The sequence below is a fragment of the Sminthopsis crassicaudata genome, chromosome 3, assembly GCF_048593235.1.
Source record: "Sminthopsis crassicaudata isolate SCR6 chromosome 3, ASM4859323v1, whole genome shotgun sequence".
In the NCBI taxonomy this organism is placed as follows: Eukaryota; Metazoa; Chordata; class Mammalia; order Dasyuromorphia; family Dasyuridae; genus Sminthopsis; species Sminthopsis crassicaudata.
In genome coordinates this window covers 455,973,643-456,095,538 of record NC_133619.1, presented here as the reverse complement: position 1 = coordinate 456,095,538, position 121,896 = coordinate 455,973,643, and the positions used below count along the sequence as shown (strand labels likewise).

At 34.3% G+C, this 121,896-nt stretch overlaps 1 protein-coding gene across 1 annotated transcript; it reads right to left on the bottom strand.

Annotated features, from left to right (window-relative positions):
* Positions 1 to 247: 247 nt before the first annotated feature.
* ITGB6 (integrin subunit beta 6) lies at positions 248 to 84,335 on the bottom strand. Its single transcript, XM_074303316.1, has 16 exons — positions 84,181 to 84,335; positions 83,997 to 84,073; positions 82,868 to 82,947; positions 78,821 to 79,025; positions 77,875 to 78,121; positions 69,444 to 69,609; positions 68,712 to 68,873; positions 62,527 to 62,622; positions 40,508 to 40,597; positions 31,371 to 31,505; positions 30,609 to 31,026; positions 23,624 to 23,846; positions 20,959 to 21,053; positions 15,620 to 15,739; positions 9,716 to 9,882; positions 248 to 2,792 (listed from the first exon to the last, which is right to left on the bottom strand). The coding sequence occupies exons 2-16, from the start codon at positions 84,055 to 84,057 to the stop codon at positions 2,691 to 2,693; spliced, it is 2,367 nt and encodes a 788-aa protein (XP_074159417.1). The 5' UTR covers positions 84,058 to 84,073; positions 84,181 to 84,335; the 3' UTR covers positions 248 to 2,690.
* Positions 84,336 to 121,896: the final 37,561 nt, after the last annotated feature.

Here is a 121,896-nt window from a genome sequence, read left to right as displayed (position 1 = left end):
CATACCATGTATACTGTACCCATTCAACAATATTGTAGCTACTTACCTTTTAAAAAAAAATAATGTATCTATTGGTAGGTCATCTATATCCATTGCTCTGGTCTTCCTGTACTTCCTGCACTTCTTTTATTTCACCCTAAGTCCCTCCTCCCCAACCCTCAGGATTTGGTAAAGCAATCAAAAAAAGATTGACCAAAGGAGAAAGCATTTTATACCAAACATGGAAAGGATTATCACTCATCAAAGGTTCATTGTTTAAATTACCATGTTTATTTAGGTCAACACAAAAACACAATAAAATTGCTACAACAATAAAAACTATTTTCATGTAACTTAACTCTTCAGTGAACAGAAGTACTTCTTTTAATGTTTTGGCTTTTTCAAGGACCAGCCTTGGGACAAAACAATATTTGGAAATAGCAAAAAGATTTTATTCTATTCTCCCCAACACAAATACACAAATACACATGCACATCCACACACATCCACACACAGATAAACACATACACTCCTCAAAGTTTTCTAAAGTACCTTTCCAGTAATGAATGCAAAAATATCTTTAAAATAGTAAGTCACATGTAAATATTGATGTGTAATCAGTAATATAACTCACATACAGACTAAACCAGGTTTTCCCCAGATGCTAAGTCAATCTTTAAGTCAGGAAACTAGACATTGAATGAATAAGGGAAAAGGCATTAATTAAGTGCTTACTATGTGCTTACAGAGAAGTACATCAATTTTCTCAGATTACTGTTTCATAAGGCTCCAGTAATTTTGTAATGGATTCAGTAATGTAGCATAGGAAGAAGTCACTATGTAACATAACAAGATGTATCAAAGGAACAAGAAACCCATAACTAGTTAGCAGTTGATATTCCAGTGACTAATTATTTTTTCTGTTTCTTCAGGTGAGCAACTTTCTCTACTAATACACAATTAGAACTGTCATCTTCATTTTCTCTCACAATATCCCTCCCCACATCCAATCAATGGCTAAATCCTGTCAATTCTACTATGCAAGCATCTCTCTTATATATGCCTAATTCTCTCTTCCCACACTGCCACCACAGAAGTGCAGGCCCTAATCACATTGGTAATTTATTGCCTTAGTTGCCTGGGGCACTGAGACAAATTCTAACACATCCAGGGTCAGGAAGTCTCAATAACCTGTTCTATTAGATAATGGACAAACTATTAACCTAGTAAACTGCTTTACTTTATGGTTAAAATCCTGGTAATTAACATTGCACAAGAGGTGCCTACAGTAGCTTCTCTGCATTTCAGTGGGATTTGGCTCTAATGCTATTTCATTATTCTCCTATACATTTTCATATATTCTACTTTTCACTCAACTGAAATAATTTATCATTGTCTTAGGAAAACTATAGAGATCTTCACATCTGGGAATAATCCATAGATATCTCTGAATAGCCAAATATATTTCTCAGATGCAAAATAAAAATAAAAAGTTTTGAATAGCTTATTTTCATCACCAGATCTACCAGATCACATTTATAGATTAAGACAGATGTGATAAGTCAACTGATAAAGAAAAACTAATTTATGAAGGATTATGTTTAATTAAAAACCACTTTGGATTTTATCCTGTAAAACTCATGCCCTCTTTTTTATATTATTAGAGCTCTCTGCCAGTTATCTGACACTCTTAAGGTAAGTAATTTTTCTTTCTCCACCTTCCGCCCCACAAAGATTTAGGAGTATAGAGAAAACCTGAGGTGTACAGAAGGTGAGGATTTTGTAGTCTTTAATAGTTTAATATGCTAACTAAACACTAGAGCCCTTTTATTTCTCCCTCTGTCTCTGTTTTTATCTTTGTTTCTCTTTCTCTCTGTTAACCTCTACCTTAATCTTACTTTCTAGTGACTTCTTAATTTTGTAAATTATATGTCTACCCTTTTTTATGGATAAAATGAATTAAAAATCTTGCTTGTGGTAGCATAGACATAAGGGGATATAGTTTGAATGCAAACTATCAAGGATTTAATGGGGAGTAAAACTCATGCTCTCTATCTGTTGAGGCTGTTCCTAGTTCCTTCTTGTACTCACCAAAAAAAGGACTGGATTGTTGTAAAATCCTAACCCTTTAAATCCAAATTATTTTGGTTGATTTCATCTGCAATCTTATAGCTTTTGATATTTTGAGAATAATTCCTTCTTAATATACAATCAATTGCCACTGGAATTATAACCCAATCTCTCCATTTACAAGTGCCTTTCTTTGGTCTTCCTCGAAGAATGAAGACACTATTTAGAAATATGTATCTGTGTTGAGTGAATATGTATTTGCAAGGTTCTGTGATTTTGCTAAAACAAAAGAATATTTCTAAAACAAATGAAATTCTAATTCTTCATATTTTTTCACATGCAAATTAGATCCACAGATACTTCATCCTGAGATTTCCCCCTCCCCCCAGGCATAAATGCAATAGGTTTTGCATTCATTAATATGATCCCCAAAGTCAAGTCTTTGTTGTTGATACTCCTTTTCTTAATTATTTTGAACCTGGCAGGCATCAGTGGCTAACCTTCTCTCAAGTAAGGCTGATCTTGAAATGACCTATTACTATTTTGAGCAAACCTCAATTTATAGCAACAAAGAAATAAAAATTAAACCGTGCAGTTGACATTTTCTATCAGTGAAACAGACTTTTCGAATGCATGAACTGCTAATGGAAATCTGCAGTAATGTCTATCTTTTGTTTTTCCTGGTGTTTATATGTTACATTTTTAAATGTACTTGTAGAACCTCGGTACAGTGGGTTGGTTCCCTGAAAAAGAAAAGAAAAAAAAAAAAAAAAAAAAGAAAGTTTCCATTAGAGACACATAAATTTTGCTAAGACTCTATTTTGGTGTCTTTAAATAATTTCACTAAGTTTAAAATGTTCTCATAAGAAAAAAAGCCTTTTTTGAGATCATTTGGATCATTTTGATGTCTTACGTTGTACTTGTATTTCTCAAATAGACTTTTATTGTTAATAAGTCAGAAAAAACCTGAAATATTCTGATGGACAGTTTAGGAAATCTAAATTTTCTTGGAACTGATTGTTAGAAAACATCTTGTATCCTTGAAATATCATTAGACTTTTAAAAATATACATAGAATGAATCTACAGAGTGCTTTAATGATGCTAAACTATTCCTTTTCCAAAAATTCACCTTTTCCACATTATAGCAGCATTTTCTTGGTGATTCTATATGTGTATTATGGAACACAACAATCTTCAGAGAATCCAAAAGACAAGTAACTTAAAGGACAATGGAAATAGGCATGAAGAATATGAGGAAATAGGACATAGTAAATTACTAATCATGACTTGAATGAAAAAAAAAAGCATGAAAACCCATCATCAAAGAGATGCATGATTAGAGGAAGGAAGTACAAAGATTATATAGTAAAAAGGAGGAATAATAGAAAGTCCACATGATACATTGGGATCCACAAAAAACCAAAATGACTTAGAAGATTTCTAGCTTGATGGGACATTAAGAAATGATTTATGAAAGATCATTTTGTTGTTGCATCTCAGCTTTGGAGCCTGCATTGAGTGCCCAATCATCTGCAAACAACAACAACAACAAATTATGCACCAACATTCTCTCCATTTTAATTTTGGCTTGTAGCCTTTTTAAGTGGAAGAATTTACCATCAGTCCCCTGAATTCAGGAGAATCTGAGTTCAAATCTGGCCTCAGACACTTAACACTTCCTAGCTGTGTAACCCTGGGCAAGTCACTTAACCCCAGCCCCAGGGGGAAAAAATGCTTTGGATTGTTACTATCAGCATAAAACCGAATTTCTTCTTGGGATGAAAATGTGCTAATTTTCCATTTCAATTGATTTAGGAATATACTGAAGATCACCTGACAAGACAAGATGCCAGATACTGAAGTTCTTTCTCAAAATTAAACTGCTAAGTATTTTTACTTTATTTCAGAGACCATAATTCTGTTGGGCTGGCTATATTGTTCAAATACTTCAGATCCTTCACAATCTGATTCTAACCTCAATTAATATAATTCAATTCCTTTTTATAAACTTCATATCCTATTTAACTGTTCCCACAGATAATTCTGCCTCCCTTTTCCTCCCATTTCTAAAAATCCAGACAGGTCATCTTCCATGCCAACAAACTACTCCCTCTAAATCTCTGGCTATTGAAACATCTTCCATCAAGCCTCATCTCATTGGAATTTACTCCCTGAAACCTCCTGATCCTCCTCTCAAACTCTTACTTACATCTGGAATTGGAAAATTAGGAAGCATATATATTTTGGAACATTTAGATCAAATTACTACTGGAGTGGGGGTGGGTGGGTGGAAAATGACTGGCTTTCCTTTTGAGAGCTTTGTTTATTTTGAAGAAATGACTTTTAAAAATTATTAAGTGCTTAATACTTGCAAAGCACTATGAATATTTATCTCTCATAAATCTCTTTATCCATATATATATGTATATATATATATATATATTAATCTAAAGATATTTATATAAAAACAGGTAATATAGTCTCTTTCCCACCTAATTCCTTCCCAACCACATGAAATTTACCTCCTGGGTGGGAGACAGAAAGAGTAGTAAGACATGTATCTAAATAAAATAAGTTTAGTTATTTAGATAAAGCACATTCAACAGTGATAAAATTACATTTTGGACACATAAACATTTAGGAAAGAAATATATGTATATGAAAATGAGTCAGAGAATGAGAGATCTGAGGCTAATTGTTATATAACCCTGATCACAGATTTTGAATTAGAAAGGATCATAGATGACATTTAATCCAGTTATTTGATTCAACAGATATATTCTAGAAAGATTAAATAATAAGTAGAAAGGGGAAAAGTAGGGACTAGAGTCCAGCTTCTTTGATTCAGACTTGGAATTCATCATTAGATTCTTTATCTCCAAATTCAGTATACTTCTACTATATTGTGTTTCTACTGGTACTCAAACAATATTTATTTCAGTTTGTTTATCTGTAAAAGCATACTACTACTATTCTTTTGAGGTATGATAAAAGTGTTTCCTAAACCTTAATGATCCATATAAATAAATTATTTTAAGCTCATATGTGCATACTGCCCTCTTCAGTTCCTTATAAGTAATTATTTTCCTCCTCACAATAAGCTTTCCATTTGAAATACCACTTCCTGGAATTTTCCCACTTTATGAAAAATCAGTAGCCTAATCTTTTTTTTTTTTCCTCTTTCTCCTTCCTTCCTTCCTTCTTTCCTTCCTTCCTTCCTTCCTTCCTTCCTTCCTTCCTTCCTTCCTTCCTTCCTTCCTTCCTTCCTTCCTTCCTTCCTTCCTTCCTTCCTTCCTTCCTTCCTTCCTTCCTCCCTCCCTCCCTCCCTCCCTCCCTCCCTCTGAAGGTGACTCTAAGTTCATCTCTCTTAGTCAAATAGTGGTGAAAAATGGCTATAAAGGATCAAAGGCACATCCTTTAGTTTGCATATCTTATTGTTGCTGTTGTTAAGTCATTTAGTTGGCTTCTGATTCTTTGTGACTCCATGGGGTTTTTTTGACAAAAATATTAAAGTGGTTTGCCATTTCTTCCCCAGTGGATTAAGGTGAACAGAAGTTAAATGGTTTGCCCAGGGTCAAACACCTAATAAGTATTTGAATTCATATTTAAATTCAAGTGTTTCTAACTTCAGCATTCAATCCCCTGAGCCATCTAGCTGCCTTTAGCAGGTATGGAAAAATGCAATTAACAAGGCTTTTGTTTTTGTTTTTGTTTTGTTGTTGTTATCGTTTAGAAATGGTGAGGGGAACCTGATAAAAAGGAAAACTCTTTGCCAAGACCCACTGATCTTTTAATGATTGCCAAACTACAAAAAGCAGGCTTGATTTGCTTAGTGAAGCAGAAATCAATTCATGACTACAAGAAATGTCAAACGGAACATTTTTTCATCTCTCAGGTTAATGACTTGACAACTTTGAAAAAAATTCTAATCAAAAACAAATTTAACCTCCTTCTCTTCATTTTTAAAATATGGAAACTAATTCATAACCATGCAAAAATTATAATCATGTCAAAGTAGTAAATTCCAGTCCTGTTTCTTATATTGTGTTAAATATACTTTCCTTTTTCTTCAGTTTACTTTCTAAAGCTTTGAGGGCAAGCACCCTTGGCTTTAGAGGCCAATAATAGGATTCTCACTCTCTTCCTTTGGGCTACTGAGTGCCATCTTAATATCAGATTAATTTCAAGTTTTGGCGAAGAAACTGGTCTTTGGTAAAATTTGAATTGACTCAAGAACCTCCAAATGGAGGCCCTGGAGACGAACTTCTGCCAGTAGGACATCTATATTAGTGAATCTTGAAACGAAATATGTGAAATAAATTTGTTTTGCATCTGAGCTAAGTAATCATTATTTAGTCAGGGCATGAACATTAAGCATTTGTTATTCAAAGAAACTCAGTTTGGCAAGGAAATAATATTTTTCATTTCATTTATGCTTCATAATATGTGTAGTCCCATTCTGGATGAAGAAGCAGCATAAAATCCAGCATTTGAATTTCAATCATGTCTTATATTCTGAGTAAGAACAATTCATGATTTAGAGAAAATTAACTGTCAATTAAAATATTATTTAAAAGATATAAATCTTTTGTTGGCACTCATCTTTTTAAAAAATGAAAACATAAAACATACTGATTAGGACACATACATCATATAATTGCCCAAATGTCTTTCTGCAACACACAGGCTTATTATTTAACTATTTAAATACCAATCAAACCAATCAAAGGCTGTGCATGCAAGTACACACAGCAGGCTTGGGCCTTTATGTTCCTCAAACACCCTCCCCATGGGAGCGTCAGTATTGACAGTTCCTAAGTCTGAGCACAAGCTATCTGTAATGATTCTCTTGGGGTCTCTACCCATTACATGAGACATGATGGTATAAGACCCTTCCTGTAATTATGTTGATGTCTTCTGCATATACCTATGTACTCCAAGAATATAGCCTTAAATTTTTTATTTGGAGGTAAACAAAGGCTACTTTGTTCCTTTCATCTCTGTCTCCCTAGGAAGAAATAAACAGATATAGGATTAAAGGCCAGTAGGGTCAAAGGAAGCTTGAAGTACTAGATAAAAAAGAGGAGAGGAAGGGGAAAGTTTTACTTTGTAGAAATTCAGGGCATTTCTGGGGGAAGGACTGTTTCTAAAACTCAGCTTATATCCAGAAAAGGAAAGGGTAGTTTACTTAGAGAACTAGACAAAAAGATCCAGAATAGACAGGACTTGGGAGCTGTTAAGAGTATTCTTACCAAGGGAATAGTCTTCTAAGTTGGACAAGTTTGAATTCTGTATCTAAGTAACATATCTGTAATTGCCAGGTGTATAGACTTTTTATTCTATATATTTGTTGGAAGCAGTATATCAGAGAGGATGGAATGCATCTGAACAAAAAAGAAATTTAATGCCTTTTTTCTTTTATCTTTTAAAATTGTATTTTAAAGAGAATTTGCATTTAGAGAGTAGGAAAACTCTCTAAAACTGTTAAATTTCATAACATTTATAATTTGGAATGGTAGATAAAATCCCTTCCCTCACTAGGAATTCCCCACACTGAGGAAATCACAAGTTTGGATCAAAAAACAAAACAAAACAAAACACCATCACTACAAATCCTTTTTAAAAACAACAAATAACTAGAGATAATGTATTTGTTATTGTTGGGGTCAAAAAGTAAGTAGGTGAGAAGGAAGGCCAACTCGGGGCTGGGATAACATGGATTCAAGGCCTACTTCTAAGATCTGGCTGTGTGATTTTGGTCAAAACATTCAACCTCTCAAAAACTCTAGGTTTTTGGAGTTTTCTTAAATACTTTAAGTTGCAGAGCCCTTGTTGATCTACATTAGTAGAGGGAGTTTCCTTTGTGACTTAAATCACAGGAATGGTTAAAAAAAAAAGATGGAGCAGGTGGATATGATTTGCACTGTTTTTGTAGGAGTGATAAAGGATTGATTCATATTCTCTCATATGCTTCGTCTTGTGACCTGCCAGGTGCTCATGAGGCAGTTGGTTCAAGCTGGAATCAAGCATTAGGTTATGAAGTCAATTGGATATTAATTGGCCCAAAGAAACTATGTTGATCTCATGAACATGGTATTTTAACCAACTAGGTTCCCTATTGTGGTTATGTCTATATGTTTAAATGAACAAAGTAAACCTATTTGCCATTTCCACACTGTAATCAATAACCACATTCTTCCCTACTATGGACATTTTTACTTGGAGTAAAAAATACTGGACAAATTATGTTATCCTATATTATACTTACATTGATTTGAAATGATTACTTAAAATAGTCATGCCTTAAATGTCCTTTCTCCCTATATATTTATCTAATAAAGGAAATCCCATTCTCTTGAGGTATTAAAGACATTTTGTTGTTCTTTTATTATTCAATCATTTTTCAATCACATCTGACACTTTGTGACCTCATTTGGGGAAAAATTACTGGCATGGTTTCCATTTTCTTCTCCAGCTTATCACAGATGAGAAAACTGAGACAAACAGGGTAAAGTGACTTGCCTAGTATCACAGACCAGTAAATGTCTGAGCATAGACATAAAATCAGGAAGATGAATGTTTTTGACTCTAGGTCTGTCACTCTATCTATCCACTGTGCCACCATTAAAGACATTATAGTAAACCAAAAAGTATCAGTGAGAAAGAAATATGGATATTTCCACATTTCCATTAATCCAATTAGAATAGACTAAACTGTATACTTTGATATTTCTCCCAATAATATTATTGTAGGGTTTTTTTGTAATATAAATTAATTGCTATTAGATAGATAGAATTGGTATTCATGATAGGAATAGAAAATTAAATCCATGAAATTGTTTCCATGGGTCTCTAGAGATCTAATTATCTTCTATAAGGAAAAAGTAAAAGAAATAAGCCAAAATTGAGTTCCGTTAGGTGCTTTTCTGCTGGGAAGTATAGCAACTTAAATATCATATGTACTTTTTTCAAAGTTGATATGTTTTCAGGTAGGTATTTACAATATGTTATTCATAATAACCAGCTCATTGATATCTAAGCGATTTTTTAAAAAAATCACATTTTATTTTCACCATATTATGAGAAATAAGGAGGCATTTCCATGGAGAATGGTGTAAATTGTCATCTTATTTACACATATGATTTCTCTTGCTATGATATTGTCTCTTTTGTGAAAACATTTAGAAATGGCTTTTGTGCTACATCAAATGGAGCTCTGAGTCCTGAAATAATTAACCCCTTGGTGATTCAAAGATTCCTGCATGAAGCAAGGCCTCCATTTCCCTAAGGATTTCCTGAGACACACAGAAAGGTAGAAGTCTCCCATCTCCCAAGAAAATAAACATAAAACTTTGGAAGCCAGATAATCATGGGTTAGCCACTCAAGAGGATGGTATTTCCTGTTCTCCACACAGTAGTTCAACAACTAAGACAGATATCCATTGGAATTTCTTTTGTTGGTGCATTAGTGACAGCTGGTTGGAAAGTAATAAGGGACTGTGCCTTTCTGTTGTAAGAAACAACAGGGTTCTGGGCTCTGGATAGAAAAGTTTTTCCTCTGTTCCCATTTCCCACAGGTCTTCTTTTATTGACAAGGTAGATAAAGGGACACTGTCAACATGTTCTCAATTAACTGTCAGCAGGTTCTATGACAAGTCACCTACCGTTTGCCATTTGGCTTTTGATCTTTCAGCTTCAAATTTGGCAACTTCTTTACGATCATGAAATGATACTAGCAGCTTCCATATGCAAAGCAGGACCACCCCAATAAGAAGAATGGCAAGAGATACTCCCAACATGATCATCGGAATGTTGGGAAGCTCGGGACAATCTGTGGAAACAAAGCAAGTCATGTTTAGAATGTGGATAGTAAATTTCTTCACTTACAGAAGATAAGGATTTCCACTGAGGTTTTCCAATTGTATTTTTCATAAGGTAAAGGGGAAAATAATGAGGCTCCACCCTTTTGTCTTAGTTTAAAGATTTTTTTAATGGGCAGTTAATTTTGGGAAGTATATATCTCCATCTTCAAAATTATATCCTTAAATTGGAGATAAAGGAATATTATGCTTGTTGAACAATTTGAACATTTCCTTGATGGCTAACTCAATATTACATAAGAGTTTCCAATTGCCTATATACAATGCATATAGAAAATTAGTAGTGACTATAATGTAGATCATAGGCTAAAATATAAAGATATAATCATAAGGATAAATAAACAACTAAATTTTTGTTTTTCATTCATTCTTGACTTTCCTTTACCATATGAAAATCTAGGATCATAGATTTAGAGCTAGATAGAAACGTAGGATATATTTCATCCAACTCCTTCACCTGATAATTAATTTCAAGGTTACAACAAAAATTCAATCAGGACAATTCCTCTAAATATTTTGTTCTGCAACTATTATTATCTTAGAGCTAAGAGTAACTATTCCCTTACTTAAAAAAAAAAAAGGGTCAAGATTGGTGAAGTGAATCCCTAAAAGACATTTAGCAAGGGTAAGGTCTCAATTGTTCTGCTGCTTAATCCAGTGCTACTTCCATTGGAAAGCAAAGAGAAGGTACTATCTTTCAATTCTGTTTCTCCAAAACAGAGTGCCATGTGTATGAATGTACTCTGTAAATATTACTGTGGCTTTACTAATGATGTCAAAGGTAATTTTAAATTCATATAGCCTTTTCCCTCTGTTATTCAACTAATAGCAATGGCAGAATAAGCAATAATTCTTACAGTATGCCTTGGAGATATAATATATTTCTTAATGAAACATTATAATTAAACTCTTTTCATTTTATGAAAATAAGATGAGAAATAGCCATGAAAAAAAGATCTACAGAACTCTGAAAAAAAAAGATCAACATATTTAAGAAGAAATTCAGTCATGCTTATTCAAATTTCTTGATCAACTCCATTGAACAACCATTTATTAATGGAATGGAAAAAATTATTAAATGCTTGCTCATGTGTCAAATGCTGTACAAAGTGCTTGGATACAAACAGAAAAGTGAGACAGTCCATGCCCTCAAGAAGATCATATTCTAATTGCTTAAGACAACACATACAGGATATTTCAAATAGAAGAACAATTTATATTATTTTAAAAATGAACAATATTGAAAGACTTCAGAATTATGATCAATACAAGAATCAATCATGGTTCTAGAGGATGTATGATGAAGAATGTTGCCCAATTGGGACAGAGAGATAGGCTAAATTAGATGAAATCACGGAATAAGATAAATATTTTTAGATATGGCCATATTGGCTAATGTGGAAATTTGTTTCATTTGACTACGCATATTTGTTATAAAGATTTTGGTTTTCTTTTTTCTTTCCACTCATGGGAGTGATATTGGGAAGGAAAGGGAACAAATGATTTTTATGAAAGAAAAATAAAAAGATTCAGCTTCATTGATGGAAAGACCAGGTAATACTTAAAATCTGGCAGGTAAAACCTTGACTTGGAGATCTTGTAGATCAATGACAGAGTAGATGATCTCCAGCTAATGATGTCAGGAATGGAACCACATTTTGGAATGGAACCACATTTTGGGATGGAGTAGGGTCCTTAGTTAAACTCAGGCAGAGATTGGGATGGGGTATTGGTGATTTAAAAAAATCCAAAATTTCTATATTTCCTGCTCTCAGAGTTCATAGTTGGAAAAATGAAATGTATATACCCAATGACTACAGTTCAATGAAAGGTATGATGATCCTAGTGGAGTTTTCAGTGGAGAAAGAAAACAATATTGTATGATGATCAACAATGATTGACTTAGCTCTTCTCAGCAATACAATGACCCAAGACAATTCCAAAAGATTCATGATGAAAAATTCTATCCACATCCAAAGAAATAATTATAGTGTCTAATGCTTATAGAAGAATATTATTTTCATTTTTTGTGGCTTTTCCTTTTTGTTCTGTTTCTTTTTTTCACAAGACTAATGTGGGAATGTGTCTAATTGATTGGGCATGTATAACCTACATCAGTTTGGGGAGGTTGCTAGAAGAGAGGAAGGGAAAAAGAAATTGAAACTCAAAATCTTAAAAAAATTGTTAAAATTTATTTTTATATGAAATTGAAAAAAATAAAACATTATTTAACAAAGCCAAAAACTAAATAAGAGATAGTTTGTTGCTTAAAAAAAAGAAGAAAATTATTTTGAGATGGATAAGCAAAGGCAAAGAGACAGCACATAGAAGATGAGAATGGGGCCAGAAAAGAGTCCAAACTGGATGTAAAGTAGGAATTTAATGAGCAGTGTTATACATATAAGAGGAATATGTCATGTTGCTTATATAAAAAAGGATTCAGAGAAGTTCTGAATCTGGGTGGGCCTAATGACCCCCTAACAGCATGATGCCTGTTCTATATGCTTTTGTACTCCAGACAGAAGATTCATGTTGCCAATAAATGCCTTTTAAGGGGATTATAAAGAATTAAGTAAGGGACCTAATGAAAAGATTTGAGTATGTATTGAAGATCTGAAGATTGCATTCCAGCTAAAATAATGAAATGGGGTTGTATTTAATAGGTTAGTGACACCACATTGAAGCATGCAGCAGGTCTGTGTGCCATTGAGAACATGTGTGTGCGCTGCTCCAACCCTACAGTTCTATCTTAGTAATGACTGGGGAGGAAGACACCATAGCAATAAAAACCTATAGTAATGAAAACCCTGTACTTAAACACCTGCCGTCAGAATAGGAATTAGGAAAGCTCCTCAGGACAGGAAAATGGGCTATGGTAGCAGAGATAATTATTCTGAATCATGTAAAGTCAAAGGCAATCATGTTTACATATTAAGAAAATATTTTAGTCTAAACATGGTTGAAGGAAAGAGATAGAGATACCATCGAGTCAACAAGCATCTACTAAGTGCCTACAGTGCTCCAGCCACTGTGCTTGAGTATTAGGATACAAAGAAAAGCAAAAACCAAACTGAATAACAAAAACCCCAGAATAAAATAGTTCCTGCTTTCAAGGAGCTCTCCATCACAAATAGACATTAGACACCGAGATACACATAAAGACAGAGTGACAAAGACAGAAAGAATGCATGGGTAAAATATTCATTTCTATTTTTTAAATTTCCTTTTGCTTCCCTGAAATTATGATTTAAGACAGAGTACAGGGGAAAGAGCAATGAATTAGCAGGCCTAGGTTCTGGTCCTGGCTTTTAAAATAACTACTTATAAGATTTTGGGGTGTTCCTTCACCCTTCTAGCTTCTACTTTCCTTATATGGACTATAAATTTATAGATTGTTATGGTTGGAAGATACTTGGAGAATATCCAGTTGAACTATACCATTCTGCAGAAAAATGGGTTTCCTGACACCACAAAGTAACCCATTAGTAGAGCTTTCAGCTCTCATGAGCTGATGTACCCATGAGTAGAGCTGAAAGCTGAGTAGTGCAGTTGAGATAGTGCATTAGAGTTGGAGTCAGGAACTCCTGAGTCCACATTTAGTCTCAGAATTTACAAGCTATGTGACTGTGAGCAAGTCACAACCTCTGTTTACCTCACTTTTTTTTAATCTGTAAAAAGGGAATTTTACCTCCCATAGTTGCTGGGAGGATCAAATGAGATATTAATTATAAAGCACAAAGCATAGTCTAGCATACAATTATTCCCTCTCTTTGCTTTGAAAGAGAGTTATAGACTGCAAACTAGAGGGTCATGTGGTCCAACTCCATCATTCTTCAAATGAGGAAATGGACACCCAGAAATGCTAAATGACTTTCCCATGGTCACAAGGTAAGGTAATGAAGCCAGAATTCATATTGACATCTGAATTCAAACCCAACATTTTTTTCCCCTTCATTACATTTCCTGAAATGCCTTTCTTCCCATCTGGCCTCTTGGAATTCCCATTACCTACCAACATGACTCAATTTCCTTCCTGATCTTTCCCCAAAATTAAACTTGTCTGCCTAATCACTTTGCATAAAATTTAGGTTTTTCTCTCTTCTCCCTTTCCAATAGATTATAAACTCCTCAAAGACTCAAACTGTTTCACTTTTTTTGGTATCTCCAGTGACCAGGACTTTTACTCCTGCCCCAGTTTCCTCACCATTTATATTTCAGTAAAAGGCATAAACCTAATGGAAGAGATGCTACAGATAGTTCTTTCTCTGAATCCTCCTATCAATTGCCTTCTTTTCTCTTCCTTGCTAGATCCAGATGTTCTTTTCTCATCAAATGGATTCCAGTGCCCCCGCCCAACTCTGACTAACTTTCCTTAGGAACCTTGCTCCTATGATTCTATTATGGAAGGGTGGTGGCTAATCATACAGGTAAGATGACTAGGTATGATCTTCCTACTAAGATATAGGGCTTTGACTTAATACTTTATTGACTACCGAGTCTTATTATCTATCCTACTTATCCTATTATCTATCTATTTTTTTGCCCTTCTGGCCTTATTAGCTTTTGAACCAAGCAGATCTCCAGGCATTATCAAAAAGTCTGGTGATGCATTCTTAAGGCTTCCTGAGCCTTGCTATCACTCCACAAATGAGCCCTTATTTATATATTGTCTTGATATATTAGAAATGAACTCCAGAGGACAGGAATTGTTTTGCTTTTCTATTTTATTCCAAACACTTAACACAGTGTTTGTTAGATAGTAAAGGCTTAATAAGTGCTTTTTCATTTGTTCAATTATTAATTCATCATTCAGTCATTTCTAGTGCCTGACACATAGTAGGTATTTGTTGAATAAAACTGAGTGAATGTAAAACCAATCAGTGCTATATTATTTATCTGCAAAATTAGATTTCTTAGAACATCTGATTTGAACTTACATGTTAATTGACTTCTCTTCTATATCATTAGTTAAGCTGTTGGCTAAAACCAACCTTTTCTCCTGACATCTCCCTGGTTATATTTCTATTAACTATTACTCCAAACAATGTTCCTGTAGTCAACATTCAGTGTGGCACACCTTCTCATGAGAACCTAATCTTTTTAACCTTTTTCATTAGGAAATCATTTGAAACATATTTAAGCCTTTGAATAAGTATCTCTCCACTGTTTGGAAGGTGCACATTCAAAACAGAATTATTTTTTTTCTTTTTTTTTAAATTTAATTTTTAAAATTTTATTTTATAATTATAACTTTTTTTTTGACAGTACATATGCTTGGGTAATTTTTTACAACATTATCCCTTGCACTTACTTCTGTTCAGATTTTTTCCCTTTCTCCCCCAACCCCCTCCCTCAGATGGCAGGCAGTCTTATACATGTTAAATATATTACAGTATATTCTAGATACAATATATGTGTGTAGAACCGAATTTCTGGTTGCACAGGAAGAATTGGATTCAGAAGGTAAAAATAACGGTTTACACTCATTTCCCAGTGTTCCCTTTCTGGAAGTAGCTGATTTTGTCCATCATTAATCAATTGGAATTGGATTAGCTCTTCTTCAAAACAGAATTATACCAAAAATTTGGAAATGCTTCTCCTGGGGAGTGATCAAAAAATGTATCCAAGTTTTTTTTTTTCCTTATGTAAATCTCTCTGACCACTGACAACACATTTCAAGATATTTACCTTTCTGGTTTATGCTATGAAGAACTGTTCTTCCCTCTTTATCTGTGGTCATCAGGAATGTAATAAGGCAGTCGTTTTCCCCTTGCAAAGAGCAAGATACAGAATTTTCCTTTGAGAAATCTGCAGGGAAAGAAACCGTCCATTAGGTCAAATACAATTTAAACATTGATGAAGAATAACAACACATGGCATAGATAAGTATTAGATTAATGCATGAGAGAGATTTCAGCAGATGCAGTGTGGGAATAGGAAAGTCCCAGGAATAGGAGAATTTTAATACTCCTTTCAAACTTTTCTTCCCTTTCTCTCCAAATGAGTTTTAAAGTTTTCCTCATGTTTCAGGAAATGGTTCCAGGTGTCCCCCATAAGCATTGACCATCAAATTGCCCCTAGAAATCTGCTATACTCAGAATCTAAATGCATTGAAAATACTTCCAAAGCAGGTGCCACCAGCTGTGTGGGGAATAGAATAGTCCTGATTATAGCAAAGACTGAGCAGTATATTCTCTTTTGCTGGGAGCTTCTGGAAGAAAGCAATTCTTTGGGATTACATTTCAGAGGAGATAATTCCCATATGAGACTGATACTGATACTTTGAAAAGGGGTACCCATTTATTCATCCCACAATGCAGCTCTATAAGATCAGGGTGGCATGCACTGTCACAACAATAAACATAAATTAATAACAGAAACCCAGAGATTGTGGAAGCATATGATTCAAGGGCCAGTGAATAAAGGAGTAACCTGAGCCAACAGTTTGCCCTCCATTTTAGTTGGCCTACCACTAAATATAGTTCTGTAAGAGAATTCAATCCTGCTTTTCTCAAACTTCTCCCAAATGGTAAACATTTCAGGCTGAGTTTATTCAAGTGGAAGGTACAAAATCTAGTGCAGAAAATGAAAAGAAAGTAATAGGACTATAATCTGAGAGCCAGATTATATCTCTCTCTAGTAACAGCTTCTAGACCAATGACTTCTATATAGGAATTTTCTTCTAAAAAACATTGTGTTTGATAGTTCTTTCCATAAGGCTGGCTTTTATAAACTAGAAGGCCTTTTCCAGCATTTCCAATACCAAAATATGCCTTTTAGGCAACTTTTAATGTACTTCTTTTATTGATTTATCAATAAAATTTTCATTCAGCCCTTCTTGGTGATTTTTCTCCAGTGCCACAGAGGAATAACTAAATTTTGGTTAACTTTGGGTGTTTATTTTGTTTGTAAATCTCCAGAGTTAGAATGAATATTTTTTTCCTACTGCATTTTAAAAAAATATTAAACCTCACTTTATTAAAGTTAGGGCAAGTCAGACATTATATACCTCCCAAAGGACTTGATAAAATCTGTGATCTAGAACATGATGAGACTTAGAAGGCACTGATTTCAGCTGCTTCATTTTGCAAATGAAGAAATTGAAGTGTAAATTGATTATATAGGTAGTAAACATCAGAGGTGAAAGCTGAACCCCAATCCTCCAGAGTTCATATTCTGCTGCCTCTAGCATAGTAAAGTCGGAAATTTGCCAAGTAAATTCAAAGTAAGAATAAGATTTTAGGGGAGTCATTTAAACTAAGATTATAAACTGCATTCATAAACTTTAAAAACCACTCTTTACTTATGGATAATTAATGCTTACAAAGTTCTATAGTCTTCAAAGTGATTTAGATTAGATCTTAGATTCCTAAGAACTTTTTGCCTTCTTTGTACCTATAGAATGGACCATCACAAATGTCTAATAAATATTTATTGACTGACTTTTCAATCTAATACCTTGCTAACTTAATTGGAGCTGTTGCTTATACTAGGGAGTCACAGTATTGAATTAAGAATATACTCTATTACTTCATTCATGTATGGTTGTGTCAGTATGGTGTGGAACTGACCTTGAATTATTAAAGGTTGTACCAGTAGAATGTCAGCTCTAGTAAGTGGCACCATCAGGGATGGGTTTAGTGAGGGAATTGTCCTCAGGCCAATTCTGCTAAAATAGGAGAGATTTAGCACCAGATTGACTGAAGGGTATTAAATGTTTTGGTTGTTGAAACTCTTAAAGACTTTCTACTAAATATTAGAAAGATTACTATCTTGATTGGCAGTGGAATAACCCGTGCTGACAAAATTATAGATTGCTAGAATGTATTCCATAATTCACATTTTTCACCAATTTAAAATAGATATCTGCAGTTATTCAGAAACAATGACATTTTCTTGTAATATGAGTTCTGATGAGTTGGTCTCTCACTTATCATAGAACTGGTTTTTCTATTTCCCTATTACATTTCTCTTAGTATATTTCATCTAAAAATAGGGAATTGCCTCATGGACTGGATATCACAGTTCTCCTCAGTTGAGTGATATTAATCCTGTGTTTTGTTGGAGGTTTGTTAAATGGAAAAATCTGAAGCAAGGGGAGGCTTAAATTACTTTGTCAAGATCATTTAGTTTTAATGGAACTGGTGATATGATCTGTGAGTCCTTATTCCTGATAATGCTTTAATTATTTCAGGACTCTTTTTCATTAAAGTTACTCCTCCGTTTTAGACTTTAAGAAAAAAAGTGTTTGGGGTATTAAAATGGTTGTAATTGAATGTGATAACTCAGAATTCTAGCCTCAGCTCTGGATTTGCACAATTAGCAACTGTTTTCTTTTGTATATTTATGGTCTTCAGTTCTTTTTCCTTTGCTATAGTAGCCCTTTGCACTACTCTTGAATGTTACATATTAAAGAAAATTCCAGGCAATGAGATTTTTTTAAAAAGGCCTATGGAAGATAGATAAGAAGGCAGATAATTTTTTTTGGGGGGGATAGGGAGGATCCTGGTATATTTAGAATTAGAAGGGACCTCACAGGCCAATATATGTGCAAACAAAAGGGCAAATCTGGCCTCAGATATTTTACTAGCTGTGGGATCCTGGGGAAATCAATTAACTCTATTTGCCTCAATTTCTTCAATTGTAAAATGAGCTGGGGAAGGAAATGGTAAATCTCTCCAGTATCTGCCAGAAAAATCATAAAGAATCTGACATGATTGAATTGAAAACAAAGATCCATCGTGGTTCACTGACAATCACTAAATGACTGATGTATAATTTGAACCCATTTCAGTTGATTACAAATCTAGCTCTTTCTACAATATTGCACTGACTCAGAATAACTGCTTAGATAATTATATCTGTAACCTGGAAAAATATTCAGAAGAGGAACATTTACAAAGCAACCACTTAATTCATAGACTAATAAATATACGTTTTAAATTCATACACATTTTCAAAATGCTTTATCATTTCTGGTTTATAAGATGGAAATGAATATTAACAAAAATAGTTCTTTTGAAGATTATTCATTCCTTGTAATAAAAACTACTCTCTAAGAGGGCTTAAATATGCCTTGTATCTCTCTTAGGAGCTTAATAATGTGTTTGTTGCACTGAGCTGAATTTATAGTTTTCTTCTCAGACAAGTTGGAAGGATACTACTTTCAAATTAAAGGATTTGGGATATCTTAAACACAGTGAAATAACTTGTTGATTTCCACAATTTACTTTTTTTTGGTCACAAGTCTACCTTTTCCCCTCAACCCATTACATTTCTTGTACTGCTAATACCTTGAATCAGAGCAACTTGTAGTGCATTTCCTAAAATTTCCATTTATTTTTTTCAGAAATTGTATCTCAATTGTTTGTTGTGAAATGAACCTTGAAGAATAGATATTCCCTTACAAGTTACCATGGTAGAAAGTCATGACAGCTGCTTTATTTGGTTTGGCCACACGCTTTGTCATTGATATTAAAGTAAGGCCCATAGTACCCTTCTTCATTTATCCTTTCCTATTGTTTGAAACATTTGCCCTTAATCTAGAGCAAAGTTCAAGAGAGGGTTTGGAGTTTTGGTTTTTTTTCTATGTAGTTTTACTCTATATTATTACTAATCCTAAAAATGATTTCCTTCTCTTTTTTTTTTTTACCAGCCAATATTAGAAAATTTAATTTTTTTGCACTAATAATTTAGTGCAATAATTTAGAACCTCTGGAAATAATTTTCAAAAGAATTTTTAATGTTACTAGATTGGTCCATTTCTCAAACAGGGGATGCTTGTCTTTTGAATCCATCTATTCATAGATTATCATAAATTATTGGTTCAATGATTTCTTTTAGCAGAAGATAAATCTTAGGTTCCATCTCTCTGTAATATTTAATGGTATAACAATTTCTCAGACAGGATAATATGCTAGCAATATGATTTGTTACCATTAAAACATAAGATCCTCCCAAATTTTTCACTTAAGAAAAATCAGTCACCTTATTTTTTTTTCTCTCCAATGGAAAAACATTCAAATATTGAAAGGATCTGTGATCTTAATAGTGTAAGTATTTCCTCCAGCAATACAGATTATTTAGGGTTGCCCATCGTGTGTAACTCATGGGAATCCATGAAACAAAAGATAAAAATATGATCTTATAATGGCTTTCAAGATTAAACAAAGATCCTTCAAATGTTTAGCAAAAAGCTGCTTGGAAAAAAACTTTTAAAAAAAGTCTTTACATTTCAAATGATACATCTAATTTGATTCAGACTAAACAACAGATCTGTCAAACCTTGACCCTTGATTTGTGGACACATGCACTTTTTTTGTACCTTTTATTAGGGCAAGGTGTATGAGAAGGGAGGCTGACAGACAGGGTGTATGAGTGTATATTGTAATGGCTTGCCAAGTCTGGAAGCTGTGCCTCATGGCCTAGGATCATGGGAATTAATCCAGCTCTCTTTGTGTTCGTTGTTGTTGGCCTGCCTTTGTGCAACCTTGAATCAAGGTCAACAGACAAAAGAGGAAGCTATCTGAACTTTGGGCTAAAATTCAGACCATATCCTGCTACCCATCTGCATTTGCTATTTCCCAATAAAAGCAGTTTTGCATTTGCCAACAAAATTGATGCCAATTGGATCTAAGCTAGCCATGAGTCCATCAGACATACCAGAATACTGGGGTTAGACACACCATTTCCTTTCAATTTTAAAACCCAAGTGAATGCACTGAGGTCTTGGCATGAATTAGATCAAGTCATTGAAAAATAGTACTAGAGCCTAAAATGTAGAGTTTAGGAAGGGCTAACTTTTCTCATTTTACAGATGAGCAAACTGAAGTTGAGAAATGTTACATGCTCAAGTTTACACAGAATTGGGATTCCTATTTAGGCTCTGTAAATTCAGATCTAGTGATTTTCCCATTGTATAAAATGCTCCCTCCTTATATGGTGTTAGCCAATAGCTATAACCTACATCATTGTTATCCCTTAAGAATATTTGAAATATATGCAATGAATTTAAAGAAAATAGAAACCTTCATCACTGATAGTTGCATCAACTAGTTTACATTTATCAACACATTCTGCTTTGGACCGGTCATCAGGAGATAAATGACATTCGATGCAGCTCCTGTAAAAATTAATCAACAGAAATTACTTCATTTTGATTGAAAAGTAACAGATTAAACACTACTACAAATATACACATTTATATATACATGAATTTATACATATGTACATATATGTACTTAATTACTCATTGGAGCCCTACTATGATGCTAAACTGTAACCACATTTCCTTGGAGGAAAAATTCAAATGGGTACTGATATCTATGCTGTCCCTACACTAATTAAAACCATAACAATTTGCTTCATTGCCAATACCTGATAGTAATTAGTGTATAAATGACAAGTAGAATGGAATCTTTGTTAGGTATGTTTTAATTTTCTTCCCCCCACCCCAGTAGAGAGGAGAAAGCCCATTTGTACTTCTTTGCAAGAGTCAATCATCTTTTAATGAGAATTAATCAAATAGTCAGGATCCTTCTTACAGTGATTATGAGATAGGTCATAGAATCTCAGAATTGGAGGGAGACTTATCTGGGAGTGTGGTATCATGGGATGACATTACATTTAGAATAAGAAGGCTTACACATTAGTCCCAATTCCATAACTTTATCAAGCATTTCCCCTTTATTGCCAGTTTCTTAATCTATAAAATAAAGTTTATGGACTGCTATTATCTTAGTCCTCATTTTAATCATAATAATAATGATAACTATCATTTATGTAATACTTTGCTTTCAAAATTCTATACATATTATTTCACCCCTCAACAACTCTGAGATGTAGATACTATTAGTATTATACCCATTTTACTGATAAGAAAACTGAGCTAAACAGAGGTAAACTGACTTGTTCAAAACCACATACCTAGTAGGTGTCTGAGATAAAACATGAACTCATATTCCTGACTTGAAATGCAAAATTCCATCTACTACACCACCTAGCTGCCTTCCCCTTTAAAGGAGAAGGAAGAAAATTTTTTATAAAGTGGTATTTCTTGAGCAAGGTTACACGGTCAGTTGGAGATAAGAACATAATTCACCTGATGCATAACCAGCACACCATCTACTAGTATATTTTGGCCGTAGGTGGTCTAGGTTTTTACATAGCAATTTTAAATATTTATTGGTTTGTTATGGATTAAAAAGATAATCACAAAGAGAAAGAAAACTGTCCAGTCCAACTCAAAACAAAAAGAAAGGACCTCTTATATTTCAACTTCTTGAAACCTATTGTCTATCTTCAGTCTCCTATTAGACATGGACCAGTGCCTTAAAGAAAATTATTAATGTCAGCCTTTTAGTGAAAGATAGCCAAATATGTCAAGGGCATCTCAAAGGACAAAATTTAGGAATCAAACATATTTTAAGAATGTTAATACAACAAAGGAATATTTACAGCCGGCATTTATCTTTCACACACACACAAAAACTAACAAATTGTTTTCCATGTAACCTTGAACAGTTATGGTTTGCCTAATAGGTATGCAGAAAGCAGACCTGGTTTGTCTGAAGGTGCTACCATAAGCACTGAATAGAGTAACTACTTAAGAGCCTTCTTTTCTCCACTCCATCTTCAAGCCATGTTAATTGTTCATTTCATACTTCATGAATCACATTTAAAATGAAATCATGTTTAAAGAGAAGGTGAAAATGGAAAAAAGAATATCATAAGATAGAAAAACCTCAAAAAGGAGGTACTAAGGATATTTGCAATCATTATAATCATGTCTTTAGGCTTTTTTCTTTTTTTAAGTTTTTCTCGGCATGGTGACAGAGAAGTTTTGACACAAATCATATGTAGCTGCTGTGTCAATATTGGTATTCTCCTTCTGTGTACATCAGAAATGCAAATGCCACCATTTGGGTTGCCGAGTTAATGAAAATATGAGCTGAATAAATATATTTACTATGTAAAATGTGGCAAACATTCTTGCATTGTGTAAGCTGTGGAAATGAGTTAGATTTGACCCACTAATTTTGTTCTGACCCCATTAAAAAGCTGGCCGACAAGTAAAAAATCCATTCTCTGGTTGGAAGACAGGAGGATGGGCTTTGTTTGTTCATATGGTGTGAGTGAGTACATAGGGTTATGGCTGTGTGCAGTGACTGCCTGAGAAAGACCCTAAACAGTGTGTGTGGCCAATGGAACAGTTCTATTGTAAGGGAAGGGCCTCTGTCTCTTTAGCCATAGTGATGCTATAGATAGACATGAATCAGAAAGGTCAGGTTGTAGAAAATCGTGATAAGGAAGACGCTTGTCTGTTTTGCTCTAAAATGCATTGGCTACACAAGGGTGTTGTCAGCCTATCTCTAGGGACTTTCTTATGTGCGGCTAGTATTGTAGCTCAGAGTGAAGCAGATGTTATCAGTGTGGGACATCAGCTCAACTTCCCCACATGAGCCCCAAGCAGAAATGTAACATTGTGGGCCTGACAATCAGAATAGAAAAGGAGGAAAATGAAAGTAAAGCTCCAAGTTTAGGATCACAAGTGCTGGGCACCTGTTTTCTAGTTAATATTCTGCGACCAAATGTTAGGAAAAATAAACCAAGGTCTAGTTTAGTGAAATCTCAATGTAATTTTGAGTGATCCCTCAAAACTATCAATAAAAGCCATTACCCTCTAACTATTACCGTTTAGAATTACAGGGATCACCACAGGTAGGGCATTGTTCACACCTAGGACCTGAGGCCCCAGGGTTAGTGCACACACATTTTCCACAGGTACAGTTTCCTCTTCCACTGCAAAGCATGCCATCTTCAGAGAGGCATGAATCAGTGCTGGTGGTACAGTTACAATATTCACCAGTCCATCCACTGTTGCATATACATTCTCCACAGTCGCAATGTCCATTATCTATAAAATATACACCAGAACATCAATCCTTAGTTAAAATCACAGGGTAATTGATTTACAATGACAAAAGGTGACTGTGACCACCCATTCATCCCATTAAACTTCTGACGTGTGTATGTATGTATGTGTGCATATATATATATGTAAGATATATATATATATATACATATATATACATATATATACTCATACACCCATATACATATATATGAGTGTATGTATATATATATATATAAAATGTCCTTTATTATAATAATGAGAAATTATTTCCTATTGTTTTCATACTATCATTTCTCATTATTATAACAAAGGACAGAGAGGGGTAAAAAGAATCACATTAGTCACACCCTCAAATAACAACAAAGTACAATCACCAACAAGTGTATCCTATTTAAAAAAAATCTTTGCCTAGGCATACATTTATTCATATATATCTTTCTTAACATAGAGCCAAGTTTATTATTTGTGGCCATGTGGAGCACAGTAGAAAGAAAGAAAAAGAAAGAAACAAAGGAAGGAAGGAAGGAAGGAAGGAAGGAAGGAAGGAAGGAAGGAAGGAAGGAAGGAAGGAAGGAAGGAAGGAAGGAAGAATTTGACCAGTATTTTCAACTTTCTTCTAAAAGAAAATTTGAAGCAAAATGGTAAGTAGGGGCCTGAGACAGTGTTGCTTACAGAGTTGCTCAATAAATATTGATGGTTTGATTTGACTTTGACAAATTGGTTTAGCCTGAGAATTTTTTACTTCCTTTTCTTTTTCTTATCCACTCTGTTAGAATGGTGCTCATGAGCCCTGAATGAGGGAAAATGAGATTAACTTAGAAGAAACATAAGAAGCAGAAAGGCTTGGCTAGTCTAAAAAAAAGTTATCAATTGGTCTTCCAGCTGAGAACTGAATAACCTTCTCAAGGTTAAGCATGTCTTTCTAAATTATATCCTCAGCACACTGGGAGCACTCAGTAGTTGTGAAAAATTAATCATGACATTTAAAAATGTAACTAAACCTTTTCTACTCAAATTTGGAATATCATCTCTATATGCTTCTTATGAATATGGACTGTTTTTCATTTTCATCTGTACCCCCAGAGCTGAACACAATGCTTTGTGATAGCCCAGGGGTTCTTGGTCTTTTTTCTATCATGGACCTTTTCTTGGGAAAATACTTATTGCTTAGATCCATAATTGAAGGAAATACTACATTTCAGTTAGAGAGTAGTGAAAATAAAGTTGTAATTATATTTTTTCCATCCAATTTCACAGACCTTCTGAAATCTATCTACAGATCCAGGTCTGTAAATCCTAGCTTAATGAACCTTTTTAATAATACCAAGTACTTATTGAATTGAACTTAATATAAACTTCAAAATTTGTTGAAATTGAACCTTATCCAGATGTAGCTAGGTTGGCTAGTGAATAGAATGCTGCAATTAGACTCAGGAAGACTAGAATTCAAATCCTGATTTAGTTACTTATTAGTTATGTGATCAACATTTAATCTTTTGCAGTTTCAGTTTCTTCATCTATAAAATGGAATAATAATAGTAGCTATATCTCAGGTCATTGTGAAGATCAAATGATAGTATTTATAAAACACTTTACCAACTTTAAAATGGATTATTGTTATTATTAACAATCTTTCAAAGATTCAATTATAATAATATGTCAACACATTTATATCTTTAAAGATAACAGACATACTTTGCAGAGGATATCGTTCAGTTATTTCAGTCTTGTCTGATTCTTGTCTGACCCTATTTGGGGTTTTCTTGGTAAAGATATTGGAGTGGTTTGCCATTTATTTCTCTAACTCATTTTTATAGAAGTGGAAAATGAGATAAACAGGATTAAGTGATTTGCCTCAGAAAACAAAGCTAATAAGTATCTAAGGTCAGATTTGAACTCCAGAAGATGAATCTTCTTGACTCCAGCCTGACTTCCTGGCTCTATCCCTGAACCACCCAGCTACCTGCAGAAGAGATTAAGAGGAGATGATAATAATGATGATCTCTCTCAAGTGCTGAAACTTCCTCTGTTAATGAAATCAGCACTTTCTCTGAAACTTATAGTTTTGAAACTTACTTGGGGTACTTGTGAGGTTAAATGACTTGACCAAGGTCACATCATATCTATCAGAGTTAAGACTTGAATCAATGTCATACTGATTCTATAGTCTAGGTTCCCTCTAGCCTGGATACAGGAAGCTAGAGAATAAGTTTTCCAGTCAGAAAGATTTGAATTTGAACTCTGCCTCAGACACGTTCATTTTATCTTGATTAGTCTCATTCTCCTCCTCTGTAAACTCATGAGCACTTATTGTATATAATTATTGTGAGGAATAATTGAGAAAATACAGATACAGTGCTTTAGTGCACTTAGTAAGAACCTAACAACCAACTTTAGTTGTCAATGGAGGAAGCATGCCCACATTTCAATAGCTACATAAATATTAGCTACATCATAACTTTTTTTTTCTTGACTTTTCTTGAATTGTATTAAATTAGACAAAATTTTTGCATAACTTTACCTGAAATCATAAATTGCTACATAGGATTTTTGATATTCAAAATGATTTCTAAAACCTGCTCAAACCAAAGATTTTCAGAGCAAACTATATACACAATTAAATGCTTAAAATTATTGTGGACTGGAGACAACTACTGATCATGGTCCTCAAAGGAAAGACATTTCTTGTCTCTCTGGGTCATTATCATTGTTTTAGGAAAGGAAAATGTAGATGCTTTTTTGTTTGTGGATTTTCTTTTCTTAATTTGATTTAGCACTTGGTGAATATTTTCTTATCTTCTTTATGCAGAGAATAGTATGGAGCAGGTTCAACTAGTAAAAAGCTTTGGGGATATGTGGATTTGGACTCTATAATTTCATTTGTGTGGAGAACAGCTGCTTGTGTGAAAATCCCTCAACCTTCATTGAATTTGAAGTCTTAAAATATTACACAAGAGGTAACTTGCCTCATATGTATAAAAGGCAGATTTCAACCCAAGTTTTCCCGATTCCAAGACCAGCCCTCTTATTGAGCCATACTTTCTCTGTGACTCTGGACATACAGTTTTATATAAAAGTCTTTGATCACATAGTTGTAGCCATTTGTTCCAACAGAAATCATAAACCTCCCATTATTCCTTATTGAAAAGCTCAGAAAAAAAGGGCAAGAATCTAAAAACAAGATAAAACTTGGTTCCTAGTTTTATAACAAGAAAGACTTTGAATAAAAATATTTTCTTTATGAACAGATAAAATATTACATTCATATTAATGTATACTAAACTATGCTTTTAATAAATTATACTTTAGAATGCTCAACTATGTTTAGCTATATTAGTCTATTTTCATAAGCTATGTAAGTCATAATTTAACTCCAACTAACTTGATTTATGCTAAAATGAAAGGAAGCTTGCTGAGCTAGAAATTGTTTATCATTTACTCTGATAGTATAATATTATTCATATGTACTGTATATGTTGTAATTTAGTCTTAATATTCAAGCTAGTGACTAAATTAAAATTAAATTTTCCTTTTCATTCCCTACAAAAGAATGCTTCAAAATTTTAGCCAAAGGAGGAAGCATGCCCAACCTGTCAATGATTCTGAGGAAATGAAAGTGAATTACAAATGGCATCAACTATAAGTACTAGGTTCCAACAGGGACTTGGGTAACCAAAAGCACATCTTTGATATAAGAAATACCTAGTTGATATACTTTTTAAAAAATACTTAATGCCTTTAATGAGAGTGACCAGGATGAAGAAATGGAAAAAACTGATTTTAATATTTTTTATGGGTATAAGTGTGTATTTAAGGAATCAGAGGATGTTGGTTTGAATCTGGGCTCTTTTATTTCATTCCTTCCTTATGTGATTTTATATGTTACTTCCATTCTCTAGACCTCAATTTCTTATTTTTAAAATAGACATCCATGCCCCTTTCCAGTTCTGAATTCATGATCCTATGAACTACTATAATATCATTCAAAGGAATTTAAGTCACTTGAGGGCAAGGATTATTTCATCTTTATTATTATTATTATTATTATTATTATTATTATTGTTATTATTTTGTATTTCCAAGGTCTAGCATAGTACTTGGCATATAGTAGATGATTAATAGATGTTTGTTGATAAAAAGTTACTCACTGAATGTACTTAAGGAGTCAAATATTGTACACTGGATATAAAACAACTTAGTGGCTATAAACATTTAAAGATCCTGAAAAGAAAATGACCAAGTGATTACAATAGTATTATATTCTTCTGGAATACCTTTCTCAGGAACTGGAAATGCATATTATCAGAAATTAAAAAAAACAACACAGGCCATAAAGCAATTTCTCCAATAGAGAAATTCTTTGAACAAATCTCTTCTTTTTAAAGGAGAAAACGAAAGAATGTTTCAGGAAGAATAGAGAAAATTATACATTTTGCACTTAGAAATAGATGGGCCACTTAAAAATGGAGATTTTTGAAGCTGAACTAAATTTAAGCCATCTAAGATCTTTTAATTTTTGCCATTTTATGAGACAGGAAAAATCTTAAAAACAAAAAAACCCTCTGTTAACAGTATTATAAAATTTAAAAATTATGTTTTCTGGTTGATGTGTCAAGAAAATACATAAGACCTCCTTTTAAGAGAGATTACTTTATGGGGAGAAAGGGCCAATTCATTAATTTCAAGTTTTGTCTCCCATGGAACTTAGAGTAGCACATGACAGGCACTTAATAAATGTGGAGGTAAAGAAAGCAGAGATAGAAAGAGGAAGCAAAGAGGAAAACTTACTTTTTATTTTTTGAACTACAATTAATTCTTTTACTTCTAAGACTATTTTTGTCATCTTCATGAATATGTAAAAACTAAAGATTTGCTCACATTGAGACAAGCTTCCCTATTCATTCTCATATTGGTTTATTTTGCCTAAAAGTCTAGAGGAATTTCTTTTTATTTTAATTAATCTTTAAAACCTTTATCATTCTTTCAGTCTATCCTACCCCAAGCAAGTTAGACAAAAGAGTTTCCGTGTTACCATTTTTTTTTATATTGCTACCTGAAGATACCAGATACAAATGAGTTGTTTATAGGGTACCCTTTGTTCTTCTGTAATTAGATCTTTTGGAGAGTATCACAACATTTTTAAGGAACTCTGTTATTTTCTGCCTTTGTGACCTTCAGCAAGTCAATCTTAGAACCTCAAATGCCTCATTTGCAAAATAAGAAGACTGAACTAGATGATCTTTAAGGTCACTTTTGAATCCAGCTTTTAGACTATACATTCTGTTGAAGTAGCATGCTAATGTTCATCCATCATGACCTCTCATTCATGCTGCTTTCATGCTGTTTGCTCTCCCGTTGGCTCTTTCTGTGGGACTTCTCGTATATTATGTCTGACATATTCTTCAGTGGATTTGTGGTTATTCCTTGAGATATGAATATCATAGCCCTCAATAAATTGGCTCATCTATTTCTAAGTACAAAAGTATAGTTTTCTTGATTCTTCCTGAGACATCCTGAAGTTCTTTCATTTTCTCCCTTTAAAAGAAGAGATTTATTCAAAGAATTTCGCTGCTGGATAAATGGCTTTATGGCCTCAGTATTTTTTTTTAAATTTCTGACACTATGCATTTCCAATTCCTGAGAAAGGCACTCCAGAAGAATATATTGCTATTATAAGCACGTGGCCATTTTCTTTTTATGATATTTAGATCTTTGCAAACCACTAAGAAGGTTTTACATCCAGTGCACAATATTTGATTCTTTGAGGATGTTCAGTGAGTAACCTTTTGTGATGAGTGCTGATCAACATCTGTTAATGATCTACTATAGGCTGAGCACTATGCTACACCTTGGGTATACAAAAAACAAAAATGAAACAATCCTTGCCCTCAAGTGACTTAAATTCTTTCAAATGATATTACAGAAGTTCATAGGATCATGAATTCAGAGCTAGAAAAGAGCATAAATATTCTGTTTTAAAAATGAGAAATTGAAGTGTCATAAAAATGAGAAAGTAAAGTGATTTACAATTTCCCATGATGATGATGATAATAATAATAATAAGCACATTAACATAGTGGATTAATATATGTTCAGTTATGTCCAAATCTTTGTGACTCCATTTGGTGTTTTCTTGGCAAAGATACCAAAGTGACTTTCCATTTCCTTCTCCAGCTCGTTTTATGGATGAAGAAACTGAGGTAAACCAGGAGACTTTACCAGGATCACATAACTAGTAAGTGTTCGAGGCCAGACTTTAACTTAGGAAGATGAGTCTTCCTTATTCCAGGTCCAGCACATAATCCACCATACATTGGTTTATTTGTACTGGATTTAGATTCAGAAGTCTTTGCCCATGTGATCTTGGGAAAATCACTTATCCTTCAGAGAACCTCAGTTTTCTCATCTATAAAATGAATATATGAATATTGGAGCTGCTTAGTTCATAAAATTGTTGTGAAGACAAAATGTATGCAAAACATCCTTCAAATTCTAAATTGTTATAGTCTTTCAAATTATTATTATTTATCATCTATATGACAGTGTGATCTTTTACCTGCTTAAGCATTGATAAATGTTAAAAGGGAAGATAAAGTTGAAGAGTAAGTAAAAACCAGAATGTTTGATTGTCATGGGACATTTTAAAAACCATCTACTTTGTTGTGGGAACTGGGATAAGTGTGGTAGGAATACACTTTAATTCAAATTTCTAATAATTTACATCTTCAAAATATGCAAAACACAACTTTAAAGGGAACATACCTCCACATATCAGTCCTTTATGTCTCACACAGGAAAAATTGTCACATTCACAGTAGGTCCCATAAACCTGTCCATATGTGGACAGATGACAAATGCATTGGCCGCAGTAGCAGTCTCCCCTTCCGCTGCAGGAGGCATGACCCAGGGCATCTCTACATGAGTCGGTGCTCAGGGCATTCTCATCGCATTCACAGAGAGGGCCCATGTAGCCAGGATTACAAATGCATACTCCACACTGGAAGGAGCCCTTCCCTCCGCTACACCTGAAACTGTTCTCTTCCATGTCTTTTTGACAGTTGCAGCTGCACTGGGGGCTAATTTCAATTTCTAGGGCATCTGCCAGGCCCACAGGCTTGATGGTGATGTGCCTGCTTCTTTTCTCACAAGTTGATAGGTTTACAGTTACATTGAATGTTGCCTGGAAAAGAAAATACTCATCATCTGCCTCTTTAGTCTCCCCCTACCTTATCCCCATATGTGTGTGTATGTATGTGTGTGTGTATGTATATATGTACACACACACACACACACACACATATATATCTTTGGAAGCAAATGATGGTAAGGGTCAGCTTTGCAAATGCACACATGACACAGAAAAAGCATGTCTTAGTTTTTGCCTGGAAAGCACCCTTGAACTTTTTTGAAAGAAATTGAAAATTTAATTAAAGGCATTGAATGGAGAAGTACAATTTCAGCATTTCAAGTAAATTTTTCACTTATCAGAATAGTTCTCAAATTGAAAATTGGTCATTTACTTACTGTGCCTCCCACTTTTATGTGAGAGCATTTTTTTTGGTGTGGGAAAATAGTGCCATTATTACAGATAGAAGTGAATGATAGGCTGAGTCCGTCTGTATCTCCCAATACCTCCAATTCCACTTCTGATCGTAGTTCCTTTGAGAAATAGACAATAAAACTGTATAAGAACCAAAAATTTAGCTAGAAAAATGAATACTAAATTGTGAATCTGAAGCTTAAATGAACCAGGATGTGGGCGTCAGAAATTCACAAGAGTAATCAGTCAATGGACAGATATTTCATTGAGCCCTTAATAGTACTAAGGGACAGGTGAAGCAGTGGATTGAAGAAGCCATATAGTCAGATAGACTTGGATCCATATTGTGCCTTTTGAGGCAGTTAGGTGACTCAGTGGAGAGAGTGCTAGACCTGGAGTCAGGAGGACAGGAGTTCAATTCCAGTCTCAGAAATTTTCTAGTATATGACTCTGGGAAAGCTATTCAACTTCATTTTGATTCATTTTCCCCAGATGTAAAATTGGATCACTAATAATACCTACTTCCCAGAATTGTTGAGAGGATCAAGTGAGATAATATTTGTAGAGAGCTTTGCACAGTTCCTTGTCATACAACAAACACTTAATAAATGATTTTTCCCTTCTATATTTCACTTCCATATTTGACACATATTAGTATTGGCCATCCCTTCCTTTCTCACTGCCTTGTCATAGCAGAAGAGATCACACAGTTTTAATGAAATTATGAGCTATGAGTACAAGATTACCAAGACTGTTAAGTTATAGTGGAAAGTTCTGATAAAAGATGATCCACTAGAGAAAGAAATGCAAACTACTCCAGTATCTTTGCTAAGCAAAACCTATGGATAATAGTGGAGGACAAAAAGACCTGGTGGGCTGTGGTCTATGGGATCATGAAGAGTCAGAGGTAACTGGTAGTATTTGCCATAGGCACATTACTTAACTTCTCAGGTCCCCAGGCAAAACTCTAAGACCATGGAGAGCTGCCAGTCTATTTTGGGGTAGAGAATTTCCATACTAGGAAGTTTTTCACACATGTTCTGACCCTCCCTTCTCTCTCCTAAAAAAAAAAAAAAAAAAAAAAAAAAAAAAAAAAAGAATTCTAGGTGATTCATGCTATAGTTAAGACTGAAGTTTTAGTGTCACTCATCATTAACTGCCTCATTCAATTCAGTTAATATTTACTGAGCAGCAATAAGAGGTGTGTTACTCAATTGGGTGCTATAGGTTATTGTATAGGCATGGTTCATTTTACATTTACATGTCAGATGGGCAAGAAATCCCTGGAGTTTATTTTTAGGGTTTCATTAGTAAGCAATGGAATACCATCATCATTTGACATTTTACTTTAATCTTTGTCACATCAAAATTTTTTTTCTTAGTATTTCCTATATTATTAATACTATATTCTTTTTTTAACTTTTATTTTGGGCATTTAAATGAACATTAAAATACAACTTTTCCAGGTTATTACTGTTCCACCATCAAAGTAAGATTCCAATTCTTAGATAAAAAATTCTACATTTTTCCACCTTTCTGTTTTCCTCTTTCTCCAAACCAAAACACTGTCAATAGACAAATCTGTGGTGGCTTTTTCAAAATGTGCAATGTGTTAGAGATTCAAATGTCCTTTTTTGGATAATTTTGCTAAATATTCTCCTTTCACTTTAATTCTGTTTTTTAATTTTTACCTCTTTCTTAAAATGTGTTTTATTGATATTTTTTGTTTTTACCTCCTATTCCTTTAAACTTTTATGAGAAAGAAAATCAATTAAGCAAAAAGCTGACAGTAATGACTATATTTGACAATGGAGACAGTACTCTTTTCTAGTGGCCTCTTATCTCTTTGTCATTGTGAAACACATGTATAATCTTTTGTCCTAGACTTTCATTGTTTCTTTCCCCCATCCCTCATCCCACTACTATTATTTAGAGTTTAATTTTCTTTTAATTATCTTCTCATTTACATTATTGTGATAATTCTATGTTCTGGTTCTTTTGATTCTGTTTATTTCACAAGGCCAAAGACTTTGGACTTTATAAGCCATCAAGCCCAATTCTCTCAGTTTACAGATAAAGAAACTGAGGTTGGGGGAATATTAAGTAATTGCTCAGTGTACTATAGCTATTAAGTGACTGGGATAAGATATAAGCTCGATTTCTTAACTTCAAAATTAACACTCTAGCTCACCTCTCATCAATTTCCCCATGTCTCTCTGAATTCCTCATATATGTTTATTTCTCTCTCTCTCTCTTTCTCTTTTCCTCCCTCCCTTCTTTCCTTCCTTCTCCTCCTCCTCCTCCTCCTGTGGGGTGCCATAGCCATCCCTTCAGCCACACCATCACCATGATCAATCAATAACTATCAACATTGAGGCAAGATCTTCCATCAGCAAAAAGATTGTGACTTGCTGAAGGCTCAGATGATGGTTAGCATTTTTTTCAATAAAGTATTTTTAATTAAGGTATATATAAATATACATATATATTAGATATAAAACTATTGCACATTTAATGAATTGCAGTATTGTGTAAACACAACTTTTATATGCACCAGGAAACTAAAAAATTCCTATGACTCACTTTATTGCAATATTCACTTTATTGCAGTGGTCTGGAACCAAACAGGCAATTTCTCTAAAGTATGCCTGTAAAGGGTTCCTGAGAGCAGTGGCCTTGTTTTGTAGTGACAATTTATGTTCTAAAGATAGTATGTTGGTCTATGTGAAATTTAGAATACATCTTTTATAAAATTTGCAGAAAAGTAAATATGTTTGATCCCAATTTCTTTGTTTTTCATCTCCTCTATTTCTGTTTTCTTTTTCTGTATCTTACATCTCTCTGATTTCAAAGATTAATATATTTGTGTTATTATTCTAAATATCATAGTCTTAGAGAGCTGCCTGGGGCACCAAGAGGTCAAATGACTTGCCCAGGGTCATACAGCCAATATATGGCAGAGGGGACTGCTTTAATCTGAATACTATTGACTTTCAAAGCAAGCTTCCTCATGCCTTAACAAATTTTTTTTTAATTTAATAGTTTTTATTTACCAGATATATGCATGGGTAATTTTACAACATTGACAATTGACAAACCTTTTGTTCTAATTTTTCCCCTCCTCCCCCCCACCCAGATGGCAGGTTGACCAATACATGTTAAATATATTAAAGTATAAATTAAATACAATATATGTATGCATGTCCAAATAGTTGTTTTGCTGTACAAAAAGAATTGGACTTTGAAATAGTGTGCAATTAGCCTGTGAAGGAAATTCAAAATGCAGGTGGGACAAAAATAGAGGGATTGGGAATTCTATGTAGTGGTTCATAGTCATCTCCCAGAGTTCTTTTGCTGGGTGTAGCTGGTTCCGTTCATTACTGCTCTATTGGAACTGATTTGGTTCATCTCATTGTGAAAATGGCCACATCCATCAGAATTGATCATCATATAGTATTATTGTTAAAATATGCAAAGATCTCCTGGTCCTGCTCATTTCACTCAGCATCAGTTCATGTAAGTCTCTCCAGGCCTTTCTGAAATCATCCTGTTGGCCATTTCTTATGGAACAATAATATTCCATAATATTCATATACCACAATTTATTCAGCCATTCTCCAACTGATGGGCATCCACATAGTTTCCAATTTCTGGCCACTACAAAGAGGGCTACCACAAACATTTCTGCACATACAGGTCCCTTTCCCTCCTTTAGGATCTCTTTGAAATATAATCCTAGTAGAAACACTGCTGGGTTAAAGGATATGCACAGTTTGATAACTTTTTGAGCATAGTTCCAAATTGCTCTCCAGAACATGCCTTAACAAATTTTAAACCAATTATGCTCTCCTAATCCATTTAGCTTCAAGCACAAAAATTAAAGAAGGAAAGGATTCTTGAAAAAAGGAAATTTCATCATAGAATAATTGAAATGGATCAACATAATTTATTTTTGGGGGGAGGGCAAGTTTCATGGAGAATCTTTTCATCTAAATTTCACATGGACCAAAAAAAAAAAATCTTCAGAGCATTTAATGTCCCCACAAAACAAGGTCATGGGTAGCTTGTCACAAAGACCTATTCACTTTTGTCCTTGGTGTTCATCCAGATGAATGTATGTCTAGTATTTAAATCTGATGATCACTTTAACATAATAGAATGATGCTGAGTTTAAAGTTCACTTCAGATTCTAACAATAAATGAAATGCCCTGGATATTTTGGAATAACATAAATCTTTTTCAGTGCACTAGAATTCACTTTATTTATTAGCACTGAATAGCTCCTTATTAACTTTAGAATGTAAAGAAGTTTGAGATATAGCAACTGAGGTGATTTGGGGGCTAAAAGACAAAAAACTAAGACCACAGTTTTGAAATAGCCTTTAAGATAATTTTTGTTTGGTCATATCTGATTCTTCATGTCCTGATTTTGAAAGTTTTCTTGGCAAAGGGACAGGAATGCCATTTTCTTTCCTACCTCATTTTATAGATGAGGAAACTAAGCAAATGACTTGTTTAGGGTCACACTGCCATTAATTATCAGTAAGATCAGATTTGAATTTGGAAAGATGAATCTTCCTGACTCCAGACACAGCCTATCCACTATACCACCTAGCTGCCCTTTTGGATAATAAAATATAGTATTCATATAGTAAATTAAAGTTTGTAATATTATCTCATTTGATCTTAAAGACAACTCTGGAAGGTAGATGCTATTATTCCCATTTTATAGATAAAGGTACTGAGGTAGGCAGAGGATAAGTGACTTGTCCACGGTCACACTGTTAATATCTGAGATTAGATTTGAACTTGTCTTCCTAACTCCAAATCCATAGGTCTATTCACTGTACAAGCTAGATGCTTTAACATTTAGCTTAAAATATATTAAGAATCTGTAATTTTGTCAGAATAAAGATCCGTTCCATTGAGTCATATATAATCCATGTATAACATAGTCTTTAAATGATTTCCTGAGGATTAGAAGAATTGAATCAGTGGGAAGATGGTTGGATTTGAAACTAGGTTAAAATCTCATCTCAGATTGATTTTTACCTCTCTGTCTACTCCTTTTCCATAGATCTCAGTCTCCTTATCTGTTACATGGGGAAACTGAATTAGATTTGCTCCTGATCCTTTTCAGTTCAAGATCTATAAATCTCTGATTTTTGTCAGGATAATTATTCCTTTTACAGAGGAAGATGTAAAGCATTTATTATTTATAATTTGAGGAACTCATCTCACATTCAGAGAAGTTGGAATAGTGGAAAGAACACTACCTTTCTAATCTAAGTTTTGAGTTCAAATTCTTCTGATGGTTCTCACTTGTTAGATTTTGGGAAAATTTCCTTCACTTCCCTGACTTCACTTTCCTTATTTGTAAAAACAGGGAGAGTGTGGACAAGATGGCTTCAGAAGTTTATTTCATTCATGTTTCTTTGATAAGTGTTAATCTATAGTCATTAATCTATAATCACAGGTATAAATGTGATAAACAGAACTTTCTGAGTTTTTATTCAGTACTCAATTCAGTGAACCACATTGCCTCTTTAAAAATAACTTTGAAATCAACAAAAGATTTGAATAATTGAAACTATAAAGTAAGGGAGTGCCCATCAATTGGGAAATGGCTAAACAAATTATGGTATATGAATATAATAAAATGTCATTGTGCTGTAAGAAATGTTGAAAAAAAACAATTTCAGACAAGCCTGGGAAGATTTATATGAATTAATACAAAATAAAATGAGAAGAATTAGGAAAACAGTAGCAAAATCAATGTAAAAGCAACTTAAAACTGTATTTAAGGCAATAACCACCAGCAGTTCCAGAAGATCATGGATGAACAATTTCTATCAGGGAGGGGATGAATTCAATATATAGAATTAGACATAGTTTTGGATAAGGATATGTGGAAAATTATTTTGGGAGACTATGCATATTTAAAAGAGTTTAACTTTTCTTTTCCAATGGAGCAGAAATGGAAGAGGAAAGAAAAGGTTGTTAACTGAAAAATTACAATTATTTTTTAAAAAGGAAAATAATTTTAACTCTTTAAGATGTATTTCCTGATTTATGATTGCCCTCACTGTATTGTATTCAGTTCTGATGGTTCAATAACAATTCTAAATCAATGCTAAACCTTCTATAGAGTATCAGCTTATTTGTACTTTAGAATATTTCAATATAATGGGGGCTTAATTCAAAAGATCAATTATTTTTATATCAACTACCCTCCAGGATACACTTGCACTTTCACATCATAAAATACACACACACACACACACACACACACTCACACATACACATCCCTTAATACAGAACTTAACCTTTGTTAAAGCAAGCTGGGACACGATCAGAGCATGCTTTGAATCAGACTTGAAGAAGAGGAAATATGAGAATATCTTATAACAATATTTTGACAACTCATTCTTTCCCAATTTCCTTAAATCCTTTGAAGATTTTAGAAGGGAACTAATTTGAAAATGTTGGAGTAAACTAATTGGAGTGTGTTCTCATTCAGTAAAGGAACACCTTGTGTTTTTTTATTAGATTCTACACATTAAAAACTTTAATTACTATATGGGCAGAGAAGAAGGTTTTTATAGTGTTGTTGTTGACTAGCTTTCCTGCCTGGAAGAATTTCAAGCCTGAGCTAATGTGATAAATTTTTGATGTGAGCCTAGTGAACTGAAATTTCAAAGGATGGCAGTGTAGGTTCTAAAACTGCATTCTACTTTAACCAAAAAGACAAATTTGGGTTTAATTCTTTGTTGGAATGAAATATTTGAGAATAAATGACTGTTCAAAGTCTATCTTGAATTGGAAGCGGGTTGTGTAAAGGGGAATAGTTACAGATAAACATATCTGGGTATAGTTCATTTACTGTTAACTTTAGTGTCAAAAAATTACAAAAACAAGCTAATTGTGAGACAGCAAGTTTTAATAACCTCTTCTTCAGGATTAGAAGACATACCTTTTTTATGTATGTAATTTTTCTGCCAAAAGTGAAGATAAGGAAAAAATTGTGGAATAAAATAAATGGAAACACACTCATCAGATATTTGTACTTTTTTTTTTAATCATGAAAAGAGACCTTAAAAATCAATATTATAACTAGTAAATTGGTGTGTACCTTCAATAAAGGGAGAAATTCTATTGTCAGGTTCATAAATTCTAGTCCAATAATTGTGTGCCTATAAAATCAATGAAAATTTCCCTCGGTTTCAGACAGCAGAATACAGAACAGGGGTTTCACTGCTATGCTTTTGGTGGTTTCTTTTTTAAGGTCCACTTGAAAATCCAAGGTTAAAGGAAATGAGCAACATTAATTAAAAAAAAACTTTTTTGATAAATAGTATTTTTTTCTAATTATATTGAAAAGATAGTTTTCAACATTCATTTTTTATAAGATTTTGAATTCTAATTTTTTTCTTCTTTTTCTCTCATCCTCCTTCCCCAAGATAGCAAAAATTTTATATAGCTTAGATATGTGCAATCATGTAAACTTATTTCCACATTAGTCATGTTGTGAAAGAAGAAACAGAACAAAAAGAAAGGCCACAAAATTTAAAAACCAAAATACAAAATAAAAGTGAAAACAATATACTTTGATATGCATTCAGACTCCATAGCTCTTTCTGTGAATGTGTGAATTAGTCTTTTGGAATTGTCTTAGATCATTGTATTGCTGAGATCAGCTAATCATAGTTGATCATTGCACAATGCTACTGTTACTATGTACAATGTCCTCCTGGTTCTGAATGAGCAACATTCTAATGTAATAAAGAATTGTCGATTAATGTGCCAAAAAAACCACTACCTATCCCAGGTCCATGTTGGCCCCTTTAGGCATTGTCTTGAATTACTACACTACATATAATTGTTTTTCAACAAGTTTTCTCAATTTTCAAACTTCAGTCTTAGGGGTTTTCCCTTTTTTTTTTTTTTAGAGCCATTAGAATACCTTTGGAGAACTATGACTGATCCACACAAAACACAGTTACAGCAGGGGAAAGAATTTCATGAATGGTAATTTTTTGTTGTTGGGCGCTGTTTATAAACAATTGAAACTGTAGAGCCAGATGTGATTGTTTGTATGTGTGTTTTCCTTTGTATTTGTGTAACCATATGTTCTGTATTCCACCTTTTAGGAAGGATAACTATTCAATTAAATATAAAGGTGAAAGCAAACACCTCATATACCATCCAACTTTGAACATTCATGACAGAGGCCATTCAGTGACACAAAAGTATAGCTTAGTTTTAACACATAAAGGTTGTTGTTTGTCCTTTGTTCTCCAATAGCACTATGATATCAGGGAGATGATACGATGATATGAAAATTAATTAGATTTAAGTGCTAGGGGCTGTGCAAAGTTATCTGCCTCACTTTCCCCTCCAGAGACATCTGGGTCCAATGGCCAGATATGGATCAGTATGACTGGAGATGGCCCTGGATGAAATGGGAGATCTTTTTAAACTTTTAAAAGCTAAGCCTTTTTAAGCTAAACTCTTTAACAGGTCTCAGTTTGAAAAAGGCTGCACCCTTCAGTAATTAAGGCTAAGAAACAATTGAGGCATAATCTCCACTTTCACCTAGTCCAAAAACAAACAAACAAGCAAATAACAACAATCAAAATACCTAAATAAATAAATCTGGGAGGGAAAGACCATCTGGGTTTCTGGTCAAAGCAGAAATGATTGCTATTTACATTCAATCCTCCTTCTGTCCACATAGGATATCATACTTTTATCTGCATTTAATTTTAAAAGTATTTTTTTTTCTTTTCTTTTGCAGCTCTGAATCCTCCCAAGATATTTTGGGATTTGCTGGCTAGATTCTTTTTCTTAAGGACCATGTCTTAAACCAAACCAATCTGATTTTTATTAATTGGCCACCAAGAGGTCCCAGGCTAAGCCCCATTTGGTAATTGTGTCCTAATGACTCAGATTAAATGTAAATAGCAATCATTTCTGTTTTGTTCAGTTCGTTCTCTCTCTCTCTCTCTCTCTCTCTCTCTCTCTCTCTCTCTCTCTCTCTCTCTCTCTCTCTCTCTCTCTCTCTCTCACACACACACACACACACACACACACACAATGTAGAAACAATAAGGTTCCATACTTTGTAAGCTGTGATGATCAACTGAAGGATGTTTCCAGAGTCCTTCTGAAGAAGCCCTACTGTAGCTCCAGGAATAAGTTTGGCATAATTCTATAAACAAAGAAGAATAAAAATGTTTGCCCAGTAGTAATTGAGAAACATACTTGTTTTAATTTACAGATTGTAGTCACCTCCATTCAATTGGTCAGTAAAAACAGGCTCCAGATGATAAAATAATGCTTCCTTTGAAACTGAAGCCCAAGTCATGTATTTTGCTTCCTACATTCAAGTAAGAAGTGGATTGGCCAGAATTGTCATTGGGGAAATCTAAGATTCTGTGGTTCACTTAGTCAAAGGCCATATTTCTAAAACGGAAAAGGAGTCAAGACTTATAGTAACAATAACAATAATAAAACTAATAGTTTGAATTCACATTTTCTCAAGAAGCCCAAAGCATTTATTTCCTATAAATCCTGACTAACTGGCATTATTTCCCTCCATCTTACAGTTAACGAAACTAAGGCAAATAAGCAACTTGACCAGGCCACACGAGTCTCTAGAGTCTAGATCTTAATGACCAATATCTTGGTTGCCCTTAGAAATAATGAATTACTTGGATAGCTTCTATTGATTAACCCTGATGGATCTGCTCTCCTTTGTGGCCTACTATGGTTGATTTTGGAGCATAAGAACAATGTCATAAGCCTCTGAGGTTATTGAGGTATAAAACTCTTTTCTTTTGACCTTAATGGACTCTATGTAGTTCATTCTTGAGCCAAACTGTATAGCTTTTGATTTCATCCCTTGTAGGTAGCATGTTAACTGTCTCTTTCCATGGTTGTCAGTGATAGTTGACCACCATCTTTTTGCTATCCATTACTATCACCTTTTAATTTGGGTGACAGACAGTATGGTATAATGGAAAGAGCTTTGGACCCAGAAGACCTGTGTTTGAGTCTGGGTCCATCTATTCATTTGGTAACTAGTTATGTCATTTGACCCTCTGAATTTGAGTGTTCTCATGTATGATGTAGAAATAATTTGTTCCATTGTTTTCAGTTATATCTGACTCTTCATGACCCCATTTGGTGTTTTCTTAACAAAGATACTGAAGTGATTTGCCTTTTCCTTCTCCAAACCATTTTACAGATGAGGAAACTGAGGCAAACAGGTTTAAATGACTTGTTCCAGGTCACATAGCTAGTATGTATCTGAGGCCATATTTGAACTCAGGAATATGATTGGTACTCTAATTTTCTTGAGTCAAACAGTTCATAGGTCGCGGTATTTCCATTTACCCCAATCCTATCACCATATCATAGGACTTTAATTATAAATGTTCATCGCCCCACTAAAACCCTGGCTTCTTAATCCATTACTCTTATATTTCTATAATCTACACTTTCATTCCACCATGATCTCACCATCATCCATAACTACTTTATTGTCATTCCTTGCCCCACCCCAGCTCTGAAACTCTTCTCTTTTGTCATAATATGCTATCTTTCAATTTTTCTTTCTCTCTCTCTTTCTAAAATTATTTATTATTAGTATGGCTTATAGTCAATCTACATTTAAGAATATGATCCTTGGCAATTCAATTGCCTGAGATAAAAGTCTCTTTCAGGTTCTATAGAGAAACTGTTGATAAATTCACTTATCTAAGTTATAGATCTATTGATCTGCTTTAAAGAAGCAATTACTAAATTAAATGAAACTTAAATGTTCTGAGATAGCAGTTACTTATTTGAATATGATTGGCCATAGAATACTGGAATAAATGGATAATTCAGTCTCCTTTACTTATTTGCATACAAAGAATGAGAGAATTTTTAGGCTCATAACTTAGATGGCAGAATTGTTTTGTGATAATGAGACAAACATAATTTACCTGATTATAGACAATATGACAACTGATTACTAACTAACTAAGGACATTTGTAGAAAGCATCTAGTTGCTGAACTAAGAAAAAAAGGGGTACATTTCAAAATGATCTAAAAGAGAGAGCATAATTTTGTCTCTGAACTGTCATTTGTTATTGGACATATTGGTCATCCAATGAAAAACTGGAGTTCCCTCTCTGCCAACTGCTGATAAGAAGAAGGAATATGGAGAATGTAAAATAAAGGGTCTTATTTGTTTTGGGGTAAAGGTCAATGTCTTTTCCTAAAGGAGTGTAATATTACTTCACTTGAAGGCATAAATTAAACCTGAATCTGAAACTGACTGATACTATAGTTTCCACTAAGGAATAAACTCAGTAGAAAAGACAAATAGTTTGGAAGCTGAGAATTAAACAAGACTGACTCTCAGTGAAGAGAGTTGTCTAACTGAAAATGTTTTGACCAGTGAGATGTTAAGCCCTGTATAAAACAGCACAGTGTAGTGTATTAGTTAAATACAGAAGATACACATACCAAAGAGCTTTTCCTATATGATTCATAACTGGAGGACTTTTAAGTGTGTACCCACTCTCTCCATTGACAGTATATGCTTTGGTGAGAGAGTGTAAGTGATATTTATTGGTAGAATATTATATGAATATTATGTGTTTGCTTTGCATTTTCAGCAAAATTTTGATGAAGATTGAATGTGGCTGATAGATAGATGGGAAATACACCATTGGGGCACACGAGCCTTTAACATTTTAAAATTCAACATCTAATATTGGTGACAATAGTAATATACAAAGCTTACTCCTTGGATCCTGACATAACTCTGAGTAGAGTTATAGATTATGGCCATTCCTCTGAGTAACCATTTCAACCTGCTGAAGTAGGTATAGGTGAAGTGAACAAGCTAATCCCAACCCAGGGAGAGAGACTCAAGAATATTTGGAGTTGTCACCATGCCTACTGGCAACATCCCTCTGTGTGTCATCCTAAACTTCACCCTACTCTAGTCTCACTTTTTCCCCCCATCATCATTGTAACCACACAAAATTCACATATACATTGTCCTCTGCCCTTGAATTCCTTGGTTCTTTCCCTGCTACTTGTAAATATGTCTATGTTTTCTAATCCCTATAAGACCTTGACTTGACTGTCATTCTCTGGAACTATTATTTTGTATCTCTCTTTCCTTTCAAGACCAAATCTTTAGAAAAAGCTTTCTAAATTCATTGCTGCCTTATTCCTTTCTCTTAGTGGTTTCCTGTAACATTTTGTGCAATGACTGCATTTTACTTTAAAATTTTAAATCAATGGATTTAAATTTTAAAATCAGTGGATTTTATTCTGTTATTTAATTAAACTATTTTCCCCCAAACTAAAAAAAATTAAATTATTTGCCTCTTTTTCTTTAGCTCAAATTCATTTGTTACCTCCTTGTAATGTGTCCAAACTCACCATTTGAAATTCCTCTTTTCGTGACAATGAATGCTCTCTTAGTTTCTGAATCTAATGACTTTTTCTCAGGTCATTTTCTCAGTCTTATTCCTTTTTGACCTTTCTAGTTATCCTAATCTATATCTTGCCACTGGACCCAGATGGCTCTGGAGTGGAAAGCAAGAGCAAATGATTTTGCACAGCCCTCCCTCACTTAAATCCAATTCACTTGTATCCCCTCTCTGATGTCAGCTGTCTTCAAGAATGAATGAAGAAAAAACAACTTTTGATACTTCTTCACCCTCTCCTTTTAAACTCTTTTCCCTTCCTTCTATGATGCTGCTTTGCTGCACATGCTTTTTCTCTATGTGTATAGTTTATTCCTTCTCAGTCTCTTTTTCTGGATTATCATCCTTCCCTGATCCATGAAACACAAGGGACTCCCAAAGTTCTGTGCTGGGATGTTTTCCTCTTCTTTCTCTGCATTATCTCCTTGAGGATGTCAATAATATTTATGAGTTCAGTTATTATCTCTGTACTACTAATTTAACTCTAATCCGGGCAGTAGGTGGTTCAAATGATGAGTTCATTTCACTTACAAGCTGTATTATTCTGGGTAAGTCACAACCTCTGTATGCCTCAGGTTTCTCATCTGTAAAATGAAGGCCCTATGGTTGTCACAAGGATCAAATAAGATGATATTTGCAAACCTTAAAGCACCATATATTTGCAAACTATTCTTATTAACTATTATTATAAACGTCGGTTGGTTGGTTCTTGTCCTTCATTCTCAAAGAGGGCCAAAATAACATCACTATGTTAGAGTCAAGTTACAATATATCTGACTATGACTAATCAGACCAATATGAGCTAGGAATGTTTCGCCATAGGTTGGGCACAAATAAGCCATGTGAACATTTCAGGTAGATTCTCTAATTTTGCACATTTCATAATTCTTCTGAGCTACCTCAATTTTGTTTTGTTCATAGAGCAGAATACCTTCTCTGATGAGGGTACAACATAATGGACAGTCCTGTGCCAGTGTTTCCCATGTTACATGGTCAATTCCAAAGTTCTTCAGAGAGACCTTGAGAGTGTCCTTGTGTCAAATAATATTAGTATTAATAATAATAACCTGTCTCCTGAGCTTCAGCCATATATAACCAATTTCCTGCTAGACATCTCTACATGTCTATGATATACAAACCTCATGTTCTATATCCTCATAGAAGCTGAAAAGTATGCAAATTTAACTGGTCCAAGGAGAATTTAACTGGGAGGTAGCTTTTAGGACCTAGCAAAGGGAAGCTTAAAGTTTCTAAACAAAAGAATTATGGATCTCAAAGGTCGTATGAAGTTGTCGTTCCTGATAAATTTATGGTAACCCACAGTAGTAGAGGTGTAACAGATATTTTCCAAAATCAATGGTCCAACTGATCTTGTGAATTTTGGTCAGCTTTCTCATGGTGGAGTCAAACTGATACATTTCTTTTGACACAGTTATCCTCTTTCATGTGGCACAACATTTAGCAGTAGGCTATTCAAACTAGGAGGTAACATTAATCAGTTTTGCTGATAACCACTAGTGTGAGGGTATAAAGGACTTGGCAGTCAGTGGCAATGCCAAGAGATAATATTAAAAATTGTGTCAAAGAAAAGTATTAATTAAATTCTGCATGTTGGTTCCCCAAAGTATTTCAAATAATTATTTATAAACATGGACAATTTGGCTTCCTGGCCTAATGCTGTTAAAAATTATACTTTAAATCTCCAGGAGTGTTATGATTCCTTTAAATAGTATGTATCAAATGCCTCTCTTTCATTACAGCACTAAAGAGCTATTGTAAATCAGCATGATTAAACATGTTTTATGGTAGAGAAGGAAGATTTTGCATGCCTGGCTGTTATGAATTATAGCATTGTTTCTTTAGAAGATTATTCTTGGAAATTAGGAATCGTGGGGTTGGTAAACAATAGCACAGAAGCTGATTAGAAATGCCAACTAGTGTGCTTGGGCTTGAATTTCTATCACTCATTTCTCAATTATCAGTCCATGGACTATCCTAATTATGGCTTATGGATGTGCTGCAGGGGCCACCTCCCTATGATGCCACCCAGCAAGTTTTGAGGCCTCTTTTTCTGGTTTAGATATTCAGGGCTGCATTTTCCTGTGCCCCTACTGCTCTCCTTGATTTCTTTCTACAATTTCATAAGATTTCCATTCCTACCTCTGCCTTTTTTATTTGCTTTTTTTCTTGTCTTAAAAATTTTTCTTGTTTGTCATCAGGTTATGTTTATCTTATGTATGTTTTTATAGCTACCTATTAGGAAAAGATAAAACATCAGCAAATGGTCATTTAGAAAATTGGGACTGACGGACAAAATGGAAAGCATTTTACCACTTTTTACCATTTACCACTTTCCTTGCTGAGGTCGCTTGTTAGAGTAGGAGATGCCAGGTGTGAGCCATTGATTAAGTGATGGAAAAGTAACTAATAAATGCCATAGTTCTCCCTGGCAGTCTGGCCTTCCCCAAATAGTTGAGAAAAGCGTGGGACATGAGAACCTTGTTGATTCAACATTAGCTTTTATATGGTAGTTTTCCAACTTTCCACAACCTCTGGCTTGATCCTGGTTTTGGATACCAATTGCCATTGTTAACATTTCATACATTGGGTAATCATGGCTGAATTAGTGCAATGATAATGTTTGCTCCTGAATGGTCCTCCATGATTACTTCCCTTATTCCCCACCTTGACCGTCTACTGTGGATTTTAACTCTTAATTAGTGGAATTTTGTTCTAGGTTTGATTTCCTGAGGCTCTGATTGTTCCAAGCCTATCATGAGGTTAGATCTTTTTCTTTCTCTTTGGGACTGGAATATAAGCAGAAAGGCGATCCTCTGGCTTATAGGCAAACAATACCAATATCCCCTCATTGGTACAGATAATCAAAAGTTGATTATATAATGGCATATTTTTATTCAATAGTGTACAAAACCAGACATATAGAGCAGCACACAGATTCTCTTTGGGCTTTGGATATGGTATATTCCCTCTTGATGTACAGCCCTATAGATATCAAGAGGGGGCAGTTGATTCCATTATTAAGATTTCTAGCTTTAAATAAGTAACAAATAATAAAGTTGGCTTATATTGACTAAGAAAACATAATGTTATATAATTTTAGTGCAAATTTTTTTTTAGTTTTTAAAGAGTCTTTTCCCAGTATTCACCCTATCTTGCACAAACTACAATTAAACAAGAGTTCTGAAATTGAGGTTCATGTATAAATTTCAGAACATCTGAGAACTTGGATAGGAAAAAAATTACTTCAATTGTAAATGTAAGAAAACTATTCTGAGAAGGGATCAATAGGAGTTGATAACAGAAACACAAAAACCCTTGAATTGTGTCGCATTTGCTTATACTGAGTTTCTTTTCTCTCCATATTTCTCTCCCTTATCTTTCTCTATGTCTTCATTTCTTTCTCTGTCTGTCTCTCTTTCTTTCTTTCTCTCTCTTTCCCCCTTACTACTTCTTACCTCCACCTTCTTCCCTCCTATGATTCATCTGAAGTTTGTCCTACTTCTTAATTTAAACAAATACTCTTTACTTAAAACATTCCTTAAATTCCATGCCACTTTGTTCTCAAAATACTTTGTTCTTTTCTACACGCCACACAATTTTAGTGAATTTTTTTTTTAATCATTGTCAGCTACTGAAGTATAGATTTTGTATTTGACAACTAGATGATATAGTGATTAGGGCACTGGGTGTGGGATCAGGAAGACTTATCTTCCTGAGTTCAAATCCCATCTGACACTTCTATCTGTCAACCCTGTTTGCCTCCATTTAATCTGTAAAATGAGCTATGGAGGAAAATGGCAAACCATTCTAGTATCTCTACCAAGAAAACCCCTAGGGGGGTCACAAAGAATGGGAAACAATTGAATAAAAAAACATTTTGTTGAGAAAGTTACTCCCTCTTTTCTCAGAGTTTATATTATAAATAACTGAAATATATTCTTATTGGGGGTAGTGGTCCTAATATTATTTTCGCTGTTCAGTCATGTCCAGTTCTTTATGATCCCATTTGGGGTTTTGTTAGCAAAGCTACTGAAGTGGTTTTCCACTTTTATCTTTATTAAGTGACTTGCTTAGGCTCACACAGTTAGCAAATGTCTGAGGGCAGTTTTAAAATGTGGAAGATGGGCTCTCTATCCATCATGCCATCCACTATCTTTTATTTCTTTACATTTTCATAGTTTTAATTTACAATTTTTATATGGATATATATTTGATGGTTTTTGTTGCATTTTATCTAAAGGGTATACTTAATCCAGTTAATTTTTATGCAGGTGAGGGGAGTTTTTATATATGTACTTGTCACATTGTTTGTAGATCTTTCTCCAGTATTATATTACCTCTTCCGAAGTTTTAGCAAGTTGTCATGGTCTTCTCTTTCACTGAACAATTTATTTTGATTGCAGCCTGATTTATGGGCACAATTAAAATGGTTGCTGTTAATTATCTCATTTTTACTTTCTTTCTGTGTCAAAGAGACACTTTTATTTGTATCTTTTAAATGATCCATATCTTTTTTTCCTTAACTCTCATGTTCTGTGCCTTAGGTTTTTGTTTTGTTGAACAATTTTCTAAATTTTTTGTTATATTCAGTGGAATATAAAAATGTTTAACAACCAGCTCTCTAAAAAAAGTACACTTAAAAAGATTTAAATTTAAGCTGCATTATTAAGATTTTTTCTGTCACATTCTTAATTTTAAACAATCAATAAAACAATAACCAAACCTTGATTTGTAGCATTTGCTGATTTCTGAGCTATAAATACTCACTTTGAAAATTTAACAATCATATCTTAAGAGACAGTCTGAGCAGGTTTATATACCCCAGTATATATTAGAAGTACTTTTTACTACTTTACTTTTTACTTTGCTACTTTAATTTTATTGTTTGCACTTAACAAAGTTTTAAATATATTTTTACATTTAATGTAAAGAATGATTTCTTTAATTTTGAATAATTATTTAAACTATGTAGATTTTTTTTTTGGTGGGGAAAGGGAAGTGGTACTGATTTAGGCAACATTACAACCATGAAACATCTATTTCTCTGGCTGAAATGCATAACAGAACAAAGCCAGGATGCTTACCCAGCTAATTATTGTAATTCAGTCCCTTCTAGAATGCTTTATAAAAATGATCTGGATTTTATTTATTAGTTGGATTGGTGATGTTAAGTGGAACTTTTCCTTAGAAACATTCTTAAGTATTATTGCATACCTTTTATTATTTTTATTTTTCAAAGGGGATTTATATATATATATTTAAATTTTTAAAAAAATTTCCTTACATGCTTCAACTTTCTTTGGGATCAAGCTATTCTTGGATATATATGTCACTATTTCAATATTAAGATATTTTAATGTTAAAGCTAGAGGGGTCCCCCTAGAGAACTTTCAGCCTAATTCTCCAATTTTATAAATGAGGAAACAGTGCCAAGTAAGTAGAGTTCCTAGCCCAAGGTCACACAACTATAGTTTTATATTACAGATAATTTCCATACCCTGCCTGATCTCTCCAGATTGAGTAGGAGCTTATTCCTTCGAGACTCTTCTGACCCCTTGTTTTCCAAATTTTTGATGCACTTATCATGTAGTATTGTGTATTATAGGCGTATTATAGGCATCTATATTTGTATACTATTTCCCTAGTAGACTGTAAGTTTGATGAGGGCGGGGAATATCTTGTCCAAACTTTTGTGTCTTTTTTAGAAGTGGTCAGTACTTTGCATGCAGTAGACAATAAATGTCTATGGAATGAATGAATCCTAAAAGATCTCAAAGACAGGGGTTTTCTGGTTACCAACTTAAACTGACCTTTATCTGCTGCAGGGGCAAACTCTGATCCCTCTGACCCTAGACTGACAAATAGATTCTCAAGATTCTATTAGTCAGGCTTAGAGAATAAATGGAAAAATGGCTTCCCCATTCCTACCCCCTGGAAGAAACTTTGGGTGGGGTCTGAGGTTTTTACTGTCTCAAATAACCAATGCAACTGAATACAAAAACTAATATACAGTTATCTCTTCTACTTCCTCATTTTCTCTTCTGCTGTTTTTGATATATCATGGATTCATATAAGAAATTAAATGGGAATTTTGGGGGAGTTTTGCAAAAGCCATAGAAAACACACAAGACTCCAACAAATGACACAGAAAAAGTTTAGAAACTCAGAAATGCATAAAATATATGCATAGTATTGTATAATAACAACATATTTTATCATAATTCAGATTTCTTTTTTGGCATGAAGGGAGGGTCAAAAGATTTTACAAAATTTTCCTGGTCCCCGGGACACTATGGCCTATATGGAAGGGGTAATTGTAAATATCTCCAACTGGGTATTAATCATAGATTTGAATAATGTTCTTCTAGAGAATAAAAATAATACTCACTAATTCTCTAAACTGAAAAAAAGACTTAAAAAAAAAAGGGAGAAAACAGTAAAAGTTTAGGAGCAAAAGTAATTTTTTTCTGGAATATATTGTACTATTTATCTGGTCAAAGGAATGGCAACTCTTTTCTGGAGATGTCCTCTTTTATGGGAACGAGGTATTTGTTCTTGAGCCTAGGGGGGAAATCAGGTTGATTCTCCAAGAAGGTCCCTACTTCTGAAATAAATCAGAAAGTTTTTTTTCCCCCCATGAGGCTTTTCATCCTCATGGGTTATTTTTCCCTTGCAAGTTCTTACATTCATTATCTGTAAATGCAGAGCTCCTAGCTTTATGCAAGAGTTCCCCTCCAGGCCATACTGTGTTACTAGGACACCCAAGATCCCAAGAAGAATGTGTAATTGTTTCTGGCACTAGTGTAGCATGAATTTCTATCTTTGTGCTGCATGATATCTGCTTTGCCTTTAGGCCTTCCATTGTCAGAATTCCACGGTGATGCAGGTAGCTAGGAGAGTGTGCTAATTAAATCAGGGTGCTTAGATTGAAGTTGGCTTCTGCAATGACTAGGTAGGCTGAGAAATTTTCTGGGTGCTGCCTCCTTTTCTGCCAGCCTGCTGTTGGATGTAATTATCTTGTCAGCCAAGATATTCTTGTATTCAGCTGAGTGTGCCTTCAGAAGTAGCTAGGAGAATGATAAGGGAAAAAAGAATGGCGGCCCAATATATCACTCTTCTGAAACAAGCTAACACACAAGGCTGCTTGTATTCAGGAATCAAAGAAAAGGGACAATGGACAGATATTTGTTACCAGAGCTATTTTAGATCCTCCCTTAATAATTTTACTTGAGCCTTTAGAAAGACGGCAGATTTCTTTCAGCAGTGCTGGTCCTAATACTTATAAAACTCTTAAGAGGAAGAGATCTGCTTCAGTAACAGCCTATGTGCTCTGCAGACCAAATAGCAGGTAATAAAATTTGGAAGAATAACTCTTAGGAAAGATCTGAAGGAGGAAAAGAAAACAGAAAACAGGTGTGCATGTGTGAGGGCTGTTAAAAAGGCGTTTGCATGCTTTGTTTCTTGCTGTTCTTTGCACACAACACTCCAGAGCCTATCTTTGTACCTTTTTTACTGGCTGCCCCAAAGCCAGTAAAAATCTATAAGATTCTCCTTCCTCACATCTGTCTCTTAGAATCTCTGGCTTCCTCTAAGACTCGGCTCCAAGGCCACCCACTTTTGGCAGGTGGCCTTTCTTGGTTCCACCCAACCTCTAGAGATCCCCACAAGGTTACTTTTCAACTATTACATTATATGTGCAACTTATTTGTGTTTATTTATACAGATATTATCTCCCCATTGAAATGTAAGCTCTGTGAGGGCAGAAGTCATTTTTGCCTCACTGTTTTAGCACAGCCCAGGATAAATGCTTCATTAATGCTCGTTGATTGATTAACCTAAGGAGGGTTATGGTATCTAGGGAAATAAAGGTTGCAAATTTTGCTCTGTGTTTATCCTGCTAGAGGCAGTTCATCTACACGTTGGGTGTATTGGAGTGGGGATTCTTTCTTGGTATAACTTGGATCAGGTGGTTGCTGAGATCCCTGACATTACTTTGATTCTATGATTCTGATAACCTTGCATCTTAAGCCTGATGCCTTTACCAATTCTAATTATACAACAAAGTTCCCATTCTACTGTATCCTTTCCTGTTGTCTCACAGGGTGAAGGTCTAGGTTGGGCCAACTGGAGGATATGCCTTCCAAATGTCACTGAGGGAGATTTTGTGCAGCTGCTGTTGTGTTTTGGCTTATTCTAGCAATGACAGCAACTATAGGAAAATGAAAATCTTACAAATTGCTTTCAATCTGAAGCAGCTTTAATTTTTTCTAAAAATCGCTTCCTTGTGCAATTATTCAGGATCTAATGACCTAAAAGACTTGCACTGATCTATGGAATATCTTTTGGCATCTCAGATAGTAGTCGAAGCATGTCCCAAAATTGACTCTCACTCAGAGGTCCTGGGTTTCAATCCTGCCTTTGTGACTTTGGTAAAATTCTTAATTTCTCTGGGCTTCATATTCTTCCTCTGTAAACTGAGGGGATTGGATTAGATGACCTCTAAATTCCTTTTCAGCTCTAATATCTCTTATCTATGACTCTCCTGTTAGCAACCAAGTCAGGGCAGTTGTCCTTTGCATACTCAAATAGCTTTGTGCTATCATTGATGGGGCTATTCCTTGATGCCACCAGGTGCCAAATCCAAAATAATATGGTATTGAAGTGAGAGAGTAGATAGAGTGCTGGGCCTGGAGTTGGAAAAGCTGAGTTCATATGTGACCTACGATACTTACAGGTTATGTGACCTGGGCAAATTACTTAATCTCTGTCTCAATTTCCTCAACTGTAAAATGAGAATAACATCTATGTCCTAAGGTAGTTGTGAAGAACAAATGAGGAAATATTTGACAAATGCTCAGCATTGTGCATGGTAAATTATAAGTACTTCAAGCTTGTTTCCTTCCTTTCTTCAGCATTTCAGATCATAAAGCATACCTGACCACCTGGTGCTACTATTGTCCATGCCATTCTCTAGAAGTTATGATTGGGCTATGTTTTCAGATCATCAGAACCTAACAGTTAATATACATAAAGTCCTAAGGGGATAGAGGTAACTGATCTGAATAGAAGCTTGTTGTCATGTTGCCCTTAATAAAGTAAAACATTTTAATGACCCTTAGCATTTTGAGGCTCTAGGGCAGCTTAGACTTTGGAGTCATATAAGAAGCATGGGAAAGAAACAGGAAAGCTAATAATAGAAGTTATTTGAAGATATACTTCAAGAAATGTAACTCCTAACCCAATCCCAAAGCTTAGTTCACATTGACTCATTGGTATGTAGCTCAGTTTTACCATAACGATCTGAGCTCTTATTGTACCCTCAATTTTAAAGTTGATGACATTACTTTTATCTCATCAATGCACAATACAAAAAGAGAACTTTTAAGTAGTCAGCTTTATTTTATCCTTCTTACACATCCCTTTTGCCCACGGTTGGGGGAGGCAAGAGAAGGTACTTGGCAGATGGCAGATAGTGGAGTAAAAAGAGTGCCAGATTTGGAATGCAAAGCCCTGTATTCTATTCCTAACTTTGCCAATCAACTCACTAGTCAGGTGATGTTGGACAAATCATTATAACTCTCTAGGCTTAATTTCCTAACCTGTAAAAATGATGGTATTGCATTAGATGGTCTCTGACATCCAATTTCCTTCTAAATCTATGGTCCAAAGAAATAAGAAATTAAGGAAATGGAAGATATCAGAGCTAGAATATAACTGAATGTAATATTTTTTAGCTTGTGGTGAATGACATCCAAGAAGCAATTTTTCAAAACAATAAGTTGAACTAGGGATTCATTAATAAATTAATCTGTTTATTTGATATCAGGGAAGTAGGTAGATCCAACGAGACTGACATATAAAAGAATTTAGAGCAAATTTTATATTCACATGGGTTCATTTAGCTTCTAGATAGTGTATTAAATAGATTGTTGGACCTGGAGTAAAGAAGACCCAAATTCAAATCCAGCCTTGGACAGTTATTAACTGTAAGATTCTCAGGCAATAACTTAATGTCTACCTCAGTTTCTTCAATAGCACTTACTGTGAGAATCAATGAGATAATATTTATAAACTTAATATAATTTCTGGCACATAGTAGATACTTAATAAATTCTTTCCCTTCTCTTCTTCCTTTCTAACCTTGATTTTGCCATTTACTTAAAAGAATCTTTGTACCTCCACAGTTTCATTAATTGATCAAGAAGCATTTACTGAACATACACACACATAAACACAAAGAGTATAAATATATGTGTATATATGTACACACATATGTGTGTTTTGTGTACATACATATACATATGTCTATATATAAATATAGATATGTACTTAGCCACATTTTCTTAATGAATATTTCCAGTGATCTGATCATTGAGGAGGTGATCCTTTTAAATCAGTCATGGCACAATAAAGAATTCTTTCTATTGATCAAAACAATTATTATTTGGTGACTTTCTTTCTTCATATTTAATAAGTCTGATTCTAGGACAACAACCATGCACTATACTATTTGATCCACTGGTAGGATGTACCAAAGTTTGCCATCTACAATATAGTTTTCAAATACTATAGAGTCACTTCCACATGACATTCATTGATTATCAAAGGAAGAAATGTTGTCATGATTAAAAACCATTTTAGGGCAAAATTAATTTAGATTCACTTTAAGGCTATTAAGCAATTTGGGGGCAACCCCTATATATTATGCAGAACTTTTAGGGAAGTAAGTACAAAGTCTAACAGAGAGTAGTATGTCAATTTCTAAAAAGAATTGAAATTATACTCTAATACTTCAGGACCCTACGTACTTGGCATAAAGAGTACCAAAATTTCATATGTGTAGACAATACTTCATGCATACAAGAAAACAGCATGGAAATGATATGGTATGGAAGATATTCAAAGGCCTTTATTAATTAAACACCTCCTTGGGCAAGACAGCTATGTGGTGTGATGGACAGAGCACTGAACTTGGGAGTCAGAAAGATCTGAGTTCAAATCTAGCTTTAAACACTTCCTAGCTGTGTGACTTTGGGCAAGTCTCACTGTTTGCTACTGCAGCAGAAAATGCTAAACCACTCCAATAACTTTGCTAAGAGAACCCCACGTTCAGAGGTCCACAGTCACAAATTGTTGAACAAAATTGAAATGATTGAAAAACAATAATGTACAAGGCATTATGCATTCTCTTTAGAGAAATGCATGTGCCAGAATTATTCCTGGGTAGTGGCCAAGGAAGTGAAGAATAATAATTAAATGCAATAATTGTTCTTTTGTTTACATGTGCACTCCCAGACTTAGTTAAGCAAGAGGATGGTGTTTAGTAAATGCTTATTAAATGAAAGAATTCATGAACGAAGCTCTGCCATGATTACAGCCATTAATAGAAATTAATAGATGAATGTGATATTCTGTAGCCAGAGGCAGTACCAGGTAATGGAAAGAGCTCTGAACTTGGAGTCAAAAGACCTGAATTCCAGGTCCAGCTCTGCCATTAACAAGTTGTGTGGCCTAGAAGCACTCATTTTATTTCTTTAGGCCTATGTTTCCAAATCTGTAATTGAGAGGAAGTAAGCCAGATATTCTTTAAGGTCCCTTTCCTTTCCAGCTCTAAAATTTAGTACTTAAAATTATAACCTTAACAATATCTGCTGGCTGATTCATTTGCTGACTTTATGTGCCCTCTTTCAACCAAGAAGCTGCAGTGGAAAGGTTAATACAGTAATAAAAGCTGAAATTCTGAGCCACAAAGCAAAATGTAGCAAAAAAAATCTCCGTTACAATCCAGCACCCCTTGAAGTGCTTTCTCCATTTACATTGGGGAAACATCTGCATTTTAGGGGCTGTTTGAGAGGTAGTTAAGCCTAGAGGTAAAGTACATCTTGTTTCTGGATTTGTGAATTATGGAATTCACAGTAAATTAGTATGTGGGATTTTTATAGAATATAGGCCTTTTACTCACATCAACCATTAGGTTTTTTTTTTTTTTTTTTTTTTTTGATGGGACCCAACTGATTGTCTGCTCATTTTTTCCTGCAGCTTTTAAAAACTGGATTATGGGACATTGCGCTCCAGAGGAAAAGTGCTATATATAATCCAAGGGATAAGTACTAGTGACATTTCATTGTTAGAACTACTGGATAACATTGATTGGACTGATTCATTGTCTTTTAAGAAGCAACATGATTCAAACCACTCTGCCCTTGTAATCAGAGGGCATGAGTTTTATTTTCAAATTCTCTCTTTTGGAGAGAATTATTGCTTTAATGGATAAATAGAAGGCAGCTGGCTCTCATTACACCCTTTGTTCCCAGATAGCTTCAACTACGGCTGTCAAGATCCCTTTACATCATACTTGAAGCAAGTATAATTTATCAGGCTAGATAGAAACTTTCCATATTCTGGAAAGTTGGCTCTTTTACTCTTAGATGATTTTATTTCCTACCAAGAATAGAAAAATGAAATATCTTTATTTGAAAATACATATTTAAGAGGAAAAACAACTTCCTAGATCATGCTGAAGAATGAATTATATGATAGTCAATTATTCTTTACTAGCTGTCCAGAGATAATTGAAAGCCACAGGAAATTCTTAATCTCAGAAAATATGAGAGCTAGAAGGAATCTCAGAAATCAGTCCAAAGTCCTCATTTTACAGATGAAGAAACCCAAGCCTAAAGAGATGAATTGCCTTGCCTAAAGTCCAACCCATTCTCGACACAGTAGCTAAAGCAATCATCCTAAAGCATAGATATGAACATATCACATTCAGGAGAGTTCTGATAATTGTTTAATTAGCTTGGGTGGAAGGAAATAAATATGGTCCATGCTTCTATTTTTTATTATTTTTCTTTAAATTTTTTAAAAAATAATATTTTTTCTAAATAAATGTAAAGATAGTTTTCAACATTCATTTTTGTAAGACTTTGTGTTCAAATTTTTCTCCCTCTCTCACCTCTTCTTTCCCCAAGACAACATATAATCTAATATGTTAAATATATTATAGTTTATACTTTTAAGTTTAATCCATATTACTAGTGTTTTCTTTTTTACTTTCTTTAGTCTAGACAATCAACAAAAAATAAGTTTGATTTGTAGCATTTATCAATTTCCAAAGTGTAAATGGTCCCAAAGAAAACTTTACAATTGGCGCCTGAAACAATCTGATCTGGCTCCAGCACATTTCTGACTGAGTCTCTACATGAGAATCTTCAACAATCCTCTTATTTTTTTAGTAGAATAAAATATAAAATACAAAATCTTTAGTTTGACATTTTAAGACTTTCAGTCTGGTTCTCATGATTCAGCCAGACTTATCCTTTTCATATATTCTATGCTCTAACCCAATCTGGGCTACTGAATCTAGTGCTTCTCTGTTATTGAATGGCAGAATATATGGAATGAATGTCCTCTTTATCTCTATTCTAATCATTACCTTCCTTTAAGGCTGAGCTCAGATGCTACCTTCTACTTGAAACCTTTTTTCTTATTTCCTTAGGATTAGTGCCTGTTCACTTTCAGTCTCCTCCAAAAATATGTTATTTATTTGCAACCCTCTGCTAGAATGTAAACTCTTTGAGCTTATATTGTTGTTTTTCCACTAGAATATAGTAGATATTAATGATGATAATGACAATGACAAGTAATATTTTTATATCATTTTAGGATATGCAAAGTATTTTACATGACTAACTTCTTTAATCATCTCAACAAGACTATGCTATTATTCCTATTTTTTCAGGGGAAGAAATTGGGGTCGAGAGTGATTTATGGACTTGTGCAGGATCATGCTACTAGTAAACATATGAGGCAGAATTCCAAATACAATTCTTTCTGACTCTAAGTCTGGCATTCATTCTATGATGACTGAAGATCCCATTCTAGTTAATAGTAGAGCCTAGAGGAGAACCCTAGTCTCCTGTTCTCTAAATCATTGAAGTCATCATTAAAACCAAATGAGGGTAATAATAGTGCCCATGTCCAAAGGTGGTTGTGATAATCAAATAATATTTGTAAAGGTGATTTAAATTATTAATATCAAATTAAAGATATTATGAATTTGTAAAGATAATATTTGTAAAGTGTTTTAGCATCATGCCTAGCATATAGGAGGTATTATATAAATGCTCATTATTATGTTATTAACTGGTAATTGAGTCAATATTGTTGAGCTTTTCCATCATTCTGTAATTTTTAAAAATAGGAGTTGCTAAAAGTTACCAAAATAAACTAATTTGTAGTTTGCTTCTCTATGCTTGTGGTGAATAGTGAAATAAATGCTGATTTGATGAACAGAAAGAAGAAAGGAGAAAACCAAAAGTTTTGTGCATTTGCATTCTCATGTGTTATAAGCAACCATTTATTGCCTGAGAATTATACTCATTGCATCTGAAAAATAATGAAAACTTACTACTGGCAATAGATGAACATTATAGAATACCCTCCCAAAATTTAGAAGCTAGATTTGCCCTAAGAGAGAGTCTGACTGGTATTAACTGGTTAAGAATCTAATCAACTTAAAATTACTTAATCTATGAAGTATTCTTATCTCTGTAATTGGATAAACAAGAAACAAAATAATAACAAATTTATGAAAAGCAATCTATTTGGAAAAGAATAGGTTCCATGTATGATATATGTGATATCTGATAATTACATGATAATGGGGATTTGCTATATATTATCATATTACAATTATATATTATACAATGTCTCCCAAAATTCTTACTACAATTCAAAACTTAAATAGCTTAAAACTGCACTAAAACTTTTGGAATAGTTTTTAAAATTTTAATCATATCATTATTTGATATTTTATCAAACTAAGAACTTTCATGGAGGTCCTATTATTATACCTCATTGAGACACAAAGATAAACCTAGGTTTTGGGATGCCATGTCAACAAAATGCAGACACTGGCAGGTACTTGTTGTTGTTTAGTCATTTCAGAGATGTTTTTCTTGGCAAAGATACTAAAGTAGTTTGCCATTTTCCTTTCCATCTCATTTTTCAAATGAGGAAACTGAGGCAAATAGGATTAGGTGACTTATCCAAGATTACACATAGCTAATTAAGTGTCTGAATTTAAACTCAGGTCTTCCTGATTCCAGGCCCAATGCTCTATCCATTGTGCTACCTCACTGCTTTCCCAAAGTTAAAAGATTTCAAGTATAAACCACACACAATATGTTCATCTATTGTTCAAAAACAAGCCTAGTTTAAAATCCGAATGTCAGGCTACGAAGTAATTTTTAAATTTTTAAAAGAATCTCTTTTCATTGTTTTCCTTCCTTCCTTCCTTCCTTCCTTCCTTCCTTCCTTCCTTCCTTCCTTCCTTCCTTCCTTCCTTCCTTCCTTCCTTCCTTCCTTCCTTCCTTCCTTCCTTCCTTCCTTCCTTCCTTCTTCATTTCATTTTTTTGGGTCTTATTTTCTTCATCTGTACTGTAAATGTTAAAAACCTCTGGGCTACGTGATGTCTAAGGTCCTCTAATATAAATGTAAACTATATTTGCTGAGAATGGTGTGCATCTAATTGAGAAGCAAACTGGATAGAAGGTTAGCCTGAGAATCAAAAAGACCTGACTTCATGTTTCACATCTAAAACATACAAGATATGTAACCTTGGGTAAAATATTTGACTTCCTATTGACTCATGTAACTATCCAAGAATGTAAGGCCACAAGAATATTTGCTATCTGCATTGATGAAGTTTCCTCAAAAAAAGTTCCCTATGCCAGTAAAGTCACAGGTTTGGTCCCATCTCCACTTACAGCGCCCACCTTCCCAGCATGTTTTCTTTCTGCTATTGAAGCTAAGAAAGCATGCAATTTTGCAATCCTTTACTTTTATAAGTAACTTTCCTTCAGTAATTTCCATTAAATTTACTCATTCAGTTGGTTTACTTTATTCTTATCAAGGGTTTCAATTTTCACTAATTCGTCAGTAGTTTATTTTCTTCATATCAAAGTTATCAGTTATCAGGTGATATGCTTTGTTCACAGGGTTCCTTTTAAAGGGATTTAAGCCATCTTGGGCCCATTTGCAGTTTTCTTTATCATCAAAATGGGGTATCAGCTTTTTTATGTTTCTATGCAGGTTATTTAGTGCAATGTTGTGCCTGGCCTATAGACCAGCACTGTATTTAAACAGAGACAAATTGTTCTCTCAAACAGACCAGCAAAAATGGTTCAGTGAGTGGTCAGTGAAATCCCAAATGTATTTTAGTTATTTTCTCATAGCCCATGAACTGGTATTTAGCTGTGGCTGTCTCCTTTAATTTGGTGACAGCCAAAGGACCCCAAAAAACTCAAGGCAAATTCTCTCTATCCAGACACAATAGAAAAAAGACCAGCTTGGGGGTCAGAGAATCTGTGTTCAAATCCCACTTCTGAGACCTATTCCCTTTTTTGCTCTTGGCCAAGCACTCATGGTCCTGGGCCTTAGTTGCTTCATCTGTAAGATAAGATAAGATCCATGTTGCCTTGTACTTGATGGCTTCCTCTGTACTTTTAATTTAATGATTTTAAGATTATAGTGTGGTGAGAAGAAAGAAAATATGCGTCTGCTCTTAATTTGGGGATCTTGAACTTCTATCTTTTCATCAAAAATGCTATTTCTCTTTTCCCCTGGGAAGGAAGTTCCATTGGATATCTTCAGTTTCCTTTGTTGCCTTTTAGTCATTTTTCATTTCAACCATTTTTATCACCACTTCTTTTTTTTTTTTTTTTTTTAAATAGCACTCATGAGGAGGTATAGAAAAGGGTAGGTAGTTTTTTTTAAAAGACCATTAAAAAAGTAGGCTTGGGAATTCAGTGTTCGGGTCGTTGATCATATTCTCCTGACTGCTCCTTGAGAAAAGTCTTTGTGCAACTTCCCCCATTCTAAACACGAACCCCTGCTGTTATAGGAACTTCAGTCTCCACTCCGAGTTCCCCCTGACTTAGCCCTAAGGATCAAAGGAAGAATAGACCCACCATTGTATTGGAGGGTATTTTTATCTTGACCGCAATTCTACCACTTAAAGCACTGAAACAACTATCACACATTAAAAAAGCATTAAGAAAATGGCCAGATCAGGTGATGCCATATGATTCTAAAAAGGAACAAAGCCTCTTCAGAACATGTATTCTGACAGGGGACTTCCTTAGTTTACAAGGAGAAGCAGTCTCACCTTGGAATTCACTACTGTCATCTCATGAATACAAGATCAGATCTTGACCTGGTTTCACTCTGCAGAACTTGTCATAAGTTTAAGGGTGGTTTTGGGCTGAACAATGAGTTACAATTTAATTTGAAGATCATGTTAAATAAGGTCAACATTTCCAAAACTCTATAAAGTTAGTAAGTGATCCACATCTTGAACCCTGATTATTCTTACTGCAAAGTTGATCTTTGATCCATTATGCCCTTCTTTCCACATGAATGAAAAAAAAAAAACCTAAGAAAATCAGTTTCTCTATTTTCATCATGGATAACTTGACCAAATAAGCAGTATATATTGGAGACTCCTGTCTACTGGTTTTTTAGGCTGCTATGAAATAGGCTTTTTACAGCTTTGCAGTCAGAGAACAGTGACAAGTTGAGTGGAAGCAATTATCTGGTAATTCAATCCTAAAGCTGAATTGCAAACTCAGCTAATTTAATTTGGGTGAGGGGATGAATATGTTGAGGAAGGGAACTGAATTAAATGCCTAATTGCCTCAATTCTCTGACCCATTTGGTTATGGACTCCACTATGGACTATTTCTATGCTCATATACATGTGTGTGTATTCATGTATGTGTAATTGATTTGCAAAAAAATGTGAGAAGCAAATAAGCATTTATTAAGTGCCTACTCTGTGCCAGACAATCTGCAAAGCTCTTTATATATTCCATCTTCACAATAACACTAAGAGGTAGACGCTATAATTATCATTCCCATTTTATAGTTGAAGAAATAGACTAAGATATAAAATGACTTATCCAGGGTCACTCAGCTACAAAAATAACTGAGACGATTTGGATTCAGTACTCCTTGAATGGTCTGCCAAGCTATTGCATGTGGCACTACCTACCTGCCTCTACAAGAATCAAAAAAAAATGTTTGTAGGGCCACACCCTTAACACTCCCCACCCTCTTCCCTACATATTTAATTCAAGTAAAATTACTGTTCATAAATGCTACACTTTAACTGCAGATTTGCAGGGTTTTTTGGTTGTTGTTCTGGAGGCAGTGCATGGATTCTCTATGTGCTCTATGTCCTGAAACTTTCCACTTTTGTTTTGTATCCATTTTGGCTTTCAGTCAGCTCCCACTCCACTCCCCAATCCATGTCAAAAGAAAAACAGAGGGAAATTTCAAGGGAAAGATAATCTCATTTTTCTTCCTTTCCTGTGGCTCAGTCTCAAATTTTCTCCTAACTTGAGTAATAATAACATAGGTCTATTCTGATGAGTGCTCCAACCCCCATCATTCCTGTTTCTCCTTTCCACACTCTCTGCCCTATTTCATAAAGTTCCCAGTGCATTTTTTGTGTTAATGATTATCTAATTGCCTTTCCATGTGTGAAACTTATAGAGTTAATGCTAGACTATGAGGCATAACACCTCCCTGAAGGAATTCCCCAGAGTGAAGCTTTCTTACCTCATATAAATGAACTTGCTCCTTTGTCACTGCAAAGATCAATAAAACATTATTTTGCACCAATTTCTCTATAAGTTGTCCAATTGTTGGATACTCCTGGAAAGAATAAAAAGATTTAAACTGAATTCATGTAAAATGGTAGTACAGAATATAAATAAGACAGATTTGGAAAGTTTTGATAAGAATCATTTAGAATTCAAATTCGAAAAAATCAATAAATCAATCAATTAACATTTATGAAGCATGTATAATGTGCTTGTTCTAATCATTATGCCTCTCAGTATAAATATATAAATGTACTATGTTTGCTTTTTTGGCTAATAACTCTCTGCAATGAATGTTTGACTATTAAAACTTTAACATTTCTTTAAAAAAAACTTTTCAAAAGCCCTTGCATTTTGTTCTTTTCTTCAGTGAGTCACAACATTTAATTAGAAAATAAGAAAAAGGTTCGTGGTAGAAATGACCCTTGAGTGGTATTTTCAAAGTAGAAAACATTCCCCTTAAGTGCCATTTGGCAGGAAAGAAAGAATGCTGTTCAGGGGGAGGGATGGGTAGCTATGGGGAGTGGCACAGCTGGAGGGATCTCACAAGCCTGAAACTATCTGAGAAAGGGTGGAATGGTGAAGATCCAGGCAGAGACAGCTGGACAAGGAAATAAAATAGTGCCTTCTTTGCTCCACCTCATGTGACATGTTCACTGTACTCTTTTATGGTTTGAGAAAATTTGCCTTTCCTAATGTCAAGATTTTGCTTTTATGTGATTCTGTTATCCTTTATAAGGCTACAGCAGTACAATTCTGTGTTGTAGTAATAAGCACATTTCCAGGAAATGGGGCATATTTTTCTTTTATTAATCTTAATTTAAAAAAAAAAAGCTATTGATATTTATTAGCAAATCTTTTTGTCTTTTTTTTCAAGCCAAGCCTATTTATTCCTCAAGGTTGGGGGGGGAAGGGATTTTTCTTATAACCCTGTCAGGATGCTATTTGAAAATGAATATAAAGAAGAGAAGCTAATAAAGAATTGAAATGGATGAATAATGCCCATGAAGGTAAATAAGAATGGCTCATACCATTTTAGAATAGAAAACCAAAGTAAATAAGCCACTTGCACAGTGACAAATATCTTGTATGATTACATGTTCCAAATTTTTCTTGGCTATTTCAGGCTAAAGATCTTATTTTAGACATGGATTAATTTCAAATGCAAACATATTAAGTTTTGTTTTGTCTTTGCCTGAGATGCTCAACTTATTATCTGGAAATAAAAATCTGACAACATATATGTGTGTGTATGTGTATGTGTGTGTGTATGTGTGTGTATGTGTGTATGTATTCATTTAGTCAGAAGCATTAAAAGGTAGTAAACGATATAAAAGCAAATTCACATGGGTTCCCTAATCTCTCATAACATAAATTTATGCCATCTTCATTCACCCAGAATGGATATCTTCCTTTTACTTATGAAACATAAAATGTCCTGTTTTACTTTCTTTCCTACATTTTCCATCATAGTCCAATTGGCCAGATGGCTTTTTCCCAATTAACTTCTGCTGTATGGTCCTTTACCTTCTAACATTGAACAAGTGATTCTCTGCGACTGAGTTGACTTATGGGAGCCCTAGGTTTCTACAAAGCACAACTCAAGCAACACCTCCTTTAATGTTTTTCCTGATCTTTCTCCTCCTACCAGTTACTAGAACTCTCTGAAATAATTTTCTATTGCTTCCTATATATTTAGTTGTATACATGTTTTATCCTCATGTTTAAATATAAAATCTGAGGGAAGGTATCACTTCATTTTTTGTTATTATAGTCTGAGTAACCAGTGCAATGGTGTGAACATCATAGTTATTTAATAAATATTAGTTGAGTTGAATTGAATTGAATTGTCTATTCTCTCCCTGATTCCTCTAAGTTTTCTCTCTTTAATAATTACAACTTTTTGTTTCTATGACAAAATTTAGCACCTAATTATGAACTGTTCCATGTGAGTGCATATATATTATATAATATTATGTATGATATCTGTCATTTTTCTCTTCCAAACTCCATTACAAGCTTCTTGAGAGCAGGGTTCATATCTTGAACTTTTAGCAAGTTTGACAGGTAGTGAAAAATGTTTTGTTGAATGTTTGAGAATTTTGTATAGACCAAGGTCTCTTTTTTTGTATGGGTCATAAATACCTTAGGCAGCCTAGTGAAGCTTATCGACTCTGCAGAATATTTTTAAATAAATAAAAGAAAATAACTTGGATTACAAAGAAAAACAATTATGTTGAAATATCAGAGTATTTAAAAAAACAAGTAAAAGGACTCTGGGTAAAGAATTCCTACTCTAGGTAGTGGCCATGAACCTCTAACCAAAATTATCCCTAAGCAAATTCAACTTGTCAAAATAGAATTTGTTATCATTCTACCTAAACCCAATCCTCTTTCAAACCACTTTTATTGTTGTTGGCTTCATCATACTCCCATTCACCCAGTTTTACAGTTTTGGAGTCATTCTTGGTTCCACTTTCTTTCACTTCATGTATCTAAGCAGTTTTCAAGTCTTATCAATTTTGTCTCATCAACATCTCTCATATACATCCCCTTCTGCTACACTCAAGTGACAACATCCTTGGTTCTGGGCTTTATCTCTTCCAGGCTTACATTCACTTCCTAATTGATCTTCTTTTTGCCAATCCTTTCCTTCTCCAATTGAACCACCATACATACTGATGTTAAAGTGATTTTCCTAAACCACAGAGATGAAATTATTCCTCTACTCAAAAAACTCTGGTGATTCCCAGTTACTTCTAAGTTCCAATACACATTCTTCTGTTTGGCATTTAAAGATCTTTAAAAGCTGATTCAAACCTACCTATCTACTTTTCTTGTTATATATTACTCCCTTTCATAAGCTCTATGGTCTAGTCAAATCAGCTTTTTTAGTATTCCTTGCACATGATACCCCATCTCTCTTTTCTAGGTAAAGAATAGACTGCCTTTCTCCAATGAACTCCCTTCTCATTTCTACTTCTTAGAACCTCTAGTTTTCATTAAAGCTCAGATGAAAAAGACACGTTTTACATAAGTTATTTTTTTTTAATTCATCCCCTTAGTTGTTAGTGTTTTCCCCCACCCCTTCTAGTTACCTGGTATTTATTCTGTATATACTTATATGTGTACATGCTATTTCTTTCAATAGATTATAAGTACCTTGAGGATAGGTTCTATTTTATTTGACTGTCCCCAGGGCCTGATATGTAATAGATGACTAGTAAATTCTTATTGGTAATGGGGAACAGGCTATCTTTTACTATGCGTATCTACTTCTCTATCTATCTATCTATCCTATCATCTATCTTCATATCTAAACACACAAGAACTATTATGAAAAAATACCACAATATCATAAACTTAGAGTTGAAAGAATTCTTAGAGGTCTTCTAGTACAATCTCTTCATTTTAAAAATAAGGACTGAGACTTAGGACTTATCTAAGTTCATACATCTATTAATCTGAAGGAGGATATGAACCCAGGAAGTCCAGCATTCTATCCACTATGCCATGTTGCCTCTCATTATATCTCTCAGTCAGATATATGCAAAAGAAAGGTAGAAAGAAATTTTGATGAGAAATTTGAGGGAAAAATCACATAAAGAAAGGTTTCAAGAAGAAGTAGTACTAGTCTGATTTAGCAGCTAAAAGCTCTGGAGTTTGAGATACAACAATAATGCACAAATGTAGGTATTGGAACTGAGAGATATGAAAAACTGTTGGGATGAAAGTGGGTTGGGGAAATTCTATATCAAAGCAGAGGAAGATGGTTATTTTCATATTGAAAATTTGGTATGAAAATGTATTTTTGATATGTACACAATTTTACTTTTTTTTTTGAAGGGAAAATGTCACTAGCACTGACATTTGTATGACATGGATAGCCCTAGTTCTGCAGAGCCCAATTTGGTAAACATTGAATCAGGGGAAAAATATGTACAGAAAGGACAAGGAAAACAGAACACTTTGGAAAGAGATGTGAAAGTAGCCAAATATCTTTTGTTCTCCCTATTCTGTTTCTCAGTTTGAGAGAGTGGAATAAACATTAGTTTGACCTTTCTTTGATTGATGATACAGGAATTATGTTAGTCTGTGGTGATTTATTCAACATCCATTCTACAAAAATTTATTGAGTATTTATTATAAGAGAAGTGCTATGATTAGGTGGTGGGTGCTATCTCTCTCTGTTCTTATTATTTTTGAAGTATTTGCTGCAATACATATGGGCATTGAGACAAAACATCTAAGCAATAACAAGGCAATAAATCATCCCTTAGATTTCTCATTCAGTAGAATATAAGTCCTTGATAGTTGGGGCCATTTTGTTTTTGTCATTATGTCTCCAGGGCCTAGCACACAGTAGGTAATTAATATTTATTTGTTAAATTGAATTCATTGTAATTTGCTTGTATAAATTATATGACTAAATATTGGATTGCTATTAGAAAGGGGAGGATAGAAGATAGAAATTTACATTATTGTTAGTCACAATCTTCTATCCATCTTGACAAATTTTAATTTGCCCTGTATTAACAATTAAAAACTATATATGTTGTTTAATTGCTCTGTCTCAATTTTGTCATCTGACAAATGGGAGCATGCTTTACAAACAATATTTTTACATGGCCTTTTTGGTACAAGAAATATCTTGTTTTAAAAATATGGATTATTGGACACCATTTTGAATTAACACTGGATTTATGAATGCCTTACTCTTCATTTCATGGCAGTTTAAGTCCCAGACTAGTAGAAAAAAATATTAGACTCCATAGATGAAGGTTTAAATTCCAGTCATGTTACTCATTACATATCTTTGAATAAATAACAATCTCTCTGACTCTCAGTGTCCTCATTCATAAAATGGACAATCTTCTCTGTGGAGTTATGTGTAATGATGTAAAGTGTTTTGTTGCATTAAAGTGTATCATAAATGTTTGCTCTCATTAATATTCAAATTCAAAAAAAAATAAAAGAGATGATTCTTTGCAATCCTAAATTGGTTTCAGACAGGGGACTCTATGAAAGGCAAATCAGGACTACAATGGAATGGAATTTAAATGATCTCCAGGGTTCCACTAACAACCTGACCTCCTAGATCCAGATTTGAGGTGAGCAAGGAAAGGGAAGTGTGCTTCTATTGTTGTTGTTCTTGTTGTTTGCTTGTTTTTTTCTTATGTATTTTTTCTTTTTTGAACTGATTTTTTTCTGGCACAGCATAAGGAATAAGGAAATATGTTTAGAAGAATTAAACGTTTAACCTACATCAAATTGCTTCTTGTCTAGAGGAGGTGGAGAAAGAGGAAAGGGAGGGAGAAAAATTAGGAGCACAAAGTTTTGCAAAGATAAATGTTAAAAACTATCTTTGCATGTATTTGGACAAATAAAAAAAACTTTAAAAAACTGAACTCACAAGGGAAGGGCTTTTCATTTTTTTATCCCTATTCAATTTAATTTTTTAAATTTAGTCCAATAAAATGGCTTGTCACTGGAGGCGAAGTTCAAAGTTTTGTGTGTAACACATATTACATAATTTCAGTGTCCTCCAACAAAGCACTATTTCTGAAATCTCATCATAATATGCAAGTGACCCCAAATTCTCAAAGACTATGTCTGTAAACTTCTAAAGGCTTTCCAAGTAGCACTAAAAACTGATTCTTACATCCAAAAACCAGCTTCCATAAGTTCAGAGAGGATTCTTGCCAACTGACTACCACATGGGTCCAAAGTGTCTCTTGCAGATCATTTACAAAAGTATAAATAAAAGCTCCAATATCCCATTAAGTATACATTTTTTGAAAGTGAACACTGGTTAGTTTTTACTTTTCTCCCCTGTGATTATTATTTGTGTGATTATTTTGCCTTGATCAGAGTAGATACTTAAAATTGCTAGATTGAACTGAACAAATTATAAATGTATTGAAGACGTGTTTGACTGATTTCTTTTTCTTTCTTTTTTTTTTCCAGTAGGCAATTGAGGTTAAGTAACTTGCCTGGGGTCACCCAGCTAATAAGTATCAAGTGTCTAAAGTCACATTTGAACTCAGGTCCTGACTCTAGCTGCCCTTAACTGTAATTTCTCACACTTAATCCTCTCTAGTGTATTTAAGACTTAAATTAATATGAAACATAATATGTTACCAGGACAGTTGACATGGAGTACTCATTCTTGCTGTCCAAGTGGCAAACTCCATCATTGGGAATAACGATTCCGGCCAATTTACTGTCCATTCCAAAATGAGAATCCGCATCACTCACAAACACAAGAAGATGGAGGGAATCATTCCTCCACCCAATTTGTTCCTATAATTAGATTGAGAATTTCAGGGTATGTTTGATTCAAATAGGCATCTGTTGAATGTTGATCAGCTATACTTAGAAACGCTGACAATTGACAAGTCTTTACAGCTGCTTCATTTTTTTCCATTCAGCTATCTCCCAAGTATAAAGTCAAATAAGAAAGACAGAACATCGTGAAACATTTCCCTGCTCAAATATTTTTCAAGATTTTCTTTTAAGAGAAGATGTGGTTTGGGTTGCTCTAGTTATTTATGCAGCAGATTATTTTTTAAAATAATATTTATAGTTTACCTTTCATCTCCTCCAACAACCTTCCTCCAACATTACCATACCAAAAATCTTAAGGTCTTGTAGTATGAAAAATTATGTTAAATATACTGCAAAAACTCTTCTCTAGCATGCATTTGCATTTTAAAGAAAAGCACCTTCTTTGTGCTTTGTTCATTTAACCCATTTCTTTTCTTTTTTTTGATGAAAAATTAATAGAATTAGCTTTTTTTTTTTTTAAGCACTCTAGAGTGAGTTTCATTTTGGGAGGAAATCATAACAGCACTATCCAGTATGGCATCCTACCTTACAAACAGCAGCTTGCATAATTGCATCAAATCCTCCCTCTGGAGTGTCAATATTTGCTGAAATTTTCTGATTCTTCACAATTTCATTGAACTTTTCTGCATCACTTGTCAGTGGTAGAATGTGTTTAAATCCAAAGGTAGGTAAGCAAAAATGGGGAACACTACTACAAAAGAAAATGCAAAAACATCTATAATAAAATCTATCAGAATATAATTTATTAGGAATAATTTCCTCAAAAATACCTTAAGAAATGTTTGATTATCAGAAATATCTGATTTTGTGATTCAGAGTTCTAAGTGACTTTGATGTCATTAACATAGATGTTCCTTAACAATGTAGATTTCAACTCTTTCATACTTTTTCATCTTATGCCATACTGTTTACACTTTATTGTTTGAACCCTCCATGTAATATCAGCTTATAAAGCCAACAAAAAAATTGTAAGAGTGAAAATTATTTCTTGCAACTCCTAACCACATTAACAACTTTCACTGGGTCCTTACCAAGCTGAGATTTTTTAGGTGGCATATGAAATCTTACAATTTACAAAGGAAGAGAGGACAAACAGAAATCAAATTATATAGTATTGTCCCCAAATGAGATGTAAAACTTTACCCAACTCATTAGAATGCTACAGAGATAGAGAAGGACTAAGTGAATAGAGAATCATTGGAGCCCGTAACAGTTAACCTGGCAAGTTTTCATATGAGAAGTATATTTTGTTCAGCATCTGGTCTGGTTACAAGGTAGATGAAGGCTTTCTGGAAAGGGAATAGTATGTGCAGTATATTGGAAATGGAGAGGGACAAATTTTATGAGGGACATGTACAAGAATCACTGAATTAAAAACAATAGATAGTCATAGGATACAGAATAGGGGGCAAGAAAGAGTGAGATGTAGTAGAGAGGGACCAGGGGTTTGGGTTTTGTCTAACAGACTCTCTAAGTATGTGATCCTGGCCAAGACATTTTAATTTCTTTGTGCCTCTCTATTCTCACTATAAAATGAAGATAATAATACTATGTAAACTTTAAAGGACTATTGAAATGTGAATTATTTTGAGGACAATTAGGTAATGGAAAAGGAAATAAGAAATCTTAGGTAATGGAAAATAGAGTGTTAAGGACCATGCCTAAATGAAGGGGCTGGTCAATTCTCCAAGAGCCTCCACAGTTGTGAATCATGACACTTGAAGGAGTTGCAAAGAAGCCTTCACAGATGTTCTTTGTGGATTGGGGATGAAATAAATTGGAGGCAAGAGGGAAGAGGAGGGAGGTCAGAGAATGCAACTGTGTCTTAGTGGAGAGATCAGAAAACAGCAACTTCTCAGTCTCTTTGTATCCTCACCATCCTCTCACATGAAGAGATTCATTCTATAGGTCTGAGTTAGACCTCCAGCAGCCATTGGCAGGTGGCTCCAGCATCGCAACAATAGAGCATTATGAAAAGAGTAAATTTGGCTTAACAAGCAACTCTAAGCTTCTGAGAAGAGAACAGAAAGTTAAATGAGCAAGATGATTGTTGAGATAGATGACAATTGACTAGGAAGAGAATTCAAGAGAGCAAAGATTGGAGGCAATGAAGTCAGCAAGGAGTCCGTTGTAATATTTAGGGTGAGAGGTATTTAGGGCTTGGATTTAAGCACAAAGCAGAACAGGAGCACAAACAAGTTAGTGTGTGGGTGACTGCCCTAAGATTGCATCAATCTCAACATTTTATTTATTCATTCATTCATTTAACAAGCATTTATTAATGATTATGCTGGTTCCTAGGGACGTAAAGACAAAGATGAAACAGTCTCTACCCTCAAGAAATTTCTATTCTATGAGAGAGGGGGAGAGCATGAATGTAAGAAAAATACTTACAAAGTAATTTCTGAGAGTATTATCATTTCCAGTCATGTCTCTATACCCCATTTGGAGTTTTCTTGGCAAGGATACTGGAGGGATTTGCTATATTTTTCTCCAGTTCATTTTACAGGTAAAGAAACAGAGGCCAACAGGGTTGAGTGATTTGACCAAAGTCACACAGTTAGTAAGTGTCTGAGAGCTGAATTTGAATTTAGGTCTTCCTGATTCAAATCCAACTCTTTCTCTTAAGCCACCTGCCTCATATATAGGGCCTTTGGCAAACCTTCAATAGAAGATTCATGAAATGTCTTAGAAACTTTCCTCTGGTTTCCTGAATATTTAAATGGTTCCAAAGTAATATCTGGATTATAAATCATTTGTTTGTCATTCTTTTTGTTTGATTGGTTCACTTTCTCTTCCAGTCATATATGTCTTTAATCTTTTCTTCCACACCATTTTTTCAGTCATCATTGATAATATATTGCAAGCTTTTTTATTCCTATCATGAATCTTTCATTAACTTTTTACTATCTACAACTAGATTTCTTCTGCAGTGATAGATTCATAGTTAAATAGTATTGCTGGAAGAATACTGGGGATAAAGAATTCAGTTTTTGTAGCACTGTCATTTTCCCAAATATAATTCAGTCTGTTCTCCTCCAACACAATTCTGAACTTTACTCACTATCCACCTGCAACATCTGCCTGAGATTTTACACACACACACACATACACACACACACACAAGTACATACACATAATATACACACATGCATATATCTACATACATTATATACACATATACATATATTCATTTATATGTATATACATATATATATACACACATAATTCCCACCAGAAAAATGACAAGAAAATTTTTAGCAATCATTTTTACTAGATTTTGAGTTCCAAAATTTTCTCCCCTTCTCCTCTTCCAAAGAAAGTAAGCAGCTTGTTCTAGTCCTATGAACTCTCTTTAGGGCATTCATCATTATATAGAAAATAACTTAGGTAAGTAAATGTCTTCCTAATTTATGGCTCAATTTTTAAAATAATAATTTACCCTTATAGTGCACTTTTAGGTTTGTGAAATGCTTTATTGTGTGATTGCATTCTATCTTTACAAAAATCCTGTGAAATAATTTCCATGAGGCAAAAAAAAGGTTAAATGACTTGCCAAGGTTTATAAAGTCAATAAGTGATTCTGATAAGATTCAAACCCAGGATTTCCTGATTCCATGTCCTGTTCTCTAGCTAGGTACTCAGACATAGTCTTTCTTAATATGCATATATTTGCAACTCCATCAGAATTTTATATATTAACATATGTATAAAAGCCCCTAAAGCTGTATTTTGTTTTTCTGTGCTAATATACTTCAAGGCTTCAATGGATCCATAATCCGTTTGACATGGGTACCTCCTCTACCAGTATACTATAAAACTTACCCATGTCTGCTCGTCCTAAGTGATTCCTATCTATAGCTTTCGGTGCATCCTCCATAGAGGTCCACAGATTCTAAGAGTTGGAAGGAACCCCAGAGGCCAGTTAGGACAATCCCAGTGAAGCATCCTTTCTCCATTATCTCCAACAAGTGGTTCTTCAAGTCTTTGCCTGAAGAATTCCAGTGAGGAAAAACCCACTCTTTCTTAAGACAAGGTTTTCCTTATATGAAGTCTAAAGCTATTTCTTTGCAACTTAAAGTCATCCTTCCTAGTACTGCCAGTTGAGATCAACTAGAATACTGTTCATCTCTTTTCCATATAATAGTCATTCAAGTATGTATAGACCCCTATCAAGTCCCCCATTTATCTTCTCTTTTCCAGGTTAATCATTCATAATTTCTTCAGACATTCTTCAGGGTACATTTTTAATAAACACTTTTCTGTATCAGGAAGACTAACTAAAATTCAAAAGATTATTGTTAAGTTATCCCAACATCATGAAAGTTTTGAATAATACATCTGTAATTATGGGTGAGCCCTCTGTTCAAGAAACACCTTTTATAATTCCTATAAATGCTCACTTCTATAAACACTCTATATTACCCTGCAATTTAAGAAAAACCTTATAGAAAGCCCCCCATATAAGATCCCCAACTTCAATAAAACAAATATATTCATGCATTTTTAAAATTCTACCAAAATATCTTCCTATTTAATGTAGAAAGTTTTGCCAACACCATACAGATATAGGTTCCGTACCAAGAAATCATTCCATAAGTTAGGTCAGGAGCAATTAAAAGAGTAAAATTTTATCTTAAAGCAAAGATACAGAAACAAGGGGTAGAGAAATAGCTCATCTTCTCAACAATTAAAACACCAAAAAGTCCAAAGTAGAGGTTTTTTTAAAATGACTTAAAACCTCAGGAAAGAGAATAAAATAATAGATACATTTAGACTACCTCTGTTCACATACTTGGTGTCATATGTTGATGAGGGGCATTCCCCAAGAAATGTGCCCCCACCTGACGGGAATCACATCAGAGAGCCAAAGGCAATAATATCTTATTTTATTAGGACTAGCCAGATGTTGAATGTATATCTTTATGTGTATCACTGACTGTGTAGAATCAAGAACATCTAAATATGCCAAATATTGCACTGCTATTATTTCCATATGAAGAGGATAAATTTCAAAGGTAAGTGGTAGTAATTATATTGTACCCTTTGGCAAAATTTAACACTATTTGTGCCCATCACCTACATGCCATATTTCTTATTTTTCTCACTAATCTAAAAGTATTTGTTTTCTTTAAATACTTTGTCCTAAACCAAATATAATATTCTATGTGTGGTTTAACTAGTACACTATCACCATGTTCTCTTTTAATTTCATCTGGCATAGTATTAGCTATTTGGGGCTTGATAGTTATATAATTGCTTTACTTGGATCTTGCAAACCAGGAAAATCTCAAAATCTTAAGGAACCTAATGAAGACATTCTCATCATCCTGTGCTGGTGAAGCAGAGTTTTTGAACCCAAATGTAGAACTTTACATTTACTTCCATTAAATTATATATGTCTTTGAAGTTTTCTTTCTTTGTTGCCTGGACATAAGTCCCATTTCTGACACATATAGGTTGTCTTACAAGTCACAGCTTATTAATACTTGAGGAAGGACTTTAAAAGTCTAGGCTGAGGAGCAGTTAATTACCTATCTGCATTAATTGTAGAAAGCATTTCTTCATAGACATTCCTTTCATCAATAGAATTGTAAATCTAGTCCAAAACAAAATTTTTCCCCAAAAAAGTTATTGTTCATCTTGTCCATGTATTTTTGGATTTGGACTCTGTCATTCAGTGTGTCAGCTATCTCTACCTCCCTTTCTCCTTCACCCCCATCCCCACTTTCATGTTATTTGCAAATTTACAAACATGTCATCTTTGCCTTTATCCAAATTATTGATAAAGCAATAAATAAGTAAATATTTAATAAAGGTTGACATGTCAGGTGGGACAGCTAGATGGTACAGTGCACCACCAGTGCTAGAGCACCTAGCCTGGGATGAGGAAGACACATCTTCCTAAATTCAAATCTGACCTCAGACACTTACTAGTTGTGTGATCTTAAGCAAGTAACTTAATCCTGTTTACCTCAGTTTCCTTATTTATAAAATGAACTAGAAAAGGAAATGGCAAATTATTTCAGTATTTTTGCCAAAAAAACAAGCAAATGAACCCAAATGAAGTCACGAAAAGTCAGGTGACTAAACAAGATCTAAAAATTGAATGGGCCTGCCTTCAGAGGTAGAACCATAGATTTTGGGACAAGAGGTGGAACAGTGGACAGCATACTGCCCCCAAAGCCAGAAAGACCTGAGCTTAAATCCTACTACAAATACTTAGTAGCTTGTGTGACCCTGGGCAAATCACTTAACCCTGTTTACCCCGTTTGCCTTAATTTCCTCATCTATAAATTGAACTGGAGAAGAAAATGACAAACCATTCCAGTATCTTTGCCAAGAAAACCCTAAACAATATCACAGACATATTGAACAACAAGAACACAACAGGCAGTCATAAAAAATGTTGAGTGGCAAAGAACCAAAAACAAGTCCATAGATTCTCCACTAGTTCATTCCCTCCAAATTGTCATCAAGCCATTAATGTCTTCTCTTTAAGCCTAACCATGCCAATAGTTCTAAATCCACCTTTTGCTATCTTTTATTGCCATCTAGTTTTCACCTTGCCCACCAGGTTGGTATATAACTTGCCTGTATTTATATAAAATTAACAAGATCTCTATACTTTTCTATATAGAGATATAAGATTATCTCTATATACTCTTGTATATATGTATATATACATATTATATATATATATATTTTCTCTCTACATATACATATATATATATATATATATATACTCCCCCCCCCTCTCTCTCTGTATGTATGTATGTATGTATCTATCTATCTATCTATATACTCTATATAGAGATATTATCAAATAAAAAAAAACATAAAATTAAAACTTCTCTGCAAAGTGCCTATCCTCCAAGAGTTTTAGATATCACGGATGAGAAAAACCTTTGATACAACTACCTTCAGTATAAACTAGAATTAACAAGTGTATAGGAGGACTTATAAACAATATGCTAAAGAAAAAAAAATATCTGGAAGAATGAGGGAAAACTTCATGTTGGAGATGGCACCTAGTAAGACCTGAAGGAATGGGGAAGAATTCAATAGTCAGAGATGGGGAAATAGAGTGGCAGGATTATCCCCTTAAAGCCTAAAAAGCCTAGAATTACATGAGAGATTGCATGGAAACTCTTACTGCTCCTTAGAAAATGCCTTCTTGACTTAGAAAGCTAGCTGCCATTAAAGCTTTAGGGAAAAAGTGGTTTGTCTCAGGCAATATCTTTTTTTTAATTTGAGAAATCATATTCTTTTATCTCTTATCAGTCAAGTTGTTTTTATTGAATTTTGTGGTTCATAAGTATGCATTATTCATTCAAGATACTTTGCTAGCAGATATATTACAACAATTGAGCTTATTAGTTTAATTGTGTTCTCTAGTAAAGCATCATACCCATTATAATGAACTTTATGACATTACAATTTACCTAGAGTCTTCCAGTTTGAATTCATTCAAATGTATCCCCTTGGGGCAGAAGTAACTCATCAGACCCTACCTAGGACTGCCCTAGGTAGTTTGTGGCAGGAAAAGGAAATATAAAAGCTATTTAGACTCATGCTATTATCTGTACTAAAAGTTTAATAAGTAGTTTTATTCTAAATTATTGGAAATATGGAAGTGCATACATAAAGTTTCCCTTACTTTAGAGTGAGTCAGAATACTAAGAAATTGTTGCACTCCTAGAAATTTGTTTTCACCTAACTCACCAAGCTACATTTATGTAAGAACTCAAAAACCTTATTCGGCCAGGTTCCAGTTGAAAAACAACTTAATGTTTTGAAAACAGTATTTTAAAACTTGTTTTTCTTTTTTACTCCCTGGTGATGCTATATGTCTGGGAATCATGGAACACTGAAGGGACATGGAGAAATGCATGTTAGATATACATTGGCCTTAGCAGGTAATTATAGGTGACTTACAGGTAGGAGTTACAGAAAAGACTTAATTTGTGGAAAAGTATGACTGGAAAAGAAGATGAAGGAGGTTATGTTAGGAAAATGAGAGATAAAAGAGTAATACCCTTGAGATATTTTAAAAAATCAGAGGAGAGCTTCCAGCATGTGAGATGAATGATATCATAGACCTATTAAAGTGTCAAAGTGCTCTCCAAGAGTTTTAGATATCACATAAAGTTCTCTTCCATATATGCTAGTAACTTTGATGTATAAAAATGTATGTCATATGCTAATACGAGCTTGGAAAATGTCTTTATAAATACTAAATGCTTTTCTGCATTTCAAGGAAATTAACATTTTAAAATGGATAATTTGAATTACATTAAATTAAAAAAGTATGCTTTATATTTCACAAGCAATGTAATTACTCCCCCTTGATAGATGTGTGCATAATCCATGTTTTAAACTGATGATTATATTATGATAGAACAGACTCAGAGAAATCACTTTCCTATTGAAAGTTATTGGGGTATAAATGGACTATAGAAGATAATTAAGAGAAATCCTTATTTCCCTATGAGCCACAGAAAGCAAGGGGAAAAAAAAGACTATTTTGCAGTAGTGAAGGTAGCTGAGTAGGATAGTATTAGTGGGTATGGGTTGTTGCTCAAGTAACCTCAGTGAGTGGTGGTCATTGTGAGAAAAGGCATCTCTAGGAGACATCACAGTCCGGTGAAACCTATATTGAGGGTCCAGGATATGCTTGTCTCCAGAAAATGGAGCCAAGTTTGCCACACTCAAATGTGCATAAGGGGCCTTTTCAAATTCTGGAGCTTCTAAGCTTCCCAGCTTCATGTGGCTAGCAAAATGTCATCAAAATGACCTCATATTTGTAGCAAGCAAGAGAATGCCAAGCACACCTACTGAACAGCAGATGAATGCCAGAGCTCCAGAGAGTTTCTAGTAGCAGGAACTCAGAAGGGTGACTCCTTCCACAGAAAATCAGTATCCATAATAGAGATGTGAGAGCTCTCACACTTACCTGCAAGGATTCACTATTTCTTCAGGAGTTGTCTTTATAAAAGGAGAAACTGGTTTTTCTACAAAGGAACCAAATCCCAATTTGAAGTTGCTTGTTAATTTAGACATCTCTTTGGATAGTGTGGAGCCCAACTCCTTTATTGTATTAAGGTCATCTTCCATAGAAGCTGAGAGATCCATGAGGTAATACAAATCTACTGGATAATCCTCAGTCTGGCGAACATGGACTTGTAATGTTTTCTCATTACCTTGTTAAACCACAGCAGGGGAAAAAATGAACACATTAAGTTTTGTATCAGATCAATCACTAGACCTGTGTGTTGTCATTTCAGAAAGATGTTCCCAAAGGAATGGCTGGTATAAAGAATGTCAGGATATCATAAACTGATATTTCCATGCAAATTCTTACCAGTTATGTATAGAGCCACCGAAGGACATGTAACCCAGGATATTTTATATCATCTTGGGAAAACCAGCATCCATTTAGATTTAAGATAATCTTATTTCTGTGGTTTCAAAGAGGTAAAGCATCCAAATGGCAAACTGGAGCTACATTATAGTGCTCAAAGAAATGTGAAACAAATCTCAAAGGCATTTCTCTCTCTCTCTCTCTCTCTCTCTCTCTCTCTCTCTCTCTCTCTCTCTCTCTCTCTCTCTCTCTCTCTCTCTCTCCCCAGGGCAAGAGCACAGTTGTTATTTGGTATAAATTTTTTTTTTCGATTCTATGCTAGGAGCATAAGTATCCCACATAAGTAAAGATATCATTATTGACTAATCTTCATTTATGTAAAAAAGGAATAATTCCTGATTAATACTTCTAATTAGTGCTATATAAGCCTAAACACATGCAGTCTGAATAGGTGACACTGGAAACTTTGTTGCATGCATCAGTAGAAATAAGAAATTATCACACTATGATATCATATTAATAAGGTGCTATAACATACCTGGTCGCAATTTGAGAACTAATTTTTGGGGTGAAATTTGTATGATATCCGAATTGTTTTTCTGACTTCCTATACTCAGCGGTTTATTTGTAAGTATCTCTATTGTGGAAGTAGGATTTTCAATGGCATGTAGCAAACATCCTTTAGCCAAAAGATTCTCTGGGGTATCACACCTTTCACCAATTCCAGATGGATGGGTAAAATCCTAGAAAAGAAAAGAAAATCAAGTAATGATTATTTAATTTCAAAATAATGGGGGATATTTGTGCAACATGTTATATTCATCTTTCCCTTTCCAGTCAAGGATCAAAATATTCTCACATCTGTTTCATTTATTGTACAAAGTTAATTCAAATTAGAAGGCTGACAGAAATCTTGAAAAAATAAGAAAGATTCCATTTTAATTTCAGCATGTACCATTTTTTCAATTACTTCCTCTTCTCAAGCATCTTTTCAGTAGTTAGATATTGAATTTTCTGCAGACTTAAATTGTTATTTAAGATAATATATTATTTAATTATTAATTAATTAATATAATATTTACTATATGTATATATATTTCAGGTACAATAAAATCACCCATTTTCTGTAAATTAAACTGTTTATAGTTTATAAACTATAAACTGTCCAGAGGTAGGAACTGTGTCTTTTCAGCATATAGCTTCCAGGACCTGACACAATATCAAGGTCTATTTACTGTTAGAGGTATTATGACATTATATTATTATTTTATAGCACTGTTGGCTTCTCTCCTGGACTTCTAACCCTACGTCTTTAAAAATTGTCTATTTAGTATATTGCAGATTTTTTTTTCTCATGGTTGACAATTGGGAACATGGGTACCCATTCAAGGTACAAATGAGTATAAGACAATTCCCTTTTGTTGGTTGCAGAGGTTTGCCTTCTTGACAATTAACTATTTCTAAGCTTTTGATATAATTTTTCTCTAGCTGGCTGAAGCTAGTTATCTGGGTGTCCTGTATCGCAGAATAGAATCTAGTTTGTACATGCTAGCAAGTGCCAAATGTGACTACCAGTTACTGGATTTACAAGTCGTGAAATGTCAATGAAGTGAGAAGGATTAGTGTTTATTCATTCACAGTCTATGAAGAAGGCAACTCACTGGAAGGATGGATCACATCTGCATTGGAGCTATGAGGCTGCCATGTGGACATTTGTAGATTTAAAAATCACTAATTTTTTTTTTTTATGCTAACCATCACCTGAAAGTAAAATCACTGGCTTGTCATGGTAGGCTAGCCATTAAAAACACAATTTTAAAAATATTTCGAAAGTAAACTTTTTAGTCTCAGATTTTTTTTCATAGTTGTAGGATAAATGCTACCCAAATGAGCTGTTTTCAATCACCCATCATTTTAAAAATTTTGTATCTATACTGATCTATTATCTATGTTAGAATGATATAAAGATTTATACTGTTAATGGTATATGCTACTTTGTATTCATTGTTATTGAGTCATTTTAGTTGTTAGTCTTTTTATGATCCCATTTGGGATTTTCTTGGCAAAGAGGTTTGCTATTTCCTTCCTCAGTTCATGTTATAGATGAGGAAACTGAAGCAAACAGGGTAAATTGCCTAGGGCCACACAACTAGTAAGTGTCTAAGCCCAGATTTGATTTCAGGAAGAAGAGACTTTCTAGCTCCAGGCCTGGTACTCTATTCAATGTGCCACCTAGTCACCCTACTCCTTGTATATATGCTGTCTGTTCTGACAAAGTGTACTCTCCCTGAAGGCTGTCTTTTTTTCTTTCAGTTTTCAGTGCCTAGCATGTACTTATATATACCTATATACATGTATTTGAATTTGTATGCATATAAATATACAAGGATATAAGGATTTTGCTATAAGTACAAATAAATAAAAAATCTGTATCAAATATACTGGCTTTTTTCCCAAGCTCATGTAGCAAAAGTAGGGTTGGAATATATGAGGAGGTAGGGTAGGGTAAAACTACTTCTTTTGGAAATTAACTCCCTGAAGAAGAGCATATTAGGTTCAGTGGAGATCATGTTTTTATGGTTAAGTCTGAAAGTAGATGGAAATAAAACCCCTGTGGTCCTAAGTCTAGACATACTTGCGGATTGGAGGCATTGTATCAGGTATCATCTGTGGTCAAGATCAGTGTGTGTGTGTGTGTGTGTGTGTGTGTGTGTGTGTGTGTGTGTGTATGTGTGTGTGTGTGTGTGTGTGTGTGTGTGTGCATTACCACCCTGGGAATTCTGTGAGTGCCTGATTACAGGGTTTCTCACTTTGATCTGACAGATGAACTTCTGCCCTATGAGCAAATACGATTAGTGACCGAGGAGTACCTGAAGAGAAGAATGACTCTCTTTGTTGGAATAAATAGAAATAATCAGGATCTTTCTGAATTTTTTGCATAGGAGTTCACCATTTCAACTTATGTTGCTTTCTGTGAGATTAACTACTGCTAAGACATGTTGACGCCTAAGACATCCTAAAAAATGTTGGATGTTTGAGGTGACGTGACTTTGTCTATTGCTGTATTGTATATCTAACAGCTCTTTATAAATCAGAATTAAAACTGTCATTTGGATTTTACTTTTTAAAGCTCTTTCTTAATTGGAATTCAAATGCCTTTGTAGTATGTTCCCTTTCTAAAGTAGATTCTGTGAGTAAATACTCAATCACTTTACATAATTCAGTATATAGAAATGGAAATATTAAAAAAATTCATTCTGGTACATCTGGAGGAGTGCTTTATCTCATTAATCATTTCCTTATCATAATTTGGAAATACAGGACTAATAATATTTAGCATTATATACTGGATTTTAGAAAGTAAACATGAAACATTTTCCTAAGCCATGCAACATTATATATCTGATCAAACGTTATGATTTTTGTTGTGAACTCTTTAACACTTTATTTACTGAAAAGTACTGATACATATACAGGATGTCCAAAAAGTTGTGATGCAGGCTTAAATTCTTAAAACTTATAATTTGAACACAACCTCATATCCCATATAGCTCTATAAAGTCTTTGATTGCTTACTTAGATTACTTTGTTGATTTCTCAGCAGTAGGTATTATAGATATTACTATTACCATTTCAAAGATGAAGAAATTGAAGAAAAGAGAAATAAAGTAATCCCTGATGTTATATAAATAATGAGAAATCAACCCATTATTTACAACCAACTCTCCAGTTAGTTTCTATACCTGAGTTGCCACTAAATGTAGCTTTATTAGAACTATATTTTTTAAGAAGTCCTATTCTTCTATTTTGTTGTCATTGTTAGATCATTTCAGTCTCTGACTCTTTATGATCCCATTTAGAGTTTTCTTGGCAAACACATTACAATGATTTGCCTTTTCCTTCTCCAGTTCCTTTTATAGATGAGTAACTAGGGCAAACAGAGTTAAATGACTTGCCCAGGATCACATAACTAATAAGTATCTGAAGCCAAATTTGAACTCAGCAAGGTGATTTTTCCTGACTCTAGACCCAGCACTTTATGCACTGTGGCACCACTTAACTACCTTTTTTTTTTTCTATACTTGAGCTGTAATTGAATTTATTTTTATTAGAACTATCTATTTTGCAAAAAAAGTCCTACTCTTCCATGCCTATTTTAAGTCCTTTCTTTGAACTTACATGTTGTAACAAATGACATGTAAGCACAAGATTGGTAGGACATTCAAAGCACTAAAGCCAGTTTTGTTGCTGAGTATGCCGAGTATGTTGGATCATCTTGTCTTGGGGGCAGACTTGATTCATATGAAGCCAGGTAAAAAGAACTTAAAGGGAAAAGCAGGATCTTTTAATGCTATGGGTGGTAAATTGCATTTTCCAGAATAACTTAACATCTCTTCCTTGACAAATTTTTCTTGAAATTAATCAAATGAACATCCTATTAGCACTGCTAATTCGCATTTTTTTTATGGTCTGCTATACTTGTCCAGCCACCAGGATTTTAGGGCAATTCTCAGGGCCAATGGAATGAACATAAAAGCTCACACAAACACTTCTGTTGGAAATTCTATGAGATCATTTGTTTTACCTCTTGAGAACACCAGGAGCAGTGTGGTCCAATGAGCAAACAGTCTTCACAGGTCTCTGCATTACCCACAGCACAGCTCCCTATATTTAAAGCCAGAGAGAGAGGCAGAAGATTAAGGATGCATTCAATCATTCCCTTTATGAGGCTTATGGTAATTCAAGCACTGGAGAAGGACAGAGCTGAAGTTTACCTTAAGTGTCAGCAACCAGTTCTTAAAGTGTTAGTAATTTTTATGGAACTTTAACTTTCCACATAATTTAATGTTGATATTTATGATATTTCCCTCTATCTTATGTTAATTATGTTTTACTTTCTTAAAATATAAAAAAGGCATGTACACTTTTAAATGAAGAATTACTGACATTGTGAGGACAAATGTATTTATTGGTAGAAATTTTTTTTTAAATTATAAGAATAAATAGCCAATGGAATTTTTTTTCTCTTGAGATATATCCTTGAAAGCCAACATGTCTTAGTGTAGGGAGGGAAATCCTTAGAAGCAGAAAGACCAGAATTCACTTTGGACACATGCTAGCTAAATGCTGATAATAAAGTTACTTAACCCCTTAGAGTTCCAAGCCACTTTCTAACACTGTTAATTAGCAGATGAGTTTATCTGCAAACAATGGAGGGAGTTTTCACACTGAGAGTTCCTACACTGATGATTGAGACTGCTCTCTTCATCAAAAGAAATTATCCTTTACAAAAGTGGTTTGATTTGCTTCGTGTTCAAATCATTTCAAGAAGTTTCCAACTTGAGGAGAGAAAGGAGATCATTGGAGAGTGATAATAATGCTAAAAAATAATAACAATAATTAAAAGTGTTTTAAAGTTTCCAAAATAACCATTGCAGCTACACAGATCAAATCTTTTGTGCATCAACTCTTTTGTATTGCTGGCATAAAAGTGCGGAAGCAACTTTCCAACTCCCGTAATACTGCTGGGTACCGTGTAGAAACAGATCCTAATAGCTCCTCAGTCCCGTATCTGAGGTCTGTTAAAGCATTTTCCCTCAAAGGCAAGAGACAGTGGAATAGACTAATTCAGAAACTGCTTCCCATGTCTTGGTAAAGACAGTGTTGTCAAACATTCAGCGACAGAAATTGATGTGAGGGCTGACGATTCTTACCTTGAACATGGTTATTCCTTCCCAGAAATAGAAAGAACAGGCAAAGCAATTCAATCCCCATTCGTTTTCAGTTCTCGCTGTACAGACAGATTAAAAAGTGAATTACCTTCAACATAACAAGATCAAAGTTGAACATTGTAAAAGACTTTCTTTCTTGAAGTGGAAAATGGTAAGTACTACTTACACTGCTTTGGACAGAAACTCTAGATGGAAAGGACAAAAAAGTTTTCATTAAGACTGAAATGAAAACAGAGGCTACCTGGACAGGTAAAGAAGAAAAGCCCTGCTTAAGAGCAACTTCAACATGATTCACTTCCTTGTTCTCCTTATAAGGAAAGCAGGTGTACAATCACTAAGAAGGTGGAGAAACTCATTCAGGTAGAAATTTGGGTGTAAATTCTAGCAGTTTCTCTGGGTCCTAAAGAAAGTCAATATTGCAAATGAATTTTTGATCAATAAAATGATGAAAGAGCAATTCTTTAAACTGTCATTTTTCTATGTTTTCTATGTATCTTTGATGTATACAGGAATAGAAAGAAAATATCAACCATAATGCTGCAGCAGATTATAATATTAGTAAGGAAAAAAAGTACCTATGATTTAAGGATTCCATTTTTTATTCAGATCTTTTTTGAGTTCAATCAAGGCAAAATTCTCTCTGGAAAAAAAACAACAACATCAAATTGATAAGCAGACCAAAAAAAACTTAAAATGATGTGATGTCTTGTTTTTTGCAGAAATTTTACCAATGCTACAAAAGTGTTTTTTTAAAAATCAGAATAACTAAATTATAATATAAAAAATAAGTAGTGATTTTTTTTTATCAGAATAACTAAAATTATTCCTGGGGAGTATTAAAGTAAGTGGTTTTTTTTTTTTTTTTTCAAAAAAGTCAAAAAGTTTAGCAAGAGTGTTTCAACCTAAATAAAACTACAGAAAGGGCAGTTTATAGAAACTACTTTTAATCTAGTAGCATTCACTAGCTCAAACAATGAAGATGAGGCCTGCATTGTTACACAGTCTTTAAGGTCTTAAGTGGAGATCTTAAATAGTCAAAAGGTGATTTCTAACTTGGTCACTTGCCCCATTGTTTAACCTTAGACTATTGGAAAGGGAGCAATGTCGTTTTGAGCATTACATTATAAGATAGTTTGGGAGAACAAGGGAGGAATCCAGGACAGAAAAATGAAGGTTAGGATTTAGGTCTTTCAAAATTAATGGCTACAGTATAGAATCCACATTGCTTTGTAGTAATAACACACTTTCACTTACACATTTTTATTTAAGTGTGACAATGTCTTTATGAGGCAGGGAATGTAAATTTTGACAGTTCCATTTCAATGACTCACAAAATAACATTAGAAGTGAAGTGACTGGGCCAAAGTTGGGACTCAAATCCAGCTTTCTTCTCCAAATCCAGTATTCTTCTCCCTCCATTCAGAAAAAAATCCCCAAAATTATGTAAATGGGATTCTTTAGTGAGAGGAAGAAAGGCCAGTAGCATCTTTCTCATTCTTCCCCTTCTCTTCATCCAGAATCTACTCTGGTTCAAAAACTTATGACCTCTCCTCTTACAATGGGCCTGCTCTTTGGCTTCCTTGCATCTAGTCTCCTTTCACTCTAATCATCCTCTATTCATCTGCCAAACATTTCTTTAACCCAGATTGAGTATATTAAACATCTTATTTAAATATCTTCAATGTCTTCTTATTGCATTTTGGTAGGATAGAAAAATTTCTTAGCTGATTTTTAAAAATTCTCTATAATCTGGCTCCCATTTTCTCTTTACAATCTAATTTCAAATATTTCCTTTAATGCAATATCCATTCCAACCAAAGTAGTCTACTTTTGTTCCAAAGAATTTATATTTCATTTATTGCCCAACTACTTTTACTCAAATAGCACCCTACATCTGGAAGAGACTCCTTTCTTATTTCCAGCTTTTAGAATCTCCATCTTTCCTCAAAAAACTGCTCAGGGGCCATATCTCCTAATTAAGCTTTTCTTGATCCCTTCAGTTGTTAGTACTTTCTCTTAAAATTTATTTTGATAATCCCTTTTGTACTTCATATTTATTTGTCATTGTATATGTTTATTCTCCTCATGCTCCAGACTTTAATTTTCATCTTTATATCTCTAGCATCTTCAAGAATGTTTTAGTCATAGAGGAAACATATTGAATTGAATTAAATTAAACTTTGGAAAGTCAAGTTCACTTTGGCAGTTGATTGGAGAGGGGAAAAAAGGCAACAGAGAGACCAATTAAAAATCTTTTGTAATCATCCAGGGTGAAAGGTGATGAAGTCCTGAACATGGATGCTGGCAGGGTTAGTAGAGAGAAGAAAGAACTAAACATGTCTGAAATGGAACTCATTATCTTTCTACCTAAATAATTCCCCACTGCTAATCTTCTCCATTACCATAAAGGGCAGCACCATATTTCTACTCCTTCAGACAAGCAGCCTAGTGGTCATCCTGAACTCCTCATTTCTCACTCTGCCCAACCACATATCCAATTTGTTGCCAAAGATTGTCAATCTTACTTCTGCAACATCTTTCATATTCATTTCTCTCTCCTCTGACACTCTCACCACTCTAGGGCAGACTAGCATCACCTCATTCCTCAATTATTGGTAATAGTGTATATTATATATATAATATACAATATTATAATAATAATTATATAGGTAATAGCCTCAACTCTCTTCCCACTTCAATCTATCTTTTATGCAGCTACCAAAGTGATTTTCCTAGAGCATAAGTCTGACAACATTATCCCCTACTAGATAAACTCTAATGGTTCCCAGTTGCCACCAGGATACAATATGCTCTGTTTGGCATTCAAAGACCCAAAATAATCTAACTCCTCCTACTTTTCCATTCTTATTCCCTTATACCTCAGTTCCTTATTCCCTCAAACTTATTCTTCAGCCCAGTAACACTAGCCTTCACAAATAAGATGCTCTCATTTCTCAGTTCCAGGCTATTTTTCCATGGCTGTAATGATCTTTATTTTCAACTTTGCCTACTAATTTTCCTGACCTCCTTTTAATCTTAACTAAAATCCCATCTTTTACAGAATGTCTTTCTCCACTCCTCTTAATTCAAGTACTTTCCCTCTGCTAATTATATCTTATTTATCCTATTTATGTGCATATTGTTTTTCCCTTTAAGATTATAAGGTCCTTGAGGACAGGGACTCTGCCTTTATGTGTGTGTGTGTGTGTGTGTGTGTGTGTGTGTCTCCCAATTCTTTTCACAGTGCCTGATGTAGAGTAGGTGCTTCATAAATGTTTATCAATTTATTAATTAGAGGTATAATTGATAAAATTTGATAAAAGTTCATAGAACTTGGCTGTAATGTTCTTTTCTCTAAAATAGCAATTGTTCTCTTGGAGCAGATTTCTTGGAGGGCTTCTGGAGGCAGTCAGGATCCTTTATTGTGTCCTTCAAAGTCCTGAATCTTTTCCTGGGCTCGGTTAGCTTTAATAGAGGTCTATCTCTCTCCTTGGTTCCAAGAGCTTCCTTAGAAATTCTCCAGCCAGCTTCAGCCTCTCGTCCTCCCAATGCCTCCAGCCAGCACAAAGGTGGAAGTTGGAATGAATTTTGACTCCTCCTTGGCCCTGAGAGCTTCCTGATTATATGTAGTCACTGAGTACACACCAATCATTTCATCACTAGGAAACCATTATTTGTTGTAGGATTAAATCAATGCTAAATTAGATTTAACCATTGTCTCCTCAATTCCACTCAGTACTCTGTTTCTAATTCTGGCCCATAACATCTCCTTGTAGGATCAGATCAATCATACTGAATCATGCTAAATTAGATAATTATATCCATTCCAATGACTTAGCACCTTGTAAGAAACCTAACACTTGGCAACTGATTGGAAATAGGAAAAAAGGGACAGTGTGACCAGTCTAAGACTGCAAACTTATGTTGCTATAAAAATGGCATATCAGAAATGGAAAGTTAGGGAGAGAGGTAGGGGAGAAAACAATGCATTTTTTAAAAAATAATATTGCATTTGAGATATTTATGTGATATTAAAGTGGCAGGACCAGGAAAAAGCTATTGATATAGGACTAGAATTCAGGAAAGAGGAAAACTAAATATATAGTTTTTAGAGTCATTTGTAAAGATAATAATTGAATCCACAAAAGTGGCAAAGAGAATTTGAATAATATGTGGGTCACTAAAGACTGGAGCTTTTCAGCTCTGTCATCTGGTAGGGTCATTTTTAGTCTGGGATGACATTTTCACTTTCTGTTTTATCCCTTCAAATTTCACCCTCATGAATTGGTTCCTAATTCTGTCATAGAAAATCATAAAGGGTTGAGCAGCAACCTTCGCCTTTGCCGGGATGTCAAAGTCCCATCAGGAAGCCAATGAACCAACATCATTGAGATATTTATTTCAATTACCAGACCCACCCTTGCTCAGTGAATGAGAGAGTATGAGAAATTGCCTGTTTTGGCCCTACCCAACTGTAACTCTGAACTCTGCCTGATGAGTTCCTTGAGTTCTCTGAGGAAGAACCAGGGAGTAAGTTTAAAAAGATTGTATGAAAATTCTATCCTCTGTTAGGAATGAGTACCTTATTACAACCAGCTTTATTTAAGGAAAAACGTCAGTTAACAGGCATTTACTAAAGTTCATACTGATAATAGCTAGAATGGCAGCATGTTGTGCTTGGAGACAGTAAGCTCTGAGTTCAAATGTGATCTTAGATACTTACTAGCTATGTAATCCTAGGCAAATCACTTTTTTTTTTTATTTTCAAAACATATGCATGGGTAATTTTTCAACATTAACCCTTACAAAACCTTATATTCCAATTTCCCCCCTCACCTTCTCCCCTAGATGGCAAGTAATCCTACATATGTTAAACGTGGTAGAAATATATGTAAAATCCAAAATATGCATACATATTTTTATACAATTATCTTGCTGCACAATAAAAATCAAATAAATAGGGAAAAAAGAGAAAGAAAATAAAATGCAAGCAAATAACATCAGGAAGAGTGAAAATGCTATGTTGTGAACCACAGTCAAGTTCCCACAGCCTTCTCTCTAGGTGTAAATGGTTCTCTTCATCACAACATCTTTGGAACTAGTTTGAATCATCTCATTGTTGAAGAGAGCTATGTCTATCAGAATTGATCATCTATAATCTTGTTGTTGCTAGGCAAATCATTTAACCCCATTTGCCTCAGATTTCTTATCTGAAAAAATAATCTGGAAAGCTTTACTAAGAAAACCCCAAATGAGACCATAAGGAGTTGAACATGAGTGAAAAATGACAGAGAAACATGATGCAAATATCACATATTATATACTTGATTCATATATATATGTATATATATATATTATATATATATAAAACAAAACCTGCCAATCATTTATAAAAACATTTGAATTTTTGGTTCCTTTTTTTTTTTTGGCCAATTTTTTTGGCCACTTTTGTGAGTTCAATTATCAAATGACTAAAATTCATATATATATATATAGTCTTCCTCTCTTTCCTGAATTCTAGTTATATATTAATAATTTCTTCTTTATCATCACTACATCATCACAATCAGCTTCTTTGATATTACATAAATATCTCAAATGTAATATATTTTTTAAATTATGGGGCAGCTTTTTCTTTTTTCTTCAATAGTATTTTATTTTTCCAAATACGCATAAAAATAATTTCCAACACTTTGTATTCCAAATTATTCTCCCTCCCTTCTTATCTTCCCCTCCCCAAGACAGCAAGCAATCTGATATAAGTTAAACATGCACAGTCTTTTAAAACATATATCCATATTTGTCATGCTGCATAAGAAAAATCAAACCAAAAGAGGTTTATTAAAAGGAGGCTTATTAAAGTTTTTATTTATTAAAGTATTTTATTTATTAAAGAGGCTTATTAAATTTCCCACTTTTTCTTTCTCAAGCACTGAAAAGACAGGCCCTCCTACTTTGAGAAAACTGTAATTTTTAGGAAAATCCTTTCTATAAATGAACAAAAATATGCTTTATTTTAACTCTCGTTATTAGTTTTAATTTTGGTCTCTCTGATCAAGTAGAATACCTAACCTCTTTTTAAAATGACAATATAGGAAAATATTTGTGGAGAGGCATCATTCTTTGCTTCCCTCAACCATGTTTTCTATTCTACAGGTTAAACATCATGAGTTTCATCAATTCATTCTCACTTAAGACGTTGTTTTAAGTTTGCCCTGGGTAGTCTCCTATTGATTTCCTTTAGTTTTTTTCAATGTTCTTTCTAAAATATTGTTGTGTCCAGGATGGCACACAATGCTTCATGTGGTCTAACTAGAACTGAGTACAATAGAATTGTCAGCTTTCTCTTCTTATCTCTGAACAGTGATTAACACAAATCCTACTATTGATTCATATTAAGCAATCAATTCAATAAAGCCTCTAGATTTTTTTATATGGTCTTATGTAGATATCTCTCCCCATTCTGCAATTGTATAGTTATTTTTTAACTAAAGAATAAGACTTTACATTTGTTCTTATAAAATTTAATGTTGTAAAAGTAGGTCAATCAATACTGAGAACTTTTGGAATCTTAGGTTTTCATCCAATATGTTAACCATTACTTTTAGCTCTATATCATCTATAAATTTAAAAATTCCTACATAATTCATTCATTCACCTAAATTGATGAATTTTGGAGAACCAGTTGAAAGTCAGTGTTCTATGATACATCGCTAGAACTCTTCCAGAAGCTACTTGTAGTTGTCCTCTGTTCTTCCTCAGTAGCATGTCAGACACTTTCTGAACCAGGGGCTTATCATTTTAGTACTGTCCATGGGGTTTTCTCAGCAAAGATACCAGAGTGGATTGTTATTTTATCTAATAGCTCCTTTTATAATTGAGAAAACAGGTAAACAGAGTTAAGTTACTTCAGGGTCACACAGCTAGGAAATATCTGAAGCCAGATTTGAACTCAGGAATATAAATCTTCCTGATTCTAAGCCCAGAGCTTTGTTCAGTATAGTGCCACCTAGTTGCCCTTATTGGAAAATAACTTCAAGAATGCATACTGATCTATCAAGTAAAATGTGGTTTGTTTGTTGCTATTGTGTTTCTTTTTCATTAATAAGAAATAATCACAGCACGATCTTGTATATGCTAGATTTTTTCCAATACTTCAAGTCACTTCAAACTATACTGCTGTCACTCCAGTCATCCTTCTCTTCTTATTCTCCTCAGAGCCCTAGATTTTGTTCTTGGGATCCTGAATTTTGATCAGTGAGTTTTTATCTTATTCTGCCTGGAACCAAACCTTTACTTCCCAGCTGTTTCCCAATCCTATTGTCCTTTGAGCACCTCCCTTTCTCCCTTTCCTAGATTCCCTTTATGTGTTATCTTACTGCATTATAATATCTTCTTTCTAGGGTCTATGCTGGTAAACATTTAATGATAGATTTCTGTGAAAAAATATTAAAAAAAACATTTTATGTTTAGTCTACATTACTATCAGTTTCTCCATCACTTTCTTAAATGTAGACAATCAACAAACCAAAAAATCACGACCTGATTTTTAAACTTCACTGATTTCCAAAATGTTAATGCTCCCACTAAAAATTTAGCAGTTGGCTCTTTGGGAAGCAGTTCTAGCTATTTCCAGTGTACATCTGCCAGATACTGTCTTGTTGTATTTTTTTTTTTACCAAGGGTTTGGGTAGTGCCTGGCATACAGTAAGCCTTTAATAAGTGCTTTATTATTCATTCATTCAATTATGTGACTGAAGATTTGTTTCACTATAGAAAGTTATCTTTAAAAACTTGTTTCCTTCCTATATTTTCATGTATAAACATTTCTTGTAAAGATTGTTTAGAAATGAAAAATTAGGCATATGGTTTAGTAGTTGTTTTTATCTTCCTAGTTGTCTTTTATTTTGGCAAGAATGCCATCTGTGACTTTTTTCCTTGTGGCACAAATTGCCCAAATGCAATCCAGCCAAGTTTCTTCCTTCTTTTTATATACCTTGGAAATCAACTTATCAACACATAAAAGATTGTTTTGCTTTAATTCTAATGTCTTCCCTTTATTAATTATTCTTATCTATCTTGTAAGTAACTTGTTCATACATAATTGTTTGTATTGTCTCCCTCCTTAGATTGTTAGCTCCTTGAAGGCAGCAATTGTCTTTTCTGTCTCTTACCCTTTTTTCTTTTTAAATCTCTAGGATTTAGCATAGCACTTAACATATGTGGTAGTAGATACTTAATAAATGCTTATTCCCAGACAGAAAATTCTGTCTGCAGTTTGTGCTTGATAAAATCTAGCTTCTTTTCCAGACTTCGTCTTCTTAAGTATCATTCATAATTCCTCATCAATCAATCAATTAATTGAGAATAATTTATTAAGTTCCTACTTATGTGAGCTACAAAGACAAAAAATATCTTCAGGGAACACTCATTTTATTACAGAAAAATGTGTACATATATAAAGAAATACTATATATTTTTCTCTTATTTCTTTCAGTCTGGCTCTCTCTTTGTGATTGTTTTTCTCTCTGTCTTTCTGTATGTGTGTGTGGGGAGAGAGAAAGAGAGAGAGAGAGAGAGAGAGAGGAGAGAGAGAGAGAGAGAGAGAGAGAGAGAGAGAGAGAGAGAGAGAGAGAGAGAGAGAGAGAGAGAAAAGAGAGAGAGAGAGAGAGAGAAGAGAGAGAGAGAAGAGAGAGAAAGAGAGGAGAGTGCGAGATGAAGAGACAGAAAGAGAGAGAGAGAGAGAGAGAGAGAGAGAGAGAGAGAGAGAGAGAGAGAGAGAAAGAGAAAGAGAGAGAGAAACACATACACAGAGTAAAATAGAGAAAGTTTATAAGAAAGAGAAGGGAGAGAGAGAGGGAGAACTTTAAGGTTTGTAAAGTGCTTTGTAAATTATTTCATTTTCTCATTCAATCTTCACATTAACCTTGGGATGTAGATATTATGACCTCATTTTACATATGAAGGAACTAAGATATTCCCCAAGGTCACACAGCTAGTCTGAGATTGGTTTTAACTTTTCCTGATCCAAAGGACCACTCTCTTCCTACTATACTATCTTGTTGTCTTCTAGCATTAAATTAGGAAATTATGAGCATATACTGGAACTATGTGCACAAGGGACTGACATGTTCAATCCTGTGCTTTAGGAATATTGGGAGTTATGTTGAAGATGGATTGGAGATAAGATTTTGTGTCTGGGAGACCAATTAGGAAACAAGAACTAAGTAGTAAATTCAAAATATGATGAGTGCTACTCTAGAAAAGTCACCAAACCTTGTTTGCCTCACTTCCCTCTTCTATAATATGAGCTGGAAAAAGAAATGGCAAACCATTCCAGTATCTTTGCCAAGAAAATATCAAATGGGGTTATAAAGAGTCAAACATGACTAAAAATAACTGAACAATAACAACTGATTCAATGTTGTTTCTAATCTTCAGCTTGTCTTTATATTTCCTCACAAAATGCTCTTTTAACAAAATAAGCAGTTTTCATAAGAAGAAATACAAGCTATCAGTATCCATAAAAAAAGTTCCAAGTTACTAACAGTGCAAATTAAAGCAACTCTGAGATTCCTTTTTATACCCATCAGTTTGATAAGTTTGACAAGATAGGAAAATGACAAATGCTGGTAGGGCTGTAGGAAATGAGGCATATTAATACATTGTTGAATAGCTGTGTACTAAGTTAGTCATCCCGAAAAGCAGTTTGGAACTATGTCTCCAAAGTTATCAATTATGTACTTATCCTTTGACTCAGACATAATTATAGTATGCCAATACCCCAAAGAAATTTTATAAAAAGAGGAAAATGGCATCAGTCTATCTATCTGTCTTTCTTTCTGTCTGTCTATCCATCCATCCATTTGTCTGTCCATCCATTCATCCATCTATTTACCCCTATCAATTAGAGAATAGCTGAACAAAATACAGTATGTAAATGTATACAATAATATTCTTTCTGTAATACAAATGAAAAGAATGGTTCTAGAGAAATCTGGGAAATTTGTGTGCAAAGTGAAGTGAACAGAACCAGAATAATTTATTCTATAACATCATAAAAATGAAAAACTTTGAATAACTTAAGAACTAGCCAATACAATGGCTACAATGATAGAAGAGTCATGAAGAAATATCCTACTTACCTCCTGATGGAGAGAAGATGGACTAATGATGAAAACTGAGACATATTAACAATAAAAAAAGAAAAAACCCTTTGTTGCAAATGTACAGTCAAACAACAAAAATTTCAACATTGAGCGTGTTCAGAAAATATTAAATATAGTATTATAAAATTTGTAAATTACTTTAAATGCTAGCATGTTTATTATAAAGGTTTGTTTTTTTCTTTCTTTCTCATGTGGTAGGGACTTGTACAAATAGGAGGGTAATAAAATGGATTTTTGATGATTGAAAAAATTAATTTAAAAAAGAAAAAATTAAGCATATCTCTGTAGATTACAAAGAGTAGTTTTCAGAATCTTAGTTGTTTTCAATCTGTCCATTACTCTCCATTTTCTCAAGAAACTCAACAAAGTGGTTTGGCATTTTCTTCTTCAACTTGTTTTACAGATGAGGAAACTGAGGCAAACAGAGTTAAATGATTCACAAAAAGGAATATTCCTGTTTCTGGGACTAGTTTTTTTTATCCATTGTGCCACTACCGTTTCTGTTCTTATAACTGAAACATTTTATTGCCTTCATTTCTCTAGCACCTTCTTTGGCTCCTTTTCCTTTTTTTTTTTTCTATTATTCTCCCAAGGTGGCAGCTGTTCAGTAAGCTCCTTTCTTTTAGATTTTTCATAGATTCTAAGTTCCCTACCAGCTTTAAGTCTACAATTGGATGACACATAGATCATTATGGAAAGAATAAATTTAGCAAGGTTTTTAATACAGCCCTTTTGATTTAAAAATGAGAAAACCCAGAGATCTAAAGATATTTTTTTTATCAATTGGCAAATGGTAGTGCCTGAATTAGAACTCAAGTCTTTAGACTTTAGCATATGAATAAAAATATTTTCTCTATCCTAGTAGTCACCTTTATAGCTAAAAGCTTTCTCATGCTCTTTTTGAATTACAATTACACAGAAGAGGTAATATGTATCTATTTTTATCTGTATCTATCATCTGCTTGTGTATCTATCTAAATGTTTTATACACAGACACACGTAGTGTCAATACAAAAAATTAAAGTGGATAGTGCTGAAGAAGACTCAGAGAAATGATTCTTAAATAACTTCTTCTCTAAGGAAATCAAATGGTGACATTTTAAAACCATAACTAGAACATGGCCAATAGAACGTAACATTGGTCACTCAATTTAGAGGATGCTAACAGAATTTGCAACCACATAGCTTATCACCTAGGTATCAAGAGCAGACAATTAAAATAAGATATATCTATCTTGTGACCTGGAGTGAATACATTTCTCCATTCTACCATGCCCTATTCCTCTACACTTGCTTTGCACTGCTGTGCCTGGATGTAATTTTGTGGTCTTTGTTGTGAATAAAGAAATTTCTGGTTAACCCTGTGATGGATCAGAAGGAGATCTTCCTTTCTTAGGCTTGAATCTATGATTCAGCACAGTTCTTTGTTGAGGACATTTTTCTTTTTTACCATAAACTTAGTCTTTTAGCATTACCACTATAGTCATTTTTAGAACCTTATATACAAAATTATTATTACTGCTGTACAACTTCCAATTAAATAATCTAGATAGATATCTCATATAATGCTGAAGTGTTTTTACCTTTAATGCCTAAATACTAGGTGCTTTTTGCTTTCTTTTGTGTCAAGACCACTTTTGCAATCTGGAAAAAGTTATGGATCCCTAATCAAAGAATGTTTTAAAATAAGTAAAATAAGATATTCTATTAAAAAATCCTATAGGATTACAAAGGAAACCAGTTATATATCTGAGATTATAAACAATTATCAAAATGGATAGGAGAGAGTTCATGTACCCTAGGTTAAGAACTCCTGCCATAGGTGTTACTGACTTATTTTCCAAGAAGGATTTATTGCTGTTTATTAGTTTGAAATATTGTGATTACTGGGGACATTCAGGTAGCCCAAAGAATAGAGGACTGGACTCAGAATCAGGAAGAATCATCTGTGTGAGTTCAAAAAAGTCTGCAGCCTCAAACATTAACTAGTTGTGTGATCCCTGCTAAGTCACTTAACTGCCTCAGTTTCTCCTCTGTGAAATTATTTAGAGAAGAAATGGCAAACCACTCTAATATCTCTGCCAAGAACACCCCCAAATGGAATGAGTAATCATTAAGGACTAAACATTTTTGTGGTTACTAATAGGTAAATGGAAGTTAAACAAATATCATTTGGGCCTGGCCATTGACCTCGGACTTTGTCATCAACATGGCTACAAGTGTGCTTATTGATGCCAATTTTCACCTATCTCTCCAGCTGTCTATCTTGCAGATTACTGAGAATACTTGTGAAAACAATATTCTGTTGTTCACACAGGAAAGTACTTCTTTGGATAATGAGGTTTTTTTTTTCCCCCTGGCTCTTATCTTTTCTCTGATCCTTTCCCTTTTTTTCACATTCCAGGTTCAAGGACCATCAATAAGAAAGTATAAATAGCCTTAGTACTACCTTACTCAATTTATATGGGACTGTTGAACTCCCTAATAGACATACAGAAACAAGCACAATTTTAAGACATTTCACAGTGCCTTGAACGAGACCTTTACTTAAAGTGTTTTTAAAACAGGCAATCAGAATGAATATAAAATAAACAGGTAATTTACTGTCTTATGGGATATCTAAAATGTCATGGAAATTTTTCTAAGAAAACAAAAAATAAAAATAAAGAAAAGTTAATTTAAGGATGAAAATTGAAGAAGAGTTAATTTTGGCACAAAAATTTGAGATGATATTTCATAGCAGATAGGAGACAAAATTAGGATGTATTTTAAAGATATACTTAAACAGGAGGAACAGTTTCTTTACAGAGCTCAGAAAAACTCATCTGACAAGACTCATCTTGTCCTTTGAATTGCCTGCAAATAGCAGGGTGGTGGTCAGAATCACGGCATAGAAAAATTTGAAAATAGAAAATGGTAGTGTGTATAAGAATTTATAATTAATTAATTTGCCTTGATCTAATATGCTCTTTCCTTAAAATGAAACAAAGTTGTAACAAAATTCATATATAAATAAGTATATGTGTTTATATATATAATATTTATATACATTTAAAAATAACTTGAAGAAAATTTATTATAGAATACTTTATAATTAAAAAGTCCATTGTGAGCAAAATAAAGCGAGGCAGAAAGGAACAATGAATACCAAGCTGGTTATGAACAGCTTAGCAAATTTTCTCACAAATTCCAAAAAGTGTTCTAGAACTGTTGACAGATATGTTAGGCCATAGACAACGTATTATAATGTTTTTCTTCCCATAGCCCCTGCAAGACTATCATGCCATCCTTGCCAGTAGACTAGATGAAATTTAAGAAATAGTTTTAATCTACATTATAACATATTTCAAAAGGCTTAAAGAGAAGGGCAAAGAAAAATCAGGGAAGAAAATGAAAACAAAAGTTTGGCATAGGCTTGCATTAAGAACACTAAGACTTGTACTAAGCTAAATTGAACCTGGCAGTGAAGACTTAGGACAATAACAACACCAAAAAAACTTTTTAAAAAAAAGATAAATTGGGAGAAAGAAAAGGGTTAAAAGAAAAAAGGTTGTTATTTAAAGTGAATGAGACAATGAGAGAGCAGAAAAATTCTTTTATTACTATTTTCTGTGTCAAGGAGAATGATCTTTGGATCGAGAAGGAAAGAACAAAAATGAGTAATAGGAATTGGAAACTCAGAGCGATGAAGAGAGCACACAGCTTAGTGAGGTCACATCATGAGCAGATAAATTGCTGTCCAGAAGAAAAAAAAAAAAAAAGAAGAATAGATATGATTGCAAAATCACTTTTAATGACCTTTAAAGGATCAGAACAAAGGTAAGAAGTGCTTGAAGACTGGAGAAGATCAAATGCTTGAATTTTCAAAACCGGGAAGGAATTAATATCTGAAACTGTATGAATATCAAATAATATCTAATTATAATGAAATTCTAGAACTATTGCCATTAAAAGGATATTTGTGGACATCTAGAAAAGAAAGCAATTATCTTCCCAAAAAGTAGCTAATACAGTGGACCATGTCAATATATTTATGGATTTAACATTATATCAGCCAAACTCTAAGAGTTCAGTTTATAGAGCAAAACAAAATAATAATAGAATTCATTTTGAGAAACAGAAGACCTAGAATCTCAAGGGAAATAATAATAATAAAATTATAGAAATAAAAGTATGGCATTATTAGATCTCAAAATATACTACAAAGGAATAGTCATCAAAATTATTTGGTATTAATTAGAAAAATTTTAAGTAGATCCATGGAATAGACTAGTAAGCAAGACCCAGAATCAACTGACTATAATGGTTTAGAGCTTTGTGGATTCTCTATTTCCTCTAGGATCAAACAAGATAACCTTAGTCTTCCATTAAAGTCCTCCACAACCTGACAAAATGACTGAATTACTTTACATTGCTCTTCTTATAGCTAATATTACATACAAGTTAGGCTACATAATTTTTTCTAAACCTCCTATTTCTACCTCTAGCTCCTGGGACTTTGTATAGGCAGATATCTAGAATATTCTCACTTACGACTCTCTTTCTGGGATCCCTGGCTCCACTGACATTTCTGCTCAAGCACTAGCTCCTGGGATTCCTTTCTTATCTCGTGGTTCCCTCTGGTTGCTGCTGCACAATTATATTAGCTCTGTATCTAGTTTGTACTTAATTAAATGGGTACATGTTGTATCTAGTTAGATTGTAACTTTCTGGAGGATAGAGATTGTTTTCTTGTGTAGTCTTGGTACTGTAAGCATTTAGCACAGTATCTGGCCTAGCTTCTTTTGGAAATGATCTTTGTTAGGTGATGTAGAGGTGGAACACAGGCTTGGAGTCAGGAAGTCAGGAAGAGTTCAAATACAGCTTCAGACACTTACTAGCTTTGTATGGTGAGTCACTTAACCATGTTTGCTTCATTGTCTGCATCTGTAAAATGAACTGGAGAAGGAAACCACTGGCAAACCACTCCCAGTATCTTTACCAAAAAACTTCATGATCAGTGTGGTCTTTGAGGTCCAGCAGAGTTGGACACAACTGAACAACAACTACAACAGAAATCTTGCTGAGAAAAATCCCTCCACCATGAAGATGACTTCGTCATCAACTCTAGACTTCTTGAAAGGTAAAGACTTTTATAGGATCACATAGCTAGTATTTGTCAGAATTTCAGAGTTGATATTTTAACTCAAAACTTTGCAATTCCAAAGTTAATTTTTCCTCTTCTATGCCAAGGCTACCTTTAAGTGCTTGCAGAATGGAACACTAATGCTAAATGCTTGTTGAATTGAATTTCCTGCACCTTATAGAGAAAAGTAGCTTTATTTCAAAAGAACCTAGATTAATGGAAAAGGAGAAAGTTTGTTTGTTTTTAAAGAGTGTCTGAGTTTTGGATCCAAAGATCCACATGTGCTAAAATGTTTGTAGTAGTTCTTTTTTGTAGTGGCAAGGAATTGGAAACTGAGTGGATGCCCATCAGTTAGAGAATGGCTGAGTAAGTAATGGTACATGAATGTCATGGAATATTATTGTTCTATAAGAAATGATCAGCAGGATGATTTCAGAAAGACTTGTAGAGACTTAGATGAACTGATGCCGAGTGGAGTACAACCAAGAGAGCATTGTTCACAGCAACAACAAGATTATATGATGATTAACTGTTAAGATCTTGGCTCTTTTAAGTAATGAAGAGATTCAGGCCAATTCCAACAGACATGTGATAGAAAGAACCATCTGCTTCCAGCGAGAGGATTGTGGGGACTGAATGTGGATCACAACATAGTATTTTCACTTTTGTTTGTTTTTTTCCTTTTTGATCAGCTTTTCTTGTGCAACATGATAAATGTGGAAATATATTTAGAAGACATATTTTACAATTTTAGAAGAACTGCACATGTTTAACCTATATTGGATTACTTGCAGTCTAGGGGAGGGAAGTGGGGAGAGAGAAGGGAAAAAAATTTGGAATACAAGGTTTCACAAGGGTGAATGTTGAAAATTACGTTTGCATGTATTTTGAAAATAAAAAGCCATTAATAAAAATAGTCTCTGAATTTGCCACCCTTCAAATCATTTTTAGTTGATTTCCTTACAAGGACAGCAGTGGTTTAAATGATAGAACAAATAATTAAAATGAGGCAAATACATGAAGCAGTGGGTAGAGGTTTAGAGTTAGAGTCAGTCAGTAAATATTTATTAAGTACTTACTGTGTGTCAGACCCTGAGGGAAGCCATGGGATATAAATAAAGGCAAAAGACAATCCCAGCTCTCTAAGAGCTCACAATCTAATGAGAGAAGCCACCTGCAAACAACTATGTACAAGCAAGATATATATGATAATCTTGATCTCAGATCAAGCAAAAGCAAAAATTGATCTAATTAAAAGAGATAAGGAAGGAAACTATATCTTGCTAAAGGATACTATAGATAATGAAGCAATATCAATACTAAACATATGCCCCAAGTGGTATAGTATCTAAATTCCTATCGGAGAAGTTAAGAGAGTTGCAAGAAGAAATAGACAACAAAACTATAATAATGGGAGATCTCAACCTTGCCCTCTCAGAACTAGATAAATCAAACCACAAAATAAATAAGAAAGAAGTTAAAGAGGTAAATAGAATACTAGAAATGTTAGGTATGATAGATCTTTGGAGAAAACTGATTGGAGACAGAAAGGAGTACACTTTCTTCTCAGCAGTTCATGGAACCTATACAATAACTGTTGATATATTAGGACATAAGACCTCAAAATCAAATGCAGAAAGGCAGAAATAGTAAATGCATTCTTTTCAGATCACAATGCAATAAAAACTACATTCAATAAAAAGCCAGGGGAAAATAGACCAAAAAGTAATTGGAAAATAAATAATCTCATCCTAAAGAATGAATGGGTGAAACAGCAAATTACAGACACAATTAATAATTAGATCTACGAGAATGACAATAATGAGACAACATACCAAAATTTGTGGGATGCAGCCAAAGCAGTAATAAGGTAAAATTTTATATGTCTAGAGACTTACTTGCAGAAATAGAGAAAGAGAAGATCAATGAATTGGGCTTGCAACTAAAAAAAGCTAGAAAAAGATAAAATTAAAATCCCTCAAACAAACACTAAACTTGAAATTCTAAAAATAAAAGTAGAAATTAATAAAATTGAAAGTAAAAAAAAAACTATTGAATTAATAAATAAAACTAAGAGTTGGTTTTATGAAAAAAACCAACAAAATAGATAAACCTTTGTTATCTTTGATTAGAAAATGGAAAGAAAATCAAATTGTTAGTCTTAAAATGAAAAGGGAAAACTTTACACTAATGAAGAGGAAATTAAAGCAATAATTAGGAGTTACTTTGCCCAAATTTATAACAATAAATTTGATAATCTAAGTGAAATGGGTGCTACAAAATATAGGTTGCCCAGATTAACAGAGGAGAAAGTAAATTGCTTAAATAGCTATTAATCAACGCCCTAAGAAAAAATCCCCAGGACCAAATGGATTTACATGTGAATTCTACTAAACATTTAAAGAACAATTAACCCCAATATTATATAAACTATTTGAAAAAATAGGGAATTAAGGAGTCCTACCAAATTCCTTTAATGACACAGATATGATATGATACCTAATCCAGGTAGAACGAAAACAGAGAAAGAAAATTATAAACCAATCTCCCTAATGAATATTGATGCAAAAATCTTAAATAAAATATTAGCAAAGAGATTACAGAAAATCATCCCCAGGATAATACATCATGACCAAGTAGGATTTATAACAGGAATGCAGGGCTGGTTCAGTATTAGGAAAATTATTAGTATAATTGACTATATCAATAACCAAATTAACAAAAACCATATGATCATCTCAATAGATGCAGAAAAATCATTTGATAAAATCTAACACCCATTCCTATTAAAAACACCAGAGAGTATAAGAATAAATGGATTTTTCCTTAAAATAGTCAGTAGCATCTATTTAAAACCATCAGTAAACATCATATGTAGGGGGGGATAAATGGGAACCAATCCTAATAAGTAGTGAAACAAGGTTGCCCACTATCACCATTACTATTCAATATTGTATTAGAAATGCTAGTTTAGGCAATAAGAGATGAAAAAGAGATAAAAGGAATTAGAATAGGTAATAAGGAAACCAAATTATCACTCTTTGCAGATGATATGATGGTATATTTAGAGAACCCCAGAGAATCTACTAAAAAGCTATTAGAAATACTCCACATCTTTAGCAAAGTTTCAGGATACAAAATAAATCCCCATATACATCACTAGCAAAATCCAACAGCAAAGTACAAAAGAAATTCCATTAAAATAACTGTCGGTAGTATAAAATATTAGGAATCAATCTGCCAAGGGAAAGTCAGGAACTATATGAGCAAAACTACAAAAATGCTTTCTACACAAATAAAATCAGATCTAAACAACTGGAAAACTTTTAAGTGCTCTTGGATGGTCAAGCAAATATAATAAAGATGACAATACTACCTAATGTATTTAGAGTTTTACCAATCAAACTCCCAAGAAGCTATTTGACTGACCTAGAAAAAAAATAAAAACAAAATTAATCTGGAAGAACAAAAGATCAAAAATTTCAAGTGAACTAATGAAAAAAAAAATCAAATGAAGGTGCCCTAGCTGTACCAGATCTAAAACTATGTGGTCATGAAAACTATTTGGTAGTAAGAAATAGACTAGTTGATCAGTGGAATAGGTTAGGTTCACAGGATAAAATAGTCAATAACTATAGTAATCTAATGTTTGACAAACCCAAAGACCCCAGGTTTTGGGATAAGAATTCACTCTTTGATAAAAACTGCTGGGAAAATTGGAAACTAATATGACAGAAACTAGGCATTGATCTATACAACATTGTATATCAAGATAAGGTTAAAATGGGTTCATGATCTAGACATAAAGAATGATATTATAAACAAATTAGAAGAACACAGGATACTTTACATCTCAGATCTGTGGAGGAGGAAGGAATTTGTAACCAAAGAACTAGAGATCATTATTGATCACAACGTAGATAATTTTGATTATATTAAGTTAAAAGGTTTTTGTACAAACAAAACTAATGCAGACAAGATTAGAAGCGAAACAATAAACTGGGAAAACATTTTTATATTCAAAGGTTCTGATAAAGGCCTCATTTCCAAAATATATAGAGAATTGACTCAAATTTATAAGAAATCAAGCCATTCTCCAATTGATAAACGGTCAAAGGATATGAACTGACAATTTTTAAAGGAAGAAATTGAAACTATTTCTAGTCATATGAAAAGGTGCTCTAAATCATTATTGACTAGAGAAATGCAAATTAAGACAACACTACACCTCTCTCAGATTGGCTAAGATGACAGGAAAAGATCATGATGAATATTGAAGAGGATGTGGGAAAACTGGGACACTGATACATTGTTGGTGGAATTGTGAATATATTCAGCCATTCTGGAGTGCATTTTGGAACTATGCTCAAAAAGTTATCAAACTGTGCATACCCTTTGTGTTACTACTGGGCTTATATCTTTTTTAAAATTTTATTTATTTTTATTAATTTTTATAATTATAACATTTTCTTTGACAGGTTTTTTTTTTTTTTTTTTTTACAACATTATCCCTTGTACTCCCTTCTGTTCCGAGTTTTTCCCCTCCTTCCCTCCACCCCCTCCCCTAGATGGCAGGCATTCCCATACATATTAAATATCTTATAGTATATCCTAGGTACAATATATATGTGCAGAACCGAATTTTGTTGTTGTTGTTATTGCAAAGGAAGAATTGGATTCGGAAGGTAAAAATAATCTGGGAAGAAAAACAAAAAAATGCTCACAGTTTACACTCATTTCCCAGTGTTCCTTTCCTGGGTGTAGCTGATTCTGTTCATCATTGATCAATTGGAATTGGATTACCTCTTCTCTATGTTGAAGATATGCACTTCCATCAGAATACATCCTCATACAGTATCATTGTTGAAGTGTATAATGATCCCCTAGTTCTACTCGTTTCACTCAGCATCAGTTGATATAAGTCTCTCCAAGCCCCTCTGTATTCCTCCAGTTGGTCATTTCTTACAGAACAATAATATTCCATAACATTCATATACCATAATTTACCCAACCATTCTCCAATTGATGGACATCCATTCATTTTCCAGTTTCTAGCCACTATGAAAAGAGCTGCCACAAACATTTTGGCACATACAGGTCTTTTCCCTTCTTTAGTATTTCCTTGGGATATAAGCACTACTGGGCTTATAACTCAAAGAGATCTTAAAGAAGAGAAAGGGACCCACATGTGTAAAAATGTGTAAAAAAGATCATTTTACACAGCAACCACAAGACTATACAATGATCAACTCTGATAGATTTGTCTCTCTTCAACAATGAGATGATTCAAACCACTTCCAATTGTTCAGTAATGAAGAGAATCAAGTACACCCAGACAGAGAACTATGGGAAATGAGTGTGGACCACAACATAGCATTTCCACTCCTTCTGTTATTGTTTGCTTGCATTTTTGTTTTCCTTCTTAAGTTTTTTTTTTCTTTCTAGATCTGATAACCATATAACCATATAAATATGTATACATATATTGGATTTAACATATACTTTAACACATTTAACATGTATTTATAACCTGCCACCTAGGGGAGAGGGCGAGGAGGAGGGGAAAAGTTGGAACAGAAGGTTTTGCAAGGGTCAATGTTGAAAAATTATCCATGCATATGTTTTGTAAATAAAAAGGTATAATAATAAAAAGATATATATGATATATGGAAGTCACTAGAATTAAAGGGGACTATAGAAGACTTCTTGGATAATGTGGGATTTTATAAGGGATTTGAAGGAATTCGGGGAAACAAGGAAGTGGAGATGATGAAGGAGAATGTTCCAGGGATCTGGAAAAATCAGAAAAACCAGCCCCAAGTTGGGAGCTAGAATGCTTTGTTTAAGGAACAATAAGACAACAAGTAGTACTGTACTGCAGAGTATATGAGGGCAAATAAGACAGGGGTAAAGGCAGAAGGCTTCTGGGAGATATGAAGTAAGGAGAGTGGGAGGGCAACTCTCAGCAAATTGCCTAGTTTTTTCTAGTAAAATATAGGAAGCAAAGTTCTCAGGTGAGATTGTGAAGGGAAGCTATGTTGGGTAGAAATTGGGACACTTGGAATTAGGATAGACCTGTGTTCATATCCTGCCTCAAACACTTACTTACTAGTTATAGAATGACTCTGGGCAAGTCACATAACTTTTTTAACCTCCATTTCTTTATCAATAGGCTTAATGATAATTTCTTCAAATGGGGACAATAATAGTATTTACTTCCCAGGGTTGTTGTGAAGTCACAAAATGAAATAATGTGGGTCATACATTGCAAACCTTAAAGTGCTATAAAAATAATTGTTACTATTCTCATTATTATTATATCAACAAGGTTTTACATTTAACCAGACTAGGACCTTTCACTTAAAAAAAATGCTGTTCTCAGTGAGTACCTCATTCTTTCCTGTCTTTTGTTGGTATAGTCATCCCTCCCACATCCCAACTTTCCCCATTGTGGTTTCAATATATTTCAGGTTATCATAAGAAATTAAATGGGAATTTTTGGGGAGCTTTGCAGAAGCCACAGACAAAATGCAAAGACCAGCAGATGACAGGGAAAAGTATAGAAACTCAGAAATGCATAAAATATATGTATAGTATTGTAAACATCCTACAAAAGAAAAAGAATAAAAAGGGAGGAGGGCCAAAAAAACTAGGCCATTTTTCCAGATCACAAGGAAGCTGTACTCCTAACCCCCTGCACAGTGTGTATGAATGCATACTGACTGAGTGGAGCAAGGCAGGAGAGGATTCATATAGGTTTCCAGTATGGGTGAATCACTGCTCTCCAGTTCTTCCTTGCTTCATTCCTCAGTCCTTTCTAGAGTTTCCTTCCCTGAACCATTCCAGCTCCTATTCTTTTAAATATAGGATGGGATTTAACAAAGGAAAAATGATGATCTTGCAGGACTACTGGAAGGCTATAAATAACAAGTCTAATATGATTTGTCCTGTCTTCTAGCTCTTTCCCCACTACAATCATGGATTCTGGGGTTAAGGAGGAAAGAGCAGGAAGTCCAAAGGGATCAGGGGGTAAGCTTACTATGACTGAATAAAGGAGAGAATGAGAGAGATGGAAGTGCGGTTTCATTGGTTTGGGAAAATTCTGGGTATGGTGAGAAGCAATTTCTTCGAAAGTCATATTCTTGAAAAGTTAGCTAGAGCATTAAGGGTTTAATTGACTTGCTCAGGCTCACAGAGCCAACATGTGTTGTGGGAAGTTGGGGGGAAGAAGAGACCTCAAATCCAATTTTACCTAGACTCCACAATTTATTTTTAAGCCAGTAGGACATATTGCTTCTCTACTATGGCTATGTAACACTGAGAAGTGGCTTGTCTGACATGTACATGTGGATAATCCTTATCAATGCTCTCTTTGTGCTTTATGTTCCTTTTGTCCTTCCCAAGGGTTCTAGAAAATAGCCTAGGGGAGTCACCAGGAAATTTGGGGAAATAAAACTTTCTTAATACATATTTCTTATGCAGAAATATGTATTAAGCCATTAGAAAATGAATTAAAAGAGCAAAAATGCAGATTGACCAGCTGTGGATTGGAAGTCTATACATAGCCATTGCCTTGGAAAAATAGTAACTATGAAGAATAATTCAATAAAGTGATTGAGAAGCTACTTTTTACTGGCACTGGGTTGGGGTTCAGTGGATAAGGGAGACAGAGAAGTGTAAAACCTCAGTCTCTGCCTTGAAGACACACACAATGTTAAATATGCACACATGAAACAATTTAAGAATCCTGCCAAAAATGGAGGATTAAGTGCCAAAACAGTGGCACTCAAGGTTTCTGTTGGCTTGGCACTTAAATAAGTAATCTCTGGTGGTAATTTTTCATTGCAAAATTTTACCAGGAAAGCAATCTGGAAATGTGAATACTCACTCCTGAAAACTTGAACCACCTAGGATGCCTGACAAAAGAAACTAAATTTATTTTGGAGTCTCTCTAAAAGAAAATAATCTCCCTGCCCCCATCCAAGTGTAGCAGAATTTGGCTTTTGTTTCTCTGGGGACTTTCAGTTAGCTCCATTTGACAGTACTGGGGCTAATTGGTTGGTTTGTTTTCCTTCATTTTGAAAAGGACCAAAATGACATCACTATGTTACAGTATGTCCAACTGTGGCTAATCAAACCAATACAAGCTCAAAATGCTCTGCCACAGGTCAGCTACAAATAGTCCATATAAATATTTTGGGATTTTGGGATTTCTCTAATTTTGAGCATATCACATTTCCTTTGGATTAATTCAATTCCACTTTGCTCATAGAACACCCAGCACCTTCTCTGATGAGGGCATGCCATGCTGGGCAGTCTTGCTCCAGTGTCTCCCATGTCATACAATCGATTCTAAAGTTCTTAAGTTCTGATCACCTAGTGAGTGCTTGCCTTGTGTGAGTTCTCCATCAAATAATCTTTTTGGCAAGCATATATTTGGCATATAGACAATGCAGCCAGCCCAATGGAGTAGTGTCTTCTGCAAAAGAGTTGGAATGCTTGACAGTTTAGGTCAAAAAAGGCCCTGCTATCTTATCCTACCAGGAGAAAGAGACAGAGACAGAGAGATAGAGAGAGAGGGAGAGAAAAAGGAAGAAAGAGAAAGGGAGAGGGAGAGGAAAAGAGAGAGGGAGAGGGGGAGAGGGAAAGAAAGAGGGAGAGAGAGAGAGGCAGAGGGAGGAAGGAAAAAAGGAAGAAAAAAAGAAAGGAAGGGAGGGAGAAAAAAAGAAATAGGTAGGAAGAAAGGAAGGAAGGTAGAAAGAAAGAAGTAGGAAGGAAGAAAAAAAGAAAGAAAGAAAGAAAGAAAGAAAGAGAAAGAAAGAAAGAAAGAAAGAGAAAAAGAAAGAAAGAAAGAAAGGAAGGAAGGGAGGAAAAAAGAAAGAGAAAGAAAGGAAGGAAGGGAGGAGAAGAAAGAAAGAAAGAAAGAAAGAAAGAAAGAAAGAAAGAAAGAAAGAAAGAAAGAAAGAAAGAAAGAAAGAAAGAAAGAAAGAAAGAAAGAAAGAAAGAAAGAAAGAAAGAAAGAAAGAAAGGAAGGAAGAAAAAGGAAGAAAGAAAGAAAGGAAGGAAGGGAGGAAGAAAGAAAGAAAAGGAAGGAAGAAAGAAAGAAAGAAAGAAAAGGAAGGAAGAAAGAAAGAAAGAAAGAAAAGGAAGGAAGAAAGAAAGAAAAGGAAGGAAGAAAGAAAAAAGAATAATGGAATCATATTTAAAAGTTAGGAAAGCTCTCACTCCTTTTCATGAGGACATCAAGCAACACTTTACTGTAAGTTAGCCTGTCAGGTACACTTCATGTCTGTACCTGCACTGACCACATAATTCATATTGGCAGCAACTGAGTAGGAATGAATTCTCCTCCATGTACATGATTTCTTGCCATGCAGATCTCTCTTTGAGACTAAGTAGATGATATGACCTCTAGACTACTCTTCAGTTCTAAAAGAGCCTGAACATTTTCAAATTCTTTAGCATCTTCTCTCATACTGGTTTCAAATCCCTTTTCTTTCCCTCCCTCCCTTCATCCCTTTCTGTCTCATTCGACTTTTCTTTCCATCTTCCTACCCTACCTGGCAAGATAAAACCTATGTATATGCAGTTACTTAACAAAGGCAGGCCTCAACTCAGGACCAAGTGCAGATGGATGCCTCTGAAGTTGTTTCTTGCTGAAAGTAGTAATAATACAATGCTGCTGTTGGAGTCAGAGAAACCTGAATTCAAATTCCTGCTCCATTTTCATACTACCAATGGGAGCTTGATGAATGATTTCACCTTCTGTGCCTCAGTTTCTTCATACATAAAATAAGGCCTTTGGACAAGCTGTGACCAGTGTAGAAAAGGCCCAACTATGAGGCAGCTAGGTAGTGCAGTGGTTAGAATACTGGGGCTAGAGTAGGAATACTTAGCTTCCTGAATTCAAACCTGACGTTAAACATTTACTAACATGTGATCCTGGGCATGTCACTTAACCCTGTTTACCTCAATTTCCTTATCTGTAAAATGAGCTGACATAGGAAATGGCAAAGAACTCCATTATCTTTGCTAAGAAAACCCCAAATGGGTCATGAAAAGTAGGCCATGACTGAAAATAACTCAACAACAAAAGGAGGGAATTGAACTAGATAAGCCAGAAGGTCCCTCCAGATTCTAAATTTATGATCCTATGAAATGTAGTAGTATAAGAATGATTGTTCATGGTATTTCTTGGAAACTTGTCCTTATTTTATTAAAGGAGGAGAAAACTTTTAATTTAATGAGAAAAGTCTTGTGATAGAAAGAACTTTTGATTTGAGAAATTCTGGGTTCAAATCAGGGCCATCTTTATGCCTTTTAGCCAGATAAACAAGGGGGCAAGTCACTTTGCTTATCTGAGACTCAATTATTTCATCTGTAAAATGGATCATTTATCTCCATTTTTTTTCCCACTTTTACCACTGTCCTCACAAGGCTACTATTCGGGAAAGCATTCTCTAAGTGGGAGACTTTCTAGCATGTATGAGCTGTAACCCCACCTCCCACCATTTGTCAAGCCCTTTCTGATCTCCCAGGAATTTGCTGCTTTTTTGCAATCATCACTTCCTTCACAAACACCTACACAGCTCTGTACTCAGAGAGATTTAACCCCCCTGGGCATCCCTGTGCTGAGTGCCAGGGTGTTTTCACCTTGGAGGGAGGAGAATCCCCAAGGATTTGGAGATGCAACCCAGATAAAAGCCTTACACCGATTTAATTAAAAAAGGACCTCTATGCTGAGGCTTGGGAAATTGCCCACCTGTTTATGTTAAATCTGTAAATCCCCAAGACCTGCTGCTGCTAGTCAGGTTATAAAAACCTGAATGTTGGAGTTTCTTTGAGGGCCTTTTGGCCAATATATATATATATATACATATATATATATATATATATATATATATATATATATATATATATATATATATATATATATATATATATATATATATATATATATATATATATATATATATATATATATATATATATATATATATATATGTATATATATATATATGTATATATATATATATATACGTATATATATATATATATATACGTATATATATATACATATATATATTTATTTATTTATTTGCAGGAAGGGTTTGAAGGACTTGGGAAGTTTTGAAAATGAAAAGGAGGAGGGAAGGGAGATGGTCAGAATTTTCTGCTTAAAATAGCCCCTTTTGAAGGAGATGGCAGGAGATTTTTGACTGTTTTTCCCTTAGACTCAAAGGATTATTGAATATGAGAATTTTAAGGCTGGAAAAAGACCTAAGACAGGATTCCCCAAACTTCAGGCCCTGAGGGACCATTTGTTCTCTCCTTTTGTGCCATGACTAACTCACCTCTTCACCTGTATTCAGCTCTGAGATGGGTGTGTTAGGATAGATGAATCACCAGGGCAAGAGTGTTTCTATTAGTAACTAACTGAGAGACAGGCAGACACACACACAGACAGAGAAAGAGACTCCTAGAGAGAGAGGACCCTGACTATGAATTTAAATACTTAGTAGCTTGGAGCAGGCTCAAGATTAGGAAAGGGCAAGTTGCCAATCTTCAGATCATCCCCTTATTACTGATGGTCATCTTTGTGGGTAACTGTATCTATGGAGGGGATTTCCAGCTAGATTGGGAAATAGTTCAGGATTTTTCATGTGATAGCTTATCTAAAACTATAGGGTGTCTTCCATATGAAATTACACCCAATTCTATGTCTGTCTGTCTGTCTGTCTGTCTGTATCTCTCTCTCTGTCTCTATCTATCTCTCTCTGTTTCTCTTTCTATTATGTCTGTCTCTCTGTTATTATCTATAGTTTCTTAAGAGACAGACAGAGATGGCAAGACTTACATAGCTGTTTGTTTGTCCCACCTCTGCTTTGTGCGTTTCTTTGAAAACAGAAACTATTTTTTTCCCTTTCCTTTTATCCCTAGTAATTATCATAGTGCCTGGTATATAATAAATGCTTGATAAACACTTGTTGACTAATTCATTTTACAATAACCCTGACTTCAGTTCAGAATGAAACACAAACAGAACAGTTTTGAAACTATGGTGTCTAGAACCTTATCTAGGTTATCTTTTGCCTGTGAATCTGAGACCTTGACAATGCAAGTATTATGCTCCCATTTTACAGATGGAGAAACTTGCTCATGGTCACATGCTAAGGCCCTTTCTATAACAATCTTGACTCTCTAATATTGAAATAGTTTAGATAAAAATTATAGAGATAAGTGTCCTCATGTTGAATTATTCCTCTTCTCATTTCTATTAATAAATGACTATTTTAAAAGATGCTTTCTTCTTTGAAGTACCTATGATTATGGACACAGATTTTACTGATTTCTATCCCCTGATAGTGCTACCTCCAACCCAAAAATTACTATGTATTGACTATGTGTTTTGCTTTTACATAAATGTATACATGCTGTTTGGTGGCAGCTAGGTTGGACTAGTGTAGAGTAGTATGACTAGATATGTGACCTTGGGCAGGTCACCTAATCTATTGGAGAAGGAAATGGCAAACCTCTCCAGTATCTTTGCCAAGAAAAGTCCATAGATAGTAATGGCCTGCTATCGTCCATAAGATCATGAAGAGTTGGAAATGACTGAACAACAAGTACAAGATAGTGATGAACCTAGAATCAGGAAAATGAGTTCTAATCATCTTACTAGTTAGTTAATCTTGGGCAAGTAATTTAACCTTTGTCTGCCTCAGTTTTCTCATTCATAAAATTGGTAATTGGCAATGGTATTTATCTCTCAGGATTATTGTGTGGATCAAATGAGAGATTTGTAAAGCATTTTGCTTTAAGGAAAGTTGTGTTTAGATGAAAGCTATTATGAAGCTCTCAGGGCAGGAACAAGTTTATTTTTATCTCTGTGCTGACTACCTAGTGCAGCTCCTGGCACATAGTAGGTGTTCAATTATTATTTTATGATTAATTGAGGTTTTAAAAATTCAAGCCCTCAGAGTAATTAAGACTTTAAGGACACATTCCCATAAAAGCAACACAGAACACTTAGCTTTTTGAGATCTCAGGCAACCAACATAGTAAAGCTCACTCTGTTCAGTGAACACTCTATTTAAAGTTTTAAATTCAATCTTATTCAAAAGAGTTGTCACACTCTTTCATCAAGTATTTAAAGGGTAATGAACCTTGTTATTCTCTGGAGATAAGGGAATACTTTTTATTTTACCTTGGGATAGGTAAGGAGTCCTTTTATACTTTGTATCAAATTATTATTTTTTGTTGATCATTTTTTCTAAAAGAGAAGGATTTTGACTAAGAGGCTGAGAATAACATGCTGGTTTCTTCATTCCACAAAATTTTAATGAGTATTTACCATGTGTAAGATAGTATCATAGGTACTGAAGGGGATATAGTTCATTGGAATGGATTTCAAAACTTGCAGTCCAACACCTTCATTTTCTCAGAAGAAACTTGTGCTGAAAACTATCTTTACATGTATTTGGAAAAATAAAATCCTACTGAAAGTGTTTTTTTAAAAAAGGAAGTTACTATTGTGCTAGACATTAAAGCAAAGATAGAGTATGAATGACCAGAAATGGGAGGAAAGGCCTTCTTAATAGAAGAAACATAGACAAAGCTGTGGAAGATGGAAAGTGTGAAGTAAGTATGGGGATGATGAGCTTGGTTGAAGCAAGTTCATATAAAGAAATATTGGGAGATTAAGTTATGAATTTAGTTGGGAAGTTATAAATGGTTTTTGTGATGATTGAGTTTCTGTGTAACAAGCATTTTTAAAAGTATCAATAGGTTATTAATAAAAGGATGAACATTTATCTATCTCTTTTAGACCAAAGACCCCTAATTATGGTGAGGTAACAGTTTATATACCCTTTGAAGAAGAGGTGTTCCTGAGTGTTGGCCATCAATTTGGATTGGTTAACATAAAAGACAGGTTTTGGCTTTATTAAAAAGAGGGTCTTGGGATAAGTGACTCAGGTCACTCAGATCTTGACTAAAGAGACATTGAGTTTCATATCATCTGTCTTGATAATAGGGAAAATAAACCTTTCCCCAGGCCTGTCAAAGCAAACACAATAAGCAGGAATATACTCATTAGCTTATACTTTTAATTTCTTTTACAATCTGATTAGATTTTAGCCTGTGTAAATCTTTAAGAGAGATTTCCCACACTGCTTGCTTTCTGAATGAGGAAGTAGTCCTAGTACAATAATTAATTATTAAGTATAAGAAAGATATTCATTTTTCATTTCAATATCAGGTTAAGGGGTTTAAACTTTATTCAGGAGACTATGGAGAATCTGGAAACCTAGAAGCCAATAGTGACTTTTAAGCAGTGAAATGCTATGATCAAAGCAGTTTTAGGGATATTAACATGATTACTGTGTAATTGGATTGGTTGAGGGTCAAGCCTGAAGGAAGGAGACCATCCTTTCAAAATGATCCTCTTCCTTCAATTATCCCTACATACCTGAGCAAGGTTAACAGAAGGCTACTGTAATATTATAAGAGAGTCACGGGACATTAAACCTGAGCAAGGTTGGTAGTCGTGCTATTGCATTTTCAGACATAAAAAGGTAATAAAGGAAAAATGATCAGGAATTGGTAATTGATTGCATAGAGAAACCTAAAGAGGAGAAAGGAGCTAAAAACCAATTCTAAGTTTAGAGGTCAAGAGTTATAGGATGATGGTAAAGAAGAATGTGAGCAGAAAGAATTCAAATATGGGTAGATTTTGGGCAGGAAGGGACTTAGAGATCATTTAATCCAACTCCTCATATTAAAAAATGAAGAAACCCACAAAGGTAAAGTGACATACAAGCTCATTCAATAGTAAGTAGCTGAACTAAATTTGAACTTGGGTCTCCTGGCTCCAAAGTCAATATTATTTCTTTCATCTACACCATGATGGTTTGGACACAAACATAGCGAATTCCATTTCAGATATGCAGAGTTTGGGTTAGTTAAGTAGCCATAATAGGGAGAAATGTCCAGTGATCTATTAGAAATACATAATTGACATTTAGAAGAGGTCAACGTTGGATTCCCGAGATGCCTGATCCCACTGAATGAAACCAGATTTTTTCCTGCATATATTTCTCTTCCTTTTGTGACCAAACTCCTTGAGAAGGCTTTCTACTTTCCTCTCATTTTCTTCTTAACTCTTTACTGTTTGGCTTCTGACCTGGCCTCATCATTCTACTGAAAATGCTCTTTCCAAAGTTACCAATAATCTCTTCATTGCAAATCTAATAACTTTTCTTAGTACTTATCCATCTTGATCTCTCTGCAACTGTTGACTACAATCTTTCTTTCTTTATTCCTTGATACTCTCTTTTTTTTTCAGGTTTTCTGACATTTCTCCTTCTGGTAGAAGGGCATTTCTTCCCAGTCTCCTTTGCTAGATTTTCATTCAGGTTATTCCTGCTAACACTAGATGTCCTTTAAAGCTCAGTCTGATCCTCTTCTCTAACCACTTTACTATTTCACTTTGCCAATCTTATCAGTTCCCATGATTTCAATTATCATCTTTATGCTGATAATACTTACCCAATTCTAGCCTTTCTTCGGACTTCCAAACTCATATCTAGAACTCTTCATTGGATATCTTGAATTGAATATTCCATAGATAACATAAACTCAACTCAACTCATTATCTTTCCCCAAAATCTTCTTTTCTATGGAGGACACTATCATCCCCCCAACTGTGTAGACTATAGATTGTAGGGGTTAACCTTAATTCCTTGCTTTCTTATTCTTCCCCCACTCAAATCCCATCTGTTGTCAAAGACTATGGTTTCCACATTTGTAACATCTCTTGTGTATATGCCCTGCTTGCCTCTGATATTATACTACCACCTTGTTGTAGGCCCTCATCATCTCAAGCCTGAACTGCCAAAATTTTTGTTATGGTTGTTATTCCTCTTTAGTTCTCAGAGATGACCAATGATATTATAAGGGTGATAGCTTGACTTGCTCAGGAATTGGATTTACATGATTTTTTCCCCCTATCATTTGTCAAGCTATCTTATCATGTACAGGTCTGATGTTATTTCTCTTTCACACAATTCAATAAATTCCATTGGCTCCTTATTACTTCCAGAATCTTTTGACATTCAAAGTCCTTCATAATCTGATTCCCTTCTACTGTTACAAATTTTCTTATGCCTATCACGGACTCTAATCCAGTCACTCTGACCTTGCTATTTCTCACACAAGATCCTGCATCTTCTAATGCTTTGTATTTTCACTGTCTGTCCCTTGTTCTTGAACTTTTCTTCCTCCTCACCTTTACCTCCTTGTTTTTCTGGTTTCCTTCAAATATCTACTATCTCTATTTCTCCCTGTTAAAAATCTTTCAAGACCCAAATGAAATGTTAACTCCTCCATGAAGCCTTGCCTTATTCTTTTAAAAAATATATATTATTCTGAACTTAACAAATACCAAATAAAATGGCCGTTGTCTGTGAAACTATTAATATCTGTTACTTGCCTTTATTTTAAGTAGATAGATAATAAAGTCAGCAACTTTATTGTCATCCTATTTATTTATGATTCCATCTGATCTTTCTTTTCTTCTCAATATTTTTGGTGGAGACCCTAGCCCAAACTATCCTTTTTTCTCCCACCTTTCCCTCACAATTTATTAAACAAACCACCCCCAAAACCCCCAACTGTTTGAGAAATATACACCCTCAAGTAAAGCGAATTCTAACATTAGTCACATCCAAAACATTGTATATTTCATTTTATATGTAGAGACCATTACTTTTCTTTCTGGAAGTGATATGACTTCATCATCTAAACCCTGGAATCACAATTAGTCATCATGTTATGAATCAAGAGTTCTTAAATCTTTAAAAGTTGTTTTCTTTACAATGTCATGATTATTCTATCCTGGTTTTGTTCACTTCACTCTGCCTCAGTTCATATGTCTTACTCAATTCCTCTGGAGGCCATCACCAGTCATCTTAACTTAAGGCATCTAGTCTTGCCACTGGACCCTGATCCTTTGGAGAAGAATGTGAAGCTGATGACTTTGCACAGCATTATCTCACTTAAATCCAATTCACTTACAAGTCAAGAAATCACCATCATTATGTCATTGGTCCTCTTCCAGAACTAAGGATAAACATAACACCACCACAATTTCAACTTCTTCAAAAAGCCTTTTTTAGTCCTTTCCTCTGAGAGTTCTTCCCTTCCTTTTTTTCCTCTTTTCTAAGCTTTTTTTCCTCTTCTCTAAGCTTTGTTTGTAGATAGTTATTTCCATGATGTTTTTCTTACTAGATTGTGAGCCCTTTGAAACCAGGGGTCTCTTGCCTTTGTAGCCCCAGTGATTAACAAGTGCCTGGCCCATAATCAGTGCTTAAAAAACCTTGGTCATGGATTTTGAAGTGAATATCAGAATTCCAAATGTCAGAAGACATTTCTAACTCTATATTAAGGCCATTCATCATAACAATTGGAATGAGGGCTCCTAAAATTCTAGGATGAACAGTTGCATATATCCATTTTCATTCCTTCATATCTGGATAAATGCCTCCCCAAGTGGATGATTATGTGATTGCTAGAGACTATACCAGAGTAGGGAAAGAGAAGAATATATACAAGATTATACATCAAGAGGGACATTTTAAAGGATTTTTTTCTAGGTCATTAATCGTTTTATTAATCATGCTAGCAGATAATAAATAAAAGGGGGCAGTGGCATTCTTCAATTCCAAAGATACTTCTACTCAATGCCTATATGTCCTTGGAAGAGTGGGCATTCCTGAGGTGATAGTGAGAAGTGGACCTGTTCTAATGAGGGGTTGGCTGGAGATGGAGCTGGAATGTAATGGGCTTCTTCATCTGTGACTATATTAGGATAATGGAGCAGCAAGTCCTCAGATTGGGCTGACAATGCAGATCCAAAGATTGTTTCCCTCTTTTCTTTTTTTGTATAAGAATAATTTCTATCAGAGATGTTCCCATCTTTGATTGATAAGGAACAAGATTTTATCTGCTACTTCTGTCTACAAATTTATGCTTGGGGATCTCTGAGTGTAGTCTTTGGGTGAGAGGTATGTGGGGGATATTTTCTGATTTACTTAAGCTTAGATAATAAGGGGAAAATGAACGGTTTTATTGTAGACATTTAGATGATACAGTAGATGAAAATCTGGACTTGGAGATAGGAAGACCTGATTTTAAAACCTGCCCCACATTCTTATTAACTGTGACTCTATCTCGGCAACTCATTTACTTAACTTCTCTCAGACTCTGCTTCCTACTTGTAAAATGTGGATGATAGCTGTGATGAGGATCAAATTAAATAATATATGTAAGTTGTTTTGTAAATCTCAAACCACTCTGTGTGTCTGCATATGTGTCTGTATATTAGTTATCAAAATTATCATTTTTTTCTCCAATTTACACCTTCTGGACTTTATCTACAATGCCCCAGAAATCTCTTCATCCTGGAAAATAACTCTAGCTTGGGACTTCAAGTTCCAAGGTTAAAGTATCCTCTTTAACCATTCTGGAGAGCAATTTGGAACTATGCCCAAAGGGCCATCAAACTGTGCATACCTTTTGGTCCAACAGTGTCTCTACTGGGTCTATATCCCAAAGAGATCATAAAAAAGAGAAAAGGACCCACATATGCAAAAATGTTTGTAGCAGCCTTTTTTTTTTAATAGGGAACAGCTTAGTAAGATATGATATATATATATGTTATAGAATATTATTGTTCTATAAGAAACGATCAGCAGGATAATTTCAGAAAAGCCTAGAGAGATTTATATGAACTGATGCTAAGTGAAGTGAGTGAATAGAACCAAGAGAACATTATACACAGTAACAACAAGATTATTTAATTATTAACTTTGATAGATATGGCTTTTGTCAACAATGAGGTGATTTAGATGAATTCCAATAGACTTCTCTTGGAGAAAGCTATCTGCATCCAAATAGAGCACTATGGGGACTGAATGTAAATCACAGCTTTTTTGTTGTTTGTTTGCTTTTTTCTCTTTCTCATCTTTTTTTTCTATTTTGATCTGATTTTTCTTCTGCAGAATGATTAATGTGGAAATAAGTATAAAAGAATTGCACATGTTTAATGTATTGGGTTATTTGATGTCTAGGAGAGGGGGAGGGGGAAAAGAGGGAGAAAATTTTGGAACACAAGGTTTTGCAAAGGTGAATGTTGAAAAACTACATATATTTTGAAAATTAAAAACTATTATTAAAAGAAACAGCGAGAAAGAAAGAGAGTAAGAAAGAAAAGAAGAGAGAGAGAGAGAAGAGAGAGAGAGAGAGAGAGAGAGAGAGAGAGAGAGAGAGAGAGAGAGAGAGAGAGAGAGAGAGAATAGCCTTAACTTCCACAGCTTTTGCCTCTGACTGCCTGATTTTTCTCAGAATCTTGATTTTAAGGAGGCTTTAAGGAGCAGGCTACTCACATCTTCATTCCCCTCCAGCCTATGCACCAAACTCTCCTTCTAGAATTTCTCTACAAGGGCTCCAAGCCAGATATATTTATTCTCTCTCCTCTTTACAGGTTCCTTTTATGTGTTGTTATATGTCATTCAAATATAAATTACTAGAGGGGAGACTGTCTTTATTTCTACTTCTATTTTTCTTGCTAATACTTAATATAGTACCTGACAAATAAAAACAAATTAAGAAAAACTTATTACCTTATTTTCACTTATCTCTGCCAGAGGATATGGGGCCATCTAGACACAAATGTAGAGTTATCTATGAAATTACTAGGAAAAGAAAAAAGAAAACTTCTTGGCTGGTTTTAGAAGAAAAAGCAAAAAAGTAAGGAGCCAATTAACACTGAAAACATGCTAATTATATGCCAGTAGAGTGGCTTTGAGTTATTTTCTTAAGTAAGGAATCAAAGACCTTGTCAGAATTCTTCTACATTCCCCCTATCATCATCACCATGGGAAAAAAGTACAGTTAAATTTTTGTTGACCTAATCAGTAACACATGTCCAAAACAAAATCAACTATTTCTCCCAAACCTTTCATCTACTGAATTTCTGTTAAGAAAAGCAAGAGTTTTTATAAATTAGCATTATTCTTGACTCCTCACTCTTCCTTTACCCACACATAAAACCAGTTGCTAAATTTTTCAATTCTTTCTCTGTTCATATTATTTACATCACACCCCTTATCTCTACTCATTCAGATAATACATCATATATTTCCCTTACCACTTTCATCTGCACTATTGCAATGACTGATTAATTGGTATACCAGCCTCATATCTAGGACACTCATATGCACAAATATCACTGTGAAATTTTGGATTTGGATCTGATCATATTGTTTTCAACTGAAATTCTAGTAGCCCCTATTGCCTCTAAGATCATGTATATATAAACTCCTTTGTTTGATTTTTAAACCTTTCACAATCTGGCCCCCACTTTTTCTTCTAGTCTCATTATACATTATTCTTTTTCCAGTGCCATATTGGGCAATCAAACTAGTTTTCTCCCTGCCCTTCATGCACGGCACTGGATATTCCATTGTCATGCCTTGATCTGGATGAAGATCAATTTCTAGTGAAATGATAGCAAAATTGGTACCAAATGATAAGATTATAGACACCGAATGTTGGGGTTTGGTTGAATCACAATGGCTATTCTCTTTAGTAAAAAGTAGGTTTATTTAGGAGAAGAGGTTACAGACAGAATGAAGAAATACAATAGATATGGTGAATATGAAAGACATTGGAGGGCACATAGAGATAGAAAAAATAAGTTCCCTAGTAAAACACAGGTGAAAGGGAACACCCATAAGCTGCTAAATCTATAGAGGAATTTAACACCCTAAAAGTGTTAATTATAAGAAGGAAAAAGACACCATGAGGCATGATGGGTAACAGGAGAGAGATCATGAGGTATAATAGGAGGGGTGATGAGAAGAGAGACCATGGGGTATATAGTGGGAGGGGTGGATGAAAAGAGACAAATGGCATGGGGAGAGGGGGAAGAGAAAGACACCCTGAGGCAGAGTATCATGTGGACTAACCCAAAAGGACTCAGCAAAGATGACTTGAGCCATGGACATATTTACAGGGGAAATTCAACTTAAGAGGTTTGATATAATTCAGATATCTGTCCTGACATAGGAGAGAGATTGCCCACAATCTCTATAGAAGATGGAACTATGAGGCTAAACTGAACCCTATCAGTGCCATTCCATGTCTACTCCAGGGAGTTATTCCATCGGAACTCCAATCCCTCTCTGCCAATTGCACCCAGTTACTTAGGACCTCATCAACCTGTCACCACTCTCCTGTAAGATCTTTCTTCCTTCTTACTACCTCATAGAATCCCTCACATCCTTCAAAGATAACTCAAGCAACACTTACTACACAAATCTCCCTTTCTCCCTGCGACTGCTAGTGCTCTGCCTCTCTAACTACTATCTTAATTTTTTAATTTAATATTTATTGTGTATAATTTTCTATATTATTTTCTTTTTTATTATTTTCTATAATAAAATATGAGTAAATAGTTTGGATAGTTTTGCTTTGATTTTTATTTATGTTACCTACACATAGTAGGCACATAACAAAAGCTTACTGTTTGTTTGATTGAATGCATCTTCTATCAAGGGTAGATGTCAGATGGATTGATTTTCATTTCTCTTCCTTTTCCTTGCCATGATTATTTTGTGCTGATAGAGAGGGAAATGGCCAAAAGACCCAGGCAATTCATAAGAACAATTGTTGTTTGTCCTTGGTTTCTGGAGAGGACCAATAACACCATGGGGTGATGTCTTCCCTTGAAAATGAAATAGATTTAAGTGAAGGGATTTGCACAAAGTCTTCAGCCTCTCTCTCTTCCAGAGTAATTGAAGTTCAATTTGAGGTATAATTGGAGGGGAAGATGAGAAGAGAGACATGGCATAGGGAGAGAAGGAGAAAGACACTTCAAGGCAGAATGTCATTGTGGACTAACCCAAAAGGGGTCAGCAAAGATAACTTGAACCATGGACAGATTTATAGAGGAAATTCAACCTAGACAACTGGTAATGGCCCAGCATGCATTATATGGCTTTGGTGTCTTTAATGTCTGACTAAGCTCTAAACAAGTTCACAATACCTGCTTCGGCAGCTTTCACTATCATTGGAACAAATTATTCTCATCTGTTCATTCCAAGAGAGGAAATCTTAGGCTTAGGGTGGACATCCCTCTAGCTCACTGAAAGATATGAGGCCTATTGATTATCCTCAAACTGGTTTAGCCCATATATGGAAATGGTTTATTGGGGTGTGGCTATTGAGCTGCTACAGCTTCTTGAAATCACAGCTGAGATTTGGATGACAAGTGGACCCCAAAGGTGGATGAACAGCTGTGAAAAGGGCTCAGCAAATCCTAACAACAGAGGGATTAGTCCTCCCTGAAAAACCCATACATTCAAACAAAATTAGCATCTGAATATCATCCATGCCTATAAATCTGGCCTTCCCTAAACCTTGAAAAATATGGAAAATGATCAGATAGTGATATTCTTTATTTGGACTGAATAAAGTAAGTGTAGCAGGAAGCTAGGTAACTGTGTAACTTGTTTCTTAAAGTATT

Excerpts from the sequence above, each read along its gene's own strand:
- ITGB6 (XM_074303316.1), bottom strand. The coding sequence starts at position 84,057 with ATGGGGATTGAATTGCTTTGCCTGTTCTTTCTATTTCTGGGAAGGAAT. Across the intron at positions 69,610-77,874 it reads GAAATAGTGAATCCTTGCAG|TAGTGTTCCCCATTTTTGCT; the intron begins GTAAGTGTGAGA and ends TTTCTTTTGTAG. Across the intron at positions 21,054-23,623 it reads GATCCCTGTAATTCTAAACG|GAGCTGCATCGAATGTCATT; the intron begins GTAATAGTTAGA and ends TAATTTTTACAG.